The sequence below is a fragment of the Akebia trifoliata genome, chromosome 4 (genome assembly GCF_017979445.1).
Source record: "Akebia trifoliata isolate Shusen 1 chromosome 4, ASM1797944v1, whole genome shotgun sequence".
In the NCBI taxonomy this organism is placed as follows: Eukaryota; Viridiplantae; Streptophyta; class Magnoliopsida; order Ranunculales; family Lardizabalaceae; genus Akebia; species Akebia trifoliata.
Genome location: NC_141378.1, coordinates 21,110,386 through 21,254,564, shown reverse-complemented (window position 1 = coordinate 21,254,564; position 144,179 = coordinate 21,110,386). Strand labels below are relative to the sequence as shown.

The 144,179-nt window shown below is 33.5% G+C and overlaps 5 protein-coding genes, 1 long non-coding RNA gene, 1 other non-coding gene and 1 pseudogene across 12 annotated transcripts in view; 4 read left to right on the top strand and 4 right to left on the bottom strand.

Annotated features, from left to right (window-relative positions):
- Window positions 1-830, bottom strand: part of LOC147404440 (perakine reductase-like) — a 5,595-nt gene extending 4,765 nt beyond the window's left edge. Inside the window, exons 1-2 of the mRNA XM_086440379.1 lie at window positions 673-830; window positions 426-596 (exon numbers count right to left, since the gene is read on the bottom strand). Coding sequence (XP_086296505.1) covers window positions 426-596; window positions 673-732 — 231 coding nt within the window. The 5' untranslated portion in view covers window positions 733-830. The remainder of the gene's footprint in view (window positions 1-425; window positions 597-672) is intronic.
- An 18,146-nt stretch (window positions 831-18,976) lies between these two features.
- On the top strand, window positions 18,977-21,356 carry LOC147404439 (uncharacterized; annotated as a pseudogene).
- Window positions 21,357-23,925: 2,569 nt separating this feature from the next.
- Window positions 23,926-24,009, top strand: LOC147404438 (small nucleolar RNA snoR114). Its single transcript, XR_015178142.1, has one exon. It is a non-coding gene; the product is annotated as a small nucleolar RNA snoR114 (small nucleolar RNA).
- Window positions 24,010-25,035: 1,026 nt separating this feature from the next.
- On the bottom strand, window positions 25,036-45,456 carry LOC147404436 (perakine reductase-like). Of its 3 annotated transcripts, none has more exons than XM_086440377.1 (13): window positions 45,238-45,456; window positions 42,908-42,972; window positions 42,346-42,551; window positions 42,077-42,249; window positions 41,389-41,485; window positions 41,098-41,251; window positions 32,369-32,472; window positions 28,128-28,298; window positions 27,675-27,878; window positions 27,417-27,589; window positions 26,233-26,329; window positions 25,935-26,088; window positions 25,036-25,413 (listed from the first exon to the last, which is right to left on the bottom strand). In XM_086440377.1, the coding sequence occupies exons 2-13, from the start codon at window positions 42,909-42,911 to the stop codon at window positions 25,211-25,213; spliced, it is 1,740 nt and encodes a 579-aa protein (XP_086296503.1). In that variant the 5' UTR covers window positions 42,912-42,972; window positions 45,238-45,456; the 3' UTR covers window positions 25,036-25,210. The 3 variants fall into 3 exon arrangements, with proteins under 3 accessions (XP_086296503.1, XP_086296501.1, XP_086296502.1); XM_086440375.1 differs by having other exon boundaries at window positions 42,346-42,549; window positions 42,802-42,972; window positions 45,238-45,453; XM_086440376.1 differs by lacking the exon at window positions 25,036-25,413 and adding an exon at window positions 25,471-25,757 and having other exon boundaries at window positions 42,346-42,549; window positions 42,802-42,972; window positions 45,238-45,455.
- LOC147404437 (uncharacterized) lies at window positions 32,785-40,735 on the top strand. 4 transcript variants are annotated; one of them, XR_015177757.1, is made up of 11 exons: window positions 32,785-33,465; window positions 33,730-33,807; window positions 37,554-37,666; window positions 37,763-37,803; window positions 37,900-37,931; window positions 38,080-38,145; window positions 38,262-38,336; window positions 38,419-38,514; window positions 39,458-39,603; window positions 39,685-39,732; window positions 39,860-40,735. It is a non-coding gene; the product is annotated as an uncharacterized LOC147404437 (long non-coding RNA). The 4 variants fall into 4 exon arrangements; XR_015177758.1 differs by having other exon boundaries at window positions 39,824-40,735; XR_015177759.1 differs by having other exon boundaries at window positions 37,760-37,803.
- Window positions 45,457-48,895: 3,439 nt separating the features above from the next.
- On the bottom strand, window positions 48,896-53,218 carry LOC147404435 (perakine reductase-like). The gene is made up of 7 exons (XM_086440373.1): window positions 53,027-53,218; window positions 51,362-51,532; window positions 50,668-50,871; window positions 50,396-50,568; window positions 50,112-50,208; window positions 49,836-49,992; window positions 48,896-49,273 (listed from the first exon to the last, which is right to left on the bottom strand). Exons 1-7 carry the CDS (start codon window positions 53,084-53,086, stop codon window positions 49,083-49,085), a joined length of 1,053 nt encoding a protein of 350 aa, XP_086296499.1. The 5' UTR covers window positions 53,087-53,218; the 3' UTR covers window positions 48,896-49,082.
- Window positions 53,219-65,287: 12,069 nt separating this feature from the next.
- On the bottom strand, window positions 65,288-68,474 carry LOC147404434 (perakine reductase-like). The gene is made up of 7 exons (XM_086440374.1): window positions 68,337-68,474; window positions 67,751-67,921; window positions 67,047-67,250; window positions 66,775-66,947; window positions 66,491-66,587; window positions 66,216-66,372; window positions 65,288-65,664 (listed from the first exon to the last, which is right to left on the bottom strand). The coding sequence occupies exons 1-7, from the start codon at window positions 68,394-68,396 to the stop codon at window positions 65,486-65,488; spliced, it is 1,041 nt and encodes a 346-aa protein (XP_086296500.1). The 5' UTR covers window positions 68,397-68,474; the 3' UTR covers window positions 65,288-65,485.
- A 22,584-nt stretch (window positions 68,475-91,058) lies between these two features.
- On the top strand, window positions 91,059-120,900 carry SMC3 (structural maintenance of chromosome 3). Its single transcript, XM_086440372.1, has 28 exons — window positions 91,059-91,411; window positions 91,527-91,616; window positions 92,322-92,423; window positions 92,532-92,708; window positions 92,804-92,934; window positions 93,470-93,548; window positions 93,635-93,792; window positions 93,886-93,961; window positions 94,057-94,185; window positions 94,256-94,400; window positions 99,742-99,872; window positions 100,033-100,185; window positions 100,285-100,474; window positions 106,324-106,457; window positions 112,665-112,823; window positions 114,270-114,578; window positions 115,146-115,322; window positions 115,435-115,518; window positions 115,605-115,814; window positions 115,916-116,005; window positions 116,081-116,202; window positions 116,284-116,439; window positions 118,261-118,368; window positions 118,475-118,535; window positions 118,943-119,077; window positions 119,621-119,708; window positions 119,805-119,877; window positions 120,538-120,900. Exons 1-28 carry the CDS (start codon window positions 91,259-91,261, stop codon window positions 120,641-120,643), a joined length of 3,726 nt encoding a protein of 1,241 aa, XP_086296498.1. The 5' UTR covers window positions 91,059-91,258; the 3' UTR covers window positions 120,644-120,900.
- The last annotated feature ends 23,279 nt before the right edge of the window (window positions 120,901-144,179 follow it).

Sequence of the window (144,179 nt, the reverse complement as noted above, 5' to 3'; positions counted from 1 at the left end):
CGACCAAATTTCTCTAGTTTATTGCCTATTGGAGCAACTCAAACATTTTCCCAATCTCATGTCCATGATCATTAACAACAACAACAAATGTTGAACATGGGTTTCTTTCAATGACAATTTTATTTTCTTCTTTTGGTAAGTAAGTGAGATTGGTGGTCAATAATTAGTAGGTGAAAGCGGGTCATGAACCCATTTTGTAGTATCAATACTAAAAAGCTTTAATCAACTAGGCATCTTCTTTTCATCAGAAATTTATTATATTTTGCAATAATTCAACAACATATGAAAACACACACAACAACAACAACAACAAAAAACATTGAAGATTCATATTTTGCCCAAACTTAAAGAAGACCCATTAAACTAACTAAGCATGTATAATCTAACAAGACTTATATGAGCTTCTTAATGAAGGATTCATTTACCTTCCCAACCAGGATTTCATTAGAGTGGTTGGCTCCATAAAAATCTGAGGTATCAAAAAAGGTGATTCCTCTGTTGAAAGCATGCTTTATTACTGAAACTCCATCTTCATCTGAAAGTGGATCATTGTAATGCCCACTAAGGCCAGCACACCCAAAACCCAATTTGGAAACCTGCTCAACCAAAAATCAGTGATTCTAAAATTTATAATTTATAGATGGGTATGTGAAAAAAGATGAAGATTTGTACCTCTAAGCCTTGATTTCCTAATTTCACTCTTGGAATTTGATAATTTTGATCCCCAGACATGTCTTTCCAACAACAACAACAAAAGAGGAACTCAGTTCGATTTGGTATTTTGATTAAGGATTACAAAGAGAAGTCAACTCAAAAGTGTACAAAAGGATCACTTACGAATGTAATTTATTATTTTGTTGGAACGGTGAGCGCCACATAATGTGCTAATCCAAACAGAGTCCGAGTTTGATGCCCCATGGTTTTCAAACTCCGTTTTGCACTCACCAATTAAACGAGTGAAACAGTTAAAATGACGAGTTAACAGCCTAACGCGAAAGCAGTTGACGTGGCAAATGCAATGAACCATAGATCTTTTTCTTCAAGATACCCAAGAAAAAGATATACGGTTCTGTGCACTTGCCACATCAATTGAGTACAGACCGCGTAACATTTAGTGCGTCATGTTATCATTAGTTTTTTTTTTCTATTTTTTTTTATAGGTCTTGTTAATGGAGTCCAACTTTGAAGCGAGTAGCCCACTTCAAAATGTGAAGAACCCTCCTCGTTACATGATACGTGTCACCCTGAATTGATTTCAAGTCATACATTTCTGCCACATTTGAAATACCTCTTTTTTTTTTTTTTTTTTAAATTCCACGTGTAATCAACTAAGAGGGTTTCATCCAAATTTTGAAGCGGAGTGCATGCTTCAAAGTTTTTTCCTTGTTAATGTTGCTATTCGGGCACGTGCAATAAATACATTTGGAAAATTGAATTTTCAAAAATAAAAATAGAGTTACTATTGCCACACCAACCGTGTGCAAGTGATTTACATAGGAATTGGTGTGGCATTAATAAAAGTTGGTGTGCAATAGCAGCTCTAAAAAAATTGCCCTCAGGTGCTTATGTTGCATTAATTACATAGAAATTGAATTTTATATCAAAAATGCCCTAAAAAGATTATTATTTTTTACCAAAATACCCCCAAATGCTAGGGCAGACAATGGATCGGATCAGGGTTGATTTCGTATCAATCCAATAAGGATCGGATCAGATCAAACCCTTATCAAATCGGGTTTTATCGAAACTCAATATTAAAATCCAATTCTGATCCATTAACAATTGGATTATGTCCGGATCGGATCAATCTGATTTCATATACAAAATCTAAATAAATTTCACACATCTCAATAAATATATAATCTAATTTATATACATTCTAACATATTACCGGATCGGAATATGATTGATCCATACCCAATCCAATAAGATATCAAATCGAAACTTTATCGGATCAAAATCCAAAACTTCGATCTAGACTCAAAGTTATCAAATTGGAATTGATCGGATTTTAGGTCTAATCCAATACATTGACAACCCTACCAAATGCTTATTCCCCAAGTGTAATTAATGTACTTTAATGTATGCCCTAAGGGCACCCACAAGACCCTAATGATTGAAGGCTTATGTTTGGATCATTGGATGACCTATCATCTCGTATTAATATTTTTCATATACATATATATTTGTATTTAAATAATTATTACTATGGAAGGATAAAATCATTTCCCATCTGGATCGTTCATTCGCACCATTAAGACGTATCTTGAGGCAAACATGTAGCATTATTTAAAGATAATTCTATCTTACTAAAGAAGAATCTCAATTTAAAAGGATTCTTTCTTTTTTACGTAATTATTAATTTGGATAAGGGGTAATAGGGTTAATTATAAGTTAACTAAAATTATGATTTTTTTATGGTTTTATTATTTAAAGGCCATTGTAAAATGAGGAGGAGGAAGGGGGAGACCGAGGTGAGAAGGTCTTATAAAAAATTTGAATTTATTGTGAAACAACTCTCTGAGTCTGTGGACGTAGACATGTTTGCCGAACCACGTAAAAAATCCTTATATTCTCTTATTTCTATATTTTTCTATTATTTTATGAATTTAATGATGAAATTGTAATCGAGGTCAATTTATTAGAAAATCGATTTCTATAATTAGCATCGTCCATGAGAATACAAAATAAGAGATACGTCGTACACTTGGTGAATGGTAAAGTCTTGTTGAAAAATGGAAAGTAATTAACTAAATTAAAAAAGAGGAAATTCTTCTCTACCTTCCCTTCAATCCATTACATCATTTTAAAGACTTTTATCTCAGATCTCTCCCAAGAAATATTAACAAACTAACAAAAATTCAAAACTCAAAGGACATCAAAAGATAATAACATATCTTAAACTAACTTGCAAATTTATTGACTCAATCACATCCTACATGCAGGATAATATGTTGGAGGCATAACAATACTCCCCCGCTGCGATCTAACTTCGTCTTCAAGTCACAAAGTCAGGAAATCAACTCACAAATTCTTATAGAACTCCCATCATCTTCTATTGGACAACCCTCCCATTGAATCAGCGACTTAGTAATAACACGATTTTGATGTTTCAGGACTCCACGATCCATAATTTTTGTTGGACACCAAGCATGTGACTTTAATGCGGACAAAGGTGGAAGAGTTGTGCTTGGAGAAATTAAGTCACCAGTTCGCTTCTTAAGTAAAGATTCGTGAAAAACTGGGTGAATTCTTGATACAAGCTTGGACTTGATACGGCCCATAAACCTTGGACTCAACTTATGGACCATCCTATACTTCAGAGAGCATTGGCGATAAGGTTAGAGCTTAAGAAAAATCCAATCGCCTACTTTGAATACTCATTTTGTACGTTTTCAATCAACCTGTGTTTTCATTCGATTATGGGCAGCATAAATGCTATAATTGAAATAGTTTAGGTTAAATAACCTAAGTGCAGGGTTGTAACGAAGTAGTAAAATCTTGGAAGTCTAAGGTTGATCCATGGGGATTATGTAAAAATTGAAATAAAACACAGATGAGGTGGAAGAAGATTTGACCTAAACTATTAAAAAGATGATTTCCACTTTCGTATGGAGCAAAAATTAAAACATTTAACATATAAATTAAAAAGTGTTAAAGCATTAAGGATCCACTCAAAAATCATAATTTTATTCATTCAAAATTTTTTCTCTGTTAGGTTCGAATAAAGATTCTCCCTGATCGGATGATATAATAATTAAATCAAAAACTATTTTCTAAAATATTTTGAAAAATATAAAATTATCACGTGTTGCACATGCATTCCTTAAGCAATCAATGTAACAATTATCCATAAAGATACCACAAGGATTCCTTAAGCAATCAATGTAACAATCATGTACAATGAATCAAGAAAAATTTTTAAGCATTCAATGTGATGATTGTAAACAAAAACTCAAAAAGAATTTATAGAAATTAAATAAAAATAATTAACTCACCTTAAATTAATCCAAAAAAATATAAACATTAATCCACCATTTTTTATCAAAATAAAATTACAATCTTTGAGTTTCACCCTTAATTCTAGTTAGGATTTTAGCCAATAATTTTCATAAACCAGTCCATCAAAATTATTGAATAAAAAACCTAAAAAAATTAAAGAGAAAGAGAGATTAGAGAATAATAAGAAGAAAATAATTAAAAGTATAGATAAATAAATAATGTTAGGAGAATAAAGAAGAATAGAAATCAATTAAAATATAAGGTAAGAGATATGAGAGGAGAGAGAAATAGAAACAAGAAAGATATGGAGAGATGTATAAGATCTTTTAAAATAAGACAAAATAAAAAAGGTTTTTGTTCTTTTACGTAAAAGAATGTGTAGAGATTTTCATTTTTTAGAAACTTTTATGTCTTTAGCCTACCTTTAACTTGTATCATAATTCCTCTTTCATCCTTTAATGTTTTATTCATCAAAAAATCATTTTTAGCATTTTCTCCCATTTTAAATCTCCAAGACCTACAAGAAATAAAATTCAACTAATTAGGCTATAATAATTAAATTAACATTAATCAATCACCATAAATTAATATCATCAATTCGTACAATTATCAATAAATAGTGTCCTTTAAAAATTTTAAGGAGTTGGTCACAATCACGTAGTGCGGTATCAACATGTACACTCATGGGACCTGAAATGTAAGTATCTATATGTGGTGGTAGACGTCCATATACTACTTAAAAGGGTTTTAATAGGTAAGAGGTATTGTACCAAAATTCTGTCCTAAGAAGATACTTGGTCCATTGATGAGGATGATGCCATGCAAAACACCATAGTTATTGCTCAATAGATTGATTAACAGCCTCTATTTGTCCATCACATTGGGGATGATAAACTGTACTTTTGCAAAACTTAGTGCCTTGCAATTAAAAGTAAAACTCCCATAATTGACTAATAAAAACAGGATACCTATCACTGATGATAAATCGAGGCATGCCATGTAGTTTAGCAACATCGGGAACGAAAAATTATGTTATGATTGAAGTTGTGTAGGGGTGCAACAATGGAGTGAAATGGGCATACTTACTGAATTGATAAACAATGATGGAAGTCTTATGGGCCGAATTAGGCAACCCATCAATGAAGTCCATAGACACATCAATCTATACTTCGCCAAGGATTAGTAAAGGTTGTAGAACACCAGATAAAGCCAAAATTTCATATTTCACACGTTGGCATACCTCGTACTTTGCCACATACTGTTTGGTAGCCTTTTTTAAGTCTTTCCAATAGAAATTGGTTGAAACCTTTTTGTAGGTGGGTAAGAAACCCAAATGTCCACCAATTGGACTGGCATAGAACTCATGTAAAATCCTTTTGCACCATGGGGAGTCAGATGGTAGAACAATTCGACCTTTGTATCACAGGATTTCATTGTTAATTGAGTAGTGTGGAACCAAGTTTGGTTCATTTTTGAGTTGTTGAATGATGGTGGTAAGAGCTGCATTTTGCTGATTTTTAAGAGGATCTCATCCATAGTTGAAAATATAGGGTCCATTATAAAATGGACTGCAGAATATTCTTGTAAGCGGGAAAGGGCATCAACAACAATGTTCCCCTTACCTTTGCCGTATATAATCCATAATCATACTCAATGAGTCTTGTGAACCATTTCTGTTACTCCATTGTGGTTAACCATTGGTCCACAAAATATTTTAAGGTCTGATGGTTCGTAAGGATCTTGAAATATCTCTTGAGCAAGTACAGATGCCACTTGGATATGGCAACGACAATGACCATCATCTCTTTGTCCTACACCGATAAACCAAAGTGTCGAGCAGCCAATGATTTGCTAAAATAAGTAATGGGTTGGCCACCTGATAACACTGCATCGATACCCAATCTAGAGGTGTCACATTCAAGGACAAAAACTCATGAGAGAAATCTAGTAAAGCCAAAGTGGGTGTACTAGATAAGGCTTCTTTTAGTGCTTCAAATGCTTCTTTAGCTTAAGGAGACCAACAAAAAGAGTTTTTACAGAGCATTTGATTGAGTGGAGCCACTATCTTTCCATAATTCTTAACAAATTTTCGATAGTAACCGGTGAGACCCAAAAATCCTGGCAAGGAATTTAAAGATGAAGGCTTCGGCCATAACTTCGTAGCTTAAATTTTTATAGATCAACTTGAACCCCTACAACTGAAATTATGTGGCCAAGATATTCTACTAATCTCTGAGTAAAAGAACATTTATTCCTCTTAACATATAAGTAGTGCTTCTGGAGTGTGTGGAACACCGCTGCTAGATGAACATGGTGGGTTTCCAAATCAGGGCTATAGACGAGTGTATCGCCAAAAAATACCAATACAAATTATCAAAGGAAGGGACGAAAGACATCATTCATAAGACTCTAGAAAGTTGTCAATGCATTTGAGAGGCCAAACGGCATAACGAGAAACTCGTAATGACCCTCATGCGTTCGTAATGCAACCTTAGGCACATCGGCTTCAATGACTCTTATTTGATGATAACAGGATCAAAGGTCTAATTTTCAGAATATGGAAGCTCCATGTAACTCATCTAAGAGTTCATCCATTATTGGAATTGGATATATGTCTTTGACCATGATATGGTTAAGAGCATGGTAGTCAACGCACATGCACCAAGTCCCATCTTTCTTTTTAACCGAAAGAATCAATGTAGAAAATGGGCTTGTGCTAGGTCTAATGATGTCGGCATCACGCATTTCTCTTACCAATTTCTCCATTTCATTTTTTTGAGAATAGGGATACTTGTAAGGCTTGACATTAGTAAGGGTACTACTGGGCAACAATGGAATACGATGGTCTTGACATCAATGAGGTGGCAACTCACTTGGTTTGGCAAATATATCAGAAAAATGTTACAGTAGTGAGACAATTGAAGGATCTAATTGCAACTCTTTAGTTGGTTGAGAATGCAAGAGACATATGTAAAGTCCTTGCCTTTGTTGCAAGAGTAGATGATGAAATTCTAAATCATCATTCATTGTATCAAAGGAGGAAGAAATGCCTATGAGAATGACTTGATGTTGTTCATGTTTGAACCTCATCGTTAGTTTTCAAAATCCTAAGTAATGACTCCAAGGGTTTGCAACCATTCCGCGCTAAGAATCACTTCATAACTGTTTACAGGTAATATGAAGAAAATCTGAAATGAATGAGTGCATTGTGTTCTCTCTTTTTCATATTTTTTCTATTATTTTATGGATTTAATGATAAAATCGTGATCAAGGTTGATTTATCACAAAATCGACCTCTACAATTGACGTCTCTTGTGGGAACACAGAACAAGGGACACGACGTACATATGGTGAGGATAATGGTAAGAACAGATCAAGGAATTATGGAAATGAATGGTTGGGGTCTAAATTGTTAGAGTATTTGATGTATTGTAATAATATCTACAATGATACACCAAATCATATCTATGGAGATGTAAAAAGATTTAGATAGGGTAGATTAATTATAGATTTATATTGATTGTGGCTATCTTATCTGTTAGAGTTTGTTGTTAATTTGTACATAACCGCTATTAGGGTTCTTGTAATCACTATGAAGAGAATCAATCTAATATCCAATCTTTTTATGGTATCAGAAGAGTTGATTTATTGATCAAGTTTTAAGTCCTACTCAAATCATCTTCCGACAACGGCATTGCCGCCGCTCGCCAGACTACCAAAGATCATTAAATCACGACTTCTTTCCTTCGTTCATGCTTTTCTTCATTTTATAAATATCTATTGTCTATGTGCTTTTCTAATCACTTTCTTCAGTCACCACGTGATTGGTTCAATGGTAATATTGTGGTCGAAATTAAAGCCTTTGAAGAGAGCCAATGTCAATAGCTAAGTCTTCAAATTTGACAAGTAGTTCTCATTGAGGGGTTGACCTTGGTCCTTGAGTAATTGTCCACTTTACTTGGATATCTCACTTTACAAAGCAAAGAAGGAAAGAGATTGCATAGGCGAAATCTCGGATGGAGGTGATTCCTCGAGATTTACCCTTAGCAATCGATCTTCATGGTTCTTGATGCACTAAAATAATGATAAAAAATTACACACAAAAAAAATGATCAAAGATAAGGGAGAGAGAGAGAGAGAGAGAGAAGACAAGAAGCAAGATTTGTTTACGGGGTTCGTCCCAAAATCAGACTACATCCCCGGACTCCGAAGAGCCATTCCACTATTCTTCAAGCCATTACAAGATTTACAAGCCTCCCGCCCCCCCCCCCCCCCCCCCTTCCTCTACCTATTCACTCCTTATATAGATAGAGAAACAAACTCTAAAAGAAAAGTCTAATCAAATCAAATCAGGATGTTCTCCAAAATCTCTCCTTATATAAAAATAGATATTCTCTAGTCAATGAGGAGATTTTTTGTTTCTAGGTAAGATTACAATTTTAATCCCAAATCTACTCAGGAGATATGCATTAACTATCATGTGATCGGTCATCGATATTCGTCTTATTTACACTACGTGTCTAATACCAACTTTACCCTTTACAAAGATCACGGATTGTACATCCATGTTGTAACATACAGATGAAATGTACCCCATTATTGATCTGAACCACATATTAAACCCCATTTTTGCCCCAATTACATGTGTTCAATCCAAGTTATTCCAATTTTCATGTCCAAGCCCAACTTTTCAGTTCTAATCTCCAAGCCCCTGGACAAACTCACCCAATATCAAATCACTACCAATTTGTATGGTTCAGCCCGTCATATTCTTTTAAAGATGTTCATGGATTGATGAAAGTCCAAATTAAAGTCAATGGTTGAGCCTGTGATGGAGCCACATTGAGATCATTTAAGACCCAAAAGAGGCAATGGCCAATGATCGAGCCCTCAATGGAACCTACATTGAACCGATTTCAAGGTCCAAAAGAAGCCATTCAATAATGTTTATTTCCCAAGTTGTCAATTCATATTTGAGGTGATTTGATTTGTTTCAAGCTATGTGATCATTGGGAGGTCTTCTTAGACAATGTGCATTTGGCCTTGGTGACTCTTCTTCGACATCTTGTTTGATTGTTGATCCCCAATCACAATGAGTTTGAGGAAGAGTGTTAAGAGTATTAGGATTTGATGAATTGTAATAAGGTGTAATGTGATTGACACAAGAATATAGAGGAACTTCAAAACTAATTGACACAGAGAGAATGTCCACACCATCATATGCGACCTTGTCAAATGCTTTTAGAAGATTTGCATCAGAGCATCCTTCACTGGCCCAACAATAATCGATAGATGTAAACGCTCATAAAAAATTTATAAATGAAAATGACATACGAAAGCTTATTATTTTTTATGTAGTTTTCCTCTTTTAAGAATATTGGCCTACAAAGTACTAAATTAAAATTAAAAAAATTAATTAGTGTTATTAAAATAATGATTAAACAATTACTTTATAAACTAAATTAGAAAAATAAAATACAAAGTAGCTCAAAAATTTACAGTTGGGAGTAGATTATGTTGAGTTTGCAGTAGAGAACAAGGGAGCTTGCCATAGAAAATGTGGGAGAAACTATAGTACAAATTAATATACATGAGGTGAGATCAAGGTACATAGCCCAACTAAGGTGAAAGAGAATAGCCAATCTACTTATATGAATTTAACACCAAATAAACCTTTGTATCCACATTTCATCATGAGATGTGGTGATTCTATGAATGCAATTGATTCGGTGCTTAGGCCCAAACAGATCAAATGTTCTATATCTTGTATCTTAGCGTTTTCAAATATTACTTACTACTTGGCAAAAATATAACCAAATTTTACATTAAACATGGATTCTAAGACAAGAAAAGATCGAACCACCTTTTTTCAAAAAATAAATTCATAAAGAAAACACATTACTTAGATATACTCCACATTAAGGGAATCAACATATTCCAATTAGATAAATTCCCACAAATATCACTTCAGTTAGAATGGCATACATTTAGTGATTTGAAATCCTCATGTGTAGGTTATTCTTTGGATAAAGGGTTTGTTATGCTTTGGATGGCGTGGCAGGTCCTTCTTAATTACCTTTACTTTTCATTTCTTATTGTTTGCTTAAAGCATTCAGAAACAAAAATGATTAGTGTTCGAATGTCTCTGTGTGTTGTGTATGTGTTGTTCACATTATAGTCCTTAGCTAAAGTAAGTAGGATGGTTCTCATAATTCTTTTATGTCTAATGGTTGTCATAAGACAATAATTATTAAATCCTACCACAATATTAAATAAACAATTCAATACTTTATCATTTCTGGCCGTAAAGACAATAATTTCCCGGTCTCATCTCCAACCAAGTATTCATCAATGCACATTTGACATTGTTGAAGTCTATCGGCGCTGCCTTTTTGCAACACCATCTTCGAGGTCACAACCTTCACAGTGAGAGAATGTCCAATTGTGTGTGGCTAAAACTGATCGACCTAATCCCATTCAATTATCAAACCACGAGGTATTAGAGAGTGAGTAATCCATCTTACAAGTTACAATTGTAGCTTGATTTCATGAGAAAGGGAGAGGGAGTCAAGCATGAGGCAGAAAAGAGAAACTAGAGGCTTTGTGGAGTGCATAGAGTGAGAAAACTACATGACTATGTCGACCTTTTTTAGATTATTAATCAAATATATAAAAGTGTCAACAACGAGAATGTGTCCAAACCATACAATAAGACCTACTCATGGGCAAAGTGCAAGTCCTGAAACATTTCTAATCAAGACATCACCTCGATAATGCTTGCAAACTTACAATAAGAAGGTACCAAAGAAATGGAAAACCTTTAAAATGTTCAGACATTGACATGGTTTAGACAATCAATGCTCATCTCCCCTTCTATCCTAAGTATTAGGTATTTAAAGAAATTTTGAAGAGCATTATACAAGAAACATAATTCAAATATTCAACCTTAGGACCCTCTGTCCTCACAGCTTACCTCATGCATAGGGATCACATTCTTCATACCTTTGCATCTAACCCCATGAATTAATTATCAACTAGTAGTTGTCATCAAAATCATTAGTTGGTGATTGCTACAATACACTACTGTGGAACACTGGTGCAAGTTCTACAAATTCAGATAGCGAAGAGGTAGTAATAAGTTCCCTAACCCATCAAAACCATGAACAAAGTCAGTAATATGCTGCTGATTCAAAAAATGATATGTGGATACTGTTGGTAATCCTAATTTCTAAGAAATTCAAATGGTGGATCACTTGGATTACTTATGATTGTAATGCAAAGGAGCTTGTTGATATTTGTGGTAATTTTTGAAGAGAGAACCCTACTATTATAATTAATGGAGTTTCAATTGACCAATTTTATCTAAAACTCTAAAGAAGCCCAAGTGATAGATGAGTCTACCCATATTAGAAATTTTGTTCAAGCTGTAGATGATAATAAAATAAAGAACAAAAGAAAATATTGGCAAGCAAGGAGTCGAACCACAGTGACAACGTTAATCTAAAGTATTTTTACTTCCAATTCAATTCAAGTTTACGTAACCGATTAAAAATAATTTTCAATAGAGATTTATCTAAAATAAACTACTAAAATAATAATAAAAACTTAGAAATACGATAGAGAAGAGTGGACCAATTGGATCCACCTTCACAAACTTTATCAGTGAATTCTGGTTCTCTTTTTATCTCGATCTACTAAACAAAGCTAATGTTTGTGAATCAAAAAATCAAACAATTAAAATATAAATAAGATCAAAAATATGCAATAAATTAGGCCAAGATGATTAGATAAACATTGACTGTTCTCTGTAAAGCATGGTTCTTCTTGAACTAATCAAAAAAAGAAATCATCAAAATTTTGTGAAACATTTAATATTCAACCAATAATAAATACCTACGATATCACAATAAAACTATTAAGTCATTACGAGAACAGTAAAACACTAACAAATCTTGCTCAGGCTTCCTCAATCAATCTAACGGAAATTTAGCCAACAATCATCGTAAGAACAATTAAGTGCAAATAAAATAAAGAAAACATGGAAATAAAAAGTAGAGATGAAAGAAACAAAAGATCTTCATTGCTTATTGACTTAAAACCGACAAAACCTCCTTACAACTTTCATAAAACTAATAAATAAATAAAATATAAGCTAAAACTAATTCTCTAAAATCTATCATATTTAACTCTTGATATGGTCTTCTATTTATAGAGAGACCAGATTATGATTTATTGTGAAAATTAGGGTTTCGGAGACATTTCGTGTTTACAAAAATACCAAAATTCTATTTCGATACGAATGTCTTTCAACCACCAAGTTTCAGTATGAATTTTGAGGCTTGACTTTCTTTGTTGACCTTGTCGCCGTTGTTGACCATGGCACCGCGGTAAAGTTTAGCCCAAATGGCTTGAATTTTAGTCCACGGTTTTGTCTTGGATCCTGGATCATAATGATAGCTTCGAATTTTTTTTTATTCGCCTTGATACGTAAATAACAGTAATTAGTTTCGAAATACATAATTAAATTGAAATTAATGATAAATATAGACTAACCATGAACTATATGCAATTACAAAGTATAGTGTATGATTTAATGATAAAGTCTATCTAATTAGGATTTTAGAAACAACTTTTTAGACCCTGATCAAATTTCTTGATATAAAAGTCTACAATGGAATGGTTGGGGAATTAAAGTAAAAAAGCTTAGATGACTTAAAAAGCCTATGATATTGATTGCAATTCCTTATATCTCAAAGTCCCCATTAGAATTTTTGTCATTTTTGTCCAAATTAACCCAACAAGTGGTCTAATTGAGTACCAAATTCACCAAATGTAGCATATATTTAAGGGAAATGTTCAACACCCTAAGCTTTACCCTACACTTTAACAAACGTGTTTTGTCCTACATGGGTTAGAAGTTTTGGAATGGGCTGATTTTTGGTGAGGATGATCTCTATGATTAGAAGATCATCCTCACCAAAACTCAGCCCATTCCAAAAAATTTAGCCCCATGTTTACAAGTTGAAAAATTGTGGACCGTCCATTTTTTGTAAACCATTTTTGATAGGGTTAAAAGTTTTCGAATGAGCTGATTTTTGGTGAGGAGATTCTCCTCACCATAGAGATCATCCTCACCAAAAATCAGCCCATTCCAAAACTTCTAACCCATGTAGGACAAAACACGTTTGTTAAAGTGTAGGGTAAAGCTTATGGTGGGGAACGGGACCCTATATTTAATTACACCAAATCATATCTATCAAAAATGCATATTTATTAGATTTCTAAGATAGTAGTAGTACTGGACTAGTCGTGGTGGAGGTGGTGTTAGTAATGGCATTCATAGACAACCAAACATATTCATTTACCCTTGTGGTGAGGGCACTTGAACTAATTAATCCCCTGATGTAGCCCAAGTCAGCTTTCCACAATTAATGCTAGGCGTTCCATCTACTATTCTCTAAGAAACTCACCCATGAATATATATAAACAGCTTACAATGAAATGAATTATTCATTTGGGTTGATTGGCCTTAAGGTCAACTTTAAGGATTTTTAGTTTGGGTGAAGAACAACAATGTCAAAATATTACATTGCTTTTATCAAGGTGATTTATAAATGTGCTTACCATTAGGAACCCGATACATAGAATACTGAAACCTGGGAAATGAAATGGTACTTTTTCCAATATAAATAGAGTTGGATAAAAAAATGGGTGATTGTTACTTGTTAAGAACGCACGCAAGGTTGTGCGAAAACACCCAAAACAAAAACCATAGCTACAGCATAAGGAACCTACGTGTTTTTCTAAACATCAACAAAATAAAGATATGTACAAGGTATAGCTAAGCAGGTTTCGACATCAAATGTACAACATAATTGTAAAGATAATTACCCACGAAGACCACACCATACTGTAGAACAATGACTACATCATTCCAAGTCATAGATTAGAAACTCAAAGCTTTACAAACACAAATTTCTGACTTAAGCCTACAGCACTTAAAATTCTACTTAAAACCCCAATAACAACAACAAATAACACAAATTATTAATGGTCAAATTTAAAAAAATAAATAAAAGAATCACAAGATAATAATACATTATCCCAAAAGCAAACCATTACATCTCATTTAACCCTCAAGTTCTAATAACAATAAGAAAAATTATAGAAAAAAAAAAAAACCCAAAAGCTTACAACTACATATTCACTCCAAACAACAACAAGTTATGATCCATTAAAAACTTCAAAAGGCTGCAACTAGATAGAGGGTTAATGACAATTTCATTACTATTATGTTTTTCATTGATGACTGTATAAACATGGATGGGAGTGTTAACACCATAATAGGCCAAAAGTTACAACAATTAAGGATAAAGAAATCATAATAACCACTAACCAGTGAAGTGACTTCTTTAAAAGGTTAATGATGATTTCATTAATATTCTACTTTTCATTGAGTTCGCATGCTAGTCTACAAGTGACTCATCCTATTTACAACAGATATAGATGAATGAAAAAAATGAAAACAAACTTAAACTATTTAACTATTGACACGGCATTTGAACATATAATGCTGAATCAAATTGTAGAGACCAACAACATAACATATAGATGATTAATTACAGGCATGATCAAATCAAGCCAAGGTTTTAATCTAGACAAATAATGTAAAAGTGAAAGTCGTTCAAGGAATACCTTCTTAATGGATTTTCAGCAAGTCTCAAGGCCTAGGTTCATAGTTAATCCAGTTCACTTAACAAAAAGGGTAGGCCTGCTCAAAACCAATAGCTACTTTGCCTAATCATTACAAACACGAATTTGCGTATGGAAAAATGTCAGATTTAATCTATCCCAATTGTCTCAAATAAATTAAGTAAAAAAACAATTATATAAGATCCAAAAAGTATGAAACCAACATTTGCAAGTAAACAAGACATTAATTCTGTGTATGAGAAATGAAAGAACACAAACAACACATAACCAATAGAGACATGCTTGCTTATGAGAGTTGGTTGACAACAATGCTAAACCAATCTGGTTAATAACCAGAAATTTGGTTAATAACCACTTGTCAAAAGAAGAAAAAGAAAACATTACTAATTTAGTATCTGAAACGGCCTTTACTTTTTTGGATTGGATGCCTTGTAGAGGTTTTATATAGTTCAACTATATGAGGAACATGAAAACTACGTCCGAATAAGGCATTTTTGTATAGTATATTATTGTTTGTTTTAAGTATCAATTCGATGCTTGTTAGAATTTGAATGGTTTAGAGGGAAAAAAACTTACAGGGTTGAGGATTTTTAAATGATAAATACATTGTGGAAAACCTAATGATGTTATGAAGCATTGGATCTCATGTAAAGAACAACAAAATGGGAAGATGTGGCATTTTTTTTTTCACCTTGAATGGACTAGTAAAAGGTTGGAGGAACCTCCTGCGAAGCTCCATCAAGCAAGCCTCGTCTATGCACTGTCCAACTTTATGAGGTTTGTAGTATTGTTTGTTCTTGTATTTGGAATTATGATTGTGTATCTACATAAGCGAATTTCGAACTCTTCGTTGTATGTGAATTCCTATATAATAATATATTAAGTATTAGAAACCATATTTAGGAACCAAAGGGGCTTTATATAATAATGTAGTAAGTATTGGAATATTTCTCTGTGTGTTTTCCATGTGGGTTTGTTTTAGATAACTTAACAAAATAAAAAATAAAATAAAAGGTTATAGGGTGAAATACCGATTTTGCCACATAGATCACCATCTTGGCATTGCCATAATGTGTTACCTATCGCCGTCACCAATTATTCGGATTTCGACTTGTGGTATACACTTAGATACATCAATTATTCCTAATGGAACATCTACCGTAACATGCACCACTACCATGCATCTTAATGATTTTCCGTCGGTAATCCTATTCTTGGAGGCTATTAATATCAGGAAATTCACTTTGATTGCTGATCATCATAAATTGAATGGAAGTTTTTACAGTATTAATTAGAAGTGAAACATCTTGATAAGGTGCACCATGAGTCACCTTGAATTGTCTTTTACATAGATTAAATTTGGATCATACTAGGTTAAGAGTAGGATTAGATTAGGAGAGAGAGTTGAGTGTATATTTTCCTTCATAGTTCTCCCCTTCTCCAACAGATCGGTGTAGTTGGTTGATTAAAATAAAGAGAATCTCCAATTATGGTTTACTTCTACTATTTTATACGCAAACTTAGGATTATTGTAATCAACATCCAAGTGAATCAATCTAATTTCATTACTTCATTACATATGTTTATATAAGTGCGACCTTACTGTTTTCTAGCACACCAAAATTTTAATGTCTTAAGTACTCCATAATATCTTAGGAAATAATAAAATCGAAATCCTTTTTATGGAACAAGTGTTACTAGGCAGAGTTCTTACGCAGGTGGCTCGGGCGGGGCTGGGGGCAGGGGTGGATTTACAGTGGGGGCAATAGGGGCAATTGCCCCCACAAGAATTTTCTAAAACAATAGGGAGGTACTAATAAATTTTAAAAAAAATTTACATTTGTATTGTTTGCCCCCACAGAATTCTAAAGGTTTTTTAGAATAAGAATTTGCCCCCATACACATCTACTGTCAAGCTTCTTCTCTAACACAGCAACTCAACAAAACTGAAAAACTCCTTGGTTCTTAGTTCAACTCTCACAAAGTCACGATCTACAATCTTCCGTCTCCACCACCACCAACCATGACGGCGTCACTGATTTCTCTTCTCCAATACTCAACCTCCTCTCACGATCTACAAGCCCTAGACGGCTATACGACTCCTTTTCCATCGCCACTAGTCGACAAGGCGAGAAGAATCCCACGATTTTGAACCTCGAAGTCGAAAAGCTCTTAATAGGTGACATCTCCTTCGTGTTCCATTGATTTTAGGTATGTAATTTCTCTCTCTCTCTCTCTCTCTCTCTCTCTCTCTCTCTCTCTCTCTCTCTCTCTCTATTGTGAACATTGTGATTTGATTTCGTGAGAGGTTTGTGTATGTGTAAAAGGGGTTTTCGAACCCTAGATGAAAACTGAAGATTTTATACAAATTTTCATTGGAATTGGGTTTTGGAAAGGGTGAGGATCGATGAATTAAGATTTGAGGTTTCATTTTGGAGTTTGATTTGGTTTTAGATTTAATTTTTGGATGGGGTTCATGTTAGGTTTAAAACAATGGACCAAAGATATGTTGAATGGATAAAATACAATTTTGAATAGAAGTTGAAGAACTTGAATATGACATTTTGAGAAGAAAAATCAAATAAGAATTTTTAGGAAAATAGAAAAACATTGGAATTAAAAAAAAATATATCTAAGATTTTCTACATAGGGTTAAGATTAGGTTGAAATGATGAATTAAAGATATATGAGATTGAATAGATTAAAAGCTCATTTATGGAGGAATTTTTAAAACTTAGGGTTTCTACTTGGATTTGATTTTTGGATGGGGTTCAGATTATGTTTAAAACAATGGACCAAAGATATGTTAAGTAGATTAAATAAATTTTGAATGAAGGTTGAAGAACTTGAATATGACATTTTGGGAAGAAAAATCGAATAAGAATTTTTAGGAAATAGAAAAATATTGGAATTAAAAAAAATATATAGGATTTTCTACATAGAGTTAAGATTAGGTTGAAAATGATGGATTAAAGATATATGAGATTGAATAGATTAAAAGTTCATTAATAGAGAAAATTTTAAAATCTAGGGTTTCAACTCGGATTTTTGAAATCAAGTTAACATGTTTGAATGAAATACAGTAGTCCTTTTTATTTTTATTTTATTATTTGATTTTTTTTATTTGAAATTTAAAATTTTTTATATTAATATAAGTTTGGATAGTTTATGATAGATTTTTTTTTTTTTTAGTAGTTCTCTCTCTTTCTTTAATTCAAAGCCTTATGAGTAAAATTGCAATTGTTAGTGGTATTAGAGTTTGATTCTTATATTGCATCAAATGTGTTTGATGATTTATGTAAGAGAATAACATTTTGATTTTTTTTTAAATGCAGATTAACTTCAAAGATGAACGGACTTTGATATTGAAATTTTTTATCTTGAGGTCGGTGTGTTTATAAAATCTAAGTTTAAGATAAACCTTGGTAAATTGTCAATGAATATTTCCTTCAAATATATTTATGTGTTACCAGTAAAAGTTGGTGTGTATATTTTGATAATTTTTTTTAATTACTTGTTATATTTTTTACTCACCCAAGTATAATTTTGCAGGAATTTTTCAATTTATCACCTAACCTAAGCCTTGATCAGTCAACGATCAAAACTCTTCAAATTCTGTTATTTAAGCATAGAATAAATGTCAAACTTCAAAGGTATTCCCTTTAAATTCATGTCATTATTTTTTTTTATAAATGTATAACGGGCGGAGCCCAATTGTTAATTTAATAATGAAAATTTTATATTTCTTTTATGAATATATAGGTGGTGAAACCTTATTATTTAATTATTGATGAAATAATATTATTCTTTTTATGAATAAACAGGGGGGAGAAGCCCTATTAGTTACTTATTGATGAAATAATATTATTCTTTTTATGAATATACAGGGGGGCGGAGCCCTATTGTTAATTTATTGATGAAATATTGAATATACAGGGGGACGGAGCCCTATTGTTAACTTATTAAAGATATATTATTATCCCTTTTATGAATATATAGGGGCTGAGTCTTATTTGTTGACTATTGATTATGCTTATAAACTTGTAATATTATTAATTTTAATTTTTATTGTTCATTAAAATTATTGATTACGAGATTTAGATTAGATTAGTTCTTGTTACCTTTCTTTTACATGTAAAATCATTTTTCAACGTTGGATTACATAACTTTCTAGGATAGAATAATAGGTATCTTTAATATATATAGAAACATGTTAAAAATCTTGATATCTAACTAAATAAATTAAATTTGTGAATCAGATATGGATAAATTTCTTATAAGAAAGTTCAATTTGGAGCAACCATCTATTACTCGAACAAGAAATAATCCTAGTGATAATGATAAACGGCGATGTTCAAAGCATAGTCGTGTTGAAATCAATCTAAAAGATCTTCCTTCGGATCTTGGGTTGCGAATCAAAATTTTAGATTATAATTCTAATGATCGAGATGAAATTCGAAGAGCGTACTTACAAAAAGGTCCATGTCAACCTCGTGAACATAATTTCCCTCAAAGAAAGTTTGGGAAGGTGTCACGTCGTTTTAATTTAACTTAGTTTGATAATTTTGAAAATTGGTTAGAGTATAGTATTACGAAAGACGCTGCATTTTGCTTGTGTTACTATCTGATGAGAGTTGATTTTGAGGAGCAACTCGGTGGCGATTCTTTTATTACCGTGGGATTCACAAATTGGAAAAAAAAGGAAAGATTTCAAATCATGTTGGAGGTCCAAATAGCGCTCATAACAAAGCTTGGAGGAAATGTCAGGATTTAATGAATCAAAGTCAACACATTGAAGTTGCTTTTTCTTAACAATTTGATCAGGCTAGAAATGAATATCGGATTCATTTGACTGCAACAATCGATTGTATTCGATTTCTTTTACGTCAAGGGTTAACCTTTCGAGGTCACGATGAATCCGAATCTTCTAGAAATCGTAAAAATTTTATTGAACTTCTACAATTTCTTTCAAATCATAATGAAATGGTCAAAAATGTCGTGTTAAAGAATGCTCCTAAGAATCTGAAGATTGTATCTCATGATACACAAAAAGATATCGTGCGTTGTATGGCAAGTGAAACTACCAATACAATAATTAATGATCTTGGAGATGATCTATTTTCTATTTTGGTTGACGAATCTCGTGACATATCAATCAAAGAATAAATGGCAGTTTTGATTCGTTATGTAGATAAAAAGGGATGTGTTATTGAGCGATTTCTTAGCATTGTCCATGTTAGTGACACACGACTTTATCATTGAAAGCAGCGATTGAAGCATTATTCTCAAGACATGGATTAAGTATGTCAAGATTACGTTGACAGGTTTACGACGGGACTAGTAATATGATAGGAGAATTTAATGGTCTCAAAAGTCTCATCATAAAAGAAAATCAATCTACTTTTTATGTTCACTGTTTTGCTCATCAACTTCAACTGGCACTTGTAGCCGTTGCAAAAGATCACAATCAAGTTGCTAATCTTTTCAATATTCTTGCTAATTTATTGAATGTTGTGGGAGCTTTGTGCAAACGTCGAGATATTCTAAGAGAAAAATGCGCTAGCAATATTATTCAAGCATTGGAAAATAGTGAAATTTCAAGTGGACGTGGTTTGAATCAAGAAACTAGTCTCCAACGAGCTGGTGATACACGTTGGGACTCACATTATGGTACTTTGATGAATTTGATTTCTATGTTTTCTTCTGTTATTGATGTGCTTGTGACTGTTGAAGAGGATGACACAAATTCTGAGCAAAGAGGTGAAGCAAGTGCTTTATTAGATTCGATTCAATCTTTTGACTTTATATTCATCATGCACTTAATGAAAACTGTTTTGGAAATTTCAAATGAATTGTCACAAGCACTGTAGAGGAAAGATCAAGATATTGTAAATGCTTTAGCCTTGGTTAAAGTATCTAAGCAACGGTTACAAACGATGAGAGATATTGGATGGGAATCTTTGTTCAATAAAATTTCTTCTTTTTGTGAAAGACATGTTATTGTTATACCGAATATGGATGACATGTATGTAGTTCGAGGGTGGCCAAGACGTAATGTTAAACAAGTCACCAATCTACATAATTATCGTGTTAAATTATTTTGTATGGTGTTAGATTTGCAGCTTCAAGAGCTTAATGATCGTTTTACAAAAGGAAACACCAAGCTACTTCTTTGTGTGGCATGCTTGAATCCATGTGATTCATTATCTGCTTTTAATAAGAATAAGTTGATTCGTCTTACTCAATTTTACCCATCAGAATTTTCTAACGTGGAACTTATGGCACTTGATAATCAACTTGAGACTTATATACTTGATGTGCGCTCTGACAATGAATTTTTGCAACTTAAAGGAATCAATGGCCTTGCAGAAAAGTTAATTGAGACAAAAAAGAATGTTGTATATCAATTGGTGTATTTGATTGTGAAACTAGCCTTGATATTACCAGTGGTAACTGCAACCGTTGAAAGAGCTTTTTCAGTAATGAACATAGTAAAGAATCGATTGCGTAACCGAATGGGAGATCAATGGATGAATGATTGCTTGGTTACGTATATCAAGAAAGATGTGTTTGCTACCATTGATAATGAGATGATCATTCAACGCTTTCAGAATATGAAAACTCGACGGGAACGATTGTAAAGATTTATGTATATATATCAGTGATTGGATCTTTTTGGAAACGATGTGAAAATTTTGTGTATATATTACTAGTTTATACTTTTTGTAAGTGTCAAATTATTGAAAATACATGTAGTAAATGTTACTTTTTGTATATTTTAAAAGTCAAAATTTAATATTATTAATAAATTCATAGTTACCTCCACGAAAACAAAATCCTGGCTCCGCCCCTGGCTGGGGGTGCACCTCAACACACAAAAATCATCTAATGTTCCAGAGATTTTGCCCCCAATGTGGTTAATTTATAATAAATAGTACTAGTATATAACAAGAAACAGGTTTTGGCTGAGTATTGTCTAGACATGACAGGGCCGGTGGAGTTGTATACATGACACGGGACCATACAAGCCTTTTCACTCATCACTCTCACGGGCATGTGCGCACATGCACGCATGAAAGGATACGTGTATGTGCACACCTAAACGAGGCAACTTATTTTTTAAAAGTGCCTCTCTCTATTGATGTATTATTTTATTTTACTATTATAATCTTTTTATTTTATAATAATAATCCATGTTGTAGAAAAGGATATCGCATCTGCACATGAGTCACTAAGTCAGGTCAGGGAATGTTACTAGTATTCGACCTTTTTAATTTTCGGATACACTCCAAGGATCCAAACCCCCTAAATCCGATATTTGAATCATTCAGATTCGAGACAAGTATCGACAAAGTTGGTTTGATGATAAAATTAATTGAATCTGAGCTCTAAGGATAGATTTAATGAATCTATTCACACTTCTGTCAACACCAAAAAATACTGAATATTTTGCCAAATAATGTAATTGAGGAAAGAGAGAGAGAGAGTAAAACAAAATGACTAACAATTAAATGAGAGTTTTGAGTGATTAATTACTTTAAATACATGATCATATGGTGTGAATGACACATTATGAAAATGAATGATTATTGAATCCCAATGATGCAATAAACGGTATAATATGATCTAATAAACCCTTTACGTCAAAAAGTCAACGATTGCAATAAGCATACTTTTGAAATAAGAAAAAAACATTTTGAAAAAAAAAAAAAAAAAACAAATAAAGGGTGCAACAACTTTCTTTTTTGAAAACCGGTTAATCTTTATTACTATAAAAAGAGAAGGTGGGGTTGAAGTGGTTCCACACCAAATTTTGGATGCTCCGAATAGACCCATCTTTACATTTAAACTTAACATAATCAAGGTCATTTTGATCCAACACTAAATAAATTTCAATCCACGATCACACTAGAATCATCTTGGTTAGCTCTTACAACTATAGAAGTCATTTTCACTATATATTGTTAAAAAACCCTTTAATTAAGATATTAGATGACAAATAAACTCTTATAAGTCATGTTTGTTTGTACATACCACCTTCTAGTCTTTACTATTATCATGAGAGAAAGGAGTAGAAGTGATTCGACACCAAAATTTGAGTTAAGATAAATGCTCCCACCTTAAAATTTGAACTTAGTAATATAATCAAAGGTCATTTTGGTTAAAGAAAGAAATTTACAATCCCACAATCTTAAAATCACGTTGATCACTTTTTAAAATTATAAAAATATCTTTTTTTACTATGTAATTTTCAAAACAATCATTTAACTAATATTTTAAAAAGTTGTCATAATATGACTCGTGAGGTTATATACTCAATCGACTCCCTGATGTGACAAGTTCGAAATTGTAGATGTGTATGCCTCAAGATACACGATTGCAATTCCCCATAAAAAGTGTTTCCCAAGGGAGCTGTGAATCCCGAAGCGTACAGATATATCGTTCCTAAACTTGTTCACATCAGGAAGTAGATTGAGTATGCCACTTGGTGATTCATATTATCAGGAGATTCGGGACTCTATTTTAAATTAAAAATAAGCCTTTTAGAGACGTGTGTTTGCACATGCCACCTTCTAGTCCCATTTACATGAACTCTTAAGAAGACTGAAATAATTATTAACTTGGCGATTTGCATGATAGGAGGTTGGCCTCTTATCTTGAGGAGATAGACTTCGAATTCAAAGCCTTCACGAGAATTCCATCAATAGTTTAGGTAACAACTTCCTCAACTTCCATTGAATTCCAATCCCTAAAAACTGTTGAGGACAATGTAAATCTTTTGTAACTTTCAATCAGCATTCCATACTTGCCCAAAAAATTAATCTGGAAAAGAGCGTAACTCGATAAAAGATTTGGGTGTTGGAAAAAAAAAACTAACTCCAGATGAATTTGAGTATTTTGTTTTGTGTATTATGAAACTGAACCATGGGGAAAAAAAAAAAAAAAAAAAGCATTAGTATTTGAATCCATTGATGGAAAGAAAAGAGAAAAAAAATCCAACGGTTAGAAACCATCAATCAAGCTTATTTCGTAGGGTGTGGGCTAAATTTTCAAGTAGTGTACGGGTCGGAAGAGCTCCACACGATAGTCGGCTTAAACTAGTGTTTTAAAAAACACACCGCGGAGATGAGTTAGTGAAGGATAGTCCCACATCGACAAAATAAATAATATTTTAGCCCTTCTTATTCTCTTTCCAGAGACTTTCTTGTCGAGCTATGAGGAACTGTGCGCGAATGTGATTAAAAGGTTTTCACGATCGTCAGATTATCTGACGAAAGCAGCGTATCTGAGCTCAATTTTGGTTGTTTCAAATTTTGATTATATAGTCTACCGATCTCTCTTTAGGGGTGCAACTTGGTTGGTCGGATCAAACCGATAGTTTTGAGGTGGTTTGGTTCAATGATTAATTTGATATTGTTTCGAACCAAATCGATAACCGAATCCTTATCTAATAAATAAATATATGTGTATATAATAATTATGAAGAATTATTTTAAGAGTTACTAGATTAGTGATTTTTTATGAATAAATTAATAATTTTTTATAGATAGATTTGTGACTTATCATATAAAATTTCATATTTATTTTTTTATTAAAAAATATTACTTATAATTTATAAAATATTTGTAATCCATAGAATCAAATCGACTTTAATTCGATTTGGATTGGTTTGATTCCAATGGAATTTGGTTCAGTTCTGATTTTTATTTAGTAGAACTGACCTATATCGATTCGATTCCAATTTGACCTCAAATCGATTTGATCCGAACCAAGTTGCACCCCAACTGAAAATTGATCAAAACACCTTTTGCTTTGACCTCAAATCGATTTGATCCGAACCAAGTTGCACCCGAACTGAAAATTGATCAAAACACCTTTTGCTTTTCTCCCGAAAATTTTTGACAGGACCCTTTGATATCAGTCTTTTCTTGTAACATTAAAAATAAAGATATCAAGTCAACGGCTACAATCCAACCATTCTCATTTTTAAAAAATTTAACACATAACCCTAGTCTTTGGACGGTAACAATAAAAATACAAATCCAACGGCTACAATACAATGGTTCTCATATTAAAATATTTAAAATTTCTAAAACATGCACCTCCCCTAATCTTGGACCGTCGATCCAATCTTGATTAACATCACCAATGTTGCTATTCTACTCGTGACCGAGGCCACTTCAAAATTTTGTTACAAAAGAAATAGTATTTTGTATTTATTTCATGCCCTTGAATTTGCGTGAAATGCCACGTGTATTCCAAAGGAGAGTGATGGCCCTTTAAAGTGTACCTCTTCTAACTCGCTACAACGAAATAATCTCTGTTAAATATTATTATTCATTATTGGCCCATCTCAAGTCTGGGCAAAGCTTACAACATTTAGAATACCAAATGAACTTATGCTTTTGAGAAATCACATTCACCATCAAAGTATCTTTTTTTATCTTTCACTCAAAAGTTACAAAAGTAATAAATACCAAACAGTTCCATAGGCTTAGTTCTGTATGCTTAGAACTAATTCTGTTTTGGTGGGGGTATTTGCAAACTGCCAATTATAAGGAGAGAGGAAATCATAATCTCTATGACCACCCACCTCATCAATGGGCACTGCATCAGAAATTTCTTTCAATTCCTCTTGTGTGAGCTTCACCTCCAATGACCCAATATTATCATCTAGGTTCTTAATTTTAGTTGTCCCTACAAAATTCAAACACCAAACACAAACAAATTGGATTTACCAATATCGTTAATTGTCCCGTCAAACTACTATATATATATATATATATTCAAACACCAAACACAAATAAATTGGATTTAGCAATATCGTTAATTGTCCAATCAAACTACTAAAATCTGTCTTGGGTTTTATTCATTCGATTTTCTTGCATTTTGGGTTTTCCTGTGCATTCTTTGATGGTACAAAAACACAAGTGTTCGGTTCGCTAGACGTACATATTGTAAAGTCATCTCTGTACGATTGTGATCGTTGTATCCTGAGAGAGTTGTTCACAGAACCATGAGCACTAGTAACGGGAATAAATCTGTCTTAAGGACATTGTGTTAAACAAAAGTCTCGATCAACTCCAAAGTTCTGGTTTGGGTTTTATTGTCATTTTTTTAATTTATTGTTATTATTTTCTTTTAAATGTAGTGAAACCAGTTTCACGGTTCTAACACATTAAAATGGGTTTCCAAATGAAATTGAGATCCTAATTTACCAGGGATCGGAACCACATCATTCCCTTGATGGAGAATCCATGCTAAAACTAGTTGAGGAGAGGTGCAACCATGCTTAGCAGCCAAGTCCTTGACACGTGCATATATAAGTTTGTTCTTGTCTAGGTTCTCCCCACTAAACCTTGGATGTGAAGTCTATAATCAACAAAATTTAGAATGAGATCAGAAAAGCCGAATACAATGTGAACAAAATCTCCAAAGGAAACAAACAGAATTTTTAGTTCTTTTTTGAATTTTATAGGTGAAATGTTGGAAAAAAAAAAAATTGTGACATCATACCAAGATGCTGTCTTTAGACAAACTTTCCTCAACAGCTTTCCCACCAAAAAACCCACGGCCAAGAGGGCTATATATCACTATCCCAATACCAAACTCTCTGCAAGTTAAGAAGCATCATTGGGCATGTAAGCATCAAAATGTTGAAACTTAATAGAATATCAACTATAATCTTGGTGATCAATCAACAACTAGAGTTACATTTATCACAACATCATTCTTTATAAAGCAATGTATTCAGTTTTTTCAATCTACTTTCAATACCTCAGTCAATATATTGAGAAGTTGAATGTTAGAATTTTGTGGTCTTTTGTCAAATTCCTGATTTTAAAAATCCTGAAATTGATTCCCAAATTGGGTTTCAAGAGGGAAAGTGGTATGAACCTAATTCATAACATAATCAGATACCAAAATAAAGAATAAAATATAAGGAAGTTGAGAGAATGATCTGATTTGAGGGAGATTGGACCTCCTAGATCAATTCGAGATAGTCGATCTCCTACATGGCTACATCCAATGGATTATAATATTTCTAATTGATTTTCAATAGCAAGTACAATAGCCTAGCCTATAAATTGTGAGTATTGATCCAAGATTCATGTATAAAAAGAAAATTTCAACCCAATTAAAAGATGGTAGTTGAGATTTGAGTATCGAAGTATGTGGCATGGGGTAGTTTTATCATAATGAGTTGTGGTCTTCAAGGACTTCTAATTTAATAATGGGCTGTAATTATAAGCACCAATGAGCTAGGTCCATATAAATGAGGGAAGTCCCACATCTTTCCTTAGAATGAAATACTAATTATGTCTTGGAGAGAGAGATGAAGGCTTCATACTCCAATACAAATTTCAAGGATTATAAATTGTGAGTATTGATCCAAGATTCATATATTCTTTCGATTTTGTTGATTATTATGGAAAAATATGAAATGGATGACATGCCAGAAGTAGATGATAACATAAATAAATTAAAATTTGCTAATATGCAAGTAAGATCAATGCTTTGATTCAACTAAAGTAAAAACTTCTTGAGCTATCTTTTGCTAATTGTTTTGATGCCTATATGTTTAAAACCAAATAAAAAATCTTGAAAACAATAGCAGCCATTATGATTTGTAACAATGTGTGTGCTTGTGCATGTTTTTCCTAATTTGCAAGAATGGGAATAAGATGTCATTATCAAACCGGCAAAGTGGGATTATCTCTTCTTCAATATCTCGAGTCCATAGAGAATATTCCATCTGTACAGCCGTTATGGGGTGAACTGCATGGGCCCTTCTTATTGTGACTGGGCTGGCTTCAGATAATCCGACGTACTTTATCTTTCCCTCTTCAACTAATTTCTTAAGCTCTCCCATCTGCCTTCCCAAAAATCAATTTCAAACCCAATCAGCCATAGTATCAAGTTTAGGATTGAAAACATAACAAGTTCGTGGGTATTACAGTGTCCTCTATGGGCACTGATGTGTCCACTCGATGTATATAGTACAGATCAATATAGTCTGCATCAAGGCGCTTAAGACTAGCTTCACAGCATTCGCGTACATATTCTGGAGTACCCTTTACCCCATATCTACCTTCATTGAGCATAACTACACCAAACTTCGTTGCTAATTGAACTTTTTCTCGGGAGAGTTGTTTCAAGGCCTGCAAATAATAAACAAAATCTAAGTAATCTAAAATAAGAAACAGAATAGGTAACCAAATCCAATATTATAAACTCTGTCCCCAATGAGTGAAAATTTTATACATCAAAGCTTCTTCTCACTTTGTGTTAATTGTCAATTAGACTACTTTGGATACTTAAAATGAACTTATATTCACCTATTTATTCTCGATCTTGCTTCTTTATTTTTTTTCTTTGTTTGTGTTTCGAGTTTAAGAACGAAGCAATACCTTCCCGACCATGATCTCATTGTCATTATTAGCTCCATATATATCTGATGTATCAAAAAATGTGACTCCTTTGCTAAAAGCATCTCCAATTACTGAACAACCAGCTTCATGGGAGAGTGGAGTGTTGTATATTCCAGAGAGTCCGCCACAGCCAAAGCCCAATCTAGAAACCTGCAAGAGAACCAAAAAAAAAAAAAAGACACGGTTCACCTACACTAAAAAAAAAATTGATTTAAAAACAGTAAGGTTTTGGGAGAAGAAAAGGAATAGTGGAATGTAAATGAAAATTTGAATTCTTCGACTCGAATTTTGGAGGAAATTGATTTTATTTCTTTAGAATGTGAAAGTTGTGACTAATTAGTAACATGGAGTATAGGCCGAATCGAAGTGTAAGGGATTTGGGAAATATGTAGATATATAAGTTGAAATTCAAGATAACAAGGAATTTCTAATAAACTGTCTTGATGCTTCAAGTGTCATAGAGATAGAGAAATTTTATGTTAGAACTAAGACTCGATTCACCTACACTAGAAGAATTTACATGGTTCTTGGGCTAGGTTCATGGGCATCGATGATCAAGAACTTTGTTACAACCCCAAAGAGATATGGAATCAAATCTCGGAAGGAGTGACTTGGGGGAAAAGGACTACTTGAAGGGCCAAAAAGAAGGGTATCTGAGGTGTCCTTGGGAAAGGGCCACAAGATTGATGGAAATCAGTTGCAGAGCATTCCGCACCACTAACACCAAGGTATTTTTGGAGGAACCAGGCTAGCCTTACTAACTTAATCTTACTAAGGGCCATTGGGCCCACATGGATTGTCACATTGGCAATCCAACACAATACAGCCTTCTAGATTTCATGGAAAAACTCGCATTAAAAAAAAATCTTTTTTGAGCTTGATCAAAGGTGTTTAAAATGGATGGCTATCAAACTTCCAAATTTAAACTCAAAATTCAATGGTGAAAATTAACTTTCTTTCAAAAAAAAATTCGAAGTTATTAGAATTTTGTCCTCACTAAGGAAACTTTACTGGTTAACTTAGTAAGGAAATTGTTTTTATTTTTGTGAGTATTGATTGCATTTGTATAAAACCTACGGAAATTGAGGAAAATCAAGAGACACCAATTTCCTCTCCCCCTCTAAACCATTACACCCAATTCAATCTCCAATATATCCCAATTGATCCTCAATTGGATCCTTGAAACCCTTATGGAAAACCCTATAAACCTTTTAAAGAAAACTTTAAACTACTAAAAACCCTCAATTGACGCCCAATTGTCCAGTTCAATACCCTCATTGATGTTTCACCTATTGAAGGATAAAAGACTTAAACTGTACCAGTTGGACAACTTTTGATGAACATTTCAGTGTAGATCAACTTTATCATATATTGTGATCATCACCAACACACAAACACTATATTTTTATCATTTTGAAACAAAAATCAATAAATAAAATCATTAAATGGGTACTTAGAGAAGGGAAGATTTACCTCTAATCCTTGGTTTCCTAATTTCATTCTTGGAATTTGGATTTGGGGCTTCTCCGCCATTCCTTTCCAAATTCTTACACAACCGCTTCTCTCTCTCTCTCTTCCTAACCTTTTACTTGAGCTTGAAGACCATAATACCTTGGACGTTCCCCACCAAATTTTGTGTCCCTGATACAGGGCTTCTTTCTTAATAAATCTCGACAGAGAAGGTATGACGATTGGCGGGAGAGAGCTTTCATCCCCGAGGTTGAATGCTCAACTAAAGTTGACAAGTTGTCAATTCTCATGATTTGGCCTTTTACACCCATTAATTTATAAAGGCACACTAATCAATAATTATCACACGTAAATCTATCTTAGCAAACACGAGCATGGCTTTAAATCTGGTCCGATATGTCTCGGCATCTTCCACTAATGAGATGGATAGTTAAGTCAAATCTATCAGACGAGATTTAAAATCATGATTAATTTGTCTCACTATTTAATGAGACGATTCAAACATTATTGAAAAATTCGTCTTAAACAACTTAGTCTTGTTCATGAATAAGATAAGACGTCAAAACAAATTTTAAAATCATGGGAAGAAGGATATCTTTCGTACTTTAATTAACTTACTGTTCAAAAGTTGAAAGGTATTTAGAAATTGAGAGTTTTACTACACGGCAAACCTATCTATTGCAATCTATTACAAAAACTCTCTTACTTTATTAACATGAAGTTTGTTTCTCAACAAGCCTTTTTTACTAGAAAAAAAAAAAAGACTAACCTGACTTACATAGTAAGAAATTCCACTCAGAATGGATTCTGGATAAGAGACAGACCCGGCATAAGCCTTCCAAACATATCCAAAATAGAGGTTTGGTGGTGTTTCAAGTACTCACTAAGGCTCATTGAGCCGACATGCATTATCAAAATGGCAATCCAACACCATAACCTTCTAGATTTCATGGAAAAATTCAAATTAAAAAAATAATCTTTTCTGAACTCAATCCAAGGTATTGAAAATGGAAGGCTACTAAACTCCAAAATTTAAAATTGAAATTCAACTCAATCCAAGGTTTATTGAGTAACAAACTGGACAAAGTAAGGGAATTTTTTAAATAAAAATGCAACAAATAAGTTTGTTGTAAATCTATGTTAGAAAAAAGGGTTCAACCATTTGATTTAGGACTGGCAATTCTAAAATGCCGCAAACATGACACGAAGTTAACAAGTTGAATTAAGCCTAATCGTGTTGGGGTAGTAATTGTGTCAATCCATCTAACCTATTTATTAAACAAGTCGCGTTCAGGGTAGGGATATCAACTCTTCTAATATGTTTTGACATGTTTAGTTATAGTAACACTTACATGTTGTGTTGTCCCGTATATAACCATTGTTAATCAGTAGATACCCGAGAATCGAACAAAATAAAGATTGATCAAGGTTTGTGTTGAACACAATGTCCCTAAGACAATTTTGTTCCCGTAATTTGGTGCCCACAGATCAATGAACAATTGTCTCCCAAGATACAATAATCACACGTGCAGAGACAGCACTTCAATCTACACGTCTAGCAAACCAAATACTAAGTTTGTACTCTCAAAAAATGCAAATGAGAAATTCATAATGCAAGTTAAAATAGAAGAGAAGAGAAAAAAATTTTAATGGAAAAAACCAAAGTCAAAATGACTTATTTATAGAAAATGAAGAGACATGGTGTCTCTTGAAAATACAAGGATTGTAAGAGACATGATGTCTCTTGAAAAAGGAAATGTGTCTTTTTACCTTAACACAATATAAGACGAATACGAAACAACCCGACCCATTGTCATCTCTAATTTGATTGCATTTGAAAAACTAAAGATAAAACCAGGAGAGAAAGAGGGGTAGTGACGGTTGTGGTAGAAGTGCCAGTGACGCAGAGGAAGAAGAAGAAGGAGAGAGAGAGAGAGAATCGATTTGAGAACGTAAAATATTATTGCCTTTAAACAAATATTTGCCCCCGACGTGAAAATGCTGAACAAGGTTATTGACAAAATAGGTTACATGATACAAAGAATTGAAAAACACTTTCCTTCGTAAGATTTTAAGCATTAGATCATTTTGGTCAAACGAATTACCACATTGGCAATCTAACACTAGATTTCATGAAAAAGCTCAGATAAAAAAATAAAAATTCTTTTGAACTTGATCTAAGGTTTTGAAAATGAATGGCTAACGAACTTCCAACTAACCCCAAATTTTAAAATGAAAATTCAACGGTGAAAAATAATTTTTTTCAGGATTTTGTTTTTCAAAGTTCATAGAATTTTGTCCTCTACAACCCTAAACCGGATCATGGTTTTGGATGCTACAAGTTGAGCCCTAGGACCCTTCGTAAGGGTGAAATCGGATCAGGTGTGTTGGTGCACCAAGAGCAGGGCCAGATATTCTTGGACCAGTGGAAGAATACGATCCCACCTCCCTCTGAACCCCAACCACAAAGTTATGTAAATCAAAAGCAACATTTCAACTAGTTCACCTTTGTCAACGTTGAACCCGCCAAAGCTTACAACATTTAGAATACGAAATGAATTTATGTTGAACAATACTATTACATAAGTCATGAATTCGTATAAGTTACTCAAAAGTAATACAAATATTCCCATATGGCTTGGGCTTACTCTGGTAGTCCATTGTGCTTGGAACTAACTCTGTTTTGGTGGGGTATTTGCAAACTGCCAATTATACTGAGAGGCTTGTTCATAAGTTCTTTGACCACCAACCTCATCAATGGGAACTGCATCAGAAATTTCTTTCAAGTTCTCTTGTGTGAGCTTCACCTCCAACGACCCAATGTTGTTTTCTAGGTTCTTAATTTTAGTTGTCCCTACATTAATCAAACACAAATAAATCAGATTTATTGCTAAGTGTCAAATAAAAAAACTATGTTGTTTACATGAGTATATTTAGGCCTTAAGGATTGGTGCTAAGTGTTTTTTTTTTTTCTTCTCCTTTAGCATATAGTGTGACAGTGATAAACATTTTGAAGATTTTGAAGATAATGGAAAACGGTTCACCTATTCTGTAAGAAGCATTTGATTTTTGACAATAGCAATAACAATAACAAAAAAAAAAGCAAATGACAACAACAAAAAGAGAGCTGCTATTGGCACCCTAACTTTTACTTATTACACCCCAATTAAAAATAAAGAAAATAAGTGAATAATTTTAAACAACTATGGGAATTGTTTACTTAATCGTAATTTTTGGGTTTAGGATTTTATATCACTACAAGAAAATGTAGATATAGCGACGTGATTTAGCGACCGTAATGTTACTTCCGTCGGTGTAATAACACTATAGCGACGGACAGAAAATATACCGTCAACGTAGAGTTAATTTTCTATTTTTATTTTTCTTCTACTTCTATTTTCCAAACGACTTTTTTTTCCCAAAATTTCATTTTCTTTCAACCAAACTCTCGAGACTTCAACGAAACTCTCTCGATTTCGATCTCATCTCGTCTTCTCTCTCGATCCTCCATTTTCTTTCAACGAAACTCTCTCGATCTCCTTATCTCGTCTTCTCTCTCGATTTCGATCCTCCATTCTCTCGATCTCCTCATCTCTCTCGATTTCGATCTTCCATTCTCATGATCTCCTCTTTTGAAGTGCTGGATTTGATCCGAAGAGATCGAGCTGATCTCTTAGGGATGAAGTTTCAACAAAATCGTTAGAGATCGAAGAAAAGTAGAGGAAGCGAAAAGATCGAAAGTCTTAGGCATTCTTCTTCTCCGATTTTCTCATTAATTGGTTACTCTTTCTTTCTTTTGCTCTAGTTTGGATTTCGAAAATCAATTTCAGTTTCTATAGACTTGAAGGTGAATTATCTTACATTTGTCTAATTTCGGAAAGAATTTTGAGATCTTGATCTTGTATTCATCCTCATAGATTTGCACTCAAATTAGGGTTGATTTTTGTGGCGAAAATTGAGGATATCTTAGCATCTATGGAAATTGATACAGACTCTAATTTCAAGTTGTCTGTAACCATCTGGACATTTTGTCTTGCTTGTTTGTAACATTTTAGCTTCATAGGGAAGATCATTGTTGCATATACTAATTTTAGTTTCCATTTGATATCAGCTTCAGAAAGCAAACAAAAAGGAAGCTGCATTCATTGTGACATTTGCGAAACGAGAGCAAGAGATAGCAGAATTGAAGGTGATCCTGCAATGAATTTTATACATGTCTGTTAAATTTAATTTCTTCCTGTCTCTCTCCTACAGTGGGTTATTTGGAACACAAACATATTCTAATTCAACAAGTTTTACAAATAACTAGCTAATTTTATCTCTTTTGAGTTAATTCCACAAGTGCTAGTCAATCACATTTTTGGGGAAACTGTTATTAAGTCAAAAAAAGTCATATTCTTCTCTACCTTTACACACACAAAGCTTGTATAGTATTTTATTGACAAAACTTTCCCAATGCGAAAGAGGAATCATGCTTTTCTATGTATTTGAAAAATACCCCTAATTTTCTCTAGTCTGCTACACTATTGCTTATCTGATTTTTTTAGGAAACCATTATCCAGTCTGAATTTTTTCCCTTAATGTTTGGTTGTCCAATAGAATTTCCTTTTGTGATTCTTCATATATTTATATCAAACTTTGTTATTAAATTTCCAGCTTTACATTTAAAGGTGCATGCTTGGTACTCCCTAGTAGGTTAATTTATGTGAAAGCCAGTATACCGCTCTTTTATACTCTTATCTTTAAAGCATGGTACAATAGCTTCCTGGCCATCATGTGAAATATCTTGGATTTTCTTATACTTACATTTTCATATTTAAATTGAAGGTCTTACAAGAGTTAGGGAAAACCGAAAAGAATTTAAGGTTTGGGCTGTAAAAACAGATATGAACTCTCTCTAATATAAGACTTTGGATGGAATGGAATGAAGGAAAAAGGATTCATTTAGCCGAGACCCCAAATCTTTGGGATGAGGCGTTGTTGTCAATCTACATATCCTCATCTCTACTACACTTGTGACTATCCACAAATCATATATTCAGCCTGATTTACATGTTATGAGCTCTAAATCCATCTCCAACGGTAACTTACTGAATAAATGGGTAACATTTTGCGAGTATGTTTCACAATATTCGTATGTAGTACTTCAATGGAGTGTGGCCATAATAAAGTTTACAGAATATATTCTCTAGTTGCTTTGTTGATAGTTTAATGTTAAAATTATTATTAATCTTGCCATTGTTCAATAACAGGACAATAGAACTTATGCTCTATACTTCTTAGTTGTCACAGATGAAATAAACCAAACTCTAAGAATCTATTTTATCTTCATCAAAACCATTACTCCAATTATCGGAAAGAGAGAATGAAACCCTACACTGTTTAAGGTTGAACAAAAATGTTAAGCTAGGTCAATGGGAACAAGTGTTGTTTTCATGGTTGATCAGATGAACAGCTGTTCTTCACCATTGATGACCATGCCCGAAGACTATTAATAATAGAAAGGGCCCAAACTATCCACAATATACGGACACAACAAGCACATGTAAAGACATATCTAAATAAAAAGCTTGTTCAACTGAAAACAAATTCGAAATGAATTTCTCCAAACAGCACATTCTTGTTGGGAAAAACACGAAATTTACATACATGCCTTTAAAAGAAAAATAATGGCTCTTATGATGAGCCAACAGCTTCAACACACCATAAAAAACATTTAAATATAGAACCGCAATAGCTTATACTTACATTTTTATATAGAAAATGTACTATATGGATTTTCAACATTTTTCTTATCCCATATACCACTAAAGATTCTCTTTTATGTTTCAAATTAACATTCTTATGATATGTTCTTTTGTGTGTGTGACTATGTGTTATTGGTTTAAAGGTGACGTCGTCGTAAAGTGGACATGCCAATAGATAAAAGTTGGATTCAGTTGCCTAGAAGTACCCTTGAGTATGATGAAGGAGTTATTAAGTTCTTAGATTTTGCATTTTCTCGTTCAAGGTTTGGTAACATGATTAAGTGCCCATGCGTCAGATGCCTCAATGCGATTTTAAAGGATTGAGATAACGTGCATGGTGACTTATTATGGTATGGGATGAATAAACGTTACACTCGTTGGACGTACCATGAAGAGAAATTTGAAGATGAAGATAATAGTAATGAGTCTGAAGAGGGTGATGATATGCAAGGGATGTTACAAGATGCATTTGGAATCCCTAATTTTGATGATGAAGAGGTTAATGAGTCAAATGATGATGGTCCGGATGAGCCAAACGATGATGCAAACAAGTTTTATGAAATGTTGAAGGATGTTGAGACTGAGTTATACCCGGGTTGCACTAAATTTTCAAAACTATCTTTCGTTGTAAAGTTGTTACACCTGAAATGTCTTAACGGATGGAGTAATAAATCATTCGATATGTTGCTTGAGTTGTTAAAAGATGCATTTCCTATTGGAGAAAAGTTGTCGAAGAATTACTATGAATTGAAGAAGATTTTGCGATGACTCGGTTTACATTACAATAAGATAGATGCGTGCCCGAATGATTGCATGTTATTCTGGAAAGAACATGAGAATGCAAATGAATGCGCAGTATGTGGTGAGTCTAGGTGGAAAACTGTTAAATGCCAATCAGTTGAAAACCCCTCTAATTCGTCTTCAAAGGAGAAGAAAATACCTGCAAAGATTTTGCGTCATTTTCCGTTGATTCCTAAGCTGAAGAGGTGGTTTATGTCTTCAAAAACAGCTGAACATATGAAATGGCACGTCGAATGTCGTATAAAAGATGGGGTAATGAGGCATCTAGCAGACTCTATGACGTGGGAAGCTTTAGATAATAAATACCCATCATTTGGTTCTGAACCTCGGAATGTTAGACTTGGATTAGTCACTGATGGCTTCACTCCTTTTAGTTACATGAGTACTCCTCACAGTACATGGCCCGTTATTCTGATTCCATATAACCTCCCGCCATGGATGTGTATGAAGCAAACATCTTTTATAATATCGTTACTTATTCCTGATCCTAAGGCTCCCGTGAACGACATCGATGTTTACCTAAAACCATTAATGGATGAATTGCATGAATTGTGGATAGAAGGAGTTACAACAAATGATGCATCAACAAAACAAAATTTTCGAATGCATGCAACAGTTTTATGGACTATCAGCAACTTTCCTGCATATGCTAACTTGTCAGGATGGAGCACTAAAGGAAAACTTGCTTGTCCATCCTGCCACAAGGATACTTGTTCAATACGATTGCAAAAAGGAAATAAAGAATGTTACTTAGGACATCGTCGATTTTTACCACTTGATCATAAATTCCGACATAATAAAATGTCCTTTAATGGCAAAAATGAGTTGGGAGTTGTGCCAAAACCGTTGACAGGCGAGGATGTGTTCGATCAATTACGTGACTACAAGCAAATCATAATGACATTATCCAACTTTTTACATGTAATCATTGAATTGCTTCTTGTGTGATTAACTACTCGACTACGTGGAATATGAAATATAAACCATTAGAGTGTGTGTGGGTAGCAAAGAAAGATGGGCTTAGTTTTCTTTACTATAGGTTTGATTCTTTTGTCTTATTGTAATTTTGCTTCGGCAATTGAGGTTTCTTATGATTGGAGGGCCATCAAAGTTGATGGGGAGCGTCGAGTTTTAATGTCTGGCTCCATCCATTATCCCTGAAGTACAAGTGAGGTAAAAATCTAAATCTAGAACCATAGATGCTTTTCATTGAGGTACAAGTGAGATCGCGATGAAAGCATTTATGGTTCTGTGCACGCCAATGTCCCTCACAATGTTAATTGAGCATTATTCATCTTTTAATCTCTTAACAAAGTCTTATTTTATTTGATTATATTATATTAATAAATTGTAGATAGATTTTAATACTTTTGTTTTCTCTGTTCAGTATGATTTTACTGGCAACCTAGACCTTATTAGGTTTATCAAGACAATCCAAGATGCTGGATTATATGTTGTTCTTCGTATTGGACCTTATGTTTGTGCTGAATGGAATTATGGGTAATTTTCTTTTTATACAATTAATTTATAACTATATATTTATATCATCGATTACTTCTCTAAGAAGTTGTGTGGACTCGGCAACTATTCCAGCAGCTATGAAAGCAGATTTGAGAGGAAGGATCTCCCAACTTCAGGTAGTGTTTCTTGATCTAACAAGTCATATGATAAATTGACTACTGTTAGATTATTGTAGGATTCTTAACTACTTTTAATTTGCCAATTGTGTGTAGGATTCTTGGTTTTTGTATATGGGATACAGAAGGTAAGGTTGTTGGAAGGATTTGGTGCGGGTGTAATCTCCTACATAGTAAGCTTTTGAGTAATGCTCTGGGGTGACACAGGGATTTACTGTGATTCTCACATTTCTTATGTGGAGGTGGTCACATAACCGTAGATTCTTTTACTCGTAGGTTCCTGTGTATATAGCAGAGATATTGCCTAAGGACATAAGAGGAATTCTTGGAGTTGTGAACCAGGTTGGTACTGTTTTTGTTTCCTAATTTGAATCCTGGGTTCTAAATATTTTTATTAAAAACCAAATGTAATCCTTCAAATCAAACAAGTTTGATCTCTCTGTTTTCTTTCTATATAGCTCTCTGTCACAATCGAGATCGAGATTATGCTGGCTTATATATTAGGACTTTTTGTTAATTGGAGAGTGCTTGCGGTAAGCCTACATAAAACTAACTTTGGCAATCTTTAGCTATTAGATGTCTCTTTCAAACTAAAAGCAGAGATTTTGTTGGTAGAGTTTGTAAAATCTGAGAACAACATGAGCTTGATGTTATGATGGTCCCCAGAGGTGTAACCATGTCCAATACAATCATGAACAAAGGAATTGTAAGGTAAGATGCGTCACCTTTCATTAAAAAAATTTCCATCATGATGATATTCAACGGCCAGAAATATCTAACAGATTAATATCTCCCTATCTGGCATGTAGTTCCATCTAATGTTTACACGTGGTGCATATATATAATATGATACGATATCTAAACTACTGTAATGATCTACAGCAAAAAATGAACTCTCTTTAAGATAAAAGCCAAAAGCAACGTAACAGAGTGGTTGTCCATAATCCATAACCCATAACTTGACGTTTGACGTACTTTGCAATCTTGAAAGAGCATTATTGTTTCAGCTAACATCTATTCTGCTGCATGTGCTCCTATTTCATTTTTTTTTTCTACTTATTGTGTAGGGATTAAATGCTTCTATAACTCCCTATGCATCCATAATAGAGGACAGTAATGTTTTTTTTCCATAAATAACATTGAACATAACATTGGTTACCAGTGATGATAATTTAGTTTAGCAGATAGGATATTAAATCCTTATTCTATCGTTTTTGGGGTGCTTGATGTGTTAACCAAGTTTAACATGATTCATTTATAGGTTTTTTAGCAGTTTTAAAATTTGTTCATTCTGAAATATCTTTTTATAGTTTGCTAAAATGCTGGTTCTTGCACAACATCACAAATTTATGTTTCAAAATTTTGGATCGTTCATGCTTATTGGAGAATAATTTGACAAGCCTACCCGACTTCAATGAAGTGTTTTAACCAAATGACCTTTTGAACAACACTAAAGTGGGCTATACACTCTGCTTTCATGGAAGATGTTTTGATATGAAGCTTATTTCTTGCTATTTCATGACACAAGACCTTTCATCCAAATCAACATCTGCAAATGTAGCAGGTCCTTAAGCTCGTCGATCTGTAACGTGTTTACGTTACCAAGCAATATTATTTGAGTTTGAATAGTAATGTACCAGCTGGTCTTGTGTAGAACATTTCAGGTTGATTCTCGGCTTGGGTTGGCTAGGATTTTGGTTTGGATTCAGACTAATGCCTTATAGTTGGAGTTGGATTTGGATTAGATACCACCCGACCCGACCAAAGTTGCATTACCAAGTCCCAACATCTATAAAGCAGGTAGACTTTTGTCAACCAAGATTGATTGCTTAGATCTGTGCCATGTGTTGAAGTATGAACATTGAAACTGATGTCAAACAGATTAGATATAGGCCTGCTGTTGGCAGAGAGGAGATTCATGATTTGAAGGTATGTATGTGTGTATATGTGCACGAATTTCACTTCCAATATCAATTTGCACATGAATTGCATGATTAATAAGGAAACTGATGTCAAACAGATTAGATATAGGCATGATACTCCACTTGTTCTTCAGGGGATCTCTTGCACATTTGAAGGAGGGCACAAGATTGGGATTATCTGCCAAACGTGAGTGCCAACGATGTTCCTGCTATCCTTCCTTTGCTATAAATCTTTTGTTCCTCTTTTCCCAACATGAGCCACAAGGGATTGTCGAGTTCCTTCTTGTGCAAAGGGGGCTTCAGGCATTGGTGGGATTTCTCAAGGACAATAGTAGGAGCAATGCACAGATGGCAGCAGCCGGGTTATTGGCCAATCTTCCAAAATCCGAAATGGCAATCACTAAGAAGATAATTGAGTCAAGGAAATACGGAAGCAACAGAGGTGTGCACTGATTTTGATTGCAGGAAATACAATAATTGGTGCAAACGCTGCATGTATGCGCTGCGCTGGGCTGGGCTGGGCGGGGCTGGCTTTTGTAAAAAAAAAAAAATTTTAACAAAATAGCATATACCGACGGACTTACAAAGTCTGTCGGTATAAGATATAGCGACGGAAAAGAGTCCTGTCGGTAAAGATGTAAACCACTAATGGAAAACAAATTTCCGCACAAATTTTTTTTCCAGAAAATAAGTGATATACCGACGGAAATTTTATTGCGCTGTCGCTAAAACTAATACCGACGCAACCATCTCCGACGAGTGCCGACGAAAAACCTATCCGTCGGTGAAATATTTTGCGACAAAATTAGGATGATTTAGCGACGGATCTAACCGTCGGTATAGGTCTCTTTCCTAGTAGTGTATGAACCTAATCATAATTTTAAAAAACTACGGAAATTGTTTGAACTAGTGCTATAATGTTGATATTATAAATTCTGGCAAACCTGTGTAACGTTTGACGAGTGTATTTTAATCTTTTATTGGGGTGTGATAAATAATGAGACCTGCTATTGGCACCCCAAATTTTACTTATTACACACCAATTAAAAATAAAGAAAATACGTGTCTAGTTGAGAATAAGAAAATTTTGTGGTGCCAATAAAGGCTCTCTCCTTTTTTCTTTTTCTTTTTCTGGATTTCTATTTCTGGGTTTAAGATTTTATATGAGCCTAATCATAATTTAAACAACTACTGAAATTGTTTGAATGAGTGTTATAATGCTTTATAATGTTGATATTATAATTTGAGCCAAACCTTTGTAATGGATGAAGAGTGTGTTTTAATCTCTAATTGGGGTGTGATAAATAATTTAAGAAATTAGGGTGTAATAAGTAAAATGGAGTTTCTAAATGAAATCGAGAGCCTAATTTACCTGGGATTGGAACCATGTCATCCCCTTGATGGAGAATCCAAGCTAAAGCTAGTTGAGGAAGTGTGCAACCATGCTTAGTAGCCAAGTCCCCGACACGTGCATATATAAGTTTGTTCTTGTCTAGATTCTCCCCACTAAACCTTGGATGCATAGCCTATAATCAATAAATTTAGGATGAGATCAGAAAACCCGAATACAATGCAAACAAATAGTCCAAAGAAAATAAACAAAATTTTTAGTTCTAGCTGAATTTTATTAGAAACATAGAATTATATGGTGAAATGTTCATACCAAGATACTGTCTTTAGACAAACTTTCCGCAACAGCTTTCCCACCGAAAAACCCAGAGCCAAGAGGACTATATGTCACTATACCAATACCAATCTCTCTGCAAATTAAGAAGCATCATTGGGCAAGTCGGTATCAAAATGTCAAAACTTGGAAGATGCCAACTAGCTTAGGTGGTAAAATCTAGAGAGATGTTATTGGCACCCCAAATTTTACTTATTACATCCCAAATAAAAATAAATAAATAAATGAATGGTTGAGATTGAGAATAAGTAAAAGTTGGTGTGCCATTAGAAGCTCTCTCACTTTTATTTTTGGGTCAAATTTCAATGTTTAGATTTTGGATTTTATATGAGCCTAATCTTAACTGTAAACAATACCTGAAATTGTTTGAATGAGTATTATAATGTTCTGTAATGTTGAGATAATAACTTGAGCTAAACCTTTGTAATGTTTGAATAGTGTGTTTTAATCTTTAATTTGGGGGTGATAAATAATTTAAGAAATTATAAGTAAAAGTTAGGGTGCCCTGTTGGTGATTGCACAATAGCATATGCAGTCGCATATCAGTAAAAATATTTTTTCCCAATTTTTTTCAAAGAATGTCATTGAAAGTTGTACAACATGTGCGTGTAAGTGCATGTCTTTCTTTGCAATAATGGAAATAATGGGGATTAAGATATAATCAAACCGGCAAAGTGGGACTATCTCTTCTTCAATGTCTCGAGTCCATAGAGAATATTCCATCTGTACAGCAGTGATAGGGTGAACGGCATTAGCCCTTCTTATTGTGTCTGGGCTGGCTTCAGATATCCCGATGTACTTTATCTTTCCCTCTTCCACCAGCTTCTTAAGCTCTCCCATCTGGTTTCCCAAAATCAATTTTAAACCCAATCAGCCATAGAATCAAGTATAATCTCAAGTGTAACATTGAAAATATAACAAATCCATAGTGATTACAGTGTCCTCTATGGGCACCGATGTGTCCACTCGATGCATATAGTACAGATCAATGTAGTCTACATCAAGGTACTTAAGACTAGCTTCACAGCATTTGCGCGCATATTCTGGATTGCCATTTACCCCCAATACACCTTCACCGCGTCTACATATGCCAAACTTTGTTGCTAATTGAATTTTTTCTCGAGGAAGTTGTTTCAATGCCTGCAAATATTAACAAAATCTTAATAAATCTAAAATAAGAAAAAAGAATCCTTTCCTGGCAATGTAAACATATCTATATGAACTATCCCCAACAAGTGCAAATTTTATTATGGCCAATTTAACAGATCCAAGCTTCTTCTCACCGTATGTTAATTGTCAATTAGCCTACTTTGAATACTTAAAATGAATTAATATTCACCAACTCCTGATCTCATTTTTTTTTTTTTTGTTTAACTTTCTTCGCTTGTGTACCTTCCCAACCATGATCTCATTGTCATGATTATTTCCATATGCATCTGATGTATCAAAAAATGTGATTCCTTTGCTAAAAGCATCCCTAATTACTGAACAACCAGCTTCATGGGAAAGAGGAGCGTTGTATGATCCAGAGAGTCCTGCACAGCCAAAGCCCAATCTAGAAACCTGCAAGAGAAACCAAAACAAGAAATCAAAAAAAAAAAAAGGGGGTTAATGACCAACATTCATATAATCGCTCCATAACATTCCTGCAGCTTCACTAGAAATAGACAATTTTCCTTTGCTTGGTCGGTAAGTTAGCAATGAACCCAATTACTAGAAAATGTAGATAAGTTATTGTGAGGTTAGTATTACTAAAATGGACTATATATGTGAAATATGGTTCTACTGGGTCAACTTACCAGTGAAATTATTGGAGTTAGCCAATCAGTGATGCACAAGGTTTTATCATTAGGGGTTTAGGCCCTATTTGATCTAACTTTCATCAGGTTTCGATGAACAGTGTTGAGAGCTATCATCAAAGTTTGTTTTTAAGAGTTCCTTTGTGTAGTATTGCAAGTAGATTTTGTTTTTAAGTGAAAGTTCAGTTTATTTGGGCTCAAATTTGGGTGGAACTCCAGTCGAATGTGGAAGTTGACTCATTAGTAACCATGACGTATAGGCTGATGTGAAGTGCATAGGATTTGGGAAATATCTTGATTCTTACTTATCACCGCACAAAAAAAGAGTCTTGATGCTTCAAGTGTCACATAGCTAGAGGAAACCTAAGTTAGAACTAAGACTCAGTTCACCCACACTACAAGAATTCACATGGTTCTTGAGTGGGAATCAATGATCAAGAAGATTGTTAAAACCCCAAAGAGATAAGGGCTTAACCTTCTACACCAATAACACCTAGGTATTTTTGGAGTAATGGTTGGGTTCACATCATTTGGTTTTAGAACTGGCAGGAGCAACTTGGAGAAAGGGCTACATGGAGTTCCAAAAAAAATGGTACCAGAGTGAAATCTTCCCCAAAGTTGGCACCAAGGGCGTTAGTGAAAGGGACGACCTAGGGAAAGAGCTACCTAGGGGCCCAAAAAGAAGGGTACTAGAGGGAAAAGCACCATAAAGTGCTTGGCTGCAGAGCATGGTGGTATGCTATGACCTCAAAGAGATATGAACTTAACTTTTCACACCACAAACTCCTAGGTATTTTTGGAGTATTGGTTGGGTTCATATCAAACTTTTTTTCTTTTTGATAATGTAGGGATGTAGGGTATCCCACATCCCTTATGAGATATGGACTAATCCCTATGGTTGCATGCCCTGACCCCATAGAAGTTTCCAGACGTGCAATAGGATAAATCAGGAGGCCACTCAATTTGGAACACACGATTAGAGGGAGCAAACCCCCATTGCTAGTTTTACCTCTAAGCTAACCCACTGGAGGTATATATCAAACTTCCATTGAAGAAATTTGAGAAAACCCGAGAAATACCAACTCCCTCATCCCTCTAGACCCTACCACTTTGTTTGGATTGATAGAAATGAAGAGAACAAAAACTCATTAAAAAAAAAAAATCCAGTTTCTTTCCGTCTTTTTTGGTTTAACAATAGAAAATTTTAAGTTTGGAGAGAAAAAAAAAGGGTACAGTCATAATTTTTAGTGCTCTTATTAGTCATGAGCATTTCTTTTCTCTCCGATTTGGAGAAAAGAAAAAATAAAAATAAAAAACTGACCCATTTTTCTTTCCATATCTCTCCATTATTTTTCTTCTCTCTCCTCATTTAACAATCCCAATAAGAGAAACTCACTTTATTTTCTTTTCTTTCCATTTCTCTCAATCCAAACACACTTAACACTCAACTCAACCTCCAATCAAGCCTAATTGACTCTGAATTGAACCCCCGAAACAGTTTTGAAAATCCTAGAAACCTGAAATCTTGAGACAACCTTACACTAACTCAAAACTGTTAAGTGCCTTCTTCTTACACCAGTGTTAAAGACGCCCAACAATTTAGTTGGAGTGCCCACGGATTTTTATTTTATTTTTTTAATTCAAATTTTTGCTTAAGTCGGGATCAGAAAGTTGAGTTAGCTTTTATATGGGCGCCCTTAACACGAGCCTCTTCTTATTAGCAAGTAACGATTCCTGAATTTAAACAAGTAATAAGTTCCTAATAAATAACTGAAAGAAACAAGGAAAGAAAAACTGCTGGAAAACGCAACTAAAGAGATGAACATGTCCAATTAGATACCCTCTTGGATGTTCAATCAACTCACCTATTGAAAGAGATCAAAGCCTAAACTTTACCAATATATATATATATATGAAAATTTTTTATCAACATTATTCATTTCAGCTCAACTTCATCATAGATATATATTGATCTGATCAATTTGGAACAAAAATCATGAAATGGGTACTTAGAGAAAGGAAAATTTACCTCTAATCCTTGGTTTCCTAATTTCACTCTTGGAATTTGGATTTGGGGCTTCTCCTCCATTGATCCTTTCTAAATTCTAAAAGCGTCTTAACACAACAGCTTTTTCTTTCTTTCCCTCTTTCCCTTCCTTTCCTTTCCTTTATTTATTATGTAGAGCTTTTTGAAGAACGTCATGGCGTTCTAATTAAAAATGCTTATATTCAATGATCATGAGTCCAACTTTTAAGCACACAATATTGAATATGAACTATATTCAATGGTTATCGGTGAGTGATTTTGAAAATAAATAAATCAAGGGAAAATTATTTTATGATCCCTGACGAAATTTTTTTTAATTAGTCCTTGATTTCTAGGGGTTAACCAAGTAATCTTTTTAGTAAGTCCCTCTTTTCTAATCAGTCCATGAACCTCACTCGTGACATTTCTCATGATAAAAATATCAAAATTGTTTTAAGCATTCAAAATCATCATTTTTGTCCAAAAATTTGGATTTTCAATATCCCAATCGAATTTTTGAGACTTCATTCGGATGAAAAGATTTTGAGAACAAAGAAAAAGTCATTTTCAAGTATTTTGAAGATGTATGTAAAAAAAACTTAGGATTTTTCAATTCTTTTATTTCATTTTAGGATGAAAATCAATTAAGGATGGTTCTTTTGGTGTGAAATCATCTCCACAAATCGTTATGTCCAGTTTAAATCGATCTTTCCATGTATTTTAATTGGAAAAACTTAAAAAAAAAATAAAAACAAATGGGTTTTACAATATCGGATTTGACATTTTTGAAAAAAAAAATATCGAGCTCACCAATAATTATTGTTCACCTCACCAGTTTTATTTATTATCGAGCTCATCAATTTAATTGTTGTCAAATTCGACAATAAAAATATTAAATTCAAAAATAAAAATTGTTGAACTTGACAATGTAAAACCCACCCATTTTTATTTATTTGAGTTTTTCCAACTAAAATACATTAAAAAATTTACTTAATACTTGACATAACGATTTGTACAGATGATTTCAAGCCACATCAAATCGAAAGAAAATATTGAGTCAGAAAATCATTCTGATTATTAATTTCTTGCAGTTAGTTCAAACTAGTAGGTAACATGTGCTATGGACATGCACTACCCACACACAAAAAAAAAAATTGGATTTGAATATGAGATTTCATTTGTTTTATAATTACTACAATATTTTCAAAAGATAATCTAATTTTGAGGAAGATTAGCACCACACTCCTCACAGGGCGGTCCACTTAATGACAACTGTCATGCTTTTTTACTTCAATGAGATGCAATTCAGGGTTTTGTAATTACTACCGTCCAAAAAAATGGAATCATCGCGGTCACCACCACTCCCATTAGCTTCATGCTCAAAAAGTGACCTCATTGTTACCATCATCTTTGGAAGGTTGAAAATGATTGATTTTGAGGTGGCGGCACCGGGGGGATTCGGGTCTTGAATTTATAAGGTAAGATCATGATCAAGTCAAAGTTTGAAAATATAGGGAGGAGTCAAATATTTGCCGAAGAAAATGAAATATGATAATGATGATGCTAATGAAAATGAAAAGGATGATGATGGCTTTGATACCACTTTTCATTAGTTTATAAGAAAATATCAGAGTCATATCATCAATTTCAAAACATAAGGAATTACCTAAAACCAACATAAAGAGGTATCTCAAATATAAGTAAAAGTTTGATGTGTGTTATGAGAATTGAATCTAAATCACCATTGATAGGACAATTATGTATTATTATTATTATTATTATTATTATTATTATTATTATTATTTTTGACTTGATTAGAGCTGGTTCTTTTGGAATCAAACCAATTGAGAACTGGAGCCAATAGAAAATGAGAATCATAACAAGAATCAATAGCAATCGAAATCAAGAAAATTTAGCCATTTTGGTTCTGGTTCCATTAGGAACCAAACTGGAACCGAACCATTGACACCCTAGGTCATAGGAATAATGGGATTTTTTTTATATATAAAAAAAAAGGGCCTTCTGTAATTTAAATATTAATTAAGGAAAGAGAGCATAATAAAAGAATATTTTTTGTAATGCTGGATAACTGACTAATGTAGTTTTAGAGGTCATGGGATTGTAATTTAATTTTATTCATTTTGATGATAATAGTAAGATTAAATGTAAATATGAATCATTTTTCTCTGTGAAATTTAGTGTTGAACCACTTAGTTTACTCCGCCTTCGCTCGTTTTAATAGTGAAAAGGTTTGTTTGTGAAGTCAATGATAAAAATATGCAAAAACTATGTTTAGAAATCACCAACCAAACATTTTTGGTGTGTAGACATATCATGCAATGGGGCAAACATCCATGGATGAAACTTAAATTCATTACTATTAACCTACTGGAATTATCCCACATGGATTATTTGGTTGGTTGCCATGACTTCATGTATATATATATATATAGGGACACTCCAATTTGTACCAATTGGCTTTGAGTTGGTACCTGACATTGAATCAAAGCGAGCCTTTCTCTCCTCCACCTCACCTAGTTCATATCTCCAACATGTACTGGCATGTTGAGTTTAGTTTCATATTAGACATTCATTGCCTTATCTCTCTCTCCTTATAAACTCTTGGGCCTCTCCAATCATTGCCAATTGATTTTGAGTTGGACCCCAAATTTATCAAAGACAGTTGCCCATGCATTGGACTTGGACTTATCATCCTACTTGAATATGTGGGTCAGTTGCGATGGCTTCCTACATCTGTTGGGCCACTCGACTTAGTACCAATTGGGTTTGAGTTGGAATCTGGCAGCTACATAACATGTCCTTACTCCAATTCTTTTAGCAATCTCTCCTGTCGATTTAGTTGGATTCCAATTTTAAAGAAACATGTGGTTGCATCCAAGCCAATCCACCAATTATTGAAAAATTCAGTTTGAAATATATGAGAGAGAATTGCTTTCGTTCTACCCGAATCAAGCTTTGTATTTGTGATGAAGCGCTGCTATACAAACATATCGGCCAGAAAAAAGGAGGACAAAAAAGTATTGCAATTTAAATACTTGGTTTGTCTATTTTATCCTAAGATGGAATTGTTCTAGGCTTGAAAATACCTGAAAGAAAGCTGCAACTGCAACTGGATAGAACATAATTCACAAAAAACTTGGAATTATTGGTTTTGCAACATTGAACCATTTTATTCCATAGACAAGATCAAAGGCATGTAAATAAAGGTGCACAAATGAAATCTAATTTGAAGTTATTCATGAGCTCGGGGCAACCATCAATTAATTTTAGACCAAGTTCATAACAGACCGTTTGGGATAATTGTGAGCCACGCTTGGACAAGATTACATTAGCTAATGTCAGGCCATGACCAAGTTAAGTCCAGCTCCGGAAATGCTAAATGGGGCTTGGCATGAGGCCATTTGGAGTGCACTTAAGCACTTTTTTGGTTGGGTAAGTTGGAATAAAACCTGAAAACTCATTGTTGCAGTACAGCAATATGACTGATTGAGCAATGGAATCAAACCCGACATATGTAATTGCTAATCAAGAAATCATAGTTGTCATAATAAGCACTAAAACTATTCTTACCAACACAATTTAGTAACTTCACCTAAGATGATGGGTTCATCTTATGAAGCTCTATTTGTATCCTCAGAAATCTTAGAAACTCAATTACTTTATTGATAAAAGGGGCCTAAATCTCTAAACAAACAAGCATCACAGACACTTAATACTGCATTAGGAGATTTTGCCAATTTTTATTCTTGGTACATACTTTGGAATCAAATACCAAACAAAACAGAGGTGAGAAATTCACAAGTACATTGTTTTTTCTTCTTTTCTGCTTAAAAACTACCTACTTTTTTTGCAGGGGTATTTGCCAACTTCCAATGATAGTCTTTGATGAAGGCGAACTCTCTATCGCCACCCACCTCATCAATGGGAACCAGATCAGAAATTTCTTTTAAGTCCTCTTGTGTAAGCTTCACCTTCAAGGAGTCAATGTTAGAATCAAGGTTCTTGATCTTAGTTGTTCCTATCAAAATACAACAACAACAACAAAAATAGGTCACCATATCATAAAGACTACTTATCAAAACATCCAACATTGTGTGAGTAGTTAAAGAAACATTTTTTTATATCAAGGAGATCTTACACAAAAATTTCTCTTTGTACATTGTTGCTTCTATGGAGCCAGTGTCCCTCTTTCATCTTTAGTGATGAAATAATTAGTAAGTTGAGATGGTTGGTCATATGCAATTATGACCAATTAAAAACAAATATGCAAGTTGAAGGTTCTAAAAGAGTGAGAGGAAGGCCAAAAAGAAAGTAATTGAGGTAGTGAGAAGAGTGGACATGAATATATTAGAAACGAACAATTTTTGGTGGTTTTACATATAATTGAATAGAGGAACCAGATTCATTCTGCTAACCATAATTTTTTGGGATAAGGCTTTGACGACAATGCAACAACGATGACAATGATAAATTTATTATTAAATAGATGTTGAAACCAATCTCAACTTCTATTATAAAGAATATTTTTAATATATGAAGATGGGGTTCTTAAGGGAATGAATATAAGAGCCAAAATTTACCCGGGATTGGAACGACGCCGGCCTCCTCTTGATGTAGAATCCATGCTAGAGCTAGTTGAGGTGGGGTACAACCATGCTTATTAGCCAACTTTGTAACACGGGTATACAAGAGCTTGTTCCTATCTAGGTTCTCTCCCGTGAACCTCGGATGTAGATTCTATTGAGAAGATTGAAAGATAGCCAAATGCAAATAAATGGTCATAAGGTTTTAAATTTTATTAAAAAAACATAAAAAAAATTAAAGGAAGGATGTGGGATAAGAGTCTAATTTCATACCAACATATTTTCTGCAGGCAAGCTTTCGACAACTACCTTCCCACCAAAAAACCCACGACCAAGAGGACTGTATGCCACTATTCCAATACCAAGCTCTCTACAAGTTATGAAGCATAATTGAACGTCGCAAAATCATCACCATGCAAGGAAATATGTATATTGAGAAAATACAAAGCATATTATATCACTATAAAGATTTCACTAGTATTCTTGGTATCTCTATGACTCAGTTAGAATGGGTTCATTTTAAGAAAGAATACAAGACGGCATAAATATCAACAAACCTGCAAAGAGGAATTATCTCCTCTTCGATATCTCGAGTCCATAAAGAATATTCCATCTGAAGGGCAGTTATGGGGTGAACCGCATGAGCCCTCCTTATTGTGTCTGGGCTGGCTTCAGATAAGCCAATGTACTTAATCTTTCCTTCGTTAACCAACTTCTTAAGCTCCTCCATCTACATTTCAAAATAATTTCAAACGAAAGAGACATCAAGATCAAATGTCTAAATGAAAATGGTAATTGCTTGAACATTAATGATGTGCGTGACACTTACAGTGTCCTCTATGGGCACCGATAAGTCCACACGGTGTTGATAGTATAGATCAATATAGTCCACATCAAGATGCTTAAGACTAGCTTCACAGCATTCTCGTACATATTCAGGGGTACCCTTTGCCCCAACTCTCCCTCCCTCTATCGTTATAATTCCAAATTTTGTTGCTAATTGAATTTTTTCTCGAGGAAGCTCCTTCAAGGCCTGCAAATATTGAACCAACTCTAATGGAGAAATCTAAGATTAAAAATTCCATAATCAAATTATTCAGGTGATAAGTACAAATAATTCAGCCTAATTAATACATCCATAATCAATTTTGTACCAATTAACAAGGAGAGGTGCTATTGACACCCCCAAATTTTACTTATTACACCCCAATTTCTTGAATTATTTATCACACGCCCAATTAAAGATTAAAACACATTGTTCAAACATTAAAACAAAGGTTTGGCTCAAATTATAATCTCAACATTATAACACTCGTTCAAACAATTTCAGTAGTTATTTACAATTATGATTAGGCTCATATAGAATCTCTAGCCAAAGAGAGAGATTCTATTGGCACCCGACCCCAACTTTTACTTATTTTCAACCATTCACTTATGTTCTTTATTTTTAATTGGGATGTATTAAGTAAAAGTTGGGGTGCCAATAGCAGCTCGCACTTGTTGTTATAAGTAGAAAAGTGTACCTTTCCAATCATGACCTCATTGGCATGATCAACTCCATAGACATCTGCGGTATCAAAGAATGTGATTCCTTTATGAAAAGCATCCTTAACTAATGCACATCCAGCTTCTTGGGAGATTGAAGATCTATACATTCCAGAAAGATTCCCACAGCCAAGGCCCACTCTAGAAACCTGTATAGAAATTTTTAACTCAAAATTTCAATCCTTTATGACATACTTAACACCTCACAACAACAACAACAACATAGCCTTAAATTCCAAAAATTTGAAGTAGAATCAGACCATGGTTTTAAAACTCGTCCGAGACCGAGACGTATCGCCCGAGTTAACTCGGTATCAGCGGTGAACGAGACCAACTCACAATGAGTTATGAGACGAACGCGTCTCGTGAGTTATGCGAGTCGTCTCGGACGATATTTTCGCAAAACTCGTCCGAGACAAACGAGATATCCGAGATATTACAGATTTTACATTAACTCGCGAGACAAACGAGTTGTATCGGACGAGATTTTGAAAATCTCGTCCGAGTTAACCGAGACAACCGAGTTTTGTGAAAAAAAAAGTTAAAAATGAAAATTTCTATTTTATTTTTACAAGCAATAGCTATTGAGTGATATTATTACTTTCTTGTGATAAATACTTAAATGTATTTTTGATAATTTGTTTTATTTTTTCTTTAGAAGTTTTTTGATGAAAATTTCAGTAGAAATTTATACTAATCTTTAGGAAACATGTGTTTTATTTAATGGGTAGCATTCAATGACTAACTTTTTGGCAAAACATTTTTCAAAACATGAGTTAGAAGTTTTGGAATGGGCTGATTTTTGGTGAGGATGATCTCTATGGTGAGGAGATCATCCTCACAAAAAATCAGCCCATTCCAAAACTTCTAACCCATGTTTACAAGTTGAAAAATCGTGGACCGTCCATTTTTTGTAAACTATTTTTTATGGGGTTAGAAGTTTTGGATTGGGCTGATTTTTGGTGATGATAATCTCCTCACCGTAGAGATCATCTTCACCAAAAATCAGCCCATTCCAAAACTTCTAACTCATGTTTTAAAAATGTTTTGCCAAAAAATTAGCCATTGAACGGGACCCTTATTTAATTACCTTGAATTTGATTGATAGGTATATTATAATTTTTTTTTAATTTTATATTTTTTGAGGGGTTCATTTTTTTAATAGGAATCAATTCTGAATTTTTCCTGATTTTTTCAGATTTTTTAAATGGTTAAAAACCATTGTTTTAATGTTGAACGAGACGACTCGACGAGACGAGACGTATCGTCCGAGTCAACTCGGTATCAGAGGTGAACGAGACGAGACCAAATACCGAGTTTAAAAACCATGAATCAGACTTAAAAGATTGTTTTTCTAAACCATTAATTTAGGTTAAGATTGTCCTGACCAAGAACTTGTGCCAAGTTTGTCAAACAAGGAGTAAAGTATATAGAATATACAATTAGTGGAACCAAGGTTTAAAAAATATCGTATCAATTGAATGTCTCAATTACTGAAAACCAGCTAGAGTCGAAGACGACGAGAGCATTTAGGTCATTTTACATTAGTACTCGTAGAAGACCTAGGTCAAAGAGGCATGGCGATGGTTTTAATTTATAGAAATTAGCTTTCAAGTATGATAATGGAAGAAGAAAAGACGTACCTCTAATCCTTGATTCCCCAATTTTATTCTTGGTACTTGATTCTGTAGCTTTTCCTCCATTACTTCTTCTTTTTCCTCGAGATGAAACTAAATTATTCAAGATCCTGTACCACGACTTGACGATGAACAAGTTACTTAGACGACTTATAAAGAAAGGGTGTGACCGATAAAGAAAAGGTCTTGAAGGTAGGTGGGGTCACATTATTAAATTCTCAGGTGAAAAAAGACACCCCCAGTTTGAAACGTTACCCTTCGAAGAATGGATTTTTTTTTTGGTTTGAAACGTTACTTTGCTCACAGCTCAAGCTTTAAATTCTTAAATTGACATTAAGTCATTGAGACTAATCATCCAACCAAAATTCTAGAATTTAAGATAAAAGTCATGGTCAAAAAATAATAATTTATAAAAAATAAAAATAAAAAGTTTTTCGAACTTATTCATGGATTGATAATTGACCGTTACCGAGTACTTAAACTTAAAATTAAAATTCAATGCCGTGGCATCTGGACATGCTTTTAAATACAACAACTAATGAAACAAAATATCCCAAATACCCTTAATATGTTAAATTAACAATTTGTTCTTAAAGATCTAAGAAATTATACAAGATGCCCTTGAATCAGTTTTCTGTCTCCCTCTTCCTCCTGGTATTAATCTATGAAAAACACTTCCGTTACTAACTTAGTAAGATTTGAAATCTTACTAAAAATAGTTGAACTCAAATGGATTGTCTCATTGGCAATCCAACATCACAATCCTCTAGATTTCATGGAAAAACTTGGATAAAAAAATTCAAATAGCAATTTTTAGTAGGAGGATATGTGGTTTGATTATAGATGGGGGGGGCGTAACAAGAAAATTTTCTCCAAAGTATTGGTGGACAAGTTGAATTTGCCGGTGCAAGAACACCCTTCTCCTTTTTCCATTGGTTGGATTAAAAACGTCGGTGAAACAAAGGTCACTTTTCAATGTTGAATCTAGGGGTGGCAATGGGTCGGGATGGGTTGTGTTCGTGTCTTGTTGAGGTAAGGGTGTTATGAAAATTTATCAAACCCAAACCCAACCCATTTAATAATCATGTCAAAAATTTAAACCCAAATCCAACCCATTTATAAATAAGGATACCTAACCCAGCCCATGTCTAACTTATTTAATAAAATTCTAATCTTTATTTGAAAAAATAAATTATATTTCCACCACAAAAATAAAATATCATTATTAAAAATAAAGTCACACAATTGTAAATTAAGTTCAACGACGTAAAATAACTTTCTTTTGAATTTTTTTTTCAAAGTTGGCAGAATTTTATCACTTACAATCATGTGGCATCAGATCATGTTTTGAGCTCTCATTAGGTGATCTGGTAGGAAAAGTTTTTTCAATATTATTATTATTATTATTATTATTGGCTAAGAAAAGTGTATTTCATTATCACATGAGACATAATATTCTTATTTGGGAAAATCTTAAATCTTACTGAGGGTCATTTTACCAATATTAGGAATCAAACACTGCATACCTCTAGATTTTAATGGGAAAAAATTGAGTAAAAGGATATAAATATAAGTAATAACTTATTAAAAAAAGTATTTTTCTTTCCCAAACTAAAGATTAACTATTTATTAATTTAAAAATATATTAAAACGCCCGTTATATATTATAGAATTTGATAATAAAAAATAGAAAAAATTACCAAGGAAATTCTAAAATAAAAAAATGAGCAATTTAAAAAATTCTTAAATAATTGTTGATATATATAAAAGTACAAGTTAATGACAGAATAACTAAACGTGTCTAAATGGGACCCAAACCCAACCCATTTAATAATCATGTTAGACAGGTTACTAGTATGACCCAAACCCACTAATTTGGTGTCGTTTTCGAGTTGTGTTCGCTGGTCATCTTAAGACTGTCACCCCTAATCGAATCTCTTTTTCGATTGACAAGCATTATAAGGATGTTGTATCTTGTGATGTCAGTAATATGGATGCATGTCATATGTTGCTTGGACAACTAGGGCAATATGATGTTAATGCAACACATAAGGGAAAGGAAAACACCAACACATTTTTCAAAAATGGTGTTGAAATAATTTTTGACCCCAAACATGGAGAGACACGTCCCAAGGCTCTTAGGGTGGAGGGACATACTTTCTTAGTATCCAACAATATCATCACCAACTCTAAGGAAACTAGTAAGATGTATGCTTGGACTATTGAAGGTGATAGTATCTCCTCTATGGAAATTCCTTCAAAAATGCAACCTTCGTTGCAAGAATTTGAACGTATGACATTAAATGGGTTATCAGATTCTTTACATCCTATGTGGAACATCCAACACCACATTGATTCGGTGCCCAGGATTAGCCCACCCAACCTTCCACGTGATTGGATGAGTCCTAAAGAACATGTTATCTTGCAAAAGCAAGTTGAACATTAACAAAAGAAGATATTGATAAATTAAACCCTGCGGGTTATTCCATATAAATTTCATCTTCTAAATCACCATTTAGAAATATATTTTTTACATCCATTTAATAGACAAGTAATTGGTGAATGGAGGCAAGAGAAATTAAAATGTTAATAAATAAAATCCGTACTACAAATACATAAGTGTAAAAATAATCAATGCATTTCTTTTGTTTAAAATCTTTTGCAATTAATCTAGTTTGAAACTTATTGATGGAACTATCTATAGACATTCCAATTTGAATGGTGTAGACACCCCATTTTCGCACTCGTCTGATTAATCAACTCGTCAACCCGATTGATACGGTTCTCAATGATGGATGAATATTCCAATATTTTTTTATTTGTTACTAGATATATTTTAGAAATTCGGATGAGATATTTCAAGCAAACAAAATTTTAAAAATCACGCGACGCTAGAAAAATATACTCAAAACTTAGAAATCATCATTGTGAGACAAAAAGAAGTTTTACGAGAAAAATCACTAAAAAATGATCAAATTATCAAAATACCTCTAACATCAAAACATTCCTAGAGCCTACATTACGATTGGGAAAATCCTTTCGAATAACAAAAAATAGCAAATTAAAATCAAATAAACTGTTTCGTCAATTTTCACAAAATTTGATCAAATTACGAAAATACTCCTCATAAGGTCCACGACCATTTCACTCCAAAAATCTATAAGTGACACAAACCGATACTCCTATTAAATTTCTTACGAAAAAATGATTTCAAAATATCCCAAAACATCAAAAAATGACCTCTCGACACAAAAGTCCTCTTCGGAGGCAAAATGATAAATTTTCTATCCTAAAAATTCAAAATTTCTAAATTAATAATTAAAACATTACCTAACGTAAAATAAAATCTTAGTAAATTGAATTAAAATTTTTAAACAATTAAAATCAATTAATTAAGCTTACGAGCCAAATTTTAAGTGGTAGCCCACTTATTCAAGCGAAATCCACCTGACATTTATTAAAAGACCCCTCCATCTGGGGGCCCAAAGAATTAAAGATATAATTAGGGGGGTTCTCCAAAAAATATTTTTTCATTGTACATAAGAATTAAAACCCTAATTCAACTCTTATAACACTTAAAACATACTCATTAATTAACAGAACACATGTTACTATCCACCCAGTTTCAAAACTACCTTCTCTATCTAAGTCTTACCTATTGGAATTCTATCTTTTAAACAATATTTTTAACTTATACTATCGTCAAATCCAACATGCTTCCCCATTCAAAAAGTTATTTCTTATCTCTCCTAATGAAACGTATCCTTCACACATCAAGTTTACCTCCAACTACTCGTTCATTTGTGTCACATAAAAAATTTCAGTTTTTGATTGAGCACCTCTATTCTGTAGGTTCCTATTTAATCTCTCAAAAACCCCATTCTTTCTTTACAAGGTATCATTCTAAACATCACTTACCAACAAACACTTTTAGCCTTTACTCACACAAACTCAACATCATATTATTTTTATGTTATAATTATATTCATCCCCACAACACATATTTCCACATGTAATATTCTTTCTACCCTACTCTATTGTGTTAGAAACTCAATTTTTCAAAGTTCTCGAAATTGAAAACAGATTTTTGTACTTTAAAACTTTTAACATGGATTCAACATCATGTAATTTTTATTTCATAATTCACAGAAACGCAAAAGATATTTATTTTTGAATATCGGACGAAAACGTCGAAATTTACGTCTTGTTCTTGAAATCAAAAATCGAATTTTGATCCTTTGAGTTTTGGATTTTAAAATCATTCTCATTGTTCCGAAATAGGGGGTAAAATCTTAATTTTATTAAAAAACTTAAAGTAATTAGACATTTACTTAAATGTTTTTAATGAAATAAAATGTTGGAATGTGTGTACACATAAAGGAGAGTTCATGGTAAAAATATGGTCCAGTTTCTAAAAAAAAAGTTTGAGCACGGTGGCACCATGACTATTCACTATGGAATTGTCAGAACACTGAAACTCACGAATTTTTTCATTTTTTCGAATTTTTCACTCATTTTTTATTCTACTAACCTACCTACAGATCCAATATTTAAATCATGATAAAATACATTAGTTCTATTATGAATTTGAAACAATTGAAACGACATTCTATAATTTTAAAACATACAACAAGTTTCGAAGAAACCTAAATGCACAGTTTCAAAATCTATGGTTATTAATAAGAATCGAGAGTCCCTTACTCTTGTGGTTGTTGGACATGATAAGCTAGCTTAGAAATTAAGCGTCGACGGTCCGGAACTTCGAATTTGGTTGAACTTGAGTGTTAAACAAATCGGGTTGGTTGGAAAACTCTCGATGGAGCTGTTCTTCCTCCTCTTACGACGATAGACGACCCTTCTTCTAAATGGGTGAGTCTCTAACTGGGTAAAATCAAAATCCCTTTGCTGATTTTTGGTGAGAACCCAAGAGAACGAAAAGGAGATGAAGGTTAGATGGTGTGAGAACGTTGAGCTCGACAACGCCGACAACTTTGCCTTTTTCGTCGAGGTTCAACTCGGACTTGATTGCGAGGGATCTTGCTGAGAATGGGTTGAAACCCTTAATTTGGGAGAAAGGGCTGATTTTTTATGAGTTAGACAGAAGCAAATGAAATAAATGAAAGGTTTGGTTCTTTTATAACAAAAGGTGAAGGGTATTTTTGTTATTTTCCTTTAGTTCCTATTTTCGACGGTAACCTAACCATTCGGACTTGAAAAATGACAAATGAGTATTCCATTTCGAATAATTTTTCGTTACGGATCCAATGATGTCGTCGAATTTTTCTGATTCTCTCTCTAACCAAAATTTACTATTTTAGGTCCCATTCAACATGAAATTCGATGATTTTATAACTTTTTCATCCGAACTCGAATTTGAACTTGCTTATAGGCTAAAGTATATATTTCGACATCTTTAAATCCAATGACAGAGTCGATTTTTATTAAACATGATCGAAACAATATCAGAGTGTTTTACTCAAAATTCCTCTTTCGGAATTTTTCTCAAAATATCACCATTTGATTTTTTCGAGATACGAGTTAAAAGCTCAAGGTATTACAATGACTTGGGTATACCTAAAGGATCGTCTGAGCCTTTGGTAGGTGCCGATATCTTAGGCACATTTGAGAGATCGACGAATGTATTGGTATAGGGAGATGACTTGATTTTTGAAGACGCAAAGTCCAAAACTTTATCGAATTTAATGTTATACTATTAGATATTAAAACAATCATTCATAATGATTTCTAAGTGGATGTAACATATTATGTGGATTCAGCACATATTGTAGAGGGACAATACCTTAGGACCAGATTCATTTTATGACTTCAAACATTTGATGTCCTTTTTAAATTATTAAATAACTTTATAATGATCTTTCAACTTCTGTTCTATCACCGTCATTTTCTTTTTCAACTTATCAATCTCTGAGTTTTTTTTTTTAGGTTGAATATCATTTTTCCTCTTTCTCTTATAACCCTTATAAAATTGAGCAAAGACGGCCTCACAAAATTTTAAATTGGTAAAATTCAACTTATTGATAATCTGTTCAAGATGATACATACATATAAAAAAATAGTATTAGATTGAAGTATATATATATATATATATATATATATATATAATATATATATATATATATATATATATAGTTGAAATCGTAGTTCAATAATTCATACCAGGCAATTGACAAACTTTTCGACGTAAAATTCTCGTTCCTTATTAAAACAATAAGGGTACTTCAGGTACCTTGGAAAATAATTGGGAAATGTGCGGGAGTTTATTATCGAGATACGATCAATGCCCCATATCTATAAGTACATAAGAATACATGACGAGTGCTTAAATAAACATCAATATTTATAAAAGTAGTACTTCAAAATAAGATTAAATTAAGAACTCGAATTTTTCTTTTACTACATTAAGCGCCAATGCACAACCAACAAAATGTATATGTTTATCAATTTTCTTAAATTTCGTCGCACAGATGCGTAAAGACTTTAAAAGATGATTATGTATTAATCTGCCCCATCGGATCTTATTGAAGATCCCATTGCACCATACTATACTTAAATTTTTTTTACTAATCTTCAATATGTCCTTAGGAAGTAAAAATGTAACAACTATGTACAATAAAATATTCTTTTAAATTCAACAATATTTCCATTTTTTAAACTATATTAACTACAGTCTCAAAAGAATCTAATGTTATCTCTGTTGGCATGTCAAAATACTTATTTCAAGATAATTCTACATAAAATTTGTCTTCCTTTTAGAGATAATAAATTTCATCACTACTATACAAACATTTCAAAGCTAATATCAATGCAACCTCACCTTCTGAAATAGAAATATTTTCAATTCTAAATAAAAAATAATCATTTTTAGGATTAAATTTCTCTATGAGGAGAAAAATCAAATTGCTACACATTGAGACGCGTGACATAGATAGTAGTGGAGCAAAGCTCGTAAAATTTAAACACATCTTTTGCTCATATGTTAAATTTAAGAAGAATTAGCCAAATCTTTTCGCATTACACACAACATGTGCCTGAAATAAATACTAAGATATGTCATCTTATTTTTCAAAATATACAAAACAATATATAATTTAATATTATAAAAAAGATGATAACATACCATGTCAACGTACATGAAAGACAATTTACAACACAATTGACCTAACGTAGATCAATTAAAAATAATTAATTAATTTAATAAGCAATACAATATAACATTAAATCTTGATAAACCATAGCTATTTCATATACTTAGTAGTATCTACAATTAGTGTCATATTTATCTATAAATGTGAAGAGAATTTAAACTTGACCACAGCCATAGTTTTGAGGTAATTTTCATTAATTGTTCATGTTTTAAAAAAAAAAAAAAAAAGGTAAATTCATTATATATTTCATAAATATATGATTCATTTGTACATTTCATCCTATAGACACTGGTGTACAATGTTTTGAATATAATGTTAGAATGATACTTTTGACATTATATCAGAATGTGTTATATATAATGTCGGAAAGATCCTTTTTGACATGAGATCCAAAAAAATAAATTAGACAATGTCAGAAGAACCCATCTAACATTAATTCTTCTGACATTAAATTTATAAAAAAAAAATAAATTATATAAAAAAGATTCCCTATGTATAATTTACATTTGATCCGATATGGACACTTCAATACAATGTCAAAAGGATTATTTTAACATTAAATTCATTAGAAAAATTACTTATATCAAAAGGATTTATATGGACACTTCTAGTACAATAAAAATATCAACATATTTCAATAAGATTCTCTCTGTACATTTCGTCCTATAGATACTTGAATATAATGTGAGAAGGATCCTTTTGACATTGTATTAGAATATATTTTCTAAAATGTCATAAGGATCATTCTAACATTAAATCAAAATGTATTGTATATAATATTAAAATGACTATTCTGATATTGAGTTTCTTCATTATATTCAAGTGTCCATAGGATCAAATGTATAAATGAATCCTTCTTAACAAATATTGATTCTTGTAATAATGAGTTCACAGGATGAAAACGTACACTTGAATCATTTTGATAAAATAAGTTTTTTTTATGAATTGAATATTAGAAAAATCTTTCTGACATTATATAAAACACATTTCAATCTCATGTCAGAAAATGAAGACGTAAATACATTGAACTATTAATCAATAAAAATAAATTAAATGTATAAAAAAAAACATAATTAACCCTAAAATAAAATAAAATTTAGTTGAACAATTAATCAATTACAATGTAGCTCAAAATCCCATGATTTTGTTAGTTTAAATACGTAAAAGATAGAAAGGAATTGCCAAAACCAACATGAAGGAATTAAGTCGAGTCATTAATAAGTAAAAATGTAGGTTAAAATATTAAAAAAATAATAAAATAAAATAAAACATAATAAGCGATTTAATTGAGCTATTAATCAATAAAAAAAGTTTTAAATATGTAAAAATAAAATAAAAAACAAAATTAACCATAAACAAAATGAAATTTAATTAAACTATTAATCAATCACAATGTACAAAAAAAAATCCTAAAAAAATGAAATTGAACTAGTAGCTAAACAAATGTAAGTTTAAATATGTAAAAATAAAATTACTTAAGAGAGGAGATCAATTTAGAAACTCAATAAAGCAAGAGAATGAATCGACCAAGAAAGAAGATGAAGACATGATCTCAGATTTGGGGAGATGGACTTTGGTGTAGTCGAAGATTCATTCGAACAAGAAAGGAGATGAATATGTCTTAGATTTGGAAAGATGAGTGAATACAAAGATTTACCTAGATTTGAGAGATGGAAAAGACAGTAAATTATCATTTTTAAAATTAATTGCTATGGCTTACTGTTTTGATAATTAATTATGAAAACTGTACTGTTTTGATAAATTTCTCTTCATTATATGTAGAGCTTTGAAGAACGTGATGGCGTTCTCCCCCAATTTCTAATTTGTGCTTATATTCAATGATCATGAGTCCAACTTTTGAAGTTTGAAGGGACACAAACTATTGAATATAGCACGCAATAATGAATATAGGGTCATATTGTTTGCCATATTCAAAGTTATCAGTGAGTGGTTTTGAAGAAAAAAAAAATCAAGGGAAAATTGTCTAATGAATTTTTTTTTTTAATTAGTCCTTGATTTCTAGGGGTTAACTAAATAATCCTTTTACGAAGTCCCTCTTTTCTAATCAGTCCATGAACCTCATTCAAGACATTTCTCACGATTAAAATGTTGAAAGTGCCTTAAACATTTAAAATCATCATTTTTGTCCAAAAACTTGGATTTTCAATATCCCGATCGAGTTTTTGAGACTTCATTCCAATGAAAAGGTTTTGAGAACGAAGAAGTCATTTTCAAGTGATTTTTCAAGTATTTTGAAGGTGTATGTAAAAAAACCTAGGATTTTTCAATTCTTTTGTTTCATTTTTGGATGAAAATCAGTCAAGGATGATTCTTTTGGTTTGAAATCATCTACACAAGTCGTTATGTTAAGTTTAAGTCGATCTTTCCATGTATTTTAGTTGGAAAAACTCATAATATATATATAAATGGGTTTTTACAACATTGGGTTTGGCATTTTTTGAAAAAAAGATATCTTGCTCAACAATAATTACTGTTGACCTCACCAGTTTTATTTATTATCGAGCTCATCAATTTTAATTATTGTCAAACTCAACAATAAAAATATTGACCTCAAAAATAAAAATTGTTGAACTCGACGATGTAAAACCCACCTATTTTCATTTTTTCTAGTTTTTTCAACTAAAATACCTGAAAAAAATCATCTTAATACTTGACATAACGACTTGTGTAGATGATTTCAAACCACATCAAACCAAGTGAAAATATTCGAGTCAGAAAATCATTCTGATTGTTGATTTCTTGCAGTTAATTCTAACTAGCAGATGGCATGTGCTATAGACATGCACTAAAAAAAAAAATTTGGATTTGTATATGAGATTTCATTTGTTTTATAATTGCTACAATATTTTCAAAGATAATCTAATTTTGAGGAAGGCTAGCGCCACGCTCCTCACTAGGGCGGTCCACTTAATGACAACTATCATTCTACATTATAACTCCAAATAAGGCCATGGTCAAGTCAAGGATAATGTCAATAGTTTGAAAACATAGGGAGAAGTCAAATATTTGTCAAAGAAAATGAAATATGATTACGATGATGATAATGAAAATGAAAAGGATGATGACGGCTTTAATATCACTTTTCATTAGTTTATAAGAAAATAGAAGGGTCATATCATCAATTTCAAAACATAAGGAATTACCTAAAATGAACATAAAGAGGTATCTCAAATATAAGTAAAAGTTCGATGCGTGTGTTATAAGATAGACAAAAGAGGGACACACATTATACTGAGGGCAGAAGTAACGATCACACTCCCCCACAAACAAGAGAGTGATGTTATCTTTCCTCTCTGATTTTATAGAATAATGATTTTTTAATGCCGTCTCTGACTTATGGCCATCATAGAACCGTAAATCATTTGCCTCTAGATACATAGAATCGTAAATCTTTTTCTTATGTATCCCTAGGCAAATGATCTACAATTTTGTGATGAGCGTGTATGGCAGAAGAGGGCGTCCAATTATAATAACTCAATTTTATCATATTAGTGAAATGTGCAGATGCACGTATTTAAAAAGAGTCATGATTTTCAAACCAAGTAACCCCTGGTCGGAGCTGCCTTGGTAGGTTAGGAGCCGAATAGAAAGCAAAAATTCAAGTGATCGATCAACTTTAAATATGACCGAAAACTTTCTACCTATATCCATAATAACTACACAATCTGATTGTTGATTCAACCCAAAATTTCTCTTTTTGTTTCTCGAACGGATTTTTGCAGACTTTTTATTTTTATTTTATATTAGAAGGGTATCTGGGCTAGCTTGCGCACACCAACTATTCCCTCCTCCCCGAACAAGACTTGCAAAATAGGGTTTTAATCCTACGATCCGTGGCCACTGATTTTTATTTTTTTTACAATTGGTATAAAAAAAAACCCGATCCTCCATTGAGAATCATTGATACAGCCAATTCTCGTCCCAAAATTTCTCTTTTTGTTTCTCAAACGGATTTTTGCAGACTTTTTATTTTTTATTTTTTATCATAAGGGTATCTAGGCCAGCTTGCGCGCACCAACAATTCCCTCCCCCCCCAAACAAAACTTGCAAAACAGGGTTTTAATCCTGCCATCAGTGGCCACTGATTTTTATTTTTTTATTTTTTATTTACAATTGGTATAAAAGAAAAGCCCGATCCTCCATTGAGAATCATTGATACTCCACTTAGTACCGATTGCTTTTGAGTTGGAATCTGACAGTTACATAACATGTCCTTAACTCCAATTCTGTTATTCCTTCATGTTGCAACTTTGCAATCTCTCCTGTCCATTTAGTTGGATTCCAATTTTAAAGAAACATGTGGTTGCATCCAAGCCAATCCACCAATTATTGAAAAATTTCTGTTTGAAATATATGAGAGATAATTGCTTTCGTTCTACACGAATCAAGCTTTGTATTTGTGATGAAGCACTGCTATACAAACATATCGACCAGGAAAAAGGAGGAAACAAAATTATTGCAATTTAAATACTTGGTTCGTCTATTTTATCCTAAGATGGAATTGTTCTAGGCTTGAAAATACCTGAAAGAAAACTGCAACTGCAACTGGATAGAACAGAATTCACAACAAACTTGGAATTATTGGTTTTGCAACATTGTACCATCTTACTCCATAGACAAGATCAGATGCATATAAATAAAGGTGCACAAATGAAATCTCTAATTTTAAGTTATTCATGAGCTCCGGGAAACTATCGATTAATTTTAGCCCAAGTTTGTCACAGACCGTTTGGGATAATTGTGAGCCACGCTCGGACAAGATTACTTTAGCCAATGTCAGGCCATGACCAAGCTAAGTCCAGCTCCTAAAGTGCTAGATGGGGATTGGCATGAGCACATTTTGAGTGCACATGAGCACTTTTTTGGTTGGGTAAGTTGGAATCAAACCTGAAAACTCATTGTTGCAGTACAGCAATATGACTGATTGAGTGATGGAATCAAACCCGACATATGTAATGGCTAATCAAGGAATCGTAGTTGTCATAATAAGCACTAAAAATATTCTTACCAACACAATTTAGTAACTTCACCTAAGATGATGGGTTCATCCTATGAAGCTCTATATTTGTATCCGCAGAAATCTTAAAAACTCAATTACTTTATTGATAAAAGGGGCCTAAATCTCTAAACAAACAAGCATCACAGACACCTAATACAGAATTAGGAGATTTCGCCGATTTTTATTCTTGGTACATACTTAGGAATCAGATACCAAACAAAACAGAGGTGAGAAATTCACAAGTTCATTGTTTTTTCTCCTTTTCTGCTTAGAAACGAACTATTTTTTTGCAGGGGTATTTGCCAACTTCCAATGATAGTCTTTCATGAAGGTGAACTCTTTATCGCCACCCACCTCATCAATGGGAACTAGATCAGAAATTTCTCTTAAGTCCTCTTGTGTAAGCTTCACCTTCAAGGAGTCAATGTTAGAATCAAGGTTCTTGATCTTAGTTGTTCCTGTCAAAATTCAACAAGAACAAAAAAAAAAAAGATCACCGTATCATAAAAAACTACTTATCAAAACATCCAACATTGTGTGGGCAGTTAAAGAAACATTTTTATATATCAAGGAGATCTTACACAAAAATTACTCATTTTTACATTGTTGTTTCTATGGTTATAGTCAGTGTTCCTCTTTCATCTTTAGTGATGTAAGAATTAGTAAGTTGAAATGGTTGGTCACGTGCAATTAAGGCCAATTAGAAACAAATATGCAAGTTGAAAGCTCTAAAAGATTGAGAGGAAGGCCAAAAAGAAAGTAAATTGAGGTAGTGAGAATGGACATGAATACATTAGAAACAAATAATTTTTAGTGGTTTTAGATATAATTGAATAGAGGAACAAGATTCATTATGCTAACTATAATTTTTTGGGATAAGGCTTTGATGACAATGATAAATTTATTACTAAATAGATGTTGAAACCAACCTCAACTTCTATCATAAAGAATATTTTTAATATATGAATATGGGGTTCTTAAGGGAATGAATATAAGAGCCAAAATTTACCTGGGATTGGAACCACACCGGCCTCCTCTTGATGTAGAATCCATGCGAGAGCTAGTTGAGGTGGGGTACAACCATACTTATCAGCCAACTTTGCTACACGGGTATACAAGAGCTTGTTCTTATCTAGGTTCTCTCCCGTGAACCTCGGATGTATATTCTATTGAGAAGATTGAAAGACCGCCAAATGCAAATAAATGGTCATAAGGTTTTAAATTTTATAACAGAAACATAGAAGAATTAAAGGTAGGATGTGGGATAAGAGTCTAATTTCATACCAACAAATTTTCTGCAGGCAAGCTTTCAACAACTACCTTCCCACCAAAAAACCCACGACCAAGAGGGCTGTATGCCACTATTCCAATACCAAGCTCTCTACAAGTTATGAAGTAGAATTGAGCGTCGCAAGAGCATCACCATGTAAGGAAACATGTATATTGAGAAAATACAAAGCATATTATATCACCATAAAGATTTCACTAGTATTCTTGGTATCTCTATGACTCAGTTAGAGTGGGTTCCTTTTAAGAAAGAATACGAGACGACATAAATCTGAACAAACCTGCAAAGAGGAATTATCTCCTCTTCGATATCTCGAGTCCATAAAGAATATTCCACCTGAAGGGCAGTTATGGGGTGAACCGCATGAGCCCTCCTTATTGTGTCTGGGCTGGCTTCACATAAGCCAACGTACCTAATCTTTCCTTCGTCAAACAACTTCTTAAGCTCTCCCATCTACATTTCAAAATAATTTCAAACGAAAGAGACATCAAAATCAAATGTATAAATGAAAATGGTAATTGCATGAACATAAATGATGTGCGTGACACTTACAGTGTCCTCTATGGGCACCGATAAGTCCACACGGTGTTGATAGTATAGGTCAATATAGTCCACATCAAGATGCTTAAGACTAGCTTCACAGCATTCTCGTACATATTCAGGGGTACCCTTTGCCCCAACTCTCCCTCCCTCTATCGTTGTAATTCCAAATTTTGTTGCTAATTGAATTTTTTGTCGAGGAAGCTCCTTCAAAGCCTGCAAATATTGAACCAACTCTAATGGAGAACTCTAAGATTGAAAATTCCATAATCAACTTATTCAGGTGATAAGTACAAATAATTCAGCCTAATTAAAACATCCACAATCAATTTTGTACCAATTAACAAAGAGAGGTGCTATTGACACCCCAACTTTTACTTCTTACACCCAATTTCTTGAATTATTTATAACACACCCAATTAAAGATTAAAACACATTGTTCAAACATTAATACAAAGGTTTGGCTCAAATTATAATCTCAACATTATAACACTCGTTCAAAAAATTTCAGTAGTTGTTTACAATTATGATTAGGCTCATATAAAATCTCTAGCCAAAGAGAGAGAAAGGGAGAGAGATTCTATTGGCACCCCACCCCAACTTTTACTTATTTTCAACCATTCACTTATTTTCTTTATTTTTAATTGGGATGTACTAAGTAAAAGTTGGGGTGCCAATAGCAGCTCACACTAGTTGTTATAAGTAGAAAAGTTTACCTTTCCGATCATGACCTCATTGGCATGATTAGCTCCATAGACATCTGCAGTATCAAAGAATGTGATTCCTTTATGAAAAGCATCCTTAACTAATGCACATCCAGCTTCTTGGGAGATTGAAGTTCTATACATTCCAGAAAGATTCCCACAGCCAAGGCCCAGTCTAGAAACCTGCATCGAAATTTTTAACTCAAAAAAAAAAAAAAAAATTGTGGGGACAATTAAGAGTGAAAAAAACAGTTGTGGGGGCAACTAAGAGTGGAAAAAAATTTGTGAGGGCAATAGTGGTAAATTTCTTTATCCACCGCTAAAAAATTTGTTGGGGCAATAGAATTTGAAAACCCTTGTGGGGGTGGGGGGGGCAAGTGCCCCCACTCAAAATCCGCCCCTGGATCCAAGGTTTAAAAAATATCGTATCAATTGAATGTCTCAATTATTGAAAACCAGCTAGAGTCGAAGACGATGAGAGCATTTAGGTCATTTTACATTAGTACTTGTAGAAGACCTAGGTCAAAGAGGCTTGGCGATAGTTTTAATTTATAGAAATTAGCTTTCAAGTATGATAATGGAAGAAGAAAAGACGTACCTCTAATCCTTGATTCCCCAATTTTATTCTTGGTACTTGAATCTGTAGTTTTTCCTCCATTAGTTCTTCTTCTTTTTCCTCGAGATGAAACTAAACTATTCAAGAGCCTGTACTACGACTTGAAGATGAACAAGTTAGTTATATAGACGACTTATAAAGAAAAAGAGTGACTTATATAGAAATGGTGTTGGAGGTAGGTAGGGGGCACATTCGTAAATTCTCAGAAAAACAAAAAGACAACCCCATTTGAAGATGTGGCACAAATGATTTAAGATTTAAATTCTTAAAATGACATTAAGTCATTGGGACCAATCATTGCCAATCAAAATTCTAGAATTTAATAAACAAGTCATAGTCAAAAAAACAATTGTTTATAAAAAATAAAAATTCGAGCTTATTCATGGAATTGAAAATAGACCGTTACCAAGTACTTAAACTTAATATTAAAATTCAATCCCATCGCATCGAAACATGCTTTTGAATATGATAATGTGATCTAACTAGGAAATTTTTTTTTCTCACAATGAAGAGAGAGAAATTTTCTCTCTTATTGTTGATGGCATTTACACCACATGTCAAATGGATCTCACAAAAAATTTTAAAAAAAATTAAAACACTCACCCACCTACTTCCGTCATCTAATGATATAAAATATTCCAAATACCCTTAATATGTTAAATTATCAATCTGTTCTAAAGATCTAAGAAATTAGACAAGATGCCCTAGAATCAGTTTTGGTGTCTCCCTCTTCCTCCTTTAGGGTATTAATCTATGAAAAACATTTTCATAACAAGCTTAGTAAGATTTTAAAGATAGTTGAACTCAAATGGATTGTCTCATTGGCAATCCAACATCACAGTCCTTTAGATTTTATGAAAAATTTTGGATAAAAAATTCAAATAGCAATTTTTAGTATGAGGATATGTGATTTGATTATAGATGGGGGGAGTAACGATAAAATTTTCTCCAAAGTATTGGTGGACAAGTTGAATTTGTCAATGCAAGCACACCCTTCTCTTTTTTCCATTGGTTGGATTAAAGATGGTGAAACAAATGTCATTTTTCAATGTCAAATCTAGGGGTGCCAATGGGTTGAGTTGGATCGGGTTCGTGTTGTGCTGAGGTAAAGGTGTTATGAAAATTTACCGAACCTAAAACCAACCCACTTAATAATCGTGTCAAAAACTTAAACCCAAATCCAACCCATTTATAAATAGGTATACCTAACCCAACCCATATCTAACTTATTTATTAAAATTATAATATTTATTTGAATAAATAAATTATATTTCCATCACAAAAATAAAATATCATTATTAAAAATAAAGTCATACAACCGTAAACTAAGTTCAATGGTGAAAAATAGTTTTCTTTTGAATTTTTTTTCAAATTTCGCAAATTTTTGTCATTTACAATTATGTGGCATTAGATCATGTTTTGGGATCCCATAAGGTGATGTGGTAGGAAAAGTTTTTTCAATATTATTGTTATAATTGACTAAGAAAAGTGCATTTTTATCACATGAGACATAATAGTCTTACTTAGAAAGATCTTAAATTTTACTGAGTGTCATTTTACTAATATTAAGAATCAAACTTATTAAGAAAAATATTTTTCTTTCCTAAACTAAAGATTAACCATTTATTAATTTAAGAATATCTTAAAACACCCTTTATATCTTATAGAATTTGATAATAAAAAAAAATGTATTATGAAAATATTCTCGAAAATTCTAGAATAAAAAATTAACAATGTAAAAAATTCTTAAATATTTATTGATATATTTAAAATTACAAGTTAATAACAAAATAACTAAACGTGTCTAATTGGGACCCAAACCCAACCCATCTAATAAACGATTACCTTTTCATAGTTATGTTTTATATATATGTAAATAAAAATAAAGAAGTAGAAAAGGTAATCGTGCACCCTCGCCATTTATTTGTACCATTTTCATGTATTCTCCTTAAAAAAAAATTAGTTGGGGTGATCGAGGGAGAGAGAAGGTGAGAGATCGAGTACTAGAAGAACTTATTGACCATAATGTGGAACAGGTCTGAGTGATGTATAATATACTCATGTTTCTTCCGCAAAAAACTATTATATATACCCATAATGAATTAAGGGTCTTGGCCACATATTAAAGTGCAATAAATACACTTAGAAAATTGGATTTTGTATCGAAAAAGCCCTTTAAAAAATTTATATTTTTACCAAAATACCCTCAGATTCTAATTTCCAAAGTGTATGCTATTGCACTTTAAACGTGTGCCCTTAATTAACAAAACCCATGAATTAGAGTTAACTGGATCGATAAAACATGCACGGGAGAAAGAGGTTAAAAGATAGGCATTTCGCATTTCGGTCATTTTATGTTTGGTTGAAGACCCAAGGTTGGGTGGGCATGTGGTATCACTAATTTTCATCAAATCAGGGAGCCAGTAGGGCACAAGGAGATATATTTCCATCTCATCTCAATCAAATGGGTGCACCAACTGTTGTCGTCCTTCCCTCGAAAATCAATGTGGCACGGCCTGCATAAATGTGGATAACTTCATAACGTTATTATACATTAAATATAAGGATCAAAACTCACTAAAAAAGGAGTCCGTCTTTGACGCGGGCAGCCCACTTCAAAATTCAGAAGAACCCTCATGGATTTTCGTATTTAATTCACATCGTATTTTTATCAATATGTGGGATACCTCTTTGAAGACTTCACGTGTAATCCAAGAAAAGGGTTCCTTCAAAATTTTGAAATGGGCTATCTGTTTCAAAGGTTTTTTTTTTTTTTCCATAAAACAGACTCATAAAAACATGAAATCCCAACCCTTAAATATGGAAAAACGTTGACATATGTACATTTATCTTTACTATTGTAATGAGAAGGTGAGTAGAAGTGGTTTGACACCAAAATTTCGATCTTCGCAGATACCCCCACATTTACATTTAAACTTAATATAATCAAGTCATGTTGATCAAAAATCAAGAAAATCGCAATTTCATGATTCTATAATCACATCCATTCGTTTTAAAAATTACAAAAATATCATTTTTTCTATATAATTATCAAAAATTCTTTAATTAATTTTAAAAAAACTAAGGAACCTGATTATAATTATAAGATCGTGAAATTGTAATTTTCTTGATATTTGATCAAAATGACATGTATTTATGAGGTTTAAATGTAAATGTGATGGTATTTTTGAGATCCATATTTTGGTGTCGAACCACTTTTACTATGCCTTCTCTCATTATAATAGTAAAGATAAATGCAAATATGCCAAATCCTCGAAAGTAAACGAGGAAATTAATTTGAAAAACTAAGGAACTTGATTATAATTATAGGATCGTGAAATTGCAATTTTTTTTTATTTTTGATCAAAATGAGATGAATATGTTAAGTTTAAATGTAAATGTGGCAGTATTTTTGAGATCCAAATTTTGGTGTCGAACCACTTCTACTGCGCCTTCTCTCAGTAAAGATAAACGCTGATATGCCAAATCCTTGAAGGTAAACGGGGATGGACTAGTTCTAATAATTGAATTCGGTGTATCAACCATTGGAATTTCGTTGAAATAATTATTATTAGATCTTATCATCAATCCATGTAAGGCTCTTTTTTGAAAATATGTACCAAAAAGTCCTTATATAAAAAAAACATGGACTCTTTAGGACATACTTTTTAAAATATTAGTCTAAGTAGAAAAGAACAAAAGTCATGTTTTTTTATTATTTTAATCATTAGAGGTACAAGACATGTTTTTTTTTCAACGACAACAAAAAAGTGTCGTTTTTGTTACATTGGATGGGGCCATCTTGCTGAGTCGACTTGAAAATGCATCGGGTAAGGTCAAAGACTTGATCAAGTTATTTGGTTGTACTTAATAACTGTGAAGAACAAATATATATATATATATATAATTATTTTTATTATTATTTAAGTTAATATTTTTAAAATTAATATAATTTTATTTGGCTCATTTGTCAACTTGAGAGCTTTCTAGTTGATTTAATTCGATGGGCATTTGAGTCGAGTTTGCAACTATTTTTAAATATTTAAAGTTATTATTAAATATTTTGGACGTAGGTTGGGTCACATTCTTAAATTCTCAAAATATATATATGAACAAAGAGAGACAAACAAATAGATTTTGGGGTAGGTTGGGTCACATTCTTAAATTCTTGATATTTTGTCCCCTACATAATTGTGTTTTATTATATAAATATAGAGAGAGATTTTATTGTGGCATCAGCTTTTCCTGATACCACCCCAATTCATACATAAGAATTGGCACACATCTTGAGGTGGCAAAAGCCAACGTTGGTGTGGTAATAGAAGTTCTATACATATAAGCATATTAAGAAAATGATGGTGATGATGGAAACCAAGATCATGATACCTTAAAGATAAGTCACAATCATGAAAATGAAATTTAAGATAAAGATGAAGATGACCATAATGATTGCGTTCGCTTGAGCCCAAATCCACTTGGCATGACGAAACATTCTTGGGTACCGATATGAAGCCGGGTAGGTGACCGTGTCGGGTTCAATAATATCAAAAATAAATAAAAGAAATATTACTTTTATGGGTCCCGTTCCCCACCCTAAGTTTTACCCTATACTTTAACAAACGTGTTTTGTCCTACATGGGTTAGAAGTTTTGGAATGGACTGATTTTTGGTGAGGATGATCTCTATGGTGAGGAGATCATCCTCACCAAAAATCAGCTCATTCCAAAACTTCTAATCCCATCAAAAATGGTTTACAAAAAATGGACGATCCATGATTTTTCAACTTGTAATTATGGGACTAAAAATTTCGGAATGGGCTGATTTTTAGTAAAGATGATCTTCTAATCATAGAGATCATCCTCACCAAAAATCAACCCATTCCAAAACTTCTAACCCATGTAAGACAAAATTTGTTAAAGTGTAGGGTAAAGCTTAGGGTGTTGAACATTTCCCTACTTTTATATATTACACAAAGCTTGAGACCTTTGATAAATGTTGAGGACCCACCATAAAAGCCTTCAAAGAGAATCCATCATCATCCTTATAGACATGTGATTTCGTCATTACGATGACCACATTTACAATGGTTTGGAGTCGCCACCATTCATTTTTGTAAGTGGGTGTGAATGGTCACCCGATGTACATTTTTTAGAAAATGTAACATTTTTAGCATTTAGTGACTCTCGATTAATAGGAACTAATCGAGCCTTGAGATTCGGGGTAAGCGACTCGGTTGGAGAAAATGGAAGGTGTTAGGCACCATTTTCTCCCCACTAAATAGTAGTAACCTCAACTCAACTCGGTCATTTTGATTTAAAAAATACGAAAAATAAAGTGCCACGTGTTGTGCATTTGTACCCTAAATAGGGATTTATTTTTTACTTGATTATAGGATCATCCCATTGAAGGGGATGATCCTTATAAACCTTTGCCTTGAGAAGAGAAGAGGGGGATGATAGAAGAGGGAGGGGGAGATGGTGTAGAAGAGATGGGAATTATTTTTGTTGCACCCACCTTGTATCTTCTTTCTTCTTTTCTTCTTCTTGAGTCCTTAGTATTTTAAGAAAGTACAACTCTTTTTTTGGTTGAAGGAGTAGAGAAGAGATGATGAGAGAGATGAGTGTAGTATGTGATTTTTTTTTTGTGTGAGACTTGGGGATGATTAGTGAGAGAGAATTGGTACTAGTGGTTAATAATGAGAGTTGGGGGGATAATTTTTATGGTGAAAGTTGGGAGAATTTTTTGGAAGAGAATAAGGATATTTATAGATGTTGAGGAGTTATTTTAGGGATATAATGGGGTGAAGTGAAGAAAATTGATAAAATGGTTATGAGTTTGAGAGAGAAGTGGGTGTAATTTAGAGGAATTGGAGGGTATTTAGGGAAGATGGGTTAAATGGGTGTGTTTTAACCCAAATGGTTTGGATCTTACCCAATCCATTTGGGTGGAATGTTTGGTGAGGTGAGTTTAAGATGGTGGTTGTGATTAAATGGTATTTGGTTTAAGAGAATGGAGGATTTAAAGAGGTAGTTGATATTTTGGGAGGGTGAGGGAGATGATGCCATGTGTCAAAGTGGGTGGGAATGAAGGGTTGAGATAGGTTGATGGGAGAGGTTGAGTGTTTAACTTGAGAGGATGGTGTAGGTTTAGGTTTTAGATGTAGGTTTTGTAGAGAATGATGAGGGTAGATTAGGGAAGGTATAGGTTAGGGGTGTGGGTAGATGTGTTTGATTTGAGAGAAAAGGTGATGGGTTGATGTGTGGGTAGATGAGGTTTAAAGAAAATTAACGGGGGTAGGTAGTTGGGTGAGGGAGGTGAGATGGGGTGATGACATGTGTCATCTTTTGATGATAAAAGAGTGATTGGTTGATGTGGGTTGTGGTTTATGGGTTAAGGTTGTGGGTTGGATAATGAATTGGATATGGTTAATGATTTGTGGGCTTTGTAGTGTTGGGCTTGGATTTTAAAAATGGTTTTGGGTTTTAGGGATTGGTTGAGGGTTATTTTGGAATGGATTTTGAGGGTGTAGGTTGGTTTTAGATTTTAGGTGGTGTGGGATTAAGTTTAGGTTAATGTTAAGATGAGGAAGATAGATTTTGAAAAATTGAGGGTTCATGGGCCTTAGGTGGACTTAGGTTTTTTTCGAATTCGGAGATGGAGCGGTGAAGGGATAGGTGTGGTAGGCGTCCCAAGTCTCGTTTTTTTAATTTTATTTATTTTTTTGTGATTTTTGAAATCATTGGTTTAATCAAAGATGCCACGTGTTGGCAAATCGGACTTTTTAGGCCTGTTGAAGAATTTCATCGAGCATTCGAGTATTCTTAGATACAAATGCGGAGCGGTGAGAGTTGGACAAGTGGAGGATAGGTCAAACCCCTTTGGTGGGTCCTTTGGACCATTGAGAGGTCTTAGGGGCCTCGGTTCGATTAAGACATCACTTTTTAGCGATTTGGGCTTTTGAAACCCGTTGGCCAATTTTGTTGAAAAATCGATGTTTTGAGTGGAGCGGGGTAGATGGGAGTATGCTGAGTCCTTTTGATGGGCTCCCTAGACCCTTAAGGGGTCTTAAGGGCCTTGATTCGATCAAAAATTTAATTTTTCAATTGATTTGGGCTTTTGAGGCCCGTTGGCAATTTTTATTGAAAAAAATCTGTTTTTTGGGCCCTTTCGAGTATGGGCCCGTTCAAATTGAGGTGTCTACAATCCTCATTGTGGAGACCATTTTCGCCACACTTAATGATAAGAGCATATGTCACCAAAGATTGAGTGGGTCCCAAGGAAAAATACCGAATTAAAATTACCAATACCTAAGGATCACAACAATTAAAAGAAGTATCGATGCTAAATTTTGGACTTGAAAAAGGTTCAGGACGGTTTGTAAGAAGAGCGAGATCCTACCTTAATTCACCCAGCTAGTCAACAAGATGTATTAACCGAGTAGACTGGTATACCTAAGAGGTGAAGGTTCCCACAGTAGGTAGTTCAAATGATAAAAACACAAATCGGGCTTAAGACTACAGCTCATATCAACTCGATAAAATCTCAACAAATTGGTTGATTTGGAAGGTCGGTTATAGATCCCAAATATAATGAAACAAGATTTAATCTAAGCTTTCCCATGCACTAAATCTCCTCATTTATTACGATATTCATAAGTATTTATCAGGACATGGATGAATGCAACATGACCTAACACGCCCCCTAAAAAAATAGTGAAATGTGACAACTGAGCATTTAATGCACTAAGACACTATAAATCCAACTCAAATGTTTACTTAGAAGTAATAGATCACACATTTTCCAAAGCACTCAAGTGCATCTCGACTACCCAACTCATCTTACACCTAAACTAGTTGTGTGGTGACACCTGTCTCTGTAGTTCAACTATAAAAATTTCATTTTCAAGACTAGGAGGATGGAAAAGGGATATTATTTTAAGCCTCTATACATGGAATATCCCTCTGCAACTCTACTGTTTATATTCTTCTTCATTTAAATATTCTCCATTTTTCTTGTTTACCATTATATTTACTAACAAAATCTTTGAGGGATCTTTGACAGGTGTTATACCGAGGTTTCTACCTTCTTCCTTCTATTTTTCAACCATCCAAAACCATTGAAGCCTCGATGAAAATACTTGTCAATTAAGATCATCACCAGCATCATCTTCGTTAAGGTACCAATCAAATCTCAAGGGGTGGAAGCTATAAAAATCCTTCACACTTCTCTTATTCAACCATTCAGGATCATTGAAGCCTTGAAGGGAAAACTTGTCGATCAAGATCATCACCAACATCATCTTCGTAAAGATACCAACCAAATATTGAGGGATGGAAATTGTAAAAAGCCTCCACACTTTTGGTGTCATTCGTGGAAAATTTTTAAGATTCTTATCCCACAACCATGTAGTTAACCTCCATAAAAAATGCTCAACTTAGGAACTACAACATAGCCTGATTGAGAAAGGAGATCAAATGACCAATCTAAAATGCGAAAATGCCTACCTAGGGGCACATTTGGAGGTTCAAGAAAGTGACCGATTGTAAGAACAACAAACGGTACATCCGATCACAAGAGCACTGGCAAAGCCAACGTGGAACTGAGCACGTGAGACTGTCTCAGAGCCAATATATATAACACATTCCCTTGGTATGCCACGCGGGTGAAGTCACAAAACATACAAAACTAGAGATGGTGTATACCCTTTGAGAAGACTACAAAAATAACTTTTATCAGGCTCAAGGTCATCTAAGTGAGCATGTGCTCTATCCCAACCCTAAATTCCTTAGTACAAGGAGAAGCCCACCACAGCGCGAGAAAACCTTCATTAGCTTAGAGAGAAAGACTTTCATTACTATGATGTTTTAACCACACCTGAAAGGGTACTCCGAGGTGTCAACATGGCTATAATGAAGCAACTTTATGATGAGATCGGGTAGTCACATTAGATGATGTTGAGATACTGATCTATTTCATTAAAGTTATCACAGAGTTTCCCCTCAAGGTGATACCCAGCAAACCAGACCTATCAAGAGGTCTTAATAGTAAACAAATATTTCTATATAAATTTTTAAAAGCATATGCATGTACTGAATATGATGTAATAATAAATACCCCCAAGGAAGGCAATATCATTTAGTTCATTTCAAACTTCAATAATGTGTTCATAAGTGTATGTTGTGCCATTAATATCGAGTTCATTTTTGAACTACAACAATATGTTCATAAGTAATGTTGCGCCATTAATACTGAGTTGAATTCCGAACTCAAACAATGTGTTTATGTATGTTATAAAATCAATATCGAGTCATTTTTCAACACTTGCGTATCTAGAAGTAACATTACCACTAAGTCGTTTTCAACACTCACATATTGTAAAATCCCGAATTTTTAATTCGTATCTCGAGGAAAAATAAATAGTGGAATTTTAAGAAAATCTTGAAAGTGGGATTTAGGGGTAAAATTTTAGGATGTTTCTGATCATTTTTAATGGAATCTGACCTCACCATTAGATTCAAAATGATAGAAAAACATAGTTTAGCCTATAAGCACACTCAAATGCGAGTCCGAATATAAAAGTTGCAAAATCCTCGATTATCGGGTCGGACCAGGCTAAAACAATGACTTTTTGTTGGAACAATAATTTTTAAAATTCGATCATACTATTGGGTTCATAACGAAAAATTATTCAACATAGACTATTTATTTGTCATTTTTGGAGATCAAGAAGTTGAATTATCGCCAAAAATGAAAACGACATCAAGTTTATGGGTCACGTCAGGCCAAAAATGTAAATTTTTGATGGAGACATAATTTGTAGAAATTGACTATACCATTAGATCCGGAATGAAAAATTAGGCGAAATAGAGTATTCGTTTGTCAGTTTTGGAGACCGAATGACCAAGTTATCGTCGATCAAAACAATAGGCGAAATACCGAATTCGTCCCAAATATTATATAAATAATATTAAATTTTTTTTTTTAATCTCATCTTCCCCACTCGTCCAAACAGTGCGAAAAAAAAAAACGAAAAAAAAAGAAATTTGTTTTTCCTCCGATTTTTCCACTTCAGATCTCTCGCGCAAACGGTCCATTTTCGACGATCGTCGCAGAAGAGAAAAAGGTCCGCAGCTACGTTCTCTACAAAACCCACCCAACCTTTCTTCGTTTCACTTTCTATTTCATCCAATATCGTCAAAAATCAACCGTATTTGGATACGAAAAATTTGAAACTTTGACCTCGGATTTCGTCCGTTTCGGGGTCAAACCGTCTTTCGACGCAGAAGGGAGAAACGCCCGCAGCCTCATTCTCTACATAACCCAACCAAATTCCTTCCGTTTTCTCGTATTTTTCACCCCGTATAGTTAAAAATCAGTCGTATTTTTATACGGAAATTTTCGTAACTTCGACCTCGATTTTCATCGGTTTCGGGGTCAAACCGCTTTTCGCCGTAGAAGGGAGAAGAGACGAGCACATCGATATCGTCAAAACCACCAGGTCGATTTCAAAAATCAACCGCTTCGAAGTTCGGTCCGTCTCGATTTCTGCGCTGATCGCCTCGATTTTCGCGCACACGCTTTAATCCTTTCGCCTAGAGATTGTAAGAAACTCTCAATTTCTATTAGTAATCATAGATTGTGAAAATTGCATTTAGGATTTTATTGGAAAAATTTGGATGTATTTCCGAAATATAGAATTCTTTGTTTATTTCAAAATTCACCCCAGAAATTACATGTTTGATATGTTTAATTGTATTTTTAACAAATTATACGTGGGTAGAGTATTATAACGGGTTATTTCCATAAATTGGGTCTTGTGTACTGTTCGGACCCCGTTTTGATATAAAAATTGTATTCTTTTTCAATATTATTGATAGAAATAAATTCTATAGTTGAAAAATGTGATTTAATATTCAATGAACTCATTTTGAGTTGATGAATATCAGAAAATGGATATTTTATTGAAGAGATTGAAAACTGTAAAAATCGAAAAAAAAAGGAAAAAGGGTATGAAACGGTAAAATGTCAGAGTCACAGCCGAGGGGTGATGTCTGCATTTTACGTTGTTGTGTTGTGTGCAGGTTGGTGAACAGATATCCAGGGATAATATTATTGGTTGCATGTTTATTTCCTTTCTGTTAGCACGAGGCGCTGTTTACGTTTCCGTTATGTTATTTATTTTAGGCCGGGTAGCCACACTTGCATGGTAGGAAACTGGATATCTATTCTCAACCTTGTATTGTTAATTTCTCTTTTATTTTCAAATGAAAATAATATATATATATATATATATATATATATATATATATATATATATATTATATATATATATATAGGTAACTATTTTGTGAGCTGTTAAAGAGTTTGTGAATGCCTGAAGGGATAGTGCGTCATATCATCCGGAGTGGTGTACTATCCTGGGATGTACGGTAGGGACCACCAAGCTTATACGTGGTATGGGACGCGTATGAGAGTGGACTCACAACTGGAATTCGGGTTTATTCCTCTCTATCTTTACCAGTGAACTTGTAATGTAAAGGTGGTCGTATACGAATGGTTTGTATATTTGGGAATCACATGTACGCCTGATAGGCATAGACGAAGATGATTGGTCAGTGATCACTAACAATCTATAGAAGTCGAACGTTCTGACACATCGAAAAGAGACCCATTGCTTACGGTCACGTCAAACGGCCAGCCTGAGCCGGATAAATGGTTAACCAAACGTGGTAAGGGCAGCGACCGGCCACAAAATCAGGAACTAAAAGCCAGAAAGGAATTGTAACATCATGTCCCGACTGGGAGCGATCCTGTCGTGAATCCCAACTCTCTAATTCCAATACTCCACCATCGTGTATTATGTATCTGTTGCTTATTTTGATATATAAAATGAAATGCATGTTTATTGTTTCCATTTGATCAATTAGATTTGTATAAAAAGAGAATGTTATAGTGAGTACTGCTGATCGATGTAATGTGAGTTTTAAAATATTTAGTTGCTCATCCCTGGCTATATGTACCAGTTAATCGTAGTTTTTTTCTGTAAAACTTTGTTTATTTTAAAATGATTTAGTATGTTTATTCGTTCATGTTAGGAGAGGTTATTGGCAGAAATTGTTGCTTCCTTACTGGGTAACCATTGTTACTCACCCTTTCCTTCTCCATTTTTTTTAGTTTTAGATCTGAAGCTTGGCGAAACAAGTGTAGAAAACGAATGAGGATTATCTGGTTGGTCAGATAGACAACTAGAGTCCGTCACCTGGTAAGTACTAGGACTATACCCCCTAGTAGTGTCAGTTTCTCCAAGTAGTCTTATGGATTTGTCTTGAGTGTTAGGAATTCTGTTAGAGTGAGGAATTTTGTATAATCCTGTATATAATTTTTCTTCTTCCGCACTCTGATCTATCGAACATTATTAAACGTATATAGGCTTCCGCTAGTATTATATTTTGTTTGTTATATGCAGGATTGTATGTCGTTTATCAGGTGCAGGTTGAATCGCCTTGGAATGCTAACATAAACAGAGGAGACCATGCCGAAATTTCGAGGTGCCACCTCGTACCTTGAAATCTGACATGGGGATTTGTGTTAGTGTTCGGCGGGGCGCCACAGATGGTATCAGAGCATAGTATTAGATCCGTATGGGATACTGATCTGCTATGTTTTGAAGAGTTGGCTGATACCACATATATTAGAGCGATAATCATAGAGTGTCAATAGGAATTCGGTATCCGAGCTCATTAGTAATTCCGTATTGGAATTATGAGTTCTTCCGTGTCTAGATGTTTATAGAGCCTTGTAAGCCTAAGATAGGATTCTAAGTTTATTCTTTAGTAATGGAAATGGAGTCCATTACTAAGTTCCAATCTATGATAGTAATTCATAGTTACGTAAGAGTAGCTTTGGCCTTATTATGATAAGTGCCTTAATATGAATGAACATAAGCTAGAGGAATAGACAAGGTAGAGGCCAAAACGCAACAGAGACAAAATAGGTTCTGGATCAGACATTTGACCTGATACCACAACTAATATCATTCATCGGATAGGTGGTTGAGTCTCATGACAAGTTTAGAGAAGAAATATGAATAATGCAACCACCAACACCTCGAAGTCAAATAGAAGGAAGACAATTAGTATCTAATAAGAGACAAATAATTATGAAACTAGCAAATTCATAGGAAAAATAATCATACTTGAGGAACGAGATGATAGACATATCCACTCAATGGATGGAAGAATTTTATAAGAAACAACATATATTACTAAATCAGTTGAAAAGGAGAGTTGTGAATATTATGAATGTGGTAAATTGGGATATAAAGGAGAACAATGTTTGGGTCAATATCAATCGATTAAGGATGTGTGCCTCAAAAAGATGTTAGACAAACCAATTGAAGGAATAATAAGGCCACCAGGTTTAAATAAAGTTGATAACATATTCGTGCCATCCCGAACAGACAAGACTAGCGATCAGAAGTGAGAGATGGTACAACACTTACCACGATTGCAAGACGCACCACTAAATCCAAGAAATGAGGAAGTGTTGGACTTTTTCGTAAGAGGCTTATACTATTCCACCTCAGGGACCACTACCACAGGTCTTGCTTTTGAAGAATGAGAGAATTTTCCAGTCCAAAAGATAGGTAAATCTAAGGATGCAGTTGTAGAATTTTCAACGATTACGTCTATCAAGATTTGGGGACTTTTTCGATTTGATTGAGGTCAATAAGTAGATTTTGAAGACATGAGAGATTTTGAGTGACATGTAATGCCCAAGAGATCAGTGGGTGACGGTCGTTTACATTCTAGTTGGACGAGGATACCAATCATTAGTAACGTTTTGAGATGAATGTATTGGAAAATGGATCGTTTGAATGGGTAGAATTCGAGAGGATAGATTTATATCCAAGACTGCTCGAGAAATCAAGCACCAGGAGTTTTTGAGATTAGTGCAGGGTAATCTATCGATTACCGAATATAATATGATGTTCACTAGGTTGTCACGATGTGCGTCTGAGCTTATCTTGACAAATCTGTAAAAGGCCCGTAGATTCTTTAGAAGACTATAACCCTACCTAAGGGCCAAGAGATCGATGATTAAGACTACCAATTATAAAAATACGGTAAATCGAGCTTAAAGGATAAAACGAGAGGAGATAGAGTTTCAGACCTTCAAGGGGCAAATGAGTTAACCTTAGATTTCTTTTCTTCCCAGATCAGATTTGAGCAAGAGACCGATTTATTCGAAGTCAATCTCCTCTGGATCCATGTATCCATAATATAGAACTCCTCCACTATCAAGTTGTAGAGTTTCCCATCACTGAGTTAGAGAGCAATTGGAGCTCCAATGATGCCAACAAGGCCAAAGGAATCAACAAGGTAGGTTCAGAGCCTACAAAACCCAGTCTACCAACTACCTACTCCACAGAGATCTACGAAGACAAAATCATTGACATTGTTACGCATGTGGTCAGGTGGAACATATTAGGAAATAATGCCCTCTATCACAGTCACAAGCAAGGATTGTGACCTAGGAGAAAGTACCTGTCTCCAACGAAGTTTTAGAAGGTACAGTTTCTAATTATAATGTTAGAACGCAGAGTTTTACTCAATATTGATTCCTCTATATTATATAATTCTATGAAGAGTTTGCACACTTGCTAGAGCTAGAAACCACTGACACAGGTCAAGTAATGAAATTATTTATACCATTGGGAGGCCTAACGACTGAACTATTAGATAAAGCAGCTCTTGCTTTACGACTTCTTGAATCGATTATCCTCATTTGAAAAGATAAATCCTCTTTTCCCTTTCATCTTTCTATCATCGGTGTGGGCTCTAACTCTTCTTTTACCTTCTCATTTCACGATCGCCTTCTAGTAGAGGAATTCATTATTATTGTTCTCGTTACGTGATCAATGCCTTTTATAGACAAGCGCTCACTTCAAGACTTTGATCGTGGTTCCTTTTCACTCCTTGAAACGAAAGAGTTATAAGTAATGATTATGATTCTGTAGAAGCAGCGGCTACTACCTATTTGTGCCCACATCCATCCTAAAGAGATTTAGTAGAGTATAAGTTAGGAGGTGGGTCGATGTAAAATATGAGAAAGAATAATCTTGTGACAATGTTGCATTAATGATGACTTAATGGAATTGTGAGAAAATAGATGTATGATTTATCCCCTCGAGTAAGATCTTAAATTATAAAGGTTATGACAGAGGTTTTGAGGAAATATCGCAATAAGTAGAAAATATAATATTGAATTAAAAATAAAGATAATGGTGTGTTTGTGGTAAGACTATGCATTGATGAGTAATATTCAAAGCAATTATGAGTAAAATATAATAGACGGTGTAATTGGTGAGAGAAGTAAAGATAAGGATAGAGAAAACGGAAAAGATTGTTGTTGATAGACATTGGTGGGGAAGTGATACAAGGCAAATTGATTGTTATCTTAGGGTTAATAAATACTGTTATCAATATCGAGTCATTTTTTCAATACTCTCGTATCTGGAAGATTAACTTCAATATTGAGTAGTTTTCAGCACTCACATATTTAGAAGAGTAGCATCAAATATTGAGTCATTTTTTAACACTTGTGTATCTATAAGAGTAACATCAATATCAAGTCGCTTTTAACACTCGCGTATCTGGAAGAATAACGTTAATACCAAGACATTTTTCAGTACTCACATATTTGGAAGAGTAACATCAATATTGAGTCGCTTTCAACACTATTTAGAGGAGTAACATCAATATCAAGTCACTTTCAATACTCACGTATCTAGAAGAGTAACATCGATACCGAGTCATTTTCCAACACTCTCATATCCGGAAGAGTAACATCAATATCGAACCGTTTTTCAACACTCATGTATCTAGAAAAGTAACATCAAATACTGAGTTATTTTTTAACACTTGCGTAACTAGATGAGTAACATCAAAATCAATTTTCAACACTCGAGTATGTAGAAAATGAGTAACATTAATACTGAGTACGTCTCAAAGACTTGAGGAAGGAATACCACTAATACTGATGTGGCGCCCCGCCAAACACTAACACAAAATCCCATGTCAAAACTCGGGGTACTAGGTAGCACCTTGAAATTTTGGCATGGTCTCCTCTGTTTATGTTAGTATTCCAAGGCGTTCAACTTGCACTTTATAAACGATATACAATCCTGCATATACATACATAATATAATAACTAGCGGAAGCCTATATACATTTAATAACGTACGATAAATCAGAGTGCGGAAGAAGAAAATTTATATACAGGATTATACAGAGATTCCTTACTCTAACAAAATTCCTAACACTCAATACAGAATCCAAAATACCTCTAGACGAACAGACACCACTAGGGGATATAACCCCAGTACTTATCAAGTGATGGACTCTGGTTGTCTATTTGACCCACCAGATGATTCTCAATCATTTTCTACACTTGCCTCGTTAAGCTTCGAATTTGAAACAAAAAAAAATAGAGAAGGAAAGGGTGAGTAACAATGGTTACCCAGTAGGGAATCAAACAATTTCTACCAATAACCTCTCCTAACATAAACGAATAAACATACTAAATCATTTTAAAATATGCAAGATTTTACAGAAGAAACTACGATTAACTGGTACATATAGCCAGGGATGAATAACTAAACATTTTAAAACTGACATTACATCAATCAACAGTACTCACTATAACATTTTCTTTGTATACAAATATAATTGATCAAATGGAAATATTAAATATGCATTTCATTTTATATATTAAAATAAGACAATATATACATAATACACAATGGTGGAGTATTGGAATTAGAGAGTTAGGATTCACAACTGGATCGCTCTCAGTCGGGACATGATGTTACAATTCTTCTCTGGCTTTTAGTTCTTGATTTTGTGGCTGGTCGTTGTTTACCACGCTTGGTTGACCATTTATTCGGCTCATGTTGGCCGTTTAACGTGACCGTAAGCACTGGGTCTCTTTTCGATGTGTCAGAACGTTCGACTACTATAAATTGTTAGTGATTACTGACTAATCATCTTCGTCTATGCCTATCAGGCTTGCATGTGATTTCGAAATATACAAACCATTCGTATACGATCACATTTACATTACAAATTCACTAGTAAAGATAGAAAGGAATATCCCGGATTTCAATTGTGACTCCATTCTTATACGCGTCCCATATCACGTATGAGTTTAGTGGTTCCTACTGTACATCCCAAGATAGTATACCACTCCGGATGATATGACACTATCCCTTCAAGCATTTACAGACTCTTTAACAGCTCACAAAATAGCTACATATATATATATATATATTACTTTCATTTGAAAACAAACGAGAAATTAACAATACAAGGTTGAAAATGGATATCCAGTTTCCTACCATGCAAGTATGGCCACCCGGTCTAAAATAAATAACATAACGGAAACGTAAACAACGCCTCGCGCTAACAGAAAATAAATAAACATGTAACCAGTAATATTATCCCTAGATATCCGTTCACCAACTTACACACAACACAACAACATAAAATGCAGAAATCACCATTCGGGTGTGACTTTGACATTTTATCATTTCATACCTTTTTTCCTTTTTTCGATTTTTTACAGTTTTCAATCTCTTCAATAAAATATCCATTTTCTGATATTCATCAACTCAATATGAGTTCATTGAATATTAAATCACATTTTTCAACTATAGAATTTATTTTTATTAATAATATTGAAAAATAATACAAATTTTATATCAAAACAGGGTCTGAGCAGTGCACAAGACCCAATTTATGGAAATAACCCGTTAAAATACTCTATCCATGTATAATTTGTTAAAAATACAATTAAACATATCAAACAAGCAATTTCTGGCGTGAATTTTAGAAATAACAAAAGAATTATATATTTTGAAAATACATCAAAATTTTTTTTTTGATAAAATCCTAAATGCAATTTTCACAATCTACGATTACTAATAGAAATTGAGAGTTCCTTACTATCTCTGTGCGAAATTATCGAAGTGCATGCACGAAAATCGAGATGGATCAAACTTCGAAGTGGCTGATTTTTGAAATTGACCCGGTGGTTTCGAAGATCTCGATGTGGTCGTCCTTTCTTCCTTCTACGACGGAAGACGATTTGACGAAACAGATGAAATCCGAGGTCGAAGTTTCAAAATCTTCGTATAAAAATACGACTAATTTTTGACGATATCGGATGAAAAAGAAAGTGAAACGAAAAAAGGTTGGGTGGGGTTTTGTAGATGTCAAGGCTGCAGGCGTTTCTCCTTTCTGCGTCGGTCGTCGATGGCAAGCCGTTTGCAAGAGATCTGAGGTGGAAGTTAAATTTTTTTTTTTATAACGCGTTGGCTATTGGATGGCTTGGAGAAGATAAAGTGAAAAAAAAATTATTAAAATTTTATTTATATAAAATTTGGGACAAAATCAGTATTTCGTCTATTGTTTCGATCGACGATAACTTGACTGTCCGGACTCCAAAAATGACGAACGAATATTCTATTTCGCCTAATTTTTCGTTCTGGATCTAATGGTGTGGTCAATTTCTAAAAATGCTATCTCTAACAAAAATTTACATTTTTGGTCTGAGGTGACCCCTAAAATTGATGTTATTTTCGTTTCTTACGATAATTCAACTTCCTGATCTCCAAAAATAACAAATAAATAGTCTATATTCAATAATTTTTTGTTACGAATCCAATGATGTAATCTAATCTTAATCATTCTTATTCTAGCAAAAATTCACTATTTTGACCTGATTCGACTCGGTAATCAAAGATTTTGTAACTTTTATATTCGGACTCGCATTTGAGCATGCTTACAGGCTAAAGTATGTTTTTCGAATGTGAGGTCAGATTCCATTAAAAATGATCATAAACATTCTAAAGTTTTACCCCTAAGTCCCACTTTCAAGATTTTCTTAAAATTCCACTATTTATTTTTCCTCGAAATACGAATTGAAAATTCAGGATTTTACAACTGAGCTCGTCTCAAATATACTTACATATCTGAGAATGAATATCACTAATACCAAGGCCGTTTCAAAGACACTCGCATATATGGAAGGAAAATAATAAAATATTGAGCTTGTCTCAAAGATATTTGTGAATTTGAAAAGGTAAAACTATGAGTAACATTAATACCGAGGTTGTGTAAATACACATGCATCTAAACATGATTAATATAAAACTATCGAGGTCATTTTTAACACTCGCGCATTTGGATTGGTTTGAGTAACATTACCACCAAGATCATGAAAATATATTTAGATCTCAGTAAGAAAAGCAAACCAAGGAGAAAACTTAGCTAAGGGTACCTCAAGTATGACTGTGATATTTTAAAATACAAACGTTAAGTGAAACACCGACAATTTTGCTAAATTATAACTAGAGGGAGATCAACAAAAATTAGCTCGGGGCAAACAAAGCTAATGTCTATTAAATGTACTCAGGGCAAACAAGATTGAGGTGGCTACATGCACTCAAGAATGTGGGCCAAGTAAACTAGACATGAGAATATTACACACTGGGGTAGTTATCATGCAATCAGTACTTTGGGGAAGTTGGATCAGGCAAGACAATAAAATGAAAGTATACCGAGGTCGCTTGAGGCACTCATATAGATGAGTAAGTTGAAATTAAAAAAGTTATTATACCAAGATGGTTTAAGGCACTTGTATATTGAGTAAGTTAAATATGAAAAAAAATTTGAACACCGTGATCTTTTTATACGCATTTGTATTTTCTAAGTGTTAAGAATTGGAAAAAAAAGCTGTAGAAGCAAATAAAACAAGAAAGAATGCTCGGAAAATAATTTTATTACTGTATTTTGTACAACTACTCGGGGCACACCCCAAGATTGCAAAGACTCGTATAAAAACCGAGGTCTTACACAACCCATTACAAAAATACAAAAAACAAAAAATCAAAAGTTTGATTGTACAAGATTTAAGATCGTCCCCATTCTCTGAGGCAATCTTGGGTGTCGACCTTTCTCAAAAATTCCACATACCAAAGTATGATATCTTTGACGAGGCTAAGACCCCAATGGAACATGTGATACACTATATGAATCTCACAATTTTTTAATAGGGGCACAACACTCTAATGTGCAAGATCTTTCCATCCACGCTCAGGTTAAGAGAACTTTCTTGGTTTCATAGCTTGGACCTAGGTTCGTCGGGAGATTGCATGTACTTGGAAGAATTGTTTGTTGCACAATATATTCACAACAAAAAAGGAAATGTGAAGGTAAACATGATATTCAATGTGTTGGAAGAGAAAGGGGAAATTATTTGAGCTTTCATGGCTCGATTTCATACTCATGTCCTGTAAATTGAAAATACAAATAGTAATGTGGTGACTCGGTGTTCGTGAATGCAGTCACACTAGAAACACAATTACATAAGGCTTTGATAACATAACCCCTAGAGAGATTGGAGGATCTATATGTGTCAACGGAGAAGTACATCAACTATGAGGACTCGTTGAACCCATTGAACTTAACAATAAAAATGTTGAATTAGACAATAAAAAGTAGTGAACTCGACACTGTAATGTGATCTAGAATGTTGTTTTTTTCTTTCATTTTTTCAACTTTTATACTCGGTAAATCTCCTTGAGATACTTAAAATGCATATTTCATGGTTGCAAAATAAAAATTACAATGTAATCATAAAAAATATTAGAATCTCAATTTCATTCTTCATTTTTTAATAAATCATTGAAATAAAAAAAATAAAATATGTCTAAATGTTCAAAATTAAGAATATATCATTCTTCATTCGTCGTCAATGATGAAAGATCATTGGAAACAATCGCAATTGCCATAAAAAAATCTAACTATGTGGAGAAGATAAGAAAATTGGTAGTTTGGGTATTTCAAAAATATTATAACGTGGGATGAGGTCTAGGGACCATTAAGAAAGAAAAAGTTTAGTTCCATAAGATTTTGAAAAAAATCACAGAATAGAGTGGTAGCCAATATATTTTTTGTTTAATGGTTTAAAACATGAAATGGCGATGTTATGAATGATTCAACGATTAATGGAAAAGTCGGACAATATTTCGCTTCAACCACACTTCACAATTCAAACCCACACGTCTATTATGTCACACGATATGATTATAAGAGTCTTTCCTTCCCACGCTCGTTTGTGGGAGAGAAGTGTGCAAACAAGCGTGTCAACCGTTGGATGAAAAATCAATCTCGATGATGCAATGAGTTTTTTTCCCAAACCCATCATCTTAGGCAACTAAGAGCATGGGATGTGGACGATGTTAATGCAAGGATTGCAAATGTAGATCAAATCAGAGGGCTTGATCTTGCATAATGAACACTAAGCTAAGTTTTGATAAGGCTAATGTGTTGAATGTATGGATCTACGGTCCAACTGTTTTCACTCAGATTTTCAGCCTAAGATTCTCTCCTTCAACCTTCAAATCTCGATAGAAAGATAGGCTTTTTGGGAAGTAAAGACGATGGATTTTAAAGAGAGGGAGGGTTCAAATGTTTTCTAAAAGGGATTGAAGAGAAAGTGAAAACGAAATTGAAGATAAGGTTTAGGGTGAAAAACTTGATGATGACTGCTTTGTGGTAGAGGTTGAAGATGAGGTCTTTTTGGTAATTGTATAAAAGTTTTTTAGAGGAGACTATGGTCAAGGGAGGTATGCCATACATTGGGGTATTATCTAAAGGGAACAACTAGTTGCACACCACTGGCTGGTGGTTGCACACTAACCTTTAAAAATCATTTATTTATTTTTGTATTTTATAACCTTTATTTTAACCTACTGCTTGCACTCCAATATCAAACCTTTTAGGATCTTAACTTGTAGTTTTGTATTCTTTTCTCATGTTTTATGATTGTTTTTATTCGTGTTCTTTTTGACTCCAACTTAATTTAGTTATTGATTTTTTAATATTTGTTTAAATTTAAGTTGAATTGGCGTATTTCAAGAGAACATAACTCTAAAATATGATTTCAAAATGAAAATAAATTTCTTGCAAAAATTATCAAGTTAGCAATTATTTCTTTGGGCATAGTTGAAGAAGAACAATTAAAAAAAAAAAAAAAAAAGAAAGAAAGAGGAGTGCAACTTTTTTTAAATTATTTTGGAGTGTAATCATCCAAAGGGAGTGCATAGGAGAATATTTAAGTTATGGAGTGCAATTGCTAATGAGTGGTGTGCAACTAGTCAATCTTTTATCTAAATCACCCAAAATATATGTTTTTTGTTTTTGTTTTTTTTCATTTTCTACATAACTCAGCCCAGGCTTACTCATCATCGATTGAGTCCCAGTTAACATTGGGCCAATCCGCCCAGGTTGCAACCCTATTGGCAACCGGCAAGGTATGTTCCTACTCCTACTCCTCATTTTCTTGATCTTATAAATTGTGAATTATTTTTACTATTTAAAATTTCATCCTTTTCAACATCTCCGAAATATTCTCAAATTTATTCCTAAAATTTCTTGTACTTGTCCGAATTAATCGAATTGAACGCTCACCAAATAATAGCCGAATTCGAACTTTGTTACTGTTTAAACGAACTATTTAGATACCTCCGAAAGCTTGGGGACTATTTAAAAAGAAACCCTCCGCCTCCGCCTCCATCAAGTTCAAACATTATAAGTTTCCCGCGCTTTCATTTTTTTTTTTTGTTGTGACAACTATATAAAAATTAAAATGGAGTAGAAGAGGGATACAGAGACTACAGAGAGAGAGAGAGAGAGAGTCCGGTTCGATTGACCTGTAATAGTTTCTTCGATTGCGAAATTTGAACGAATTACTACTAAATCCCCATTTCCTTACATTCGTCTTTTACAATCCCATATTTTTCTTCTGGGGTAATTTTTAGGGTTCATTTCGAATCCAAAATGGGGACTCCAATCCACTCTCCTTCCAATTCAGAATCAAATCAGAAACAGAAGAAATCGGCAACCAGAAAGCCCAGACTCTTCATCAAGCAAATGGTCATGAGAAATTTCAAATCCTACGCTGGTGAACAACTGGTTGGGCCCTTTCACAAGGTTTGTTCTTTTAGGGTTTTTTTTAATTATTATAAAAAAATCCCATTCTCCTTCTTTCGAATTTCAACTTAAAAGCTTTAATGGCTGAATCTCTGATCAAATTTTATTTTCACAGAGCTTTTCGGCGGTGGTCGGTCCCAATGGAAGCGGCAAGAGCAACGTGATTGATGCGATGCTCTTTGTGTTCGGCAAACGAGCTAAGCAAGTAAGATTTCTTGAAATAAGTATTTTTTTTAAAAGATTTTTTCTCTGGTTTTTGTTGTTGAAGCTATTCTAGTTGTGTGGGTGATGTTTGTTGCGAGCTAAGCAAGTAAAATCTCTGCAACTATGCAATTTATAAGCGTTTTCTATCACTGGGCTTTGCGTATAGTAGCTATAATCTTTGGGTCAATCAAGTCTGCATCAACGTAAGCAAGTAAAAGCTCTGGAACTAAGTAATTTTTTCAAGAATTTTCTATCAGAAATTTGCTTGTCGAAGCTATTCTAGTTGTGTGGGTGCTGTTTTTAGTGAGCTAATCAAGTAAAATCTCTTTAACTAAGTAATCTACAAGCATTTTCTATCACTGGGTTTTGCTTGTGGAAGCTATTCTAGTTGTAGTGGTGTAGGCAAGTAAAATATCTGCAACTAAGTAATCTACAAGAGTTTTCTATCACTGGGTTCTTATAGTATCTATGATCTTTGGGTCTATGAATTTGTAGCAAGGTAAGCAAGTAAAATTAATGCAACTAAGTAATTTTTAAGCATTTTCTATCATTATTATTTGCTTGTAGTACCTGTTCTTTTTGTGTCTGTAGTGTTTGTGGTGAGCTATTAAGCAACTAAAAACTCTGAAATTAAATAACTTTAAGCTTTTCGGACCACTGATTTTTCTTATAGTAGCTGTTCTTTTTGTGTTGATGTTGCTTGTAGATGCGACTCAACAAAGTATCGGAACTTATCCATAATTCCACCAATCACCAGAATCTGGATAGTGCTGGTGTTTCTGTTCACTTTCAGGAGATTGTTGATCTGGTATTTTTTTTCTTTTTCGTTCTTTGTTTAAGGGGAAAAAAAAAACTAGATTTGATGATTCCTTAAAAGAGTAACTAGAAATAATTTGATTCTTTGTATTTGTAAAAGGATGATGAAACTTATGAAGCCGTTCCTGGAAGCGATTTTGTCATTACGAGAGTCGCATTTCGAGACAACTCTTCAAAGTACTATATAAATGATCGTGGGAGTAATTTTACGGAGGTCACCAAGAAATTGAAAGGGAATGGGGTGGATCTTGACAACAACCGTTTTTTGATCCTTCAAGTACTAATCATGTGATATGTGATAGTCTTTTGAGGTAGGCCATCAATTGTTTTCGCGTGTTTTTTTAACATCTTTTTCTTTTGACTCTTGTCCAGGGAGAAGTTGAGCAAATATCATTGATGAAGCCAAAGGCACAAGGTCCTCATGATGAAGGGTTTCTTGAATATCTCGAGGATATTATTGGAACTGACAAATATGTTGAAAAGATTGAAGAATCCTCCAAGATGTTAGTTCTATATACTTCATTTTGCGAAAATGTTTAGGTTCTTATGGCTGTTTGTTCATCCATTTTTGTTGTCCGATCTCATGGTCGAAGTTGAAACACACATACCAGTATTTTGTGTTTTGGGCCTTGCAAAGATTGAAGTTTGAACCGTAAAAAGAAATAGTGTTTAAACAAACAAGCTATGGAGTAAAGTGATAACGGGATTTTATCTTTCTAGGTAGTTGAAAACTTTTATATAAGTTTGTGGACCCATTTTCTTTTGGGCCAAACATACCTAATGTTCTTATTTCTTACGTCTACTTCAGCAAGCGTTTTAAAATGGTGTTAGTTCTTCTAAATAGATGTTGTTAAAGTTAATATTGGCTTGTGAAGTACTTGAACTGTAGCTGGATGAAGAGTATTAGGATATATATTGATGGTTAAGCTGGACTAGAACCCACGACCTCAATGTTGCTTTGCAGAGTGTCAAACCAACTGAGCTATGGGTTTGAGCCCAATGTTATGATATTATTACTCATGTACGTTGTTGATTTAGGTTGGAATCCCTTAATGAGAAGAGATCTGGGGTGGTGCAAATGGTAAAATTAGCTGAGAAGGAAAGAGATAGTTTGGAGGTATATTTAGTTTTTGCACATTGGTTATCTCTTCCTTCCTTGTTGTTAACATAAAAATAACTGATCTATATATTCCCATCATTCAGAATGGAAAGAATGAAGCAGAAGCTTACATGCTAAGGGAGCTGTCACTCTTGAAATGGCGAGAGATAGCCACCAAATTGGCTTCTGAAGATGCTACTTCCCATGTGGTTGAACTACAAGAAAATGTATCCGGCTTAGAAGAAAATCTCAAGAATGAAAGGTGGGTGTTGTAGTATTACATGGACTAAACTTAGACATGCTTCACAGATCCTGAAATAATTGTAATTTGCAATGTTTTGAAATAACGTTTCAGGGAAAAAATTCGAGAAAATACTAAAACATTGAAGGATCTTGAGACTGTACACAATACACATATGAAAAGACACGAGGTATAATGTGTGTATTTATTGCTATTATTCACTGATATAACACATTTCTTTTATATGAAAATGTGAATTAGACACTTGTGTTTAATGTGATGTAGGAACTTGATAATGACCTAAGAAATAGCAAGGAACAATTTAAAGAGTTTGAAAGACAGGATCTGAAACAACGGGAAGATTTGAAACATGTGAAGCAAAAACTCAAGAAGTTAGAAGATAAGCTTGAGAAGGTAATGTGGTAACTGATAGTTATTCTCTTGTTGAATTCACGCACAAATCTTATTTTTAATTTTGTTGCAGGATTCATCCAAGATCGATGAAATTGTAAAGGAGTGCAAGGAGTCAACAGATCTGATTCCTAAACTTGAGGAGAAATTACCGAAACTACAACAGCTTCTGTTGGATGAAGAGAAGATCTTAGGGGAAATTGTGGAGAGCTCTGAAGGTGGTCTCCTTGGATTTGTAGAATAGAAGACATTGTGCCATACCATTTATTCTGCTAACATGCTACACTGTTACTCTTTTGATAATATTTTGTCTTACTTTCCGTCTTGAGTTAATTGTTTACCATATTCACATTCATGATCTTCACATGAATATTTTACTTTTTGTGACAGTTTTACTAGAAACATATTTTCTTTAGGTATTGTTGTAAGCTATGGGTCTAAGCTTGTCTCTTTTAAATTTTACTTTTAGAGATGTGCAATAATAGAGCCTGCAGCTTCAATGGGAGGCACTTTTGGCCTCAAACTTGAGGTTATGGTTTGATCTGAGCTTACCAACCAAAAAAGGGAACAAAAAAGCTTTTTTAATTGTCTATACCAATTTAAGTGAATTTCCTTAAAATGAATTAGTTTATTTAGTTCAACTCCCGATTTGGAGATATTTTAGTCCTTTTAAGATCAATGGAGGCTGAAGAACTCGAGATTTTTTCTGTTAACTTGAGTTCCAATATTAAAAGTATATTGGTGTAGGGTCTAAATTGTTCATATGTTCATCAATAAAATGTTTGATGTTCCTGGTTTTATTAATACTTTGTTTTTGATATTCTTCTAATGTGAACCTAGAAAATGTAAAGAGTGATATATAGTCTTGTTATGTGTTGATTACACATCTGTTATTATTCACGAAGCTCTATTACCTATATTATTTCTGTCCATTATGAATGTATTTGCTTTCACGTGAACATGCCATGTGGATACCATGATCTTGTTTGTCATACATTCCAAGGAAGAACACATGAACATTCCATAATTTCATCAATCTTGTTTGCATTTTATAAGTTCATAAAGTATACTTATTCTATTATTAATTCCTCAAGGCAACCAAGGATGTCTTTCCTTTGCATTTATTAGGAAAAAGTTGCAATCACTAAAGGAACAGTTCCAGACATAGATAGAGTGTAATTTGGGGTAATCAATCACATAAAAAGGAGATTCTAGAGGAGAGAGAGTCTTTGGATAGGAAGGGTGAGGAGGTAGCATTATCTTTGGATAAGAGTAATGGAAGGACTCAAAAAGAGAATTTCTTAAATTCTCTAACTTGGAAGAAATCAGTTAGTAATAAAAGGCTAACTAAGATGGTCAAAGATGGAGATAGCAACACCAAGTACTTCCATACTGTAGCTAATCATCATAAGGCCGATATTATCTCCAAGCTTAGTGTAAATGAAATTCCATTGGGTGAACTCTGCGTTACCAAATTCATTATTAAAGAGTTGAACTGTGAACCAGTTTGAATCGAACTAGTTCACGATACGATTCGCTCTTGGTTTATAAAAAGAAGTGAATCTAACGAATCTTATCTGTTGTGTTGGAAAATGCTAAGCTGAATTCACTCCACTGCCATGTCAGAACAGTGTGCACTACAAAGTGAAAGAAGTCGGTTTTAGACGGATTCTTTTATATCATTAATTATATTGAGATATCCCTCTAAAATTTTAAATTGATAGGATACATCTTTGACCATAGGCTTTATTAATAGGCTAATACAAAATGACCAAGTACACTCATCTCCGACTTCTAAATCTAAAAAACCTGATTTTTTCTTCTTCTCTAAATCAACCAACTTCAACATCGTTTTACCCTTCTCATTACTACAACCTGCAAATACCGTCATCTCTGTCTAGCTCTGTGAATCGGGTTCATTCTTGACTGGTGAACCGCAAATTATGAACCCGAATTCGAACTAAGCGAACCCACGAATCTGGTAACATAGGGTGAACTAGAGTTTAAGGGACACCATTATGGATTTACATATAAAGTTTTACACAAAGTAGTATTGGCCTAGACCTAATCTGGATGGCATTTGATCCAATTAGTCTGGAGTAGAAAAGTTGGTTGGGGAGATTCCTTGATGAAGAAGAAGTGTGGGACTCCATTAGGAGTTAGGAGCAAAACAATAGCGCTACATGGGTTGACTATGGTGTTCTACAAAGACTGTTATGAGGTAATCAAGATACTTCTAATGAAGATGATGCTAAAAGAATTTCGGGGTTGGCTTTTTAAATTATGTGTCAAATCATATTCATACCTTTGCGGTACTTTTGCCTGAGAGTCAGGGGTCAAAGACGTAGTAGACCTTGACTTATTAGCTTAGTGGGTAGTTGTAATAGTCATTGGTATGTTATTAGCTTCAATAATTAAAATTGTGTTACACCAAATAATTTTCATGGATCATAGAAAACTGGTGAAAGAAAAATCTTGGATGGCATGTTGATAGCCAATGAGTGTATTGATTAAGATTAAGGTGGAAAAATCTGGGAATTGTGTATAAAATTGACATGGAAAAGGTCAATGTTCATTTGAATTGGAAGTTCCTTGACTATATGACGGGGAGAATGAGCTGCCTCGTTCTCAATTATGATAAATGAGAGTTTGATAGAACTTTCTAGAAGTTCCGGAGGCTTGAGATGAGGATACCCTTTGCTCTCATTTTTAGATACCTTCCATCACCAAATGAGATTCTCGATAGGCCTCCTTTTTTGATTTGAAGGGAATTCATTTTCAGGGTCAGAATGAATATGCATATAAATGATATTTTTGGGGCTGGAGTTGTTAATAAAAAGCTACGTGCCAGTCTTAGGCTGTATGGTTGGCTTTCTCCTGGCAATGTACCACACTTTTGCCTTAGGGACCAATTATAGATTTAAACTGATTTGGGACCTAGTCATAAAAAGGACTGATAGGAGATTAGCCTTGTGCAGACCAGCTACCTCTCAAAAGGGGGTATTATGGTCTTCATCAAAGTTCCTATCTACTAATCTCTGTTTACTTCATGTCTTTATTGCCACCTTCACACCCGTGAAGAATAGAATAGATGAAAAACCAAGGAATTTTTGTTATGGCATGCACAACTCTCCTAAATATCACTTTGTAAGATGAGAAATGATTTGTGCTTTTGAGAGCAATGCGGGTCTTGGAGTTAGAATATGAAATAGATGAAACTTAGACCTGCATGGAGATTTGGGGAGGAAGTTTCTAACCCTTGGAGGCAAGTGACTACTGGTGAGTTTGGGTGTGGTCCTTTAGGTTGGGATATTGATAGATATTGAGTTATCCATGGGGGTGGAGTTTGGAGGGGAATTCAGAATGGGATGAGAGAGTTTAATAAAGTTGTTGCCTTTAAAGTTGGAAATGGAAGGTTGGTTCCATTTGGGAGGAACTGTGGTATGGGGATACTATGCCGAAGGCTCATTTCCAAAATTTATTCTTTGTGTAAAAAGAACCAAAGTTTTGTCACTTGATCAGTTAATAATATTTCCGAGGACAATTTTTTAGACATCATACCATTTCAGAATGTATTGGTCGATACTTACCATTGTTTGAACATTCCGGTATGAAACATGCCCGGAATCAAAGTTTAGATGGATATTTTGGTCTGTGTTGGTTTGTTCCTGTTTGTCTTGGAATGTAAACCAAATCAAAAAATTCAGAAGAAGAGGATAAGCTGGAAATAATGACTAGTTCTAGGGTATTCACTAAAACATTCTCGAGATGAATTGGAACATATTGAAACCAAATATAAAAATCAGAATAAGATAATAAACTGAAAACAATGACTCGCCTCTAGCCAAGAACCCTTGATTTTTATCCTAAAACCCATCGTATGCAACCTCTAGGGTAAATTTTTTACCCTCATCCCGAACCTTTTATATTCTATCTCCTTCCACTTCAAGCCTTAAGAAAAAAAAATGATTTTAGGAGAAACATGATGGATTTATAGATGCGTATAGTTGTGAGATGTGTGATTTATTTGAAAAAACAAGTTGCAAGTCATTTTATAGTCGAGTACATGTTTTTCCAATATCTATCACTAAGTGCTGATTTTTGTGACTATTTCAGAATGTTTCAGGAACATTTCAATTTTCTTTTTGAATATTTCGTTCTGTATCAGTGGATGTTTTGATTTTTTTCCTTTATCAAAACATTTCTTATAAATGAAATTGTGAATTTTGCATAGGGCTTGGGTCTAAAAATAAATCTAAATGTCTGGGAGGTGGAGGGCATTGCCATCTTGATTGCTCTGATTACAAATATCTCCATATCCCCTCTTTTTTGAGGACGAAAGAATGGAAAAGTTGCAAAGATGTAATGTTCTTGGTTAATTGTTGTATGTTATGCTAGTGAATCTAAATGTAGGTCTTTTCTAAGGTTCATCATTTTGGGATCAAACATTTTTTCCAAAGTGGCCTTGTTTGTTAGGTTAGTTTCTTTAGATAAAATTCTAACTGTTGGATAATCTAATTGCACATAGACCTGTAATCATTAATTTCTGTGTGATGTGCAAAGTGAGTGACGAGAGTTTCAATGATTTCATCCTCTGCCACAAGGAGAAAAGTATCTGCCCCCATTTTCTCTTACTTTTCCTTGTCTACTGGACTACTTCGTTTTCCATCCTAGACCTCAACTTGTTCAATTTTTCTTTTAATAGTAAAAGGTGGGATTATTTGGATATTATTGCTGTTTGCAGTTGGTTGTTGTATTTGGAAAGAAGAAATAAAAGAACTGTGACATTGTCTTGGCCCTTAAAGATTGTTTGTTCCTTTGGTCTAAGATCCATGAGGAGTTTCGGATATCTCCTTTTGATGATTTATTTTTGAATGGGATTCAAAGTTAGGAGGTGTTTGTGTGGATTTTTCATGGTTTGGTGTTGTTTCCCCTGTATTCTTTTTTTAAATCTTGTAGTAGGTCACCTCAACCTACTGTTATGTTGTTTTCTCCCTTGCTTTTGGTAATGGATCTCTCATTCTCATCAGATAGAGGAAAAAGATAAATGTTAGTCAGTATCTTGCAGTCAGGAGAAAAGAAATCGAGAATATCACACAAGGGTCCATGAAGTTTTGGAATCCAAGTAATTCACCTTTTTGGAAGAGTCCATGCACCTAGCTGCAATTCTTTTTTCGCATCTTTTTCTCCCTGCTAATGAAAACTGTCAATCATTGTGCTTTTTAACCTTCACAAAATCTGGCTGACTCTTATCAATGATATTATTTTACAATTTTGGTCTATTTTATTTTTAACTATCGCTACTTTCCTATCTTTTATTTTACAATATCACACAAAATCTTGCTGTTCGTACATAAGAGTTGGTCGTCACTATCTTAAAATGATGAGTTGATTACTGTTTTTTCTTCTTCTTATTTTTGTTACTCTTAATGTGTTATAATTGCTTAAGATGTGAATTTGAAGAATCATATTCCATCTTATTTATCTATGTGAACTGTTTATGTTCTTATAATTTAATGCAAATCTTGTGCTGCTACTTCAATTTTCTATGAAATACAGTTGAAAAAGAGAGGTATCGATCGGAGCTGAGGGAAGTCCGTACTGAATTAGATCCTTGGGAAGAACAGCTTATTGAACATCAAGGAAAACTTAATGTTGCATCTAATGAAAGCAAGCTGTTAAAAGAGAAGGTTCGAATGTCTATTATTTTGGTTACCTTGTTTTGAAAATTGGTCTGTTCCGTGACCTCTATCTTATTCTCTAAATAACAACTGAATCTACTGATGTGGATGGTCTTATGATTACAATATTCTTAGAATTGGTTCATAATGAAATTTTTGTTCATTTCAGCATGAAGCTGGACGGATTGCTTTTGAGGATGCTCAACAGAAAATGACTTACACAATGGATGAAATTAAAGCAAAAAGTGAAGGCATGAAGAAGATTCAATTTGATTTAGAGAAAATCAAACTTGAAGCAGAGGAAGCACGTAGAGTGGAACACGTATGTGCTTAGTATTTTTTTTTTATAGTTTTGTGTGTTTGTTTGATTACGAGTAGCATGATTATTTGATGTCTTGAGCCTGGTTTAATCTTGTTTCAGGAATGTGTTCGAGAGCAAGAATCACTTATTCCTCTTGAACAAGCAGCAAGACAAAAGGTCACAGAACTTTTGTCTGTTATGGAATCGGAAAGGAGTCAGGGATCTGTTCTGAAAGCAATATTGCAAGCTAAGGAATCAAATCAAATAGAAGGGGTTTATGGTCGTATGGGTGATCTAGGTGCCATTGATGGTGAGACTTGTCTTTTATTTGATTATTATATGACGTTCAATACTTGGTGCAAATCTGTCATGAGTGCATAGGACTTTAAATCTGTTTCAATACGTATTTATAAAAATTCAATGAGTATTTTAATTGATTTCTATGGAGGGCCTATACTTCTTCAGCCTACAGGGTTTTCTTTCAAGTTTCACCTTGGACCATTCTTATGAGCTATGTACTTGGATATTGAACTAAATTCCAAATTTTTTTTGGTTGAAATTTATAATGGTTTAACTTAGATGTTACGTATGTCTATAACCTTTGATTACTTGAGTTACTTGCATGCGTAAGACATAATTTTACATTTATATTTTGTTCTTAGTAACCTAGAAACTTGTCTAGGTTTTTGAGACAAACCTCTAAATCGTTGTTTAGAAAGAAACCTCTGACTTGTCAAAGTTTAAAACGGAACTTCTAACTTCAAGATTTTGAGAAATCTATAAAACACGAAAATTTCATTAAACGTAAGGATGCTAAATCACCTTCCCCCCCCTACACACACACACACACACACAAGTTGGCAATATGATAAATACAAAAGCATGTAAAATTGAACTATTTAAACCTAGAAAATAAAATTAGTTCTCTAAGAACTTATAAAATATTTTAATTCAAAACAATCTGAACAAAATATCTAACAAAAGTTCCAAAAATTGGTTGGAGAGCCATTATCCAACCCAAAAATGTTACAATCCATTTGGGCTTTCTTTTGGGTTTCATTTGGTCCATGCAACTTGTTTTTTTGTGGTCCAATCTTGATAAAAGTCCATCTAGGCTTGACACTTTTACCTTTGAAATCTTGTAAGGGTTTTCAGATGATCGATTATCTTAAGATGTTGATATGTAATTCCTCATACATAATGGATCTTCCTCGCTGTACAACAGCCTCCTCAAGTAACAAAGAACTTGCCCATGAGTTCTTAATGGCATTACAATCCCAATCTCCATGGGATGGTGTAAGATCTTGTACTAAAGACATTCAAAATACAAAAAATGATTATGAAACTCAACTCAATTAGTATTCCTGGGTACTTTGCATGGCCTAACCTTCTTAGGATGAAGTTTGATGTAAGACCCATTAGGTAAGCTTTGCTTGGATACAAAAAACCACACAAAATCACCAACATTGAAGACAAAGCGACGCTAATGACTATCGGCAAGGGCTTGCTTATGAATGTATTCAAGTTGATCAATAACATATTTGACTATATGATGAGGAATTGCACCTGGATTTAGGATATGAATTAGATCCAAAGGGCCTTGAGAATTTTTTTCAAAGATTAGATGAAATTGAGAGAAATTGGTGGTTTAATTCGGCATCTTGTTGAATTCAAACTAGAGGTTTGATAGAAAAAGATCCCAATTGCATGGTACTTGTACATGAGATCTCAACATATTTCCCAATGTCTTATAGACACCCTTGGTTTTCCCATCGTTTCGAGGATGATAAGGGGTACTTCCAGAAGAATTGTAAAAGAGAAATTGTCAAACCTCTCAATGAGGGCTTGGCAAGATATTTATATTAATCAAGGTGAATGAACATAAATGCCCTTACATAAAGACAAATAGAAACCTAGGAAAAATAAACTAAACGACATTATTTTCCAATACTCCTCCTCAAGCTGGTGCAAATATATCAGTTAAGCCCAGCTTGACAAGATGAGAGTTGGTAACAAAAGGACCAACATACTTCGTAAGCATGTCGGCAAGCTGATCTGAAAAAGACACGAATATTGTCTGAAGGGCACCATATTGAATTTTCTCCTTTAGAAAGTGAACATTAACCTTTATATGCTTGGTTCTCTCGTGAGGGACAAAATTCGAAGCAAGCATAATAGCAGATTTGTTGTCGCAAAATAGTGTGAAGGAATCAGAAATAGGAAATCCCAGCTCCATTAGCAAAGATCGAAGCTTAACAAGCTTATATGTACCAAGGGCCATACTCGATACTCAACTTCAACAGAAGAGTAGGAAATCATATTCTATTTTTTATTTTTCCACGAAATAAGGTTATCACCTTGGAAATTATAGAAACCAGAGGTAGATCTCCTATCCGTAATAGAACCAATATAATCATCGTCAGTGAAGTAGGAAAAATGGGGTTGAGCAGTGGATGAATAAAAAAGCCCAAGACCAGGAAGTGACTAGAATACGATAAATAACATCAATGTGAGAAGTGTGCGGAGCATGCATGAATTGACTAACTACATTAATCGCAAAAGTCAAATCTAGTGTAGTGTTAGGCAGATAAATCAGACGGTCTATGAGTCTCTGATAAGAAGGATCATATAATAGTTCGTTGGATTCAGTATGAAGACGATGATTTTGATCCATAGGAGAAGTAGGATGACAATCAAGCATACTATTATCCTGAAGAAGATCTAATGTGTATTTGCGTTGATATAATGAAATACCACGGCGAGAGCGGGCCTCTTCTATCTCAAAGAAGTACTTAAGAGAACTCAAATCCTTAACTTAAAAAACACGACCTAATATCATTTTTACCATGTCAATCCCCTGGGCTTCACCCCCAGTTAAGATAATATCATCTGTATAAATCGAAACAATAACACAACGATCATTCAATCCCCGACAAACAAAGCATGTATGATCTGAGTGGCATTTGAAAAATTCCATAGATAAAATGATCTTAGAAAAGCGCTAAAACTAGTTTTGTGGAGACTGCTTTAGCCCATATCGAGATTTGAGAGGGTGACACACCTTCCCAGAATATTCCCTCTGAAGAAAAAACCTAAGATAAAGGTTCATATAGATAACTTCAGTTAGATCATCATTTAGAAAGGCATTCTGCACATCTAGTTGGTAAAGAGGCCATGAGTGAAAACAACCATAGAAATAAGGAGGCGAACAATAGAAAATTTATCTACATGGACAAATGTAGCACCAAAATCCTTTCTTGGAGTTTGTGTAAAATCCTTAACAACTAGGCGAGCCTTGTATCTATCAACGGTGCCATCCACGAGATACTTAACATTGAAAACCCATTTACACCCAACAATCTGCTCATCAGGGGGAAGAGGATAAGTGTATGATTCTTCTGCAAGGCATCTATCTCAGTAGTCATGACGGTAGTCCACTGAGGGTCTCATAAAACATTTTAAATAGACTGAGGAACTCAAATAAAAGTAGTGTAAGCCTGATAAGAAAGAGAGAGTCCCTGGTAGGAAACCAACTGGGCAATAGGATGATCAATAACACACCTTCGCCTACCTTTGCGAAGTGTAGTAGTTAAGTCACGGTCATAAACAAAAAGGATAAGAGCAGGGATATGTTAGAATATACTTGAGTCCAAGGAGGAGGTTGGCAAGGTTGGAGAGGGGTGGGGTGACAAGAGTAAACCTGGAGCGTTGGTAAAGATGGAGAGAAGACCAGATAAGGCAACACTATAGGAGAAGGAATAAAGGAAGAGTCTTGTAAAAGAAAAGAGTCTTGCAAAGAAGATGTGGCACGAAAATAGGGAACACTTTTAAAAAAAATGTGACTTCAAGATAATGTAGAGCTTGATGAGAAATGAGACCATTACACTGATACCCCTTGAAGATAAAGGAGTAGCCAGGAAAAAAAATAAAAATAAAAATACACCGAATGATTTTATCATTTAATTTTGTGCGATGGGGAGTCCTGTCTTGACCAAAACAAGTACACCCAAAGACTCTGGATGTAATGGAAAATATGGTGCTATCAAGGCAAAGAACATGGAGAGGCACCTATCCCCCTATGGTGCTACTCAGAACATGATTTAGAAGAAAAGTTGCAATGACGACTACCATTTTCCAATATAACTTGGGAACATGTATTCCTCAAAGAAGGCGTCAGACAATGTTCATAAGATGGCGATATTTGTGTTTCGCTACCGCATTTTACTCAGGAGTGTAGGAACAAGTCAACTTGTGAAACATACCATGCTCATGAAGGTGAGAATGAATCCCATTAGAAATATATTTTCCTCAATTATCAAATCGAAGAGATTTTATAGTGATGTTGTATTGTGTCTAAATCATTTTAAGAAAATTAATGAAAACATGGAGTACTTCAGAACAAGACCTCATCAAATAAACCCAAGTACAATGAGAATAGTCATCTGTAAATGTTACATAATATCGATAGCCATTAAAAGCAGTAACAGGGAAGGCCTCTACATATCATAATGAATTAAATCAAATATTGTATTAAACCGATGCATACATGGAATATATGAAGTGCGAGTGTGTTTAGAAATTTCACACACAGAACATTAAAACTTATGCCCATTATAAGAGTTTTTTAAAGCAGGAAATAAATAATATAAGTATTGAAAATTAGCATATCCAAAGATTTGGTAAAACTACTCATAGACAAAAGGTTAAGAGATATATGAGGAATATAAAACACAAAATCGAGAGAAATATCGGAAGATATATGGATGGTACCCTTATTGTGTATAAGTGTAAGGGGCACATTAGTAAGGCAAACCTCTCTATGAGTAGCAGAAAAAGTAGAACATGTAAAATAACTAGACTCACCAATCGTGTGATCAGAGGTACTAGAATCAGTAACTCATGTCAAGGGAGCAGGACTAAATTGGTTGACATGAAACGCAGAGGATGTACTTGGAGGTGTGGTAACTGAGTTCACTGTCGAAGATAATCGAGTATGAGCATGGATTTGGTCACGTACAATAGTGGCAACTTAGGTCTGAAGTTGTTGCAAATGAATAGTACTAGATGAATAATGAGGGTCAGTGGTAGCCACTAGAGATGAATCCACAATGGCAACACGTTGAGTAGAATGCCCTAAAGGAGCGGTAGTAGATCGCAACAGATGATGATAGAATTGAAAACAATAGTGCATCTTAGGATTGACCCTTTAGCCTTTGAGATCTTCAAAGGATTTTTGGATGATAAAATTGATTTGTTTTTACTTCAATATCAATGTGCCTTCTTTGCCCTATATCATGTAGGAACTTTATGCTCAAAGTAGAGTAGGAATTTATTGGAGAATTTCAACAATCTTGGTAAAGGGGCAATTGGGGAAGGTTTGTAAAATAACTTGGGATGCAGGCAATCATTCAAATGTTTTTCATATTCAATTTTGACCTTTTTCGCATAAGTGTGGGGTTGTGATATTGTAACGCTAGTGAGTTAGACTTATGTTTACATTGAAAATGCTGCAAGAATCTTTACATGTGGTACCAATCAAAGAATACCACACGGGACATGCTTAGACAACCAATATGTAAATGCAAATTTGTGTTATGTGCAATTTAACAAATTCCCAAACCGAGACAAAAACGAATTCTAGACATTCAAGACACAAGTTTGGATGGAGTGTTGGAATCCGGTGTGTCAACAAGATACTTTACCTTGTTAAAAGATCTAATGTGCAGAAAGACATATAACAAAAGAAGGTCATTCTGATCTGCTCCCGGGCACTCCATTTGAAGGTGATGAATGGTAACGCTCTTCCAAAGGTTGATGTTTCAAACAATGCTACAAGTGCACTTATATTTGTTCTTGGAAGGGTTGTAAGTTGGTTTTCTTGTGATGTTTAATGCCCAAGCTCACTTGAGCATTGACGCAATGCTAGTATCTATTTGCACAATGTTGATATCTATTTGCATTATAAGAGTGGTTGGTAGTTCAACTCTTATTTTTCTGATTTTTTATTGCATTAAAATTGTTTAGTAGGTTTCTATTTGGCTTTTGTGGTTACAATTCTTTTTTATCTTTTCAGTTTCTAAAAACTGATTTTGATTAGTTTTTATTTGACTTGTTTCATTTGGATTTGTTTCATTCATTGACAAATTTGCTTTCTTGCAGCAAAATATGATGTTGCTATATCAACGGCATGTCCTGGACTTGACTATATTGTGGTTGAAACAACTGGTTCAGCACAAGCATGCATTGAGTTACTTCGGAGAAAGAATCTTGGTGTTGCAACTTTCATGATATTGGTATTTATTGCTTTATTTGAGTTACAATTCTTAATAGTTGCTCTTTCTCTTATCTGTGCATTGATGCAATCATCAATCATCATCATTAGGGGATTCTTATTTGAGGTCGGCAACATGAATCTTATGCTTTTTTATTTTTATTTTATTTTTTCATAGAGGGTTGGTGGTTAGCAAATGAAGTTGGGTTCTGGGGGGATTGAACCTAGGATGTGGGAACAACATTCCACACGTCTTACCACTTACGAAGTTAGCACTTCAATGTGAATCTTATTCTAACATTTGATTTATCTTGAAATCATTTCTTATTACGTCAATCTCATCCCACTGGGCCTTTCTTTTCCTTTCAAGAGCTTTCAACCTGCACCAAAGCACTCCTCATTGTTGCAGTCTTTGGACTAGACCATCTCAATTGACTTTCTATTATTTTATCCTCTATTGATGCCACTTATAGATTCCCTTGGGTATGCTAATTTTTATTTTCAATTCTTGGTCGTTCTACTTGTCCATTTTTTGGATTCTCATCATTTGATGATTGTTTTGCTTCTTGTTTGCAATATTGTGCCGCATAAAATATAGCTCATTTTATTGCTTTTGTCTTGTAATATTCTTCCTTTTAAGTTGATCAATATGTTACAGCCACATGAATCATTATCATTAATATCTAGAATACAATTTGTATTTTTGAAGTAAAATTTGTGCATATTATAAATATGTAATATATCAATACCATAAACACGCAGGTAATTGATACTAATTTATTTTTATTGATTTTTTTGTTTTTAATCTTTTTTTTCTTCATAAAATTAGCATGAATAAAATATCCATTTTACTTTTTTGGAATGAATACTATCCTTTAATGCAAGATAATGCTGTTTTATGAATTTTAACTAGTTTTTAAATCTCCTCAAGTACTCAAACATTTGGTATCCGTCTCTCTATTAGTATTAAACTATAGGATCATGATAGTGACTCATGGAGAATGACATATGAGAAAACACATGTTCTCAATAGTGTAAACATGAAATCCAACAGTTGGGATTTATACATACCCAAATAACACAAATCTCGATGATACTTATTTTGGGGATCCTAATCATTGGATTTTATGTTTACATAGTTGGGATCAAGTGTTTTTTCCATGAATCATCGGAACCCAACCCGAAACTATAATGGTAACTTAATCTTTTTATAATTCTTCATCCTCCTTCTCAAAGCTTTATCCCAAAGATTTGAGGTCTGCTAAGTGAATCTTGATCCCTTGATCTACTTTGTCTTGATTCGCGTCTTATGTTATGAAATAGTGTTTATATCTTCCTTCACTATCTCCATCCATGTTCGTTTGGGTCTTCCTCTCTCTCTTTTAGAACTTAAAATTTTAATATTTCTTTTAATTAGGTCTGTAATCAGCCTTCGTTGAACATGCCCAAACTATCTTAGTTGACCTTCTCTTACTTTATTATTATTCTTTTTTATTTTTTAATGACTAAAGTTCGTGACCCGTAGACTCGACCAGCAAAGGTGAGGCAATTGGCCTCGTAAAGCACCATATCTCGTCCATGAAGCCTCTTCGATCACTATTTATACTCATTAGTTCTCAATGCTAGCAATAATGTTGAAGGCGGAGGCAACTTCAAAAGTCATTAGTTTTCAATGCCAACAATGATGTCGATGGTGGGTCTAGCTTCAAAAGTAAGAAAATAGTATCTACAACTATAATAAGATTCTTTGTGGTGGCATGGAGGAATTAGGATATCGCATGAGAAAGCCATTTGCCTCAGTCTCATTTATATGTCCCCAATTCTCAACCAAATCAAACCTACCAACCTCAAATTCTTTTGCCATTGTCCCATTCTCATCAACGATCCCAAATCTCTCTACCGCGGTTGGCATCAGTGAAAGGAGGAGTAAGGGAGGCGGTCTGAGGGTTCGAGAGGAAACCAAGTCGTTTTTGTTGGAAATGAGAGGGGAGAATCGAATGTTGTATTGTTAACGTTGTAAAAGATGGAGATCGAAGGGATTTCATCTAATTGGTAACGTTGTAAGAGATGGAGATCAAATGGATTTTATCTAATTGTCGGTTGTTGAAGAAGATGCATTGTCGAAATCCATATGACCAATTGTTTTCTAAGTAGAAGAAAGTGAAGGAGATTAAAGAGATTGATGAGATCTTTAAAAAGATAAGATTTGAGAAAAGCCCCATTGTCTAATCTCTTCATGCCTGTAATTCCTTGCAATTGTTATAGTGGTGGTTAGAAGGCGCATCACATTTTACTTGTTGAGTCTGCTCAGAATATTTTAGAAGTATTAGCTTTCATTGTGCAAAGAGAAGGTGGAAGCTAAAGAACCTTTTGGAACTTGAATCAATATGCTCTGGCACTTGAATCAATGTCATTTTGTCATTTAGGGAAATTAATGCACTTGACCTAAGAGTGGCATGGTACAAGTAGTTCGGACAAAGAAAAGACAATTTCTCCCACATGACAGTGTTACACCAACATCAATTCCTTCATAAGCAAAAAAAATGTCCACTTGTCCAAAGAATATGTATAGAAGATAAAAAACATAATTATTTTAGATAATTTCATTGAAGGACATGCCGTAGATTTTAATTTCACTTACTTAGGGAAACTTTGTAGGGATATATTGCTTGGATGCCAATGAAAAAGGGCACAAGGCATTCTCAAGACATATGATGTGACGCCTTTCAAGAGGCCTATTCACCTTACATTTCCAGGGGAAAAAGTAAAATGCGCCATAAATGCTTAAGTCGCCAATGCTATGAGTCTTTAGTTAAAACTCCATGAAAGTGCAGTAAAACAAGCATTTGCCCTCTTCTTCAAATGCTCAATATATCTTATTTTACATTTTTTTTTGTATTGTTTTTTCTTCTTAAAACCAAGGTATGATACCCCAATGGAGTCTCCAAAATTTATTGGGTCAAATACAATTTGTCTGAAGTAGATAAGGTCTTGAATGTCAATGTAGAGAGGATGGGTTGAAGTGAACCAAACATTGAGAGGGAAGATGAAAGAGAGAGAGATAGCAAAACCTGATTGTGAGAGAAAAGTGGTGGTAGAATTAGAAAAGCAAAGCCCTTTCTTTTGTTCCCTCATGTCTTATTTATAAGCAAAAAGGAAGGTGAAAATACTTAATTGTCTCTGCCCCATCAAGTAACCCGTAGTTTGACGTATTTGGGAGGTAAAAGGCATCCAATGAATGGTCATGCGGGTCACAATAATTGCACGACCTGCAAACCAACATCCTCTTTGCCCCCCATTGATTGTGTTTTTCCACCTCACCTATGGTCAGTCCACATGGGACACACGTGGACCCGTTTATTTTGCACCATCTCCAATATCATCTATCACATACCACTTTAGAAGTGCACCTCTCACTTTAATCATCCAACTTGATTTTATGGGCAACATCTTCCCCAATCTCTCCATGATTATGTATTATGGGCCCAAGATGATGGAAGTAGTTAGTTTCGGTGTATTTCTAGACGATCAATTGTTATTTGACAGTTTCGTTCTGGTGTCAGTACAAAATTTACACTCCACATACTTGTTCTTGGTTATACCTATTTTAAAGTCCTTAGACTCCAACACCTCTATCAATAATTCCAGTTTTATATGGACTCCCTCTCCAGGCTCATCAACTAATACTACGCTCGCAAATAAGCATCGTTTTGATAAGTAATTAATTTATGTTTTTTTTTTTCTTTCTATAATTTATCACTGTTGTTTCATGTCCCATCGACCTTAAAGGGACATTATTACTTTTTTACTTTTATTTTCCATTAAAAAGATTAACATACATGATACATTTAAGGTGCATTAAACTTTATGTCAGATAATAAAGCCATTTTTGTTGTCTGAAGGCGGTTAAGAAAAGTCAAATTTGACGACTGGATAAGTCAAATATGACGACTGGATAGGTCAAATTTGATGATTGGATAAGTCAAATATGACCACTGGATAACCACCTATTTCTCGCTATATATACATGCCTCCTTTCCTTCAGAGATTATCCCAGTCTTGTGTTATAATCCCATCCTAACTAAGAGAGAGGGAAAGAAAGTTTAGAGAGAAAAATTGTGAGATTTCTCCTAATCTTCTTAGCCTTTCCTGTGTTAGAGAGAGAGTGTATTTTCTCATATGATAAGAGAGAGGGTATTGTCAATTGTGCCCTCCTTATTTATATAGAGAAAGAGTTGTATTTCTTTTGCAATAGTGAAATCCTTCTACAATTTGCCCGTGGTTTTTACTCCAATTTTTGGAGGTTTTCTACGTTAAATTTTGGTGTTCATCATTTTCATTTTTCTTTCTTTTCTACTTCAGTTGTAATTGTATGCCCCGTACCACAACTTCCTTAACACTTTAGACACGTGTGAATGCAAGTGCCAGCCACCCACTAGTAATGATAATGTGGATGTTATGCTGGGGTGCAAATCAGGCCATGCCTAGGTTCTCTTGGTCCATGCTAGATTCGAGATGGGCTGTGAATAGTGTCAGACTGGGCGACAAGCTAGAATCGAAGATGAGACCCAACTCGTGACTATCCTAATAGGCTTCATGTCGGGTTAGTGAGTTGCGATTTCGGGTTAGGCTAGTAGGTTGGGCTCATAGTGATTAAGTTGGATCACTGGTTTAAAATGACAAGGGCAAACTTAGGAAAAAAGTGGAAAAGGATGAGTATAGAAAAATATTTAAACTGATAACACACACACACACACACACACACACACAAACACACACCCCCACACACACAGATACACTATTGTTACTGATGAAGAAACCATACCTGAAGTATATACATGTTTGAACCAATAGTCGTATATTTTGCAAATAAAAATAAAAGTCATATTTCAAAGAAGGATACAAAATAAATCCAAACGTGTATAACATTAAACTTGAATTCATATTTAGTGTCCAAATAGATAAAAGTCCAAACATAAATATGTTTTTTCAAAATAAAATTTTCTTCGAAATAAAATCAATTTCTTCAACAAATACCATAAGTGCACTTTTCAATTGTTGTAGTTCAGGTAAAATGGTGTTCAAGGATTTTTACCCAAGGAAATGTATACCCCCCTTTAGTGACATAAAGTTCACCACCCAAAGGTCAATTATTGATGTTTTGAAGACCACAACCCAAAAGCCCATATTTATGACCGAAGCCCAATATTTATTGTCAATTGTTTAAATCAGGTTATAACAAATATCGTATTATAATCTAATAAAATCAAATTGAATTACATGATCCAATCGACACTTTATTGAATTACAATTTTTAATACAATGCATATCATACTATTTAACTCACCTCTATTGCACAAAATTCGAAAAAAATTCAATGCATAATTTAATTTAAATCATAATTCTTATAAAAGTAATTAGGATAAAAATTGAATGAACCCTAACTATTCAAGTCTGAATTTAAACAACTTTCAAGCTTCATTACTCTATCATGTCATCAAATACAACATTTGTATACCAATTTCATAGAATTTCCATAGAAATTATAATCTTTAAATGCTATAAACTAAGTTAATCAAATTAAAGCTAACAAAATCCTAAAATAAATAGAAATTGTTTACTATTGTCAAACTCAATTAGATCGTTAGAGTCACAGAATTGGTAATTTTCGTTGATATTTTTTTCTTATTTCTTTCCTTTACTTTTCTCCCCGTATTGTCTTTTCTTTTTGTTGTTGTATCCCCCTTAACACAATAGATTTTTCTCTTTTTAAATCTTTTAAGTATTGGGACCCACAATTATAACCTCTTAAATTGGCTTAAACAAATCCATTGTTTTGTAATTTGAATCCCCCACTTTCTTACTTGTTACAATTAAGTCATCTAATTAATCAATCAATTATGTATTAATCGTTTTAGTTAAATAATTAATAATTTTTGTACTTAGCTTTTTAGATAGATCATTTCTATATATATATGTATATATATATATATATATATATATTTCAAGATTCTTTTTCAATTGAATGATATTTTAATTTTAACTTAACTCTATTAAACTATTAACTTCAAGGACTAGATTATTGCACATACATATAATAAAGTATTAATAAATATTTGAACTTTCCACTTAAAACTATCAAAACGTATTTAAAGCCTAAATAAACTTGTTTTTCATAAATTTGAAGTTAAGTATTATAAGAATTACTTCTCCGATTTCTTTTTTGTAGGAGAAACAAGTAGATCATTTACATAAGTTGAAAGAGAAAGTAAGTCCTCCAGAGGGAGTGCCACGCCTTTTTGATCTAGTCAAGGTCCAAGATGAACGGATGAAGCTAGCTTTCTTTGCGGCACTAGGGAACACTATTGTGGCAAAAAACCTTGATCAGGTATCTTTGTTTTATCTACATATTTCTTTTATTTTTTTGCTTGAAGATAGATAAAAGGCCATTATTTGTGGATCTATTCAGTTAATGCTCATCATTCTTTTTGAAAGAAAACACCATACAATTAAAAAAATCTTATTATTCCATAAGTCAATATGATTTTTTTTTGAAAATTTGGCAATGCTTTTGGTGATATTTGAACGATGAAAATATTGAAATATATATGATGTGTAATAATGTTGTCAGACGTCGAGATATGAGGCGTGGCTCACAACTAGCCAATTCCTTGAGGCATCAAGCATAATAAGCCTCACATACATATAATTAAAAAAAATAATATACTATATGTAATAAATTATATTAAAAAAAAAAAAAAAAATTGGGTTGCCACCGCATTTTTTTGTATTTCTAGTTCCCAAAACATATCATCATATTCTAACTTTAAATATTGCATTCTACTAAAATATCACTATTTCATGTATCAACAAGAAAGACATATTTATATTTAATTAATCGAAAGTTTTTGTAGCGAGTATTATTTATATTTATTGCAAAAATTGGAATAAATAAAATTTTTCAATAACTTTCTCTACACAATACTGTACACACAAAAAAAGTATTTATGAATCAAATTAATTCAACAACTTAATTAGCATATATTACTATTTTACATTCAAATTTATTTCTAAAGGCTCCAATCATGTTTCATTCTATCAGCAACTAAGAAATAGAAGAAGATTAAAAAAAAAAGAATAAGAAGAAAATAGAAAGTATTATTAACATATAGATTAATAAATAAGAAACTTAAAGAAGTTAATGAGGCTTACAGTTCAACTAAAAGGCATATGAGTTTGCCTTTTGGTCTGAGGCTTGAGCTGCAATTACTTTTATGTTTATTCCTTGCGCCTATTTTTAATGAATTTCACTTTGCAAGCTCTTGGTTATTTTTTTTTTCCGAATTAAGTCCATATAGATCATGAGTTCTTAATGTGATGTTGACTTTATAATGAACAAAAAAATATTAAGTTTATTTGATCTTTTGTTCATATTCATTGTTCCTAAAATTTTCTAGAGCTTTCCTAACAACATTCCTTAATGGAAGTAAATTAAATATCACTAGATTTGTCCATGGGGGAAGAATTCAATAATGGGGTTTATGACTATGCCTGGGAGGATAACTGAACCACTTGGAAGGATTCAATTATGTAATTGGGGCTCTGTAGTTTCTGCAATTGTGGTAGGAATTCATGGATTTTTAATGTCCGCGGCCATTTTATAGGTTTGAATTTCTCAAAATTGATTTCAAACTATGTTATAGCCACATTAAAATCAATAGAAAGCTTGTTTTATATTAAAATATCTTGTCTGAAGCTATCACTCTTGTTTTTATCTATCTCATATAAGGGAAAAGATTAGCATAATATTCTTTTTTTTGTTGCATGTTGTCAGGCAACAAGAATTGCATATGGTGGGAACAAGGAATTTAGCCGAGTGGTAACAATGGATGGTGCACTTTTCGAGAAATCAGGTACAATGAGTGGAGGGGGTAGCAAGCCACGTGGTGGTAAGATGGGAACATCAATCCGAGCTACTAGTGTTTCTGGAGAAACTGTTGCAAATGCCGAGAAAGAACTAGCTAATCTAGTTGACCAGATAAGTGGTTTACGCCAAAGGATTGCTGATTCAGTCAGACAATATCAGTCCGCAGAAAAAGCAGTGGCCCGTTTGGAAATGGAATTAGCCAAAAGCCAGAAGGAGGTAATGCATGGGAGTATGTTATCTTACAGCATAAAATGGGTCTGACCGAAATCCAAGTGATCCAAAAACTGAATTAGCAGGTTTGGTTCCTTGGAGTATATCCGAATAAGAAATGGGTTGGATATGGTTTACTTTACATTGACCCAACCCAACCAACCTAAATCTAGGGATGTTGTTTTAATGTGAAATGGGTTGGATTGGTTTGTATATGGGTATTAGTATGATCTGAGTCAGATCCAGGTCCAGGTCCAGACCCAAATATTTGTATTCACATCTAAATGTGGATCCGACCCATTTTATGCCCTATGTTGTCTGGCTTATTTTAACATAGACTAATGATTTTCTGACTCGAAAAGACCCACTCGGTCTGTACGTGGTAAGTGCACAGAACTGTTGATCTTTTCCTTGTGTATCCTGAAGAAAAACATCTATGGTTCTGTGCCCTTGCCACGTCAGCCGAATACAGACTGAGGAGTCTTTTCGAGTCAGAATATCACGACTCATTAAGTTAAATACCATCACTTGGTTGATTCTTGTATTAAACTGTTTTACTTTTTTTCGAAACAGATTGACAGTTTGAATGCACAACATAGTTATGTAGAGAAACAACTTGATTCTCTAAAGGCCGCATCACAGCCTAGAAAAGATGAGCTGGACAGATTAGTGGAGCTCAGTAAAATTATATCTTCCATAGAGAAGGAGCTTGAGAGGCTTACTAAAGGCTCCAAAAAGCTTAAGGAGAAGGTTAGTGATTGAGAAAGATAATATTTTTGGGACCCTTAATTGAACTTTAAAGGACTCTCTCCCTTGTGATTCTATGATAGAATTGATTTATGCTTTTTTGTGTTCTTCCAAGGCTTTGGAGCTCCAGAGTAAAATAGAAAATGCAGGTGGCGAAAAGTTGAAAAATCAGAAGTCAAAGGTCAATAAAATTCAGTCTGTAAGTATTGTAAATCACTCAAACAAGGCTAAAATCTGGATTTTTTTTTGTGTGGAGTCTACTAATTCATGCTTCTCTCTCATCAGGATATTGATGAAACCAGCACAGAGATCAACCGACGTAAAGTTCAGATAGTGACAGGTCAGAAAATGGTAAAGAAGTTAACCAATGGTATTGAGGAGTCGAAGAAAGAGAAGGAACGGTTTGTTGATAATAAGGAAAAGATGCTTGCCGCTTTCAAAGAGATAGAACAGAAAGCATTTAGTGTCCAAGATAACTACAAAAAAACACAAGAGGTCTTTTTACAGTAATCGTAATGAATTAAGTACTCTATTCCATATTGATTATTTTTTTTATTTTTTTAGTCTTGTTTTATTTCTTTTTCTATATTTCCCAGTTGATTGAACAACATAAAGAAGTGTTAGATGGATCAAAGGAAGAATATAACAAACTGAAGAAAACCATGGATGAGAAGCGGGCTGCTGAGGTTGATTTATTCCCCTTATCCGTGAAAAATTTTCTTTCGGTAATTAATTTTCTTAATTTGGTGTTGATTGAACAGGTTGATGCTGACTATAAATTACAAGATATGAAGAAGCTTTTAAAAGAGTGGGAAATGAAAGGGAAAGCATTTAAGAAAAAGCTTGAAGACCTACAAACTGATCTAGTGAAACATATGGAACAGTATGATCTGACTATTGGAACATGATCTGAAAAATTGTACTTTATATTTAGGGACCTTTAATTAATATTTCATGGTTGCAGAATTCAGAAAGATGCTCTAGATCCTGAAAAACTCCAAGCAACGTTGGCCGATGAAACGTTAAGTGAAGCTTGTGACCTAAAGAGAGCTCTAGAAAAAGTCACACTACTTGAAGCACAGATGAAAGAAATGAATCCAAACCTCGACTCAATTTCAGAGTATGGATTCTCTCTCTCTCTCTCTCTCTATATATATATATATATATATATATATATATATATATATATATATATATATATATAGGGTAGCGTTCAATGGCTAACTTTTTGGCAAAACATTTTTCAAAACATGAGTTAGAAGTTTTGGAATGATCATCCTCACCAAAAATCAGCTCATTCCAAAACTTCTAACCCATGTTTACAAGTTGAAAAATCGTGGACCGTCCATTTTTTGTAAACTGTTTTTGATGGGGTTAGAATGGGCTGATTTTTGGTGATGATGATCTCCTCACCGTAGAGATCATCCTCACCAAAAATCAGCCCATTCCAAAACTTCTAACTCAAGTTTTGAAAAATGTTTTGCCAAAAAGTTTGCTAAAAAGTTTGCCATTGAACGTGACCCATATATATATATATATATATGATCTGGTTCTACAGCCAAAATTTTGTCTTAAATGGCTTAGAAGTTTCAGAATGGACTGCATTTTTGTGAGGATAATCTCCTCACCATATAGATTATCCTCGCAAAAAATCAGCCCATTCCAAAACCTCTAATCCCATCAAAAGTGGTTTACAAAGTAGCTGTAAAATTTGACAGTTAATGATTCTTCAACTTGTAAGTTAGGGTTAGAATTTTCGGAAAGGACTGATTGTTTTTGTTAGGATGATCTCTTGCCGTGGAGATCATCTTCAAAAAACCAGTCCATTTCGAAACTTCTAACCCTTGTAGGAAATTTTTTTGGGATCCGGACTCCTAAGAATGACTCATAAAAAATACACACGATCCCAACCCTTAAAACACAAAATCCATTGTTTGAGATTTATGAGTATCTTGATAACACAAATCTCGGAGATACTTATCCCGAGGATAAAACTCAACTATTGGATTTTGCATTTAAAGGGTTCGGATCATTTGTTTTTTTGCATGAGTCATTCTTAGGAGTCAAGGGATCTTGATCCATATCTATGTAATTAAACACAACTGAGTTGGAATAGTTTTGTGTTTTTTGAGTTGAGATTAATGTCCCCTCAGCTACAGTTTTGTGGTCGGATAAATGTCTCATCAAACTTACACCACACTCTTTTGTCTTTCCTATTCAGTCCCTCTAATTTTATTAGATCTCCTATTTAATCGATTTTATTCTTTTTTTTTCCTCTTAACTTCTAGAAGTTTTAATAAGAACGATGGGGCCCAATTTTTTATTTTTTTTCCACTTTTACCCCCTTAACCCTTTAATCAAGCTATAGTTTTGTGGAACGCACTTTATTTTCTTTACACAACACCACCTATAACTTTCTTCTTTTACCCCTTTAACCCACATTATTGTTTTTCATCTTTTACGCCTTTGACCTTAAATTTCTTCAATAATATCCCTCCAACTTTATTTTTACACTTTTACTCCCTTAACCCGAAAGAGAATGTCCGTGCCTACGGCACAGGCAAACTCTAGTATATATATAGCCAACGTTAGGGAGCCAATGCCTTTGTCCTATATGGTTAAGAAGTTTCGGAATGGGCTGATTTCATCCTCACAAAAAATCAGCCCAATCTGAAACTTCTAACCCCACCAAAAGTGGTTTAGAATTGTGGACCGTCGATTTTTTAACATTAATTTTTAGACCACTTCTGATGGGATCATCCTCACAAAAAAATTCAGCCCAATCCAAAAATTTTAAGCTATATGGGACAAATTTTGGCTCCCTAACGTTGGCTGCCGAACGCTACCCTATATTATATATATATATTCCCTTTCAGAACTACTGAAATCTCAGTCACCAGTTGGTTCAAATTGCTTCTTCTAATTTTTTTCGCTACCACAGATATCAGAAAAAGGCTTCCTTGTACACTGAACGTGTGGAGGAGCTCAACTCAGTAACTGAAGAACGAGATGATCTAAAGAAGCAATATGATGAATTGAGAAAGAACCGGCAAGTGCATCCTCTCCAAGTAGTTTGATTGATTTATATTAATTTTGCTTTCCGCCTCACCACCTGTAAGACTAATTTTTTTACAACAAATTTGACATGAATTTAGGTTAGACGAGTTCATGGCAGGATTCAACACAATATCTCTGAAGTTGAAGGAAATGTATCAGGTCTGTGAAATAGGTGATTTACAGGTTAATTATCTTAAATTCAATGTTGTTCTTGTTATGGAGTATCTTTTATCCATTAAAAAAAAACCCCCAATCATGTTTCTTGGAGTTTCCATATCCTCCTGAATGTGTCCATGTAAAGCTCTAGAGCCAGTTTGGACACACGTCTAAACATAAGACCAAGTGTTTCACTATCCTTGGTTTGGTAAAATGGGTCTTACTGGGATTGCCGGAATAGTTGGAATTTTGCCCCCAAATGGCATTGGTTCCAATTAAAGAGCAAAGAAAAATAAGCAATGTACTGCCAAATATGTTGTTGGCACTACCCATTTCGATCTCCAAAATAACACCCAATGTTGGTCATTTAAAATTTTTCGATTAAAGTTTGCCTTATGGGTTTTCTGCAGATGATCACACTTGGAGGTGATGCAGAGTTGGAGCTAGTTGACTCTTTGGATCCTTTCTCTGAAGGTGTGGTTTTCAGTGTTAGACCCCCAAAGAAGAGTTGGAAGAACATTGCGAACTTATCAGGTGGCGAGAAGGTAATGTCATATGGCAACCATGGTTTTAAATCTCGTTCGAGACCAAGATGACTCGCCTGAGTCATCTCAGTATCATCCATGAACGAGATGGAAAGATGGGGTGTTTCATGTGTTCAAAATCTCTCGAGGCAAACGAGATGACTCGGACGATATTTGGAAAATCTTGACCGAGTCAGTAAAAATCATCTGAGTCAACTGGGATTTTCTATGTTTTAATTAAAAAATATATATATTTATTATCAAAATAAAATACGATTTTATTACTAAATATCATTTAATCTACCTTATGTTCTAAAAAAAGTATAATTATTTTCATCTAAACATTTTTTAATAAATAACTGTAAACCGAGTTAAATTATTTATCTTGTTTGAGATGAGTTGACTTGTCAGAGACAACTCGCTCTCGTCCATGAATGAGACGAGATGTCAAACCGAGTTTTGAAACCATGATGGCAACACACTCTATCATATCATTTTATCCCTAACTTTATGCATGTGAGCTTTCTCAATGCTGATTGAATTGATATTCTTTACTGCTTTTAGACGCTTAGCTCATTAGCTCTAGTTTTTGCACTCCATCACTACAAACCTACACCACTTTATGTAATGGACGAGATCGACGCTGCTTTGGGTACTGTCCTCTTTACTTTTCATATAAGTTTATTTCTTTTAGATTTGCTCATTTTCCTTTTCAACCACATGACTCCGTTTTTGTATGGTCTAGCAGACTTCAAGAATGTTTCAATCGTGGGGCATTATGTGAAAGACCGCACGAAGGATGCACAATTCGTAATCATAAGGTAGCTAGGACTTTCTTGGTAGATTATCACGAACGTTATTACTCTCTCGGGCTTAACATGGGTCGGGTTTGGGAATATCGTTTCCAGATTCGACTTTTTTTATTTGGATTCAACTTGGATCTTATTAGCTAAAACCATATTTGAACCATTTTGCTTTTACTGAACCTGGATCTGACCCAACCAAATATTTGATTCAGGTCCGTCGGGTCGAATAATTTTGGGCCATTCAACATTTTTTTGCTATATTTTTTTTTTCTTCTAATTGCTATACTATTCTATCTTCCCATTATAATTCTTTTATTTTATAAGAATTCATGTTATATTAATGTAGTAGAAGAAAGATATCTCCAAAACATAAAAATATAATTTTTAAAGTAATATATCATTTGGATCTAGATATAGGGATGGATCCGTATCCAACCTGGATCAGACTCAAGTCAAGGGACATCAACCCATTTTCGATCCATTTTTTTATTCACATATACTCAAAGGAATCAAACCTGCTAAATTTTGTTTCGGATCAAATCTGACCCATTTTATGCTCTCTCTCTCTCTCTCTCTCACACACACACACACACACACACACACACACATGCACACACACTTGTGTGTGTATGCACAGTGCTCAACTGATTATTTTGTGGTTTCTGCTACTTGCAGCCTGAGAAATAACATGTTTGAGTTGGCTGATCGACTTGTTGGTATTTACAAAACTGATAATTGTACCAAGAGCATTACCATCAACCCGGGGAGTTTTACAATTTGAGAGGAATTCGCTCAAGGCATGGCTAGAACTGATTTTGTATATTATAATTCAATGCTAAGTCATCATGTACTGCAATTGTAGAGTCCATCCAAGCTCCTGCAAATTATGTAGAAGGAGCTTGCTTACCAGGATCTTTTGTATGGATGTTTAACATTAGTATTTCAAGTGTAGTTAAGTCTGCATAATTAAGGACCTTTGACATAGTATGTGGGCATGTATAGATTACTCTCCATATATCAATGTTTGGTGAATCAGTATTTTTGTTGTAAAAAATTGTCTGACTCAAATTCGGGTGAAATTTAGTTAATATCTCCTTGTTCTTTTAAGAATTATGCTGAAGTGATGTCTAGATTGTACTTCATATCACACATCCTGACATGAAAGTGTGTAGAAACTGTATATTATTTTCATTGAGATACAAGTCAAGAAGCATCTATGGTTCCTAAACACTTTCAGGCCAAGATGTGCCATATGAGGTACAATCTTGATGTCATTCCAGCAGATTCTTCTTTTAATTGTTGGAACATTTAAGTTCTTTACTCTCATCTTAAGTTTACAGGAGGATTAATTCGAGTGCTATATGTTTGTCAACCTTGCATTCTGTGGTACAAGTTAATCATACTACATAATGTCAACTAACATGTATAGAATTTTAGATAGTAGAAATTGTTTATTTGACTTTTTGTTAGAAAATTTGAGAAATTTTAACTTCCATAGAATGATAATCTTTGGATAGACAATTTAGTCTACTTCATTACGTCCCTCCCAATAATGGAGAATTGATCAATTTGGTTCAGTTCTTGGATCAAGTCTGGATCACTAATATATATATGGGAGCGGTTCTGCAGCCCTAAAGTTTGCCAAGTTTGGTGCCAAACATTTTTTGTAAATCACTTTGGATGGGGTTAGAAGTTTTGGAATAGGCTGATTTTTTGTGAGGATGATCTCTACGGTGAAGAGATCATCCTCACAAAAAATCAGCTTATTTTGAAACTTCTAACCCTAGTTTACATGTTGAAGAATCATGGACCGTCCAATTTTTGTAAATCACTTTTGATGGGGTTAGAAGTTTTGGAATAGGCTGATTTTTGGTGAGGATGATCTCCTCATCATAGAGATCATCCTCACAAAAAATCAGCTCATTCCAAAGCTTCTAACCCATATTTTGAAAAATGTTTGGCACCAAACTTTAGGGCTGCTGAACCGTTCCCTATATATATAGGGAAATGTTCAGCAACAAACATTTTGGCAAAACATTTTTCAAAACATGGGTTAGAGGTTTTGGAATGGGCTGATTTTTGGTGAGGATGATCTCTACGGTGAGGAGATCATCATCACCAAAAATCAGTCCATTCCAAAACTTCTAACCCCATCAAAAATGATTTACAAAAAATGGACGGTCCACGATTTTTCAACTTGTAAACTGGGACTAGAAGTTTTGGAATTGGCTGATTTTTGGTGAGGATGATCATCCTCACCAAAAATCGGCCCATTCCAAAACCTCTAACCCATGTTTTGAAAAATGTTTGTTGCTGAATGGGACCCATATATATATATATATATGCATATATAATAATTATGAGTTATTTTAGGAGTTAGGATATAGATTAATGATCTTTTATGGATAAACTAATGATTTTTATGGATAGATTAGTGATTTATTATATGAAATTTTATGTTTATTTTTTCATTAAAAAATGATACTCTCAATTTATAGAATATTGGCAACTCATAGATGCGAACTGAATCAAACAAACTTTAGTTCGGTTTGGGTTGGCTTGGTTCTAATGAAATTTGGTTCGGTTCTGGTTCTTATTTTGTGGATCAGTTCCAATTTGACCTCAAATTGACCCAAGTTACACCCCTAATACATATGCATGTAGCATGTACACAAATAAATTATTTTTTGTTCGTAACACGTTCATACGCCCAACAATTCTATGAATAACTGTCCATTGGGCTGACCAACAAATATTGTTTCTATGGACCTATTGATAGCAACACATGCAATTATGGGCTAGTCTCCATTCCATATGATTAGAATCATTAATGACTCGACCAAACATTATTAATAAGACTTGAATCTATGAATGATATTTTCATTTGAAGAAATTGAAACCCTTCTTATCGGATGATCGTACTACTTCCAAAATGTCAAAATTCTGGATCAATTGAGGAATAAATCTATCCATCTGCATGTGGTTTTGGTTTGGTTTGGTTTATGCATGGAACGAACACAGACCCAATATTGTTTACTGGGTGGGGTTGAACCCAAAACCCGAATTAGATTTGTATCAGTTTGAGTCCATCCCACAAGGACCAAACAAAACTGTAGTGAGTCAGATTCGGCCCAACTCTCGTGGGTCGAACCCAAAAAACACAATTACCTTGGTAGGTTCAACCCATATGTATGGAACATGCTGATTCTTGATCTTTTTCTAATTTTCAGGCTCTCTCTTGTTATTATATATATAGATTGGTGATTGAATCCTGTTTATGTGATCTAGATCTTTATGATTCCAAACTGAAAACACACACACACACACACACACACATACACGTGCACGCGCATATTTATTTATTATCTTTATGGTCTTAATTAGGATATGAGTCGTGCTGGATTGACCTCATATTGCACATCTTGACGTGAAAATGGGTGTGAACCATGTATGCTTTTTCATTCTTATCTCGAGGAAAATCATCTATGGTTTCCATACACTTTAATGCCAGGGTGTGCCATATGAGGTCCAATCTTGAGGTCACTTCAGCGTTATTCTTTGGATATTTATTTGTTCTTCTAAACATGATTGTTGGATTTATATTATGATTTTTAACCTTATATCATATGCATGAATCCACATCAAAATATTGATAAGATGTCATAAAAAAGCTTGTCAATATGTGTAGGATTTTGACTAAGCTCTAATACCAATTGTGAGGGCTTTCTAACAATGATCTCTTATTTACATGATAGGACCACTAATCATAAATTACAAAACATTTCCTCCATTTTGTATAAGACAAATAAAATTCGATATAAAGTTTAAAACAAACCAAAGTCAACATCGAGGGAACAACTATTCCTATCTCCTTTTAACCACTCGATGGGGCTCAAGTACGAAGGAGAGAAGGGACATCCCTCACCTTTTTATATAGAAATAAAGTTGCATAGATTCAAAATATATCATCTTTACTATTATAATGAGAGGAGGCTGAATAGGTGCTTGTTGACACCAAAATTATGAAGGCCGAAGATACCCTCATTTTGCATTTATCTTTATTATTATCAAGGTCATTTTTTTCAAAAATTAAAAGTACAATCCTACGAAAATGCTGAGTAACATTGAAATTGACATCGTTTCACACGTTGCCAATGTTGTTGTGTGTACAAAACCATAGATGCTTTTCACCGAGATACGAGGAGAAGCATTTATGATTCTATGCACACCAATGTATGAAACAATGTCAATTTCAATGTTACTCCAGCAAGACTCTTTTCTACAATCATAGAAATATCTTTTTATTATGTGGTTTACAAAATCACCATAATCAATATTTTAAATTACAAAAAATCTCTTACAATAGATTAAATAATAAAATATGATATACCATTAAATTATCTATTTAAAATTTAAAAGAAATAATCAGACATAAATCCTAATCTTTTTACTACTAGATTGTAGAGAGAAGAGGGATTTACAATTGATTTTTATTTAAACTAATACAATATTTAGTGGAGACATCAATTGAGAAAAAAAAATTATAACTTACCTAGAAGGTAGCGTGTGCAATCAAAAGGGTTTATTTGTAATTTAATATATTGATTAAAGGGATTTTGAAGGATACACAATAAAAACGAATATTTTTATAATTTTGAAAACTCCACAATGTGATGGGTTGCAATGTTCTTTATTTTTTAAAAATACCAAAATAACCTTAACTATATTAAATTTAAATATAAAAGTGACGGCATTTATGATCACTCAAATTTTAGTTGTTGAACTACTTCAACTACCTTCACTTATTCTAATAGATAATAGACTAGAAAGAGGTATGAGCAGAGGCACATGTCTCTAAAGGGCTTATTTGTAATTTAAAATATTAATTAAAGAGTTATTTTAAGATTAACTAGTAGAAAAAATATTTTGTAATTTTGAAAACTAAACAATTTAATTTTAAAATAAGCGATTGTAATTTTCTTAATTTTTGATCAAAATGACCCTAATTATATTATGTTTAAATGTTAAGATGGTGATAATTTTGAAATACAAATTTTGAAACTAAACCAATCTGATTTTAGGGACGTGCATGGAATTACAATTTTTTTTTTTTTTTTTAGTTTTGACTAAAATGACCTCTAATTTAGTAAGTTTAAAAGTTAAAGTAAGGGTATTTTTAAAATCCAAATTTTGATGTTACACCATTTTTACTCCACCTTCTCTCAATGGGATTTTGTTAACGTGTGCCTTAAGCTACAATAAATACACTTTGTGAAAATTAGATTTTTGTGCTCTTAAGAAATTCGTTTTTTTTACAAAAATACCCTCGGATACCAATTTTCAAAGTGTATTTATTACACTTTAACGTGCGCACTAAGGGCACATGCTAACTTGATGATGTATGCTGAATTTGGTGAAGCCTAGAAGCTTCCGTACCAGTATTATTTGCTGCAACGACTGATGTAATGTAAATCACGATTCACGTGTCACTGCCGACACTGCTTAGTGTTGTTATGTTAGGTCCATATAACGCGCTGCCCTTTAATTGGGCCGTACTCCTTATTTAGCTTTTACCTTGTCTTTTCATTAGAATTAAGCTGGAGGTGACGTACGATTTATTGCGGTTTTTACGTTTCTGACGTGTGCGCACCTCACTGTAAATGCTGTTTCCTCATGCGAGACGATTAAACACATTTACAGTTATGTTCGCACCTCCATGTCAGAATTACAGCATGAGTGTTTTTATTACAACGTTCTTATAGCCTCGTCAACCACCGGTCATAACTAACATAGATTGTGTGGTCAAACTTAACATACGTTTCATTGGTATTGTATCACGAATCAATGTAGAATTTTGAAATTTTAAAATATTTTTAAAGAGCAAAGTTGAAATTATAAAATATTTTAAAAAAATTTCTTTTTATTTCTTTCTTCTTCTCTTTATATTTGGAGGGAAAAAAAATTATTTATCTTTTCCTTTTATCCTTTTCGTCTCTTTGTCTTTTTTCTTCTCTCCTCACTTAATAATCCAAATAAGAAAAATAAAAAGAAACTCTATTATTTTTTTTTCTCTTCCTTTCTCTCAATCTAAACATAACGTTAGAATTAGATTTTATTAAGGTTGTTATTGTGATTTTGGATCTGACTTGATGGAGTCCTAACTTGACCCTAAATAGATTGGCTTTGCGGCCTAAGTCAATAAAGCAGCAAGCGCTAATCCGACCCTATTGGACTCGAGTTGGATCTGGATAAAATAAAATGATAATAACTCAATTTTTTTTAAAAAAAAATGTACTTTGCAACTGAGAATTTTTTTTTTGGGTGTGTTTTTGTTTTTAAAGATTGTCCAATCAAATTTGACATTAATGTCTTGTTTTATCTATAATGGTTATATACAAGATTTTTAGCTAAAATATTCTATAAATGTAGGTAATTACAAAAATATCTCACTTTTAAAACATTACTTAAAATAAGGTGAAATATTATATTAACTCGCATGTTTTGACTAAAGTACCCCCATGTATAGTATTTATTTAACTCTTCCGCACAAACTTTTTTGCATTTTAAAAGCTCCTTATTCTTTTCATTATAATTGATCGAACAAAAGTCTCTTTTTCTTTACACCATTTTTGACTTAGGATTCGAAGGAGCTCCCCAACAAGTCTCATGAACAAGAGACAATGTCTTTTTATCTATCATTTCGATTTTGGATTCATCGTAGTTCCCTTGCAAGTTTTAAGAATAAAATAGAAAGTGTCTTTCTCTCTACCATTTTTTATTTATGATTCATTGGAGTTCCTCAACAAGTCTCAAGTTCGGAGGAACAATAACTAATGTCTTACAGTGTTGAGCAGACTCAACAACTAGTGAAAATCCAAAATTTCTATAAATTCCGTGAGATACAAAATATTCTACAACATTGAGCATTGATATTCACTTAGTATTGTCATGTCGCAATCGCGATGATATAGTAATGAACCTCGATGACAATGAAAATTCAAGTTTTTGTTACTTATGTGAGTTAAAAAATGTTCTACACCGTCCACCTTTGACAATTATCGGTTATTTTTGAGGCTTCAAGAAATAACGTTGATCCTCGACAACTAGTAAAAATCAAAGTTTCTATAACTTTTGTGAGTTGAAAAATATCTCACAGTGTCACTATCATCGAGGCTCGACATATTCTAATCGCCAAACTTTGACTACAATTGATTAATCTGAAATTTGGTTTTACATTCGTATTTTGCTTTGTAAATAAAACATAATTATTGTGCAATGCCCCAAACAAATTTAACCATATCTAGAGGAAAATCCCAAGAACTTAAAAGACTTAGGATAAAATCTCAAGATTCTAAATGACAAACTTATAGAAATATGAATCTTATATTTGAATTTAGGGCGCTGAAAGACCCAAAGATAACATATAAGCATGTTGGAATCATAGTCACAAAGTTGGAATACGGTTAGGTTTAAATCGGCAAGGAAAAACTTTGGAAGGAACGTTAAAAACGGGGAAAAATGAAAAAAAATGCTAAAAATATATATTAAAAGTTATGAAATATATATATATATATATATATCCTGAAAATTCATAAAATCAAGTTATTATCATCAAATCTTATATTTTTCTATTTATGAATCACCAAGTTCTATTATGTATCAAATCCCGCATTGAAAAAAAAAAGAAAGTGTTTAATTTTTTTCCTATGAAAAAAAAATGTAAAAAAATGAAAAAATCGGGAATAAAATGGTTTTTTTTTTTGTTGTTGTCACAAATGAAAAAGTCAAATTTTTTTTTTTTTTAATTATCAGAGATGCAAGACACATTTTTTTTTAAACTATGATTGGAATCTAAGTTGAGAAAAAATGATAAAATCCCTTGATTTTCATATTACGTGTGGGCCCAACAAGGGTATTTTTTGAAAGTTGGAATCTTAGAAATTCAAGAAAACCATTAGATTCACAATGAAAAATTGCTAACCATGGACTATAATTTTGCGCAAAATAGAGACTAGAGTATCTAAAAAATTTAAAAACCAAAATAACTTAACATCATGACCATTAAGTAATATAAATACCAAATTTAATGCAGATTTTACCCATAAGTAATATAAATACCAAATTTAATGCAGAATTTACAGATTCTTCCTTTTATTTCTCTACAAAAATCTAGAGAGAAACCTAACCCCTTAGGAGATTGCGTAGAAGATAGAAATAGTCGCAAAGAAAATATCTACAATTCAAACCTAATGAAACAATGATTGGAAAAATTGAGTCAAGTACAGCAACAAATCGAAGACCCATTTGTTATTATAGGAACGCAGTAATTGAGGTAGGAAGATTTTCAAACCTTTCTAATAATCGTAAATTTCATAAAGTTTTCTCCAAACCCAAAAATCCTATTTTTGGAAAACTAAGGCTACATTATATGCCTTTTAAAAAGCAAACATCAATTTGATGATTTCAATAGTTCAGGACTACAGAGCAAGTTTCATGATAATCCAAATCAGTACGATCAAGAGAAAATTGAGTTAGAGGAGCTAAGGGAAAAATCTCACCTACCAAAGGAAGCACCTAGAGGTGCCACCTGCTGGTATTGACCAGCGGTGGCACTGCCATAATGAAGTTTCTGCCACCCATCGCTTGGACTCCAATAGCAGTGGCACCGTCACCCACTGCTCAAGGTCTAGACAAATTTTTTCTTGCATGCATTATTTTAGTTTTAAACTTAATCTTGCTATTGACATTGTTAAATTTTACATATCATTGTTTTAAATGAATGATATCATCATTTTTGAAGCACATAATGAAATAGGGAATTTAAGAATTGGATATTTATGTATATAATGATTGTGTATGTTGTGTGTGCTTAGCTACCCAATGTGAACCAAATTAAATTATCCATGGCGCTGCCATGTGTTTACAAAGCCCAAAGTTCGTGATGACGAAAAAGACCTCTTTAAGTGGGGTGAGTATCTGAAACTTGTTAGGAGGATACAAACCCCTTTGATGTAGGTGATTCCCAAGGTTTTCGTACAAGACAACAAACCCCTTTGGTAAGAGTGAGTCTTAGAGTTTTCAAAGAAACAATAGGCCCCTTGATTGAGTCTCGAAACTATGATGTGGACAATAGACTTTCGTAGGTGATAGTGAGTCGACAACTATAGAATGAGATGATAGACTCCTTGTGTGTGATTAAGTTGTTGGAATTACAATTGAGGCAATAGATCTCTTTGGTGGGATGAGTTTCTGGATAGATTTTAGTGCAACTAGCTTGTTTGATTGGGTGAGTATTGAGAAGAAACAAACCAATTGTGGGTGAGCTTTTTATTAATTGGGGGAGATGACCGTGTTTTAGAATACTAGGCATATGTAAGGGAGGGGGTTTTGAAAGTCTGACGGGGCAAGGTTTCATAAAGGATAAACTATTACAGATTATTCTATATGTTTATGTTTCCACATCATGTGTTTTACCAACTCTTTCATTGTTATTCCATAAACTTGCATATTTGTTTGTAGATTATTTTAGAATTTCTAATCATTATATACCTCGATATATTATTTTAGAATGTTGAAAATAGTGTTGAGTAAAGTTTTAAGGTCTAGAAAAGAAAAAAAAAATATGTTAGGTTGAAAATCAAAAAAAAAAAAAAGGCGAGTTAAATAAAAGTTAGGGCATAACTAGAACAATTTTCAATAGGTTGAAAATTTGAAAAAAGTGGTTTAAGTAAAAGACAATGCATAAAAAAAATGGAAAATTGAAGTCCAAATAATTGAAAACTCAAAAAGTCGATCTAGGTAAAATTCAAGATACAATTAAAAGAGAAATCTTACTAGATTGAAAAATCCAAAAGGAGATATAAGAAATAAAGGAAAAAGATAGATTTTGTAGATATGACATTTTTGAATCTAAAGATTTCTACTACTTGGATTTGGAGTCGACACCATTCTTTTTAAAAAATGGTATGAATGGGTACTCGAAAAGTAGTTTTGAAAAATCATTTTGTTTGTAGTAACTCTCATATGGATCAGGGTCATTAGTCCACTCAAGATCTAGGTAAGGGGGTTCATGTTAGGAAATAGAAAAAGTGTTAGGCACCCTATTCCCTCTACCATGGTGGTAACCTTAAATTTGATCAATTTTGGAAAGTAAATAAAATTTAAAAAATCAATGTGTCCTCAAGTGCGAGGGACTTTGATTTCAGTTTAAACCATTGCGGGCTTCCTTATTGATAAAGGGCCCCTTTATAGTCCATACCTTTGAGAAATATTGAAAAGTGTAAACTCTTCGGTCAAAGACCCATTTCCATAAGGAAAGGGCCTAAGGCCTTAGTCTCAAAACGTTTCGTGGTGTGTGCATTAGTATAAGGATGTTTAAGAAATATTTGGAAAATATTTTTCAAGCTCCACCCTTTTGTCCAAGCCGAAGCCCAATCTATTGGAAGTAGAGAAAGGTTGGTATCATATCTTAAGGCAAATCTAAAAGAAGAATAAAAACAAAAAAAAGGAAATGAGGAAGTAGAAAGGGGAATTATGGAGGGGAGAAAGTGGTTTTTTCTTTTCTTTTTCCCTTTTTTAGTCTGTATCCTACCTTTTTTGACTTGATTTCCTTTTGTGTCTTCTTTTTGGTCCTCAAAATGGGCTTCTTGATCTTATTCTTGATATGTTTGTAAAGTAGAGATTGTCAGAGGGGGATTTGAGAGTTGAGAAAGAGTGAAACTTGATAGAGGGTTCAAGTCTTTTGAGGGGCATTGTAGTGAAAATGATGAGGAGGGTTATAAGATCTTGGAGGTGACTTTAGGGGTAGAATGGGGTTAAAAAGAGAAAAATGGTAGAATGGTATGATGTTTATGATTAGGGTGTATGTAATTTAAGGGTGGTGGTAGGGTATTTGTGAAATGAGGTGTAAATGGGTGACTTGTGATTAAAATATATTGGATTTTTCAGTCTATATGGGTTGAGTGTTATGTGAAGTTAAAGGGAGTGGGTTTTCATTAGAAAAATGGTGGTGCAAGGGGGTAGTTGTTGATATTTTGGGAGGGTAGAGGAAATGAAGACATGTTAAAAATGTATGGGTGTGTATGTTATGAGAGTTAATTTATAAGAGAAGGGTGTACAGATGGCTTGTAATGATGATTTAGAGAAAGTAATGGGGGTAGGTTGTGGTATGGGTTGTATAGCTTTTAGGTGTAATGATGAGGTTTGGTAGAATGATTTTGGAGGTGAGTTGTGGTGGTGCAAGTGTCTCTCATTCATGATCATTGATTATATGAATCTTGATTAATTATGATCATGGACATAGACATGGATATGGATTTGGGCTAGAATAGGGGATTGGGTTATGGTTTAGGTCCATTAGGCTTAGGTGGTTGGGTTGGCTTAGGGTTATGAGAGGTTAAGACATTGGCCAAGGTTAGGCTTGTTATAGGGTGAGGCTAAAATAAGATTTAGTATGTAGAAGATTGGTGGGCCTTAGGTAGGCTTAGAATGTACTCGAGTTTTGAGTTAGAGGGGTGAAATGTTGAGAAGGTAGTGGATTTAGAAGGCATTATTGTAGGTCCATGAGACCTTTAGGGGTTTTAGGACCTTTTGATTTGATCAAAATGTCAATTTTCGGGGATTTAAACTTTTTAGGTCTGTTGGCGGATTTTGCTAGAAAATGATTTTTTTGGGTCCTTTTGAGTGGGTCTTTGTTCAAATTGGGTGTCTACAGATTCTTTTAACATTCACCTCCCCAATAGAAAATTCATATCATGTGATGAAATGTTTTAGAACCTAAGCCGACAAAAACTAAGAAACTATTGAAATCCTCCCAGATCTTCAAAACTATATTCATTTGACTAATTGATCCAAAAGGGAAAATGAAAATCAATTTCAATTATCAGAATGAAAAATCTAATTCTTCAATGTTTATTAAATTTTGATACCTCAAGTTTTCCAAAAAGGAAAAATTATTTAAAATTGCACACATGATAATCCAAAGAGTCTTAAAGTTCTAAAAGGAAATCATAATTTGATTTGGTCTGTCATTCGAGTCTATGACCTCTCATTTGTAATCCAATTCTGGTGTGCATCACTAAGAATGTAATTTAATCTCCAAATCAAAATTGTCACCGTAAGCTAGGGGCATCTTTCGAAGAAAAATGAATACTTAGTCAATTCATCATTACTAATCCAAAGTATCTAGATGTTTAGAAAAGTTTTTAACTTGAGTTCAATAGTGGTAAACAATCGTGATCCAGTGCGAATAGATATCGTGACTGAGGCATTTAATAACTTGAATCTGATAAGAAGAAGACTCATATCTACTCAAGCCCACAACACCAAGGTGCTCAATAAACCTAGTCCAAAAGTACTGAGACTCTAACCCCCTCAAGCTTGACAATACCAAGGTGTATAGTAATCTGAGTTCAACAATACCAATATTCCAACTACCTAGAACTTGATAACATTGAGGAACCCATTAATCCTAGTTTGAGAAGATCAAAACTCTCACAACCTCAAACCTGACAAGACTGATGAACTATTTAACTCGAGTCTAACAAAACTGAGACTCCAATCACCTCAAACCAGACAGCACTGAGGTGCCTAGTAATCCGAGTTTAATAAGATCGAGACGTCAATAATCTCAAACTTGACAAGACCAACGCTTATTAACCTGAGTCTGACAAAATCGAGACTCCAATCACTTTTAAGCTTGAAAACACCAAGATGCATAGTAACCCGAGTTTGATAAAACCATGACTCTAACCATTCAAAATCCGACAACACCGATGCACTGATTAAATTGAGTCCAGAAAAAAGAGGCTACAATCATTCCAATACCAAAAACACGTAGGTTATTAGTAATAGAGTATGTCTCCAAGCCTTACAACACAGTGACTCCAACCACTATTTCGAGTTGAACAAAACTACTTGTTCAACAAGTTCAAATTTGAAAAAAAAAAAAAAGTAAATTCATTATCATTATTGCATTCATTCACTGACACATGCACTGTTTGCTGGTTTCATCAATTTTTAGTTGTCATTGTCAGCGAGAAAAAGTCTTTAGGACCTTACTAACATCGAGGAGAGTTTATACTCATGGATCCTATAATTGGAGCTCCAGAAGCATCATACCATCATACATTACGTTTTGATTTTTTTGAAGTTTAATATGTTTTCATTGTCCTACGTCGACGATAGTTCGTTTTAGGAAATGAAACTTTTTAGTACGAGGAGAGTAAAAACTCCAAGATCCAGAAATCTTAACTCGTTGATAAATAAAAAAATGTAATATCTTTAACTTTGACATTCAGATCCTTGCATTTGTTGTCAAAACTAGGGGTGCACATGATTTGGATTGGTTCGGATTTTGGTAAAATTGGAATCAAACCAAACATGATTGGTTCTACAAATTTGGAACTGAACCAATTCTCGGTTCTCATACTTTCAAAATAGAAAAAACTAGTATTTTTTTTCTTTTAAAAGAGGAGCCATTTGGATCAGATCATAAATAATGCCCATTTTTAAAATGAAAATGATTTTATGATTAAATTTTGATTAAAATCTACATAAATTGAAAATTAGAGGAAGCTCAATGAGACTAAAAAAAATTACAATTTTAAAATTAGTATTTTTGATGGATTAGTGAGGAAACTAATCCATAAATGGTAGATTAATGAATCCAAGTCTAGGTTCCTATAGTATATTTTATCTAACAAACACGACATAAAGGTTCTCGTAAAAAAATAAGGAATCAAACTCTTTGAGAAAGTTTTTGCATAAATGGGTACATCCATTTGAAAGTTGAGAGAGAGAGAGAGATTTATGTACATTTTTATGAGTTTTTGTTAGAAAAAAACAGAGGAGAAGAGAGAGAGGGAGAGAAAGAGAGAAATAGAGAAAGAAAGAGAGAAATGGATTGCCTCTTCGTTTTTCGACGAGGTGGCGAGTGGCGAGTGGCGAGGTAAGGGAGACAAACAACGGCTAGGTTTTCTTTAAACTTGAAGAAGAGAGAAATAGAGAATATAAGAACGAAACTAAGAAATATATATATATATATATATATATATATATATATATATGACACCAAACATTTTGGCAAAACATTTTTCAAAACATGGGTTAAAAGTTTTGGAATTAGCTGATTTTTGGTGAGGATGATCTCTACGGTGAGGAGATCATCATCACCAAAAATCAGCCCATTCCAAAACTTCTAACCCCATCAAAAATGATTTACAAAAAATGGATTGTCCACGATTTTTCAACTTGTAAAACATAGGGCTAGAAGTTTTGGAATGGGCTGATTTTTGGTGAGGATGATCTCCTCACCGTAGAGATCATCCTCACAAAAAATAAGCCCATTCCAAAACTTCTAACCTATGTAGGACAAAAATGGTTGGCTAAAATGTTGGCCAAAATGTTTGGTGCTGAACGGGACCCTATATATATATATATTTATATATATAATATTTCGGATTGATTCAATTCTATTATAACCCTAATCTGGAACCGAACTAAATCAATCGGATTTTTTTTTACAATCCGAACCAATCCAATCCAAAAGGCTTCGGATTGGTTTGGTTCTCGGATTTACCCAATCCAATGTGCACCCCTAGTCAAAACTTGGTCTTGTCTTAGATCTCGTATCTTCTTTCAAATAAGTGTATTTGTAGACACCCCATTTTTTTTACTCTCTTGATCGATCAACTACTCAATCCGATTGTAGTAGTTTTAGATAATGGGCGAATATTCTAAGAGATTTTATTCATGTTTGGATGATTTTTCAAAACTCGGATAAGATATTCCATACTAAAGAACCTTTAAAACTGCACTACGCTAGGAAAATATGACTTAGACATAAAAAATCATCATTACTATGTTAAGTTTAGAAAAATCCTTTAGAACAAATTAAATGAAAAATAAAGACCAAATCAATTTTTTTCCTAATTTTCTATAAATTTGTCAAAATCAAAATGCCCCTCATGGGATTTGCACCCATTTTCATATTTAAAAATCACAAAACCGACATTTCAAATGGATTTCTAATGAGAGATTGATTTCGAAACATCTCAAAATCATGAAAATAACCTTTAGAAGTGAAAACCCCTTTTGAGGGGAAAACAGTAATTTGCCTCGAACTTGACCTATTCAAAAATCTGAAAATGAATATTAAAATATGACAACCAACAATCAAATCCTAATAAAATTTTAGTGGAATTTCATAAATCTTATTCAACTTTAAATAATTTACGAATAATAATAATCAATAATTACAATTATTTAGGTTGTGTCACCAAAAATCAGCCCATTCCAAAACTTCTAACCCATGTTTTGAAAAATGTTTTGCCAAAATGTTTGGTGCTGAACATTTCCCGTTCTCTAGAGTTTCAAAAATTCAAATTTTAATCTATGTAAATCTAAATAATACTAATCAAACCAACAATCCTAATCTAATCAAACCAACCAAGGATAAGCCTAATCTAAAGCAAAAAATATGATAATCCTAATTTAAACATTTCCTAATTCAATTAAAAGCTATTTAGAAAAAGCTATAAAAAGTCATCCCCTTCGAAAATTTGTATGCGAACCTTAGAAAAGTTCAAAACTCTCTCAAAACATCACCAAAAGTTAAAAATCTAAGCTCCAACTCAATATATACACCAAAGATGACCATTAAATTGCTCAAATCTTTGTCAACACTCGTAAAATATCAAATATATTCTCATATTTGAGCTTGAAATATAATCTAGAGGCAGATATTAGCTCAAGAACATTGTAAGGAATCATTCTACTATTTATGGATTTCTGAGGGAATCAATTGCTGCAATCAACCTAGTGAAAATGCCCTCGATCCGGGGGGTGCGCGGATCCGCTTTTAACCTTTAAGGTTTGGGAGTCGCCACCTAATTATTACGGTCTAGGAACCGATCTTTGACTCTAAAAGGCAAATAAACTAATCTACGAAATAAAAATACGGGTCTAGGGATCACATTACGGGGTTGGAAGGTGTTACCCCATCCAACAAATGCCGGTCTTTACTAATTCCAGAATAAAACTACATTGCTAACAAGACCTAAATAATAATAAAAAAATAAAAATACTCACTTTTTCTGGACGCAACGATTTTGTTCCCTCAGATCTGATAGAATAACTCCTCGTGTAGTATTCCTTGCTTTGTTTTGTCTCCGGATCTAATCTCTAAGCTCCGAGACAAGGTATCTCTTTCTTAGATCTGAATTCTTTGAATTTATTTATGGATTTCTGGATGTTTTTTAAGGAGTTCTAGGTGCTTTTTGAGCTAAAGTTGAGGTAGGGGTGCTAGGTAAGGAGTTATGACTTCAAAATTAGGGTTTATGGGAGGCTAGGGAAGCTTTTTGACCTACTTCTCTTAGGATTTATTTTTTGATACGAAAATAAGGTGTCGAGGTTCCTATTTATAAAGTTTTTTAGAAGAATTAGGGTTTTATTAGGGTTTTGACTTTATGAGATTGACTTAGTCTTTAGGATTTTAATTTAGGGTTTTGACTTTAGTCTTATGAGATTGACTTGATTAGTTTATATTAAGATTTTGACTTTAGTCTTATGAGATTGACTTGATTAGTTTAGATTAGGGTTTTAACTTTAGTCTTATGAGATTGACTTCAATAGTTTGACTTTAGTCTTTCTTGATTGACTTTTATTCTTACTTGATTGACTTTAATATTTACTTTAGTCTTACTTGATTGACTTTAAATTTTGGAGAACCCCTTTTTATTATATCTGTAATTCTTTGGGCCCCCAAATGGAGGGGTCCTTGAATAAATATCCTGGCAACTATTAACAATTTTGCCTGAAAGCTTGATTGATCGATTTTTTGGTTTAAAATTTTAAATTAATTTTATTAATGTTTCACTTTACATTATTTAATGTTTTATTTATTAATTTCAAAAAATTTAATTATTAAAATTGTAAAATTACTATTTTGCTCTCGGAGAGGATTTTTTGCGTTTTAAATCGTTTTTCAATGTTCCAGGATGTTTTGGAATCAGTTTTTCGTAAGGAATTCAATGAGAATATTGGTTTGTGTCATTTATGAAAATTTTTGTGCGAAATGATCGTGAATTTTATGAGGGGCATTTTCGTAATATTATCGAATTCTGTGAAAATTGGCAAAATGGTTTACTCGGTTTCGATTTGTTATTTTATGTGTTTGAATGAATTTTCCTAAGCGTAGCATGGGCTCTAGGGATGTTTTAAGGTTAGGGGTGTTTTGGTAATTTGGTCATTTTTTATTGATTTTTATCGTAAAGCTTATTTTTATCTGTAAGATGATGATTTTTATGTTTCTGGGGTTATATTTTCCTAGCGTAGCGTGGTTTCTACAATTTTGTCAATTCGAGATACCTTATCTGGATTTCTGAAACATATCTAGTAACAAATAAAGCATTTGAATAATTATCCATCATTGGGAACCGTTGTAATCAGGTTGACGAGTTGATTAATCAGGCGGATGCAAAAATGGGGTGTCTACACCTAGTATTAGAGAAAGATTTTTATCACGTGAGATTGGTTCCTAACACTTTCTAATCCTTTAACTTGATCTCCAGACTCATTCTCTTCATAAATCATTGATTTTATCTATTTCTAATCAAGTTTTGGTTCCTAGACTATAAAAATAGGTGGTGAATCGATTAAACCTTATAATTGATTTCTTTCCACTCCCAAAGAGAATTCGTTCCCATGGATCCAAGTGTTTTCAATGATCAAGATCAAGTCAAAGTTTACATATATAAAAAGATTGCTATGGAAGGATCATATTCATAATTTGGAGGAAGTCTTCGGAAAGTTAAGGAAAAGCATGATGAGGTTGAATCCTAAAAAATGTACGTTTACATTGAGTTCAGAGAGTTCCTCAGTAATTATCTTGTGATGTCAAGATGAATAAAAACAATCCCAGACTAGATTAGGGCTTTGGTTGAGATGATGTGTGAATTTTTACACCATTTATACAATTTGAAAAACTTTTATCGACACTTCGTACCAAAAAATGGGTTCATAGTATAAGTTGTGCTAACTGTGTCATTTAAGGTAATTTTATTAGATGATTCTCAAGAGATGAGACGAATTTTCATTCTGTTGAACCACTTATTCTCCATTAGAAACAAGGTTTATAATGGATAATTTAGATATAACTTCTTAAAAAAAAATTAACCTCTTTTTTTATGTTCTTATAGGAAATTATAACATATATGGATTATTTTATGATGGAGTACTTATGTAATTGCAGTTTTATATTATAAGAGTTAAAGAAAAGATCAGTCTACCCTAGTTTCTTTAAGCTCCAAATCATTTCTTCTTTTAGATTTGAAATCTGAAAAACTTCATGGTATTAAAGCAACTATAATCCAAAGTTCAGGCTTTAAATCTGCCCATTCTCCTATCTTTCTTCTTTCTTGGTTCATACAAGATCTTTTATTCTGATTACAACCTAGGTTTCTCTCAGTCTTTTCTATTTTTTGATTGGCAGTGTGTTGCTGCTAAGTTTAATGGTGTAGGCCTTTGAATACTCATCAATATCAAGAGATGTGTTAGTTTATTGTGTGTTCTAGTTGTAGTATCCAGTACGATGTTATTTTATGTGCCATACGGAGGTTTCAATTAGGTGCGATCAGATCTGCAATGCATGTTCTAGTCGCAACAGCCAGTACAATGTTGTTTTATTACCTTCTGGAGGCTTTAATCGGGTGCAATCAGGTATGCATTTTCTTTAGTTCAGTCAAGGAAGTTTATTTTTTAGTATTTCAGCCTATGAAGGTTGTTGTCCTATTGTTCTTCGTGTAGGGTTAGCTGTTATTCTTTGGATCTTGTGTTAGATCTGTTTTCGTTCTCGTTGGGGACTTTGTTCAACAATCAGTAATGTCAACTCTTAGTGATCTTGAAATAAGTTTTGAAATGAAAACTATGACCAAATCTACACTTTTTGGTGATAATCCCTAATATTCAGAGTACTATAGCATAGTTAGATGAGAATAACAATATGGAGTGGTCTAGATCAGCCCGAATGTATATTGGTGGAAAAGGGAAGTTGGGCTATATTAATGAAAAGATTAATGTTCCAAAATCTTCTAATAAAGACTATGGTAAGTGGGTGCAAGAAAGCTTTATTGTTATGTCTTGGCTTTTAGGCTCAATGACTCCAAAAATTCGTTGAACAATGTATTATCATGAAACAACAAAGGGGACATGGGATAAGATGTCCGATACATATGGTTAGAAGAAGAATATTGCAAGATTATATCAACTTCGACATGAGAGTGGTAATCTCCACTAGAAGGAGTTGCTAGTTGCTAGGTATTACGCCATTCTTCAAGCTCTTTGGGAAGAGTTGGATCATTCTCAATTGTTGGAATGGTACAATGAGAAAGATCGACAATGGTATCTAAAACAAGTGGAAGAGGATAAGATATTTGATTTTTGGCTGATCTTAATCTTGAGTTTAACATGATCCATGGACAAAATTTAGGAAGAGATGAACTCCGTGGCATTGATCAAGTATCCTTCTTGATATAAAGTGAGGCTAATCGAAAGAAGGCGATGAATTTTGCATATAGTATAACTTTCTCTAATGCCGTCACAGAGTATTAAGCTCTTGTTTCTTCCTCCTCCAAAGGATATAAATGGGGGAATAAGCAGAACAAAAGTATTGGCAGTAAGCAAAGGTTGCATTACAATCAGAATATGCATGTTGAGAGTAATTTTTAGGATAAACATTCCCATCTAGACTTGCTAATTGGAAGCCAATGAGGAAGCCTCAATCCGTGTAAGGGAATATTGCTACAATTAATCAATCTTCATCATTTTTACCAATATTTGCTTTTACCATGATTTCTTCTTTTGAGGATATATGTATGACAGTTCCTAGTATTGTCCTTAGTCTTGATTAGTGAGTTTGAGGAATACGACAAATTTTGGCATAATATGATGCATCTATCTGTATTTTTTCTTTTGCTAAGTAAAGTACTATCGCCTCAACTCTTTCTTTCAGTTCCATCACTCCAAGTACTTCTTAGGTTATTGATTATGGTGCATCTGACCACATGACTAGTATTGTATCCTTATTTTTCACATATAATTTATATTTAAGTAAAGATAAAATGAGAATTACAGATGATTCTATTTTCACTACAAGGAAAGTAACTATCAAAGTTAATGATCATTTCTTGAGAGTTCCTCCACAAAAAGCATGTTAGAAAGAAGATGACGCAAACGGAAAGTTTTTTCTTTCGAATTTTTCAATTTTTCAAAAAAAAAAAAAGGTTGATTGTGTAGCATAGTAATTTTTCATATAATACTAAAAGACAAAAAGGTATTGATCAAGGGGCCGTCTTCAATTTTCTAAAGGAAAATGCTAGGGTAACATTGAAATTGACATTGTTTCACACATTGATGACGTGGATGTGTGTACAGAATCATAGATGCTTTTCATCGAAATACGAGTGAAAAACATCTATGGTTGTGTACACACCAATGTCTGAAACGATGTCAATTCAATGTTACTCCAGCACGACTCTTTTCTAAATAACAAAAACTAAGGGGCTGCCATCATTACCTGGTGTGGAATATTCTTCTCTTTTGTTGGAAAAGGTGGACCATAAGAATAAAATTAGACGGTGTAGCAAATCTGTCGGTGGGCTTTTGGGGTCCTAACTACCATTACTTATTAGACTTCCCTCTAAGGTACCAATGATGTTGGACAATCAATATTCGATGGTGTGGCCAAATCTGTCGGTAAGCTTTTAGTTACTAATCACCATTATATAGTATAGGACTTCTCTAAGGGCTCAATGATGTTGGACACTCGATTAAGTACAATATCATTAGGATTTGTACAAGTTTTCAGAAATCAAGTGTCCTATAGATATGATTCATTCAGCCCATCCTATATTTTATTAGAAAAAGTTTAGACATCATGATGATCCATTATTATTTTATAATTAGAAAAAGAAATATTTGTTTAGAGAGCTGCTATTACCACACCAACTTTTACTAATCACACACCAATTCTTATGTAAAATTGAATACAATACTAACTCTTTTTGTTTATTGAAGTTTTGATTAAATTTTCAAATACAATTTTCCTATTATCAGTATAGGTTTCCTGGAATAAATTTTCGTATGAGTTAAAAGTTTGGACATGATGATAATCCATTATTATTTTATACGTAGAAAAAGATTAAATAACTATTGAAATTGAATAAAATTATATTAATTTTGTAATTTTCTATCTAAACACATGTAGGATTGATGTAATTTTGTAGGATGGCTTGGATGTGATTCAAATAGCCACATTTGTTCTCCAAATATAAAGAAAAAGGAATTTTTGTAAGACCACCTTGAAAAATTGGTGATATTATATTTACCCCTTATAAAATGCAAGAATAGATTTATCCTTGACCAAAATTTAGGATAGTCGAAAATTTGAATTCGTAAAATTGGATATTATTCGAAAATTTTGGATATCGAATTCGAATTCGGATAATTTTATTATATATTCGAATCTTTATCGGATACGGATTCAAATATTAACATTTCGAATTCGATAATATCTGATTTGAAATAATATATAATATATATTATTTTATTTATTTATATATTATATACATAATATAATATATAATATTTTTTTTAATAATAAAAAATCAATTGGATAAGGAAAAATTATGTTTTTTAAATATATAAATTATTCGAATTCTAATCGGATATTATACGATATTCGATAGAATAATCGAATTTGAATTTGAATGTTAGATAAATATTTTAGATTCAGATATTGTTATATCCGAACCAATAGGCATATGTTGACAACCCTAACAAAATTTAAGGTCTATTTTTGTTGATGTATTAATGAAGAAATTTTGATTTGTCATTTAAGTTTTAAAAACGTAGTCTAAATACAATAAAATTTTCACTGTTAGATCCTTAGACCATCAACTAGAAAGGGATATGTGCTAGAGACGATTACAAGATTTGAAAAAGAGGATCTCTTCATATAAAATATAGCCGTTGGCGACTTTTTATTTTGGAAAAGGAGGAAAAATTGGTGAGAAAAAGTCAACTACTTCAGAGTTAGTGAAGTGAAGTACTCCGAACCCTTTTCAAGCTGCCACGTATTGGAGAACAGACCTTTTCTGAGAAGATAATTTATTTGGAATAAACAACTTTGAACCAGACTAGCCTTACTAACTTAGTAAGATATCAAATCTTACTAATGTGTTGAGCTCACCTTGTGGCATCCAAATACATGATCCAATGACGCAGCATAGTAAAGGACAAAATTTTAAATTTAAAAGTTCAGTGACCATCTATTTCAAAACCTTGGATCAAGTCTAAAATAAATTACTTTTTTTAAAAGATTTTTAAATTTTTTTTTTTTTGGATTTGAACTTATCCGTGAAATCTAGAGTATTGTTTGTTGGATTGCGAATGTGGTAATCCATTTGAGCTCAACTACCCTTGGTAAGACATCAAATCTAACAAAGGCAGTAAGGAAAAGTGTTTTTCAATAACTTTTAGTTTTTATTTTTATTTTTATTTTTTAAAGAACCGTGATAAATAGACAATAAAATATATGTGGCTGATGTGGCAAGGAAAAGGAATCATGGATCTTTTTCTTCGGGATACACAAGGAAAAGATCAATGATTCTGTGTATGTTTTGCCGCGTTGATTAATCATTAGTCTTTTTTAAAAGTGTAGAACACTAATGTTTTCAATTATTAAAGTTATGAGATTAAGTTTGTATTAGTGATTGGGTGATGAGAGTCTTAAAGTCTAGCACTTGATGATGTTCAATTATTTATAAAGTTTTACAGCTAAGCCAGTTTTCTAGACCTTTTGTGGGATGGAACAAAATTGTCTCTATTCAATGTGTTGGGCTTGGTCACTTCAGAGGTGTGAGAGTAGTATTTAGTCTTTACCCATGTTTTAAAACTCATAGGATTATCTAAATTCCATGGAATTTCAAGTTTTAAAACTCATAAAATTGTTCTGTTTTATTTAATATGTTTTCTATAAAAATAAATATTATTATGCTTGCGTTCCAATATGTGAGTGACAAACTTTAGAACTACTTTTCTACTTGAATAATGCTGAAGACCTCAAGATTGGATCTCACATCGTACACCATAACGTGGAAGTGAATGAAATCACAGATGTTTTTTCTCAAGATACGAGTGAAAAAGCATCTACACTTCCTATCTACTTTCATGTCAAGATGTGTGATATGAGGTCCAATCTTGAGGTTACTCCAGCACGACTCTTTCTATCATCATTGCATGATAAAAATTGTCTTGTCAAGAGCTCAACTTGACATGTAAGATTGCCCATGTATGAAATGAGTTGTGTTGTGTCGGAGAGACGTCAAAATTGTTCTCATTTTGCACTTTTTTGACATGGAGGTGTGCACAAAACCATAGAAGCATCTATGATTTTGTACACATCTCCACGTTAGAAAACCGCGAAATGATCAGGTCAATCTTTTAGGTCATTTCAGCATTATTCTTATGAAATATATGTGCATCTTCTCAATCTACCTAATCTCATCAATTGATCTCGGATCCCTATTTTTCCAAAAATTTAATCTCGCGTTTAAAAAAAAGTGTATAATCTTACATTTGTTGAAATAATTATTAGCGCATGAACTTCCACTTGAAATACTGTTCTCCCAGATCCAGGATAAGTTCTCTCTATGATGTATATTAAGGGATCTCGCTTGTTATTTTGCTTCTTTGTATCCTCACAAGCTAGTTCACTTTACTTATATAAGATTGTTTATTTGTCTAAAACTTCCCACATTTCTATGATGGTATGGCATGGACTATCTTGGACACCCAGCTCTTGACATCTTCGTATAACTTGGCATAAATTTTCATCTCTAATCGCCAAGTTCTCCAAGGCCTCCCTATAACTTCTTCTACATGAGCTTTTGTTGAGTTCGTGTCTCTAAAATTTGACATTGCAAAATCTCCTATTGAACATCTTCTTATTCTCAAGAAACTTAATTCCCTATATCAATGAGATCTAATTAGGGTCGATTGTGGCATTCTTTCGCTTGATAACCTTGTTCTAGATTATCCCTGGATGATGTCAAAGGTGTAGAATATTTTCTCGTTCAATATTGGCTACCGTGAGATTCCAAGCACAACTAACACGACCTAACTCCTTATTCTAAAGCATCAATGGTATCTGTCAAAGAGCCTTCGATTCTCAAATTAGAGTTCTTAATAAAATTTTAACTAGAATCACATAGAAAACAAAGTAATACTCAACCTCTTCTTATATAGATTTTCTCCTCTCT

What these genes read in the sequence shown, in the direction of transcription:
- SMC3 (XM_086440372.1), top strand. Translation starts at nt 91,259, where the DNA reads ATGGGGACTCCAATCCACTCTCCTTCCAATTCAGAATCAAATCAGAAA. An exon ending in TCGGCAAACGAGCTAAGCAA is followed by an intron (nt 91,617 to 92,321) that starts GTAAGATTTCTT and finishes TGTTGCTTGTAG; the next exon opens with ATGCGACTCAACAAAGTATC. An exon ending in GAAAATCTCAAGAATGAAAG is followed by an intron (nt 93,793 to 93,885) that starts GTGGGTGTTGTA and finishes ATAACGTTTCAG; the next exon opens with GGAAAAAATTCGAGAAAATA.
- LOC147404434 (XM_086440374.1), bottom strand. Translation starts at nt 68,396, where the DNA reads ATGGAGGAAAAACTACAGATTCAAGTACCAAGAATAAAATTGGGGAAT. An exon ending in GAGATAATTCCTCTTTGCAG is followed by an intron (nt 66,588 to 66,774) that starts GTTTGTTCAGAT and finishes CATAACTTGTAG; the next exon opens with AGAGCTTGGTATTGGAATAG. An exon ending in CGGTGTGGTTCCAATCCCAG is followed by an intron (nt 65,665 to 66,215) that starts GTAAATTTTGGC and finishes GAATTTTGACAG; the next exon opens with GAACAACTAAGATCAAGAAC.
- LOC147404436 (XM_086440375.1), bottom strand. Translation starts at nt 45,297, where the DNA reads ATGGAGGAGAAGCCCCAAATCCAAATTCCAAGAGTGAAATTAGGAAAC. An exon ending in ATGAGATCATGGTCGGGAAG is followed by an intron (nt 27,879 to 28,127) that starts GTATTGCTTCGT and finishes TATTATTTGCAG; the next exon opens with GCCTTGAAACAACTCTCCCG. An exon ending in TGATGTGGTTCCGATCCCTG is followed by an intron (nt 25,414 to 25,934) that starts GTAAATTAGGAT and finishes TGAATTTTGTAG; the next exon opens with GGACAACTAAAATTAAGAAC.
- LOC147404435 (XM_086440373.1), bottom strand. Translation starts at nt 53,086, where the DNA reads ATGGAGGAAAAGCTACAGAATCAAGTACCAAGAATAAAATTGGGGAAT. An exon ending in TGGGGAATCAAGGATTAGAG is followed by an intron (nt 51,533 to 53,026) that starts GTACGTCTTTTC and finishes ATTTCTATACAG; the next exon opens with GTTTCTAGAGTGGGCCTTGG. An exon ending in TGCCTGCAGAAAATATGTTG is followed by an intron (nt 49,993 to 50,111) that starts GTATGAAATTAG and finishes TCTTCTCAATAG; the next exon opens with AATCTACATCCGAGGTTCAC.